General features: G+C 38.5%; 1 protein-coding gene across 1 annotated transcript; it reads right to left on the bottom strand.

Annotated features, from left to right (window-relative positions):
- Positions 1-5854: 5854 nt before the first annotated feature.
- WDR1 (WD repeat domain 1) lies at positions 5855-86813 on the bottom strand. The gene is made up of 15 exons (XM_053704139.1): positions 86545-86813; positions 84382-84503; positions 71039-71129; positions 69997-70144; positions 69406-69586; positions 62751-62828; positions 57175-57255; positions 51219-51452; positions 50003-50090; positions 47033-47189; positions 46065-46149; positions 32256-32366; positions 31725-31898; positions 15625-15769; positions 5855-8322 (listed from the first exon to the last, which is right to left on the bottom strand). Exons 1-15 carry the CDS (start codon positions 86558-86560, stop codon positions 8213-8215), a joined length of 1821 nt encoding a protein of 606 aa, XP_053560114.1. The 5' UTR covers positions 86561-86813; the 3' UTR covers positions 5855-8212.
- Between the last annotated feature and the right edge of the window lie 36142 nt (positions 86814-122955).

Raw genomic sequence — 122955 nt, 5'->3', positions numbered from 1 at the left:
GACGTAAATTGGAAAGTTGTTTAAAATTGTATGCTCTGCCTGAATAATTAATATCTAATTATGACTTTACTGTTCCTTTTAAATGGGAGGCCATCAGATCTATGTCCGTTAGAACCAATTTGATCACTAATTGATCGAAGAAAAGGTCCTGATGAAGAGACCATGCTCCTGGATGGACTGACGGCTAAGGTAATCCGCTTCACAATTGTTCACTACTGGAATGTGAACTGCTAACAGAGAGCTTTGATTCCTCTCTGCCCAAGACAGAATTTGGGCCACTTCCTGCATAGCCAGTGGACTGTAGGTACCCAAATTGATGATTTATGTAGACCACCACCAATATTATCCGACTTGAAATGGATAAACTTTTCCTCTTAAGAGAACTGCATCTGAAGCCGCAAACATAAGGCCCACTTCCTCCATGCATTGAGCTACTGATGGAAATGAAGCACGTTGAAGGGACAGACACACATTAGGACAGAATCTATGATGACTTCTAGAAAGGACACCCTTGTAGCTGGAGATAAAGAGCTCTTTGGAACATTGATTCTCCAACCATGGTCTTGGAGGAAAGATAGTAGCCTTTGGGTATGAGCAATAGCTAGAGGCTGGGAAGGCGCCCGCACTAGGATATCGTCCAAATAAGGGGACATTGGAATACCCTGAGCTCTGATCACCATCAACAACGCTCCTAGCACCCTTGTGAGGATGCAAGGAGCTGTAGCTAGACTAAATGGAAAAGTGACAAAACTGGTAGTGTTTGTCTAGGAAGCCAAACCATAGGAATTGATGGTGATCATTGTGGATAGGGATGTGCAGGAATGCATCCTTGAGGTCTATAGTAGACATGAATTGACCCTGTTGGATTAAGGGTCAAATTGTGCAAATTGTTTCCATTTTGAAAGTGGGGACCCTGACAAACTTGTTTAGGGTTTTCAAATCTAAAATCGGTGTGAAAATCCCTTCCTTCTTTTGGACAATGAAGAGACTAGAGTAAACTTCTTGACCCTGTTGGGACACGGGTATTAGGATAACTACTCCAATATCCTCTAAATCCTGAATACATTGCATATAGGCAGCCACCTTTGTGGAGGCCTTCTAAGGTAAATCATAGGTTTTGTTCCTCAGGAGATTAGATTTCTTAGAAGGAGCTTTGAAAATATTTAACAGATGTACAGGCTTTTTTTCAGCAGATTTTTCCTAAGAAGTGACCAGAGTTCTCAGTACCTCATGCAACAAGGTGCGGATATTTTCCACTTTAAATCTGAAAGCATTGGGAGATTTTGAGGTTGAGGGTAGGAGATTGTATTGGTCACATCAAGAGTGAGGTAAATCCCCAGATTTGAGTTTACGCTTACTTGGCTTGGGGATAGCCCCTTTAGCCATGGCCCTGTGTAAATTATATTTAATCTCAGGAGTAAAGTCTGTAGAGGCTACCTAAGTAATATATTAATATTTATTGTACCAAAATACCATCAGATATATGTAGAAATATGTTTTTATGAATAAATAGAGCATATTCTTTCATGTGAAGAACATTGGAATGTGAAATAGTCATATTTTCAAATCAGGTTAGCACAAACAAGAATATACGATTAAGTTTGCGCGAGAGTGGGGTGTTTTTTGCCACTTTTCTTTCTCCATTAACTTCTATGAAGTGAATGTGCATGCGGTATTAGAACTTTGGCTTTTTGCGCTTGTCGGGTTAGTGCAAGAGTGAAAAATTTACTTTCAACTCGTAATATGAGTGCAACTCGACAAGCGCAAAAAGCTTACTTCTAGCAGTTAATGATCAAGCGGAAGTGTTAATTTACTCTCCACTGGTAATCTGGCCCATATACTGATAAAATAGAATGGTAGAGAGCCCTTTACACTAGCCAATTTACACCCCTGACACCTGCTACGTGTATCAAGGTTAAGGTAATATCAGGCCCTATAATTAACTTACTGACAAAATGCCCCCAAAATGACCTTGTGGCAGCTCCAGCTTGGGTACTCAAACCCCTCCAGTGACAGGATCCAAATTGAGGCTGTTTTCAGGTTTTTTTTTTAAAAAAAAAAAGGCTGACAGATGCTTTGAAAGCTGTTCCCTCCCCAGTTGCAGCTTCGGAGTGAGAAAAAGACTGCAAAGGGGGCGGTGCTACCGCCCAGAACAATGCCATTGGTTCAGAGAGGCTAAAAAAAGGCTTAAGATTTAGTGAAGAAAACATACCCCAAAAACATTCGCTGCATAGGCTAACTGGATGGTCATGCCCCTATTGTTTTTTAAATGTTAAAAAAGGGGTCCTAGGGCTGCCAAAGGGTCCACACAGGGTGTAAATGGTCTACAAATGCCTAATAAGTAACGTAGGACAGTTTGATTACTGTTTTCGGCAAACAGGTGTGTCAGAGAGATGCTATGCTGCACCTTTGTCAGGGTACCTTCTATTAGCCTGTGGGCTGTGTCTGTGTTAAGTGGTTTACCTGAAGTTGCACCTCTCCACCAGCTTACCAGTCACCAAACTGTAGCGGTATCCAGTAGAGAGCCCATCCAATGCCTTATACAGGTACAGCAGTGGATTTTTTAGGAAATACTGTTATCACAGAGGGGGAGGCTAAGGTACACATCCCTGCATGCCTGAGGTTAGTAATGGCTTATAGTGTTCCTATATCCCTGCATCATTCAGCTTGCTGGAAATGTCACCTGTCTTCATTGTGAATATGTCCCAGGGATAAAGGGTCTCACATTGATCTGAGCTCTTAAATATCAATCCATAAGCAAGTAAGCTGGAACACCTCTATTCTTGTCCATCTTCTGGGAGGCCAAGAATGAAAACTAAGGAGAGACAAGAGGTGGGAGGGAATTTAAGCTTCAGTGGGTTCTTGGCCTCCGCCTAGTGTCTATATCCCACATGTTATGGAGCCCTATGGACTATCATCTTTATTTGAAAGAAAAGGCTTGTGCCTTAACAGAGTTGTTTGAGAGATGGGACAGAAGAAACCTTCCTCTGGGAAGCCTTGATATGAAGCCCATTCTTTACCCTTGATAAATTGTGTTTAGCACTTAAAGGGACAGTCTACACCAGAATTTTTATTGTTTAAAAAGATAGATAATCCCTTTGTTACCCATTCCCCAGTTTTGCATAACCAACATTGTTATATAAATATATTTTTTTACCTCGGTGATTACCTTGTATCTAAGCCTCTGCAGACTGCCCCCTTATCTCAGTGCTTGTGACAGACATGCAGTTTAGCCAATCAGTGCAGACTCCTCAATAACTCCATGGGAGTGAGCACAATGTTATCTATATGAAACACATGAACTAGTACTGTCTAACTGTGAAAAACTTTCAAAATGCTCTGCTAAGAGACTGTTTTCAACGGTTTAGAAATCAGTTTGAGCCTACCTCGGTTTAGCTTTTGAAAAATACCACCAAGGGAACAAAGCAAATTTAATGATAAAAATCAATTGGAAAGTTGTTTAAAATGTCATGCCCTATCTGATTTATAAGAGTTTAATTTTGACTAGACTGTCCCTTTAAGGATCCTGTACATATTGTGACCAGGCCTTCTGATCTGGAAAAATCCTGTTTTTGTGAAGAGGAGGATGACCTTTTATTTATTTTTGAAACCAAGTCAACTTACCATGATTTGAGCAACATCTTCTGGTCAAAACCAGATAACACCATATTTTTGTCATTGAGTCTAATAATGGCAACAATAGAATATATATATATATATTTTTTTTTTTAAATTGCTGATCTAAGCAAGACAGATAGCTCATTGTGCTAATGCACTGTTACAGAGATCTGTGGCAACCCAAGGGTTGCAGGTTCGATCCCGGCAAGGCTCCACTCAGCCGAGGTCAGTAAAATGCCTGCTAATAATACCACCAGTTATCAGTGCCGCAAATCGATAAAGTTTTAGCTTGTGCGCTATACAAGTATCCAATTATTATTATCTAAGAAGTTTCAAAACATTGTTGAAATTCTTTATCAATAGAACCATCTGAAATCTGATCCGTTAAATTATCACACCAAAGAGTAGAAGCTGCAGTCACACAAGCAATACCGATTGCTGGCCTAAACAAATAGCCTGCTTGAAGAAAACCCTTATGTGGAAAGGCTAATTTTCTGTCCATATGGTCTTTATAAGTAGTACTAGCTTCCAAAGGGATATTAGTGCATGTTACTAAGGTGGAGATAGAGCCATCTACCTTTGGGATAGTTTCCCAAGGCTCTACTATCTATCCGTTGGTAAAGGAAACAAAATCTTAACACCTGACAAAGAACGGAATGTAGACGAGCACAGCAGTAACAGATCAGGAGCATTATCAAAGAGGCTTTTAGAGCGGTGGGGAAAAAATTAACTACCGTGCTGCCAGAGAAAATGCATCACCTTAGGAAACATTGGCAATGACGTAGGGTACTAACCTGGTATTTACAACTGTGTAGGGGAAACCGGCTCGCTATCAAGTGCATAAACTATACTAAATTGTTAAACTAATAGCGTAGCTGAATGACAGGGAGCATGTACACTTTAACCTGAAGCAAAAAAATAAATAAAAATTTACACACTTGTAAGAAGAAGAAAAAAAAAAAGTTTATTCAATAATGAGGCCCTTACTATCCCCCTCATAGTCTCCAAGGACAATAAAACAAATCCAGTCTAGCGTGAACGTGGTAATGTCTGCAATAAGTTAAGTACACTGGCTATGTAAAATGACAAATGTACCTACTAATAACCTGTGAGCTATGTGAGTGCATATGTAATTAGACTTAACTGACACGCACTTACTTTACTGTGCTTACCAGCTGCAGAAAACCTGCTTCCAGTAGATTGCTGTAATGTGCTCCGCACTGGATGAGCTGAGTATTTAAGTGAAGATTATATTGAAGACTCAACAGGAGGAGGGCTAAAGGGACTGGTTCCTGAGACACCTGTGGCAGGCTTATAACTAACTCCTCACTGGAAGGATCCCTTTCAATTAAGAATTCTTCACCTTTCTCCTGGAAGGCAAAAAATAGACTGGCATACCAGTGCGGTGGGTGGGATGAAATGATCTTGGAGGTTTTGGGAATACTTGCCTCCTCCTATTGGCCAGGAGTTGAATCACAGGAGTATTGGATCATGGACTTGCCTTATGAAAGAAATCAGGCTGTTCACTCATCACATCAAACAGGATGTGTTGTTGCCCTTGTACACAAACATATCTACCGAAATCAGAGATCTAAAAGAATCAACACTCTAGTCCAGTAGAACCTAGACCAGTGTTTCTTTATGTGATGCAAAAAGTGGTGAAAATGTAACACAAAGCAACTCCAGAGAGTAAGCTTCTATTTAAGCTAAGCTGCAATATCCCCTTTTCTGTTGCCAAAGCATTGAGTTCCTTGGGTATTCAAACACCCTTCTTAAGGTGCAGTGTGTGCATGATGCTCTGACATCTTACTCCCAAGAGTACTAATGTAGCCACATGCCTTTGAATCTGTGCTTTTTAATAAGGAAACAAAAAAACACACAATCAGAATGGATGTATTGATGTAACAGAGCAAACATTACATTTCCCCAGAGTAAAATGTACATGAGATGAAACAGGTGCCCAGAAATGTAGGTTAAAATCAAATCTGTTCATAAACCTGTTCTGGAGGGAGGAGAAGAAATACTGCAGGAAAGCAAAGATGACCCTTATAAAACCTCTGTGTTATTTCACTTTTAGTATCTATCAACCTAGAATAAAGCCCTCATCTTATTGGTGAATGGGTTTACTTTAAGCCCACTAAATTCAATGGACTGGATATGAAATGAACAAACACAACAAATAACCTTCAGAGTAGAAGCCACTTACATGCAAAGAAAAAAGAAGCGATCATTAGGCTTTATTAGGATGTAGAAAATGTGATTTTATTGTCATGTTTTAAATAGCAATTGCCACAATGATTGGACAATCAACATGAAATGGCTGCTTACATTTCCCATGACAGACTCTGGTGGTCACTTTAGGAGTGGTAGTAGATAGATATCTTTATAAGCAGTTACTACTGACCTTATGTCTTTCAACTGATTAATCTGGGCTATATTAATGCCATTTTCCTGGTGTTACAAAAATATCCTTATCCTTTAGAAGAAGAAAAAAAAAAAGCACCACTAATGTTCTTGAAGTTAATACAAAAATCTTTCAAATCATACAGTACTTTTAAAAAAGGCATACATCATAATGGGCATTCTTAAAAAGGACATAAAAGTGAACAAATATGAAAAAATATATGTATATTACCTGCGTAAATGCAATAGGTAACAAAAATATAACTGAACCCACTTTACATTTCTTCCTAAGGTACAATAGCTCAGTGCATGAAAAGCATACATACATACTGCAGTAACCCCTATGCACAGTGCCATCACAAGCATGCTTGTTGGCACTCACAAAGCCTAAAACTCTGTGCATGGTGTTCTATGCAGCTTGCCCAATTTATTTGTTTATGGCAGAGGTGTGGGCTCCTTTAGCAAAGAATATGAAGCAGATTTCAGAAATGTGGTTGTTTTTTTAAGACGCAGATTGCATTTACTTATGTAATAGTATATTTGTCATTTTTGTCATTTGCATCTATGTCCCATTAAATTTAGAATAAATTACAAATGCTATATAGAAAATAAACTATTAAAAAAAACATGCATCAGTGATGTTCTAAAACATTTACACTTGCCCGGTTTGCAACGTGCATTATTGTACTTGGAGCCGATGCATGCAATAGTTTTGCTTTTAGATTTATAGAAAGCTATGTTTTAAAAATATATTTTTCACTGCATTTTATGTTTCAAAATATATGATCATGCAGACAAATTTAAAAGGGACTTTATATTAAATAAAAAAAAAAAACTATACAAAGAGAGAACTTTTTTTAAATAACTTTCCTTATAACACTTCACTTATTGCAATTTTTTTAAAAAAAAAAAAAGACTATTTATTTTATGATTCTGATAGAATATGCAATTTTAAACAACATTCCAATATACTTCTATTATCAAATTTGCTTCATTCTTATGATATCATTTATTGAAGGAGCAGCAATGCACTACTGGGCGCTAACTGAACACATCAGGTGAGCCAATGACAAGGGGCATATATGGCAGCCACCAATCACCAGCTAGCTCCCACTAGTGCATTGCGGCTTCTAAGCATATGTACATGTGCTTTTCAACAAAGGATACCAAAAGAACAAAGCAAATGAGCCAACATAAGTAAATTGGTAAGTTGTTTAAAATCAAATGAGCTACCTTTATCATGAAAGTTTAAATTTCGACTTTACTGTCCCTTTAAAGCAAAGATTTATGGGGGGGGGGGGAGAGAATGCCCCCTTGCAAACTGCACATAAGATCAAGACTGTCACCTAGCAGATTTCTACAATGTGTGTTCTTATACGCAGGGGGCGTATCTTTTTATTTTTTTTTTATAAATAACGTCCCTTTAATTTGTATTGGAACTGTCACATACATTTCAAATGCCAAAAGCGCCAGCAAAGCTTTATTTAAAGTACTGGGACTGTAATTCACAATGTAACAACTTTGGGGGGGGGGGGGGGGGGGGAAAGCACTTGTTGAGAAAGGCATACATTTTCCAAAGTCACTAGGTCAACAATATTTAATTGAGATGCACGATTGTGGTTACAAAATGTACATATAAAAAAGCACAGTAAGCCAACAAGTCACTACATTAGAAATCCTAATATCAACACCAGAAATGAATCACAAAACTGGACTGGAAATGCATTAAAAATGTATATTAGATTTGAGGCAACGCTTTTTTAGGTCATTTACGAACAGGAAGAGTGACAGTAGCTGCACACTAAGATTTGTTTAATCATTATGGTTAATTTCACCAAACAATGTGGGTACAAATCTATTCTGTAAAATGAAAACAAGGTGTTTCTGAAGCGGTTATATGACCTAACAGTATTGTAAGATTCCAAGTCAATCTCCCTGTGAACGGTATTTTGCAGTTGCCTCTGGAATGTCGATCACAAAGTGTTACAAGAATGGGCTTTTCAAGTGCAAGCGTTCACTGACTAAAGCTTTTCAGACATTAATTATAGATAGATACCACCTTGTAAAGAATGAGAGAAGAAGTGGCACGAAACCAAGAGGATATGACAAATAAAGATTTCTTTTTTTTTATTATTTCCAATGCAGTAGTTCTTTCCATTCCCTGATAAACATACTCATAAATTATATATGCTCATTTGAAGGTGATTGTCCACTGTTTCACACATGCATCATGGGATACGGTGGCCAATGTGCGCTCATCCAGCCAGGCCAAGCTGCTAACATGGTGTAGCCTGTGTGTATCTATAAAGAAAAAAAAAAGTTATTTAGAAGAGCTAAAGAAGAAAAAAAAAAAAAAAGTGTAATTTATTAACCCATATCTGAGCACAGACGTGTAAAATGTTACATCTATATTGATTATACAGAGAAAAAAAAATACAAAAAAAAAAAAAATATATAGTGACAATGTAAGAAAAGTGGATATAGAGATATATATAGAGATATATATAGAGATATATATAGAGATATATATAGAGATATATATAGAGATATATATAGAGATATATATAGAGATATATATAGAGATATATATAGAGATATATATAGAGATATATATAGAGATATATATAGAGAGATATATAGAGAGATATATAGAGAGATATATAGAGAGATATATATACACACACACATACATACATACACACACCTCTCTATAACATAATTGTGGGAGTCATAAATATATTTAACTTCACCATGCATCCATTCCCAAGTGATTTCACAATACTTATCCTATTTGATTGATTTGCATGATGGGGGCAAAGACACTGAGTGTTTCAAAATAATACAAAAATACTTTACTTTGATTTATTAGCACATAAAATGCTAGATTACAAGTGGAGAGCAAAAAGAAAATTTATGCTTACATGATAAATTTACAGGTGAAACTTGAAAAATTAGAATATCGTGCAAAAGTTCATTTATTTCACTAATGCAACCTAAAAGGTGAAACTAATTTATGAGATAGACTCATTACATGCAAAGCAAGATAGTTCAAGCCGTGATTTGTCATAATTGTGCCGATTATGGCTTACAGCTCATGAAAACCCCAAATCCACAATCTCAGAAAATTAGAATATTACATGCAATCAATAAAACAAGGATTGTACATACAGTAGAACAATATCGGACCTCTGAAAAGTATAAGCATGCATACTGTATGTACTCAGTACTTGGGTTGGGCACCTTTTGCAGCAATTACTGCCTCAATGTGGCGTGGCATGGAAGCAATCAGCCTGTGGCACTGCTGAGGTGTTATGGAAGACCAGGATGCTTCAATAGCGGCCTTCAGCTCTTCTGCATTGTTCGGTCTCATGTCTCATCTTTCTCTTGGCAATGCCCCATAGATTCTCTATGGGGGTTCAGGTCAGGCGAGTTTGCTGGCCAACCAAGCACAGTAATCCCTCGGTCATTGAACCAGGTTTTGGTGCTTTTGGCAGTGTGGGCAGGTGCCAAGTCCTGCTGGAAAATTAAGTCAGCATCCTCATAGAGCTAGTCTGCGGAAGGAAGCATGAAGTGCTCTAAAATCTTCTGGTAGACGACTGCATTAAACCTGGACTTAATGAAGCACAGTGGACCAACACCAGCAGATGACATGGCTCCCCAAATCAACACAGACTGTGGAAACTTCACACTGGACTTCAAGCATCTTGCAGTGTGTGCCTCTCCATTCTTCCTCCATACTCTGGGTCCTTGGTTTCCAAATGAGATGTAAAATTTGCTCTCATCAGAAAAGAGGACTTTGGACCACTGAGCAAAAGACCAGGTCTGTTTTTCTTTTGCCCAGGTAAGACGCTTCTGACGTTGTTTGTTGTTCAGGAGTGGCTTCACAAAAGGAATACGACATTTGAAGCCCATGTCCAGGATCCGTCTGTGTGTGGTGGCTCTTGATGCACTGACTCCAGCCTCAGTCCACTCCTTGTGAAACTCCAACACTTTTGAATGGCCTTTTCCTGACAATCCTCTCCAGGCTGCGGTCATCCCTGCTGCTTGTGCACCTTTTTCTTCCACACTTTTCCCTTCTACATAACTTTCTATTTATGTGCTTTGATACAGCACTTTGGGAACATCCAACTTCTTTTGCAATTACCTTTTGAGGCTTTCCCTCCTTATGGAGGGTGTCAATGATGGTTTTCTGCACAGCTGTCAGGTCAGCAGTTTTTCCCATGATTGTGATTCCTACTGAACCAGAATGAGAGACCATTTAAAGGCTCAGGAACCCTTTGCAGGTGTTATGGCTTAATTAGCTGATGGGACACTTTGAGCCTAGAATATTGCACCAAATCACGGCTTGAACTATCTTGCTTTGCATGTAATGAGTCTCTCATATATATTAGTTTCACCTTTTAGGTTGCATTAACTTTTGCACGATATTCAAATTTTTCGAGTTTCACCTGTATTTCTTTTTTGACACGATGAGTCTACGGATCATCTAATTACTATTGGGAATTCAGAGCACAACAGCAAAGCTGTTAAATATCACCTCCCTTCCCTCCCACCCCAGTCATTCAACCGAAGTAAAGGAGAGAAAAGAAGCAACAAGGTGCAGAGGTGTCTGAAGTTTATAATAAACTATCAACCTGTCTATAGAACAGGGTGGGCAGAGGACTCATTGTGTCAAAAAAGAAATACATTTATCATGTATGCAGAAATTCTCTTTTCTTTTTAATGACATGAGGAGTCCACGGATCATCTAATTACTATTGGGAATCAATACCCAAGCTAGAGTACACAGATAAGGGAGGGACAAGACAGGGAACCTAAACGGAAGGCACCACTGCTTGAAGAACCTTTCTCCCAAAAGCGGCCTCAGCCGAGGCAAAAGTGTCAAATTTGTAGAATTTTTAAAACGTGTGAAGAGAGGACCAAGTTGCAGCCTTGCAAATCTGTTCCACAAAAGCTTCATTATTGAATGCCCATGAGGAAGCAACAGCTCGCGTGGAATGAGCCGTAACTTTCTGGAGGTTGCTGTCCAGCAGTTTCATAGGCAAAACGTATGATACTCTTCAGCCACAAGGAAAGAAGTAGCCATAGCTTTCTGTCCCTTAGGTTCTCCGAGAAAACTACAAACAAGGCAGAAGACTGACGAAAATCCTTAGTCGCCTGTAAATAAAATTTAAGTGCATGTACCACGTCTAGATTGTGCAGAAGTCGTTCCTTCTGAGAAGGATTAGGACATAGAGGAACAACAATCTCCAGATTAATGTTCCAGTCAGAAACTACTTTAGGGAGAAACCTTAACTTGGTACGTAAAACTACCTTATCTGAATAAAAAATAAGGTAAGGAGAGTCATACTGTAATGCAGAGAGCTCTGACACACTACGAGCAGATGAAATAGAAACAAGAAAGCAGTCAGCTTCAGAGAAACTGGATTTGGATGAAGGAAGGGCCCCTGACGGAAGTCTCCAAGGTGGAACAGTTGACATTTCCACCAGGTCTGCATACTAAATCCTGCGAGGCCAAGCCGGTGCAATGAGGATCACCAACGCCCTCTCCTGCTTCATTCGTGCAATGTCCCGAGGAAGAAGAGCAAACTGAGGAAATAGGTATGCAAGATTGAAATTCCAAGGTACCGCCAGTGCGTCTATCAGTACAGCCTGAGGGTCCCTTGATCTTGATCCGTACCTCGGAAGTTTGGCATTCTGTCGAGATGACATGAGATCCAATTCCGGCTGACCCCATTCAAGAATCAGGTTGGAAAACACTTCCAGATGGAGTCCGTCTCCCAGTTGTCCACCCCTGGGATGTTGAACGCCAACAGACAGCAATTGTGGGTCTCCGCCCACCGAATTATCTTGGCTACTTCTGTCATGGCTAAGGAACGCCGCGTTCCTCCCTGATGATGTAAGCCACTGAAGTTATGTTGTCCGACTGGAATCTGAAGAACTGCGCTGAAGCTGAGGCCAGGCCAGAAGAGCATTGAAGATTGCTCTCAGCTGCAGCATATTTATGGGCAGAACAGACTCAGAGTCCAAGTTCCCTGAGCCTTTAGAGAGCCCCAGACTGCTCCCCATCCCATAAGGCTGGCGTCTGTTGTCACAATCACCCAAGAGGGTCTGCGAAAGCAGGTTCCCTGGGAGAGGTGATCCTGAGGCAACCACCAAAGAAGAGAATCCCTTGTCTCCTGCTCCAGCTGTATTCGTGGAGACAAATCCGCATAATCTCCGTTCCATGTCTTACTGCAGAGGTCTGAGGTGGAAACGAGCGAACAGGATGATGTCCATTGAGCCACCATCAGCCCGATTACCACCATGCACTGACCCACTGATGGCCAAGGAGCGAATTGAAGCGCTAGGCAAGAATTGAAAACCTTTGATTTCCTGACTTCTGTCAGAAAAAATCTTCAATGATAGAGAATCTATTATGGTTCCCAAGAAAGTTACTCTTGTATTTGGAACTAAGGAACTCTTTTCCAAATTTACCTTCCATCCGTGAGATCATAGGAAGGATAACAACATTTCCGTGTGGGGCCTTGCTTGTTGAAAGGATGGTGCCTGGACCAAGATGTCGTCCAGATAGGGCACCACTGCAATGCCCCGTAATCGGAGCACCGCCAACAGAGATTCCAGAACATTGAGAAAATTATGGGAGCTGTGGCAAGGCCGAAAGAAAGAGCCACGAATTAGAAGTGTTTGTCTAGAAATGCAAACCTTAGAAACTTGTGGTGATCCTGGTGAATAGGAACATGCAGGTATGCGTCCTTTAAATCCACCCTTGTCATAAATTGACCCTCTTGGACCAAAGGAAGAATGGAACGAATAGTTTCCATCTTGAAGGACGGTACTCTGAGGAATTTGTTTAGACTCAAGATCTAAAATTGGTCTGAAGGTTTCCTCCTTTTTGGGAACCACGAACAGATTGGAATAAAACCCCAGACCCCATTCCTGCATCAGAACAGGAACTATCACTCCCAGGTCGGAGAGGTCCCGTACACAATGCAAGAATGCCTCTCTTTTTGTTTGGTCTACAGATAATCTTGAAAGCAGAAACCTGCCTCTGGGAGGAAAATTTTTTAACTCCAGTTTTTATTCCTAGGACACTATGTCCACTGCCCAGGGATCCTGAACATCTCAAACCCAATCCTGAGCAAAGAAGGAAAGCATCCCTACAAGATACCGTCCTGGATCGGGGCAGGCCTTTCATGCTGTCTTTGATTCAATAGCAGGTTTTTTGGATTGTTTTACCTTGTTCCAAGACTGATTGGGTCTCCAGGAAGGTTTAGACTGATCTTGCATGGAAGAGGAAGAATTTCCACGGAAATTTCGAAAGGAACGAAAATTACTCCGACGTCCCTTTTGCTTGTTTCTCTTATCCTGAGGGAGAAGATGACCCTTTCCTCCCGTAATATCAGAGATTATTTCCGTCAAACCCGGTCCAAACAAGGTATTTCCTTTGTAAGGAATCGCTAAAAGTTTAAACTTAGACACATCCGCAGACCAAGGTTTTAACCATAAGGCTCTGCGGGCTAGTACAGCAAATCCTGAAATCTTTGCTCCCAGTTTGATAACCTGAAGGGAAGCATCAGTAATAAAGGAATTAGCCAACTTAAGGGCTTTTATCCTATCCTGGATCTCATCAAGGGGAGTGTCTGTCCTGATAACATCAGACAACGCATCAAACCAATATGCCGCCACACTAGTGACGGTAGCAATGTACCCAGCAGGTTGCCATTGTAAACCTTGGTGTACATACATCTTCTTGAGTAACCCCTCTAATTTTTTGTCCATAGGATCTTTAAAGGCACAACTATCCAGAGTGGAAACAGCTCCTTCCACCTTGGGTACTGTTTGCCAAGCCTCCATGATAGGGTCCCCTATGGGAAACATCTTTTTAAATATAAGAGATGGAGAAAAAGGGATACCCGGTCTCTCCCATTCCTTAGCAATGATCTCAGAAGCTCGGTCTGGTACTGGAAAAACCTCTACCGAGGAAGGTACATCAAAATATTTGTTTAGTTTACTGGATTTCTTAGGATTAACTACGACCATAGTGTCGCTGTCATCCAATGTAGCTAAAACCTCCGTGAGTAACAGACGGAGGAGGTGTTCTAGCTTAAACCTGAAAGATACAACTTCAGTATCAGCAGGAGGAATTACACTGTCAGAATCTGAGATTTCACCCTTAGATGCTACCGAAGTATTATTTATATATTTATGAGCAAATATGTGTATATATATATATATATATATATATATATATATATATATATATATATATATATATATATATATATATATATATATATATATATATATATATATATATATATATATATATATATATACATACATACACACACACATTAACATATATATGTATGTAAGCATATACATTTACAAGTAACACATAGTTCCCATAGACCGCAATGCAAAGGCGCTATTCAGCAAGTTGTTTTTTTCTAACACCCTACAGCCGCCAACTTTAGCCCCCAAAAACTGCTAAATGCAGTTATTTAAAAAATAAAAAATAAAGATGCTAGAGATCCGATCACTGGTTAATTTTAGAAGCGCTAATTGCTACCGCAAGCTTACGGCAGCAAATAACCAGCCACTTGTAATGGCTGGTTATTTATCACGTGCCCGCAAATGGGCAAGCGCGCAATAAATTAGCACTCCACTTGTAATCTAGGCCAAAGTGTCTAAATTTAATGCCTCTCAACCATAAATCTGTTTAGACATATGTAACAGAAATTAAGTGATACAAACCTTATGAAATAAAGGAGCAAGCCAAAACAAAATATGAGACAATTTGTCCAAAAAAAGAAAAAAAAAAAAAAAAGTACCAAAAACAGTAGGAAATACTGGATACACCTTACAAGAGAAAATAACTTTTACATGTAGGATTCAAATACATCAGTCTAACAATATTAAAATATTGAAAATTACTAAGTAATAACAAAAAAAAGTAAAAACCTAAGCCAGTTTGACTAATCTGAATTTACAAAGCCAAAAACAGATTACTGCAACTCCTCACACCCCTTCAACAAATCCTAACATTCTCAATACCCCTTACCTGCTCTATACAACACTGCTCTTAATGCACCTCTAGATACAACATTCTTAATATTGTACAGCTTATAGTGTATTGCTCCATAATATTCCATAACAAACCTGTACTATTTCCTTTAAATTATTTTATTAGAAGCCAATAGTCTACCCTATGAGCTCCACAGGGACTATTTGGTACATAATGATATAGTGTCACCGTCTATGCTAGATCCAGGCTGATCTTTGGATGGTCATGAACATAGTATCTCTCTCACTCATGCAATCAGTGGGAGTGGAAGCGCTGTGCAAAAAAACAGTTTTAGCTTTACATAATATCAGGTTCAATTTGTTTTGCCCTCTAACAAAATGAATGACAAAATGGATTTGTACAAAGTTTTTTGCTTTTTTTAATCAAGCTTTATTTATAAATCAGAAAAAGCTACAAAAGTGATAGGGGAAAAAAAGCACATTGGTAATACACAGATTAATTAGACTGTCCTGAGACAAAAAACATAAATATCAATACAAATGACTAATGAATCATTAATACAAATAACTTACCTGGCATCTTAAGTCTTTCATCTGGATCACTCAGAGTCCATACAAACACCATCATATCCATTCCGCCACTGGCAAAGTGCTCATTGTCCGGCGACCAGGCTACACAAACCACTTTTGCATGATGTCCATAGTAACTGTTTTGTTCCTATTAAAGAAAAAAAAATAATCTAAAAAGCTCGTCTAGTGTCAATAGAAATCAATAGAAATTATACAAGTTCAGATTATTACAACATTCCATCCTATACCAAAAGGAAAATACTATTTTCTCACATGCTTTGATCTCAGTTGGTAAAGTGGAAAAACCCCCACTAAAGTGCAACATTCAAGAGGTTTTGCATGTTCTAAAATACATTTTTTCCACTAAATAAGGAGAAAAAACAAACAAAAACTTTACTCCCTCGCATGCCTCTTCACAGCAGTCTATTACATGCCTCAATACAACAACACAGGTCTTACTGGAAGTACAGGCATACCCCGCTTTACGGACCTTCACTTTACGGACACTCGCGAGTACGTACATAGCTATTACGGACCCTCTCTTTACGGACACTCGCGAGAACGGACAAACCCGCCCCTGCGCACATGAAACAGTTAGTCTCTATGGTTCAGGAAGAGGTTGCCGCGCGCCAGGAAGATGTTGCTGCGCACCAGGAAGAGGTGGGGTTTCCGCTCACTGTGTAGAAGCTGCGCACTTGGCAAGTGAAGTTAAAAAGTGAATCGTGTATAGAAGATTCCTGCACCCAAATTGCTATTTTATTCCTGCCATAATACTGTACTGCACTGAAACCACTACTGTACATAGAACTTTGGGGAACATATACTGTATACAGTACACGTACAGTACTGATTGTAACACGCTTGGCACACACTGTGTATAGAAGATTCCTGCACCCAAATTGCTATTTTATTCCTGCCATAATACTGCACTGTACCACTACTTGTACATAGAACTTTGGGGAACATATACTGTATACAGTACACGTACAGTACTGATTGTAACACGCTTGGCACCTAGAGCTGATAATGGCAGATAAAAAGAAATGCCGTAAATCTATTACCTTGGATATGAAGCTTAAAATTATTAGATTGTATGATGAAGGTGTAATTCAAGCTGAAATAGGCCGAAAGCTAGGCTTCACTAGGACCACAATTAACACAGTCATGAAGAACAGAGAAAAAATTGTTGCAGAAGTTAAAAGTGCTACACCTGTTAACACCACAACAATTCGAAAAAGGGATAGCATTGTTGCAGACATGGAGAGACTCCTAATACTTTGGATAGAAAATCAGACAACACGCCATGTTCCTGTAAACCAGGCAATTATACAAAGTAAAGCCTTAAGCTTATTCAATGACCTGAAGGCTAAGAAAGGTGAAGCAGCAAAGGATGCTGAATTTGTTGCAAGCCGTGGATGGTTTGATAGGTTTAAGAAGAGGTCTAATCTACATAACATCAAAGTACAAGGAGAGGCAGCTGCTGCAAATACTGAGGCTGCAGAAAGCTATCCAAGTGAATTTGCAAAAATTATTGAAGATGGAGGCTACTCCATGGATCAAATTTTTAATGTGGATGAGACTGGTCTATTCTGGAAGAAGATGCCTGCAAGAACCTTCATTGCAAGACAGGAAAAATCAATGCCAGGCTACAAGCCAGCTAAAGATAGAATAACCCTTCTGTTAGGTGGCAATGCTTCTGGTACCTTAAAGCTAAAGCCTTTGTTTATTTACCGTTTTCAAAATCCAAGAGCTTTGAAGAACTACGTTAAAACTAGACTTCCAGTGCATTGGAGGGCAAATAAAAAAGCATGGGTAACTGCAGCCCTTTTTGAGGATTGGTTTGACACCTGCTTTGTTCCAGAGGTGAAAGCTTATTGCAAAGACAATAATATCCCTTTCAAGATTTTGCTGCTTGTTGATAATGCTCCTGGACACCCTCGAACACTAGAAGAGCTCAACCCTAACATTAGAGTGGAATTCCTACCACCAAATACCACTTCATTACTGCAGCCCATGGATCAATGTGTCATAGCTGCCTTCAAGTTAAACTACTTAAAAAGAACATTCAGTAAGTGTATTGCAGCAATAGACAAAGAAGAAGGTGCAGGGCAAGAAGTCCTATCGAAATTCTGGAAAAGCTACAACATCTTGGATTGCATTAAAACTGTAAGAGATGCTTGGAATGACATAAAGGATACCACAATGAAAAGGGCCTGGAAAAAATTATGCCCACAGTTAGCTGATGATTCTGAAGGCGTTGATGATTCTGTAGCTAATGTTACTGAAAATATTGTAGAGATGGCAAGGCAGTTAGAGCTGGAAGTAGAGCCAGAAGATGTTGCTGAACTGCTTGCATCCCATACTGAGCCCCTCAGCAATGAAGATCTTCTAGAACTTGAAGAGGAGAGAGAAGAAGAAGAAGATGTGCAAAATGGGGTTGAGAACATTGAACAGCCTGAAGGCTTAACTTCAAAAATTCTCTTTCAAGCTTTCCGTCATCTTGATAGCGCCATGGCTCTTTTTGAAAAGCATGATAGGGACTTTGAAAGAAGCTTCACAGTCAATGGTAACATTTCAGGGGCTTATTCCTGTTACAAAGAAATCTACAGAGAAAAGAAGAAAGCTACACTTCAAACCTCCATAGAGACTTACTTTTCTAAAAGTCCATCAGCACGCAGATCATCATCATCGACAGACAGTCATTTGGATACCAGATCATCAACTGGCAGTCCATTTCCAGCTCTGGCATCACCACCCAGTCCTGCTCCTTCTCTTATTGCTACTTGTAGTACACCCAATTCGCCAGCAAGAAAGCGTCTCGCCTTTGAAGAGTTGACTTGTGAAACAGAAGATACCAGTATGACTTCATCCTTACTAGAATAAATGCTCATAGCTGATCCTAAGCTTAGAAAATGTTGTGTTTACAGTATTTTGCAATACAGTACAGTAAATATGTTCTCTTGTCCTAAGCTGATCCTAAGCTTAGAAAATGTTGTGTTTATTTTGCAATACTGTACAGTACAGTAAATATGTTCTCTTACCCTAAGCTGATCCTAAGCTTAGAAAATGTTGTGTTTATTTTGCAAAACTGTACAGTACAGTAATTATGTTCTCTTGTCCTAAGCTGACCCTAAGCTTAGAAAATGTCTTTATTTTTCAATACAGTACAGTAAATACTGTATGTTCTGTTGCCCTAAGCTGATCCTAAGCTTAGAATTTTTTTTGTTTATTTTGCAATAAATATTTTCTTTTGGCCTAACCTTATAGTATTGTGTTTATTTTAGTTATAAATGTATTATTTATATCAGTTATGCCTATAAATGACTATTATAATGAAGTACAAGCATTGAGAAGTGAAAAAAAAGTATTGCTTCACTTTAAGTACATTTTCGTTTTACATACATGCTCTGGTCCCATTGTGTACGTAAATGTGGGGTATGCCTGTATTTCTCTTCCCCTACCACACTACACAAAATTACAACACTTCATTGTCACCAACAGAAGGAGCTGTCACAATTTCCCCAAAAAAGTAATCAAATGTCATTTTTTTAAGTTTTGAACTATATTAAAATATTTTTGGCTAGACTTCCTTGAACTGATCGGCTTGTAAACAAATTAAAGGGATATTAAGCCCAACATTTTTCTCTCTTTCATGATTCAGATAGAGAATACAATTTTAAACAACATTACAATTTACTTCTATTATATAATTTGCTTTATTCTTTAGATATCCTTTATTGAAGAAATAGCAATGCACATGAGTGAGCCAATCACACGAGGCATCTATTTGCCACCACCAATCAGCAGCTACTGAGCCTATCTAGATATGCTTTTTCAGCAAAGGATATCAAAAGAATGAAGCAAATTAGATAATAGAAGTAAATTAGAAAATTGTTTAAAATTGCATGATCTTTCCAAATCATGAAAAAAAAAAAAACAAAAAAAAAAAAAAACATAATTTATGCAAGGACTTACCTGATAAATTCATTTCTTTCATATTAGCAAGAGTCCATGAGCTAGTGACGTATGGGATATACATTCCTACCAGGAGGGGCAAAGTTTCCCAAACCTCAAAATGCCTATAAATACACCCCTCACCACATCCACAATTCAGTTTAACGAATAGCCAAGAAGTGGGGTGATAAGAAAAAAGTGCGAAAGCATATAAAAACAGAATTTATGTTTACCTGATAAATTACTTTCTCCAACGGTGTGTCCGGTCCACGGCGTCATCCTTACTTGTGGGATATTCTCTTCCCCAACAGGAAATGGCAAAGAGCCCAGCAAAGCTGGTCACATGATCCCTCCTAGGCTCCGCCTACCCCAGTCATTCGACCGACGTTAAGGAGGAATATTTGCATAGGAGAAACCATATGATACCGTGGTGACTGTAGTTAAAGAAAATAAATTATCAGACCTGATTAAAAAAACCAGGGCGGGCCGTGGACCGGACACACCGTTGGAGAAAGTAATTTATCAGGTAAACATAAATTCTGTTTTCTCCAACATAGGTGTGTCCGGTCCACGGCGTCATCCTTACTTGTGGGAACCAATACCAAAGCTTTAGGACACGGATGAAGGGAGGGAGCAAATCAGGTCACCTAAATGGAAGGCACCACGGCTTGCAAAACCTTTCTCCCAAAAATAGCCTCAGAAGAAGCAAAAGTATCAAACTTGTAAAATTTGGTAAAAGTGTGCAGTGAAGACCAAGTCTCTGCCCTACATATCTGATCAACAGAAGCCTCGTTCTTGAAGGCCCATGTGGAAGCCACAGCCCTAGTAGAATGAGCTGTGATTCTTTCGGGAGGCTGCCGTCCGGCAGTCTCGTAAGCCAATCTGATGATGCTTTTAATCCAAAAAGAGAGAGAGGTAGAAGTTGCTTTTTGACCTCTCCTTTTACCGGAATAAACAACAAACAAGGAAGATGTTTGTCTAAAATCCTTTGTAGCATCTAAATAGAATTTTAGAGCGCGAACAACATCCAAGTTGTGCAACAAACGTTCCTTCTTCGAAACTGGTTTCGGACACAGAGAAGGTACGATAATCTCCTGGTTAATGTTTTTGTTAGAAACAACTTTTGGAAGAAAACCAGGTTTAGTACGTAAAACCACCTTATCTGCATGGAACACCAGATAAGGAGGAGAACACTGCAGAGCAGATAGTTCCGAAACTCTTCTAGCAGAAGAAATTGCAACCAAAAACAAAACTTTCCAAGATAATAACTTAATATCAACGGAATGTAAGGGTTCAAACGGAACCCCCTGAAGAACTGAAAGAACTAAGTTGAGACTCCAAGGAGGAGTCAAAGGTTTGTAAACAGGCTTGATTCTAACCAGAGCCTGAACAAAGGCTTGAACATCTGGCACAGCTGCCAGCTTTTTGTGAAGTAACACAGACAAGGCAGAAATCTGTCCCTTCAGGGAACTTGCAGATAATCCTTTTTCCAATCCTTCTTGAAGGAAGGATAGAATCTTAGGAATCTTAACCTTGTCCCAAGGGGAATCCTTTAGATTCACACCAACAGATATATTTTTTCCAATTTTGTGGTAAATCTTTCTAGTTACAGGCTTTCTGGCCTGAACAAGAGTATCGATAACAGAATCTGAGAACCCTCGCTTCGATAAGATCAAGCGTTCAATCTCCAAGCAGTCAGCTGGAGTGAAACCAGATTCGGATGTTCGAACGGACCTGAACAAGAAGGTCTCGTCTCAAAGGTAGCTTCCAAGGTGGAGCCGCTGACATATTCACCAGATCTGCATACCAAGTCCTGCGTGGCCACGCAGGAGCTATCAAGATCACCGACGCCCTCTCCTGATTGATCCTGGCTACCAGCCTGGGGATGAGAGGAAACGGCGGGAACACATAAGCTAGTTTGAAGGTCCAAGGTGCTACTAGTGCATCCACTAGAGCCGCCTTGGGATCCCTGGATCTGGACCCGTAGCAAGGAACTTTGAAGTTCTGACGAGAGGCCATCAGATCCATGTCTGGAATGCCCCACAGCTGAGTGACTTGGGCAAAGATTTCCGGATGGAGTTCCCACTCCCCCGGATGCAATGTCTGACGACTCAGAAAATCCGCTTCCCAATTTTCCACTCCTGGGATGTGGATAGCAGACAGGTGGCAGGAGTGAGACTCCGCCCATAGAATGATTTTGGTCACTTCTTCCATCGCTAGGGAACTCCTTGTTCCCCCCCTGATGGTTGATGTACGCAACAGTTGTCATGTTGTCTGATTGAAACCGTATGAACTTGGCCCTCGCTAGCTGAGGCCAAGCCTTGAGAGCATTGAATATCGCTCTCAGTTCCAGAATATTTATCGGTAGAAGAGATTCTTCCCGAGACCAAAGACCCTGAGCTTTCAGGGATCCCCAGACCGCGCCCCAGCCCATCAGGACTGGCGTCGGTCGTGACAATGACCCACTCTGGTCTGCGGAATGTCATCCCTTGTGACAGGTTGTCCAGGGACAGCCACCAACGGAGTGAGTCTCTGGTCCTCTGATTTACTTGTATCTTCGGAGACAAGTCTGTATAGTCCCCATTCCACTGACTGAGCATGCACAGTTGTAATGGTCTTAGATGAATGCGCGCAAAAGGAACTATGTCCATTGCCGCTACCATCAAACCTATCACTTCCATGCACTGCGCTATGGAAGGAAGAGGAACGGAATGAAGTATCCGACAAGAGTCTAGAAGTTTTGTTTTTCTGGCCTCTGTCAGAAAAATCCTCATTTCTAAGGAGTCTATTATTGTTCCCAAGAAGGGAACCCTTGTTGACGGAGATAGAGAACTCTTTTCCACGTTCACTTTCCATCCGTGAGATCTGAGAAAGGCCAGGACAATGTCAGTGTGAGCCTTTGCTTGAGGAAGGGACGACGCTTGAATCAGAATGTCGTCCAAGTAAGGTACTACAGCAATGCCCCTTGGTCTTAGCACAGCTAGAAGGGACCCTAGCACCTTTGTGAAAATCCTTGGAGCAGTGGCTAATCCGAAAGGAAGCGCCACGAACTGGTAATGCTTGTCCAGGGAATGCGAACCTTAGGAACCGATGATGTTCCTTGTGGATAGGAATATGTAGATACGCATCCTTTAAATCCACCGTGGTCATGAATTGACCTTCCTGGATGGAAGGAAGAATAGTTCGAATGGTTTCCATCTTGAACGATGGAACCTTGAGAAACTTGTTTAAGATCTTGAGATCTAAGATTGGTCTGAACGTTCCCTCTTTTTTGGGAACTATGAACAGATTGGAGTAGAACCCCATCCCTTGTTCTCCTAATGGAACAGGATGAATCACTCCCATTTTTAACAGGTCTTCTACACAATGTAAGAATGCCTGTCTTTTTATGTGGTCTGAAGACAACTGAGACCTGTGGAACCTCCCCCTTGGGGGAAGCCCCTTGAATTCCAGAAGATAACCTTGGGAGACTATTTCTAGCGCCCAAGGATCCAGAACATCTCTTGCCCAAGCCTGAGCGAAGAGAGAGAGTCTGCCCCCCACCAGATCCGGTCCCGGATCGGGGGCCAACATTTCATGCTGTCTTGGTAGCAGTGGCAGGTTTCTTGGCCTGCTTTCCCTTGTTCCAGCCTTGCATTGGTCTCCAAGCTGGCTTGGCTTGAGAAGTATTACCCTCTTGCTTAGAGGACGTAGCACTTTGGGCTGGTCCGTTTCTACGAAAGGGACGAAAATTAGGTTTATTTTTTGCCTTGAAAGGCCGATCCTGAGGAAGGGCGTGGCCCTTACCCCCAGTGATAGAGATAATCTCTTTCAAGTCAGGGCCAAACAGCGTTTTCCCCTTGAAAGGAATGTTAAGAAGCTTGTTCTTGGAAGACGCATCAGCTGACCAAGATTTCAACCAAAGCGCTCTGCGCGCCACAATAGCAAACCCAGAATTCTTAGCCGCTAACCTAGCCAATTGCAAAGTGGCGTCTAGGGTGAAAGAATTAGCCAATTTGAGAGCATTGATTCTGTCCATAATCTCCTCATAAGGAGGAGAATCACTATCGACCGCCTTTATCAGCTCATCGAACCAGAAACATGCGGCTGTAGCGACAGGGACAATGCATGAAATTGGTTGTAGAAGGTAACCCTGCTGAACAAACATTTTTAAGTAAACCTTCTAATTTTTTATCCATAGGATCTTTGAAAGCACAACTATCCTCTATGGGTATAGTGGTGCGTTTGTTTAAAGTGGAAACCGCTCCCTCGACCTTGGGGACTGTCTGCCATAAGTCCTTTCTGGGGTCGACCATAGGAAACAATTTTTTTAAATATGGGGGGAGGGACGAAAGGAATACCGGGCCTTTCCCATTCTTTATTAACAATGTCCGCCACCCGCTTGGGTATAGGAAAAGCTTCTGGGAGCCCCGGGGACCTCTAGGAACTTGTCCATTTTACATAGTTTCTCTGGGATGACCAACTTGTCACAATCATCCAGAGTGGATAATACCTCCTTAAGCAGAATGCGGAGATGTTCCAACTTAAATTTAAACGTAATCACATCAGTTCAGCTTGTTGAGAAATGTTCCCTGAATCAGTAATTTCTCCCTCAGACAAAACCTCCCTGGCCCCATCAGACTGGGTTAGGGGCCCTTCAGAACCATTATTATCAGCGTCGTCATGCTCTTCAGTATCTAAAACAGAGCAGTCGCGCTTACGCTGATAAGTGTTCATTTTGGCTAAAATGTTTTTGACAGAATTATCCATTACAGCCGTTAATTGTTGCATAGTAAGGAGTATTGGCGCGCTAGATGTACTAGGGGCCTCCTGAGTGGGCAAGACTCGTGTAGACGAAGGAGGGAATGATGCAGTACCATGCTTACTCCCCTCACTTGAGGAATCATCTTGGGCATCATTGTCATTGTCACATAAATCACATTTATTTAAATGAATAGGAATTCTGGCTTCCCCACATTCAGAACACAGTCTATCTGGTAGTTCAGACATGTTAAACAGACATAAACTTGATAACAAAGTACAAAAAACGTTTTAAAAATAAAAACCGTTACTGTCACTTTAAATTTTAAACTGAACACCACTTTATTACTGCAATTGCGAAAAAATATGAAGGAATTGTTCAAAATTCACCAAATTTTCACCACAGTGTCTTAAAGCCTTAAAAGTATTGCACACCAAATTTGGAAGCTTTAACCCTTAAAATAACGGAACCGGAGCCGTTTTTAACTTTAACCCCTTTACAGTCCCTGGTATCTGCTTTGCTGAGACCCAACCAAGCCCAAAGGGGAATACGATACCAAATGACGCCTTCAGAAAGTCTTTTCTAAGTATCAGAGCTCCTCTCACATGCGACTGCATGTCATGCCTCTCAAAAACAAGTGCGCAACACCGGCGCGAAAATGAGGCTCTGCCTATGATTTGGGAAAGCCCCTAAAGAATAAGGTGTCTAAAACAGTGCCTGCCGATATTATTATATCAAAATACCCAGATTAAATGATTCCTCAAGGCTAAATATGTGTTAATAATGAATCGATTTAGCCCAGAAAAAGTCTACAGTCTTAATAAGCCCTTGTGAAGCCCTTATTTACGATCTTAATAAACATGGCTTACCGGATCCCATAGGGAAAATGACAGCTTCCAGCATTACATCGTCTTGTTAGAATGTGTCATACCTCAAGCAGCAAGAGACTGCTCACTGTTCCCCCAACTGAAGTTAATTGCTCTCAACAGTCCTGTGTGGAACAGCCATGGATTTTAGTGACGGTTGCTAAAATCATTTTCCTCATACAAACAGAAATCTTCATCTCTTTTCTGTTTCTGAGTAAATAGTACATACCAGCACTATTTTAAAATAACAAACTCTTGATTGAATAATAAAAACTACAGTTAAACACTAAAAAACTCTAAGCCATCTCCGTGGAGATGTTGCCTGTACAACGGCAAAGAGAATGACTGGGGTAGGCGGAGCCTAGGAGGGATCATGTGACCAGCTTTGCTGGGCTCTTTGCCATTTCCTGTTGGGGAAGAGAATATCCCACAAGTAAGGATGACGCCGTGGACCGGACACACCTATGTTGGAGAAATAAGGAATTGGAATAATTGTGCTTTATACAAAAAATCATAACCACCACAAAAAAAGGCGGGCCTCATGGACTCTTGCTAATATGAAAGAAATGAATTTATCAGGTAAGTCCTTACATAAATTATGTTTTCTTTCATGTAATTAGCAAGAGTCCATGAGCTAGTGACATATGGGATAATGATTACCCAAGATGTGGATCTTTCCACACAAGAGTCACTAGAGAGGGAGGGATAAAATAAAGACAGCCAATTCCTGCTGAAAATAATCCACACCCAAAATAAGTTTAAAGAAAAACATAACAGAAGATTCAACTGAAACCGCTGCCTGAAGTACTTTTCTACCAAAAACTGCTTCAGAGGAAGAAAATACATCAAAATGGTAGAATTTAGTAAAAGTATGCAAAGAGGACCAAGTTGCTGCTTTGCAAATCTGATCAATCGAAGCTTCATTCCTAAACGCCCAGGAAGTAGAAACTGACCTAGTAGAATGAGCTGTAATCCTTTGAGGCGGAGTTTTACCCGACTCAACATAGGCATGATGAATTAAAGATTTCAACCAAGATGCCAAAGAAATGGCAGAAGCTTTCTGGCCTTTTCTAGAACCGGAAAAGATAACAAATAGACTAGAAGTCTTTCGGAAAGACTTAGTAGCTTCAACATAATATTTCAAAGCTCTAACAACATCCAAAGAATGCAACGATTTCTCCTTAGAATTCTTAGGATTAGGACATAATGAAGGAACCACAATTTCTCTACTAATGTGGTTAGAATTCACAACTTTAGGTAAAAATTCAAAAAGAAGTTCGCAACACCGCATTATCCTGATGAAAAATCAGAAAAGGAGACTCACAAGAAAGAGCAGATAATTCAGAGACTCTTCTGGCAGAAGAGATCGCCAAAAGGAACAAAACTTTCCAAGAAGTAATTTAATGTCCAATGAATGCATAGGTTCAAACGGAGGAGCTTGAAGAGCCCCCAGAACCAAATTCAAACTCCAAGGAGGAGAAATTGACTTAATGACAGGTTTTATACGAACCAAAGCTTGTACAAAACAATGAATATCAGGAAGATTAGCAATCTTTCTGTGAAAAAGAACAGAAAGAGCAGAGATTTGTCCTTTCAAAGAACTTGCGGATAAACCTTTATCTAAACCATCCTGAATAAACTGTAAAATTCTCGGAATTCTAAAAGAATGACAAGAAAAATGATGAGAAAGACACCAAGAAATATAAGTCTTCCAGACTCTATAATATATCTCTCTAGATACAGATTTACGAGCCTGTAACATAGTATTAATCACAGAGTCAGAGAAACCTCTTTGACCAAGAATCAAGCGTTCAATCTCCATACCTTTAAATTTAAGGATTTGAGATCCTGATGGAAAAAAGGACCTTGCGACAGAAGGTCTGGTCGTAGCGGAAGAGTCCACGGATGGCAAGAGGCCATCCGGACAAGATCCGCATACCAAAACCTGTGAGGCCATGCCGGAGCTACCAACAGAACAAACGAGCATTCCTTCAGAATCTTAGAGATTACTCTTGGAAGAAGAACTAGAGGCGGAAAGATATAGGCAGGATGATACTTCCAAGGAAGTGATAATGCATCCACTGCTTCCGCCTGAGGATCCCGGGATCTGGACAGATACCTGGGAAGTTTCTTGTTTAGATGAGACGCCATCAGATCTATTTCTGGAAGCTCCCACATTTGAACAATCTGATGAAATACCTCTGGGTGAAGAGACCATTCGCCCGGATGCAACGTTTGGCGACTGAGATAATCCGCTTCCCAATTGTCTATACCTGGGATATGAACCGCAGAGATTAGACAGGAGCTGGATTCCGCCCAAACCAGAATTCGAGATACTTCTTTCATAGCCAGAGGACTGTGAGTCCCTCCTTGATGATTGATGTATGCCACAGTTGTGACATTGTCTGTCTGAAAACAAATGAACGATTCTCTCTTCAGAAGAGGCCAAGACTGAAGAGCTCTGAAAATTGCACGGAGTTCCAAAATATTGATCGGTAATCTCACCTCCTGAGATTCCCAAACTCCTTCTGCCGTCAGAGATCCCCACACAGCTCCCCAACCTGTGAGACTTGCATCTGTTGAAATTACAGTCCAGGTCGGAAGCACAAAAGAAGCCCCCTGAATTAAACGATGGTGATCTGTCCCACCACGTTAGAGAGTGTCGTACAATCGGTTTTAAAGATATTAATTGAGATATCTTTGTGTAATCCTTGCACCATTGATTCAGCATACAGAGCTGAAGAGGTCGCATGTGAAAACGAGCAAAGGGGATCGCGTCCGATGCAGCAGTCATAAGACCTAGAATTTCCATGCATAAGGCTACCGAAGGGAATGATTGTGACTGAAGGTTTCGACAAGCTGAGATCAATTTTAGACGTCTCTTGTCTGTCAAAGACAGAGTCATGGACACTGAATCTATCTGGAAACCCAGAAAGGTTACCCTTGTCTGAGGAGTCAATGAACTTTTTGGTGAATTGATCCTCCAACCATGATCTTGAAGAAACAACACAAGTTGATTCGTATGAAATTCTGCTAAATGTAAAGACTGAGCAAGTACCAAGATATCGTCCAAATAAGGAAATACCACAATACCCTGTTCTCTGATTAGACAGAAGGGCACCGAGAACCTTTGTAAAAATTCTTGGAGCTGTAGCTAGGCCAAACGGCAGAGCCACAAACTGGTAATGCTTGTCCAGAAAAGAGAATCTCAGGAACTGATAATGATCTGGATGAATCGGAATATGCAGATATGCATCCTGTAAATCTATTGTGGACATATAATGCCCTTGCTGAACAAAAGGAAAGATAGTCCTTACAGTTACCATTTTGAACGTTGGTATCCTTACATAACGATTCAATATTTTTAGATCCAGAACTGGTCTGAAGGAATTCTCCTTCTTTGGTACAATGAAGAGATTTGAATAAAACCCCATCCCCTGTTCCAGAACTGGAACTGGCATAATTACTCCAGCCAACTCTAGATCTGAAACACAATTCAGAAATGCTTGAGCTTTCACTGGATTTACTGGGACACAGGAAAGAAAAAATCTCTTTGCAGGAGGTCTCATCTTGAAACCAATTCTGTACCCTTCTGAAACAATGTTCTGAATCCAAAGATTGTGAACAGAATTGATCCAAATTTCTTTGAAAAAACGTAACCTGCCCCCTACCAGCTGAGCTGGAATGAGGGCCGCACCTTCATGTGGACTTAGAAGCTGGCTTTGTCTTTCTAGAAGGCTTGGATTTATTCCAGACTGGAGATGGTTTCCAAACTGAAACTGCTCCTGAGGATGAAGGATCAGGCTTTTGTTCTTTGTTGAAACGAAAGGAACGAAAACGATTATTAGCCCTGTTCTTACCCTTAGATTTTTTATCCTGTGGTAAAAAAGTTCCTTTCCCACCAGTAACAGTTGAGATAATAGAATCCAACTGAGAACCAAATAATTTGTTACCCTGGAAAGAAATGGAAAGTAGAGTTGATTTAGAAGCCATATCAGCATTCCAAGTTTTAAGCCATAAAGCTCTTCTAGCTAAAATAGCTAGAGACATAAACCTGACATCAACTCTGATAATATCAAAAATGGCATCACAGATAAAATTATTAGCATGTTGAAGAAGAATAATAATATTATGAGAATCATGATCTGTTACTTGTTGCGCTAAAGTTTCCAACCAAAAAGTTGAAGCTGCAGCAACATCAGCCAATGATATAGCAGGTCTAAGAAGATTACCTGAACACATAAGCTTTTCTTAGAAAGGATTCAATTTTCCTATCTAAAGGATCCTTAAACGAAGTACCATCTGACGTAGGAATAGTAGTCCGTTTAGCAAGGGTAGAAATAGCCCCATCAACTCTAGGGATTTTGTCCCAAAATTCTAATCTGTCAGACGGCACAGGATATAATTGCTTAAAAACGTTTAGAAGGAGTAAATGAATTACCCAATTTATCCCATTCTCTGGAAATTACTTCAGAAATAGCATTAGGAACAGGAAAAACTTCTGGAATAACCACAGGAGATTTAAAGACCTTATCTAAACGTTTAGAATTAGTATCAAGAGGACCAGAATCCTCAATTTCTAAAGGCAATTAGTACTTCTTTAAGTAAAGAACGAATAAATTCCATTTAAATAAATATGAAGATTTATCAGCATCAATCTCTGAGACAGAATCCTCTGAACCAGAAGAGTCATCAGAATCAGAATGATGATGTTCATTTAAAAATTCATCTGTATAAAGAGAAGTTTTAAAAGATTTTTTATGTTTACTAGAAGGAGGAATAACAGACATAGCCTTCTTGATGGATTCAGAAACAAAATCTCTTATGTTATCAGGAACATTCTGAACCTTATATGTTGATGGAACTTGCAACAGGTAAAGGTACATTACTAAAGGAAATATTATCTGCATTAACAAGTTTTTCATGACAATTAATACAAACAACAGCTGGAGGAATAGCTACCAAAAGTTTACAGCAGATACACTTAGCTTTGGTAGTTCCAGCACTAGGCAGCGATTTTCCTGAAGTATCTTCTGACTCGGATGCAACGCGAGACATCTTGCAATATGTAAGAGAAAAAACAACATATAAAGCAAAATAGATCAAATTCCTTAAATGACAGTTTCAGGAATGGGAAAAAAATGCCAATGAACAAGCTTCTAGCAACCAGAAGCAAAGAAAAAAATGAACTTAAATAATGTGGAGACAAAAGCGACGCCCATATTTTTTGGCGCCAAATAAGACGCCCACATTATTTGGCGCCTAAATGCTTTTTGGCGCCAAATATGACGCCACATCCGGAACGCCGACATTTTTGGCGCAAAAGAACGTCAAAAATGACGCAACTTCCGGCGACACGTATGACGCCGGAAACAGAAAAGATTTTTTGCGCCAAAAAAGTCTGCGCCAAGAATGACGCAATAAAATGAAGCATTTTCAGCCCCCCGCGAGCCTAACAGCCCACAGGGAAAAATTCAAAAATTTTTAAGGTAAGAAAAAATAATTGATTCAAGTGCATTATCCCAAATATGAAACTGACTGTCTGAAAATAAGGAAAGTTGAACATCCTGAGACAAGGCAAATAAATGTTTGAATACATATATTTAGAACTTTATAAATAAAGTGCCCAACCATAGCTTAGAGTGTCACAGAAAATAAGACTTACTTACCCCAGGACACTCATCTACATGTTTGTAGAAAGCCAAACCAGTACTGAAACGAAAATCAGCAGAGGTAATGGTATATATATATATATATATATATATATATATATATATATATATATATATATATATATATATATATATATATATATATATATATATATATAAGAGTATATCGTCGATCTGAAAAGGGAGGTAAGAGATGAATCTCTACGACTGATAACAGAGAACCTATGAAATAGACCCCGTAGAAGGAGATCACTGCATTCAAAATAAGCAATACTCTCCTCACATCTCTCTGACATTCACTGCACGCTGAGGGGAAAACCAGGCTCCAACTTGCTGCGGAGCGCATATCAACGTAGAATCTAGCACAAACTTACTTCACCACCTCCATAGGAGGCAAAGTTTGTAAAACTGAATTGTGGGTGTGGTGAGGGGTGTATTTATAGGCATTTTGAGGTTTGGGAAACTTTGCCCCTCCTGGTAGGAATGTATATCCCATACGTCACTAGCTCATGGACTCTTGCTAATTACATGAAAGAAAACGCTTTTCATGTCCATTTAAAGAATACAATATACATTTTAATGATAGACAAAGGAAAACATGGTATAACATGCACAATTAAATCAACTGGCCAAAAACATTAACAACAACATTGTTAACGCACACAGTGATATAAAATGCTCCATTAACAATGAAAATATCTTAAGCGACAAGATAAATTAAAGTGTAGAAAACCTTGGAGACTGTATAAGAAAGTCTTAAATGCAGAAGGGTGTAAAAATGTAAACAAATAAGTGACTGTTTTAAAGGGCTTTGAGAAGTTAAGTTAAATATTGTTGTGAACAACAGGTTCAAATACAACATCCACTTACCGCATATCCGTCAGCGACATTAAAGACAGTGACAACCTTGTGAGCATCGCACACCGCCAAATGAGCACCATCGTGAGAATAAGCAAGGCCCGTCACCGCTCCTTTTGCTTCAAGGGTCTTGCCTTGATCCTTCAATGTGTTCCCTTGAACGGAATACAAATACACTTTTCCATCCTAAAAATATGAATAGAATTAAAATTAAATTTTACAAGGAAAAACAATTGCCACAAAAATCCAACCTTGACCAATAATATTAGCCTATAAAGTTTTTTAAAAATAAATAAAAATATAGAAAGGTACAATATAATGCCCAAAAATAGAGGCCATCCAAGTTACCGTTGCCGTCACATGAGACTACTATACAAATAGGGGACTGTCAATCAGTTAGCCAATCATCTTACTAAGGAGTTGTGTTATTTATTTACAATTTTTTAATGTTCATGTTTATTTAACACCAGAAACAAATAAAATAATCTGCAATTCTATATATGATGCTAACTGTTGTGCTACAATTAAGATAATAAAACTTACTGCTCCTCCCACTGCAACAGTTCCGCTGGATTTATGAACTGCAACTACTTCTGGTTCATACTCTAGACCATCAAGGGTGAAAACTTTTTTCTTGTCTTTCAACAGAAGAATCTGCAAGTGAGATGATGCTTTGTAAATGATGTTGTTTTTTGGACCAACCAAAAGAAGTAAAATATTCATACATTAAGAACTATTAAGAATTTATAGGAAGAGGCAATCCATAAAAAGTGTAAAACACATTTTAAACTCGATTAATTTAGCTTAAAACTTAGTAAGGCCTTTTGTAATATTTAGTGCTATTTTTAGGATCTCAATATTTTCATTGCAGCATAAATGTTGTACAAAATCTTCTTTGCAATATTATACATATATGGTCTAAATACAATAATATGCTATGTTGGTGTGTAGCTAACCTTTAATCCCTTATAAATATTTGTAGCATAAATAATGTTACAAGACATTCGTTAGGGACTACAGTAGAATGAGTTAGTTTCACAATGAAGTATTAATAGGATGTAAACGGTTATTAGAAATAAGGGAAAAACAAAGACAAGAAAAGTCCTTTTGCAAAAAAACAATTTATGTAAGAACTTACCTGATAAATTCATTTCTTTCATATTAGCAAGAGTCCATGAGCTAGTGACGTATGGGATATACATTCCTACCAGGAGGGGCAAAGTTTTCAAAATGCCTATAAATACACCCCTCACCACACTCACAAATCAGTTTAACGAATAGCCAAGAAGTGGGGTGATAAGAAAAAGTGCGAAAGCATAAAAAATAAGGAATTGGAATAATTGTGCTTTATACAAAAAAAATAATAACCACCACAAAAAGGGCGGGCCTCGTGGACTCTTGCTAATATGAAAGAAATGAATTTATCAGGTAAGTTCTTACATAAATTATGTTTTCTTTCATGTAATTAGCAAGAGTCCATGAGCTAGTGACGTATGGGATAATGACTACCCAAGATGTGGATCTTCCACGCAAGAGTCACTAGAGAGGGAGGGATAAAATAAAGACAGCCAATTCCGCTGAAAATAATCCACACCCAAAATAAAGTTTAATATTAAAAATATAAGCAGAAGATTCAAACTGAAACAGCTGCCAAAAGTACTTTTCTACCAAAAACAGCTTCAGAAGAAGAAAACACATCAAAATGGTAGAATTTAGTAAAGTATGCAAAGAAGACCAAGTTGCTGCTTTGCAAATCTGATCAACCGAAGCTTCATTCCTAAACGCCCAGGAAGTAGAAACTGACCTAGTAGAATGAGCTGTAATCCTCTGAGGCGGAGTTTTACCCGACTCAACATAGGCATGATGAATTAAAGATTTCAACCAAGATGCCAAAGAAATGGCAGAAGCTTTCTGGCCTTTTCTAGAACCGGAAAAGATGACAAATAGACTAGAAGTCTTTCGGAAAGTCTTAGTAGCTTCAACATAATATTTCAAAGCTCTAACAATATCCAAAGAATGCAATGATTTCTCCTTAGAATTCTTAGGATTAGGGCATAATGAAGGAACCACAATTTCTCTACTAATGTTGTTGGAATTCACAACCTTAGGTAAAATTTTAAAAGAAGTTCGCAACACAGCCTGAAAAATCAGGATAAGGAGACTCACAAGAAAGAGCAGACAATTCAGAGACTCTTCTGGCAGAAGAGATGGCCAAAAGGAACAAAACTTTCCAAGAAAGTAATTTAATGTCCAATGAATGCAAAGGTTCAAATGGAGGAGCTTGAAGAGCCCCCAGAACCAAATTCAAACTCCAAGGAGGAGAAATTGACTTAATGACAGGTTTTATACGAACCAAGGCTTGTACAAAACAATGAATATCAGGAAGATTAGCAATCTTTCTGTGAAAAAGAACAGAAAGAGCAGAGATTTGACCTTTCAAGGAACTTGCGGACAAACCTTTATCTAAACCATCCTGAAGAAACTGTAAAATTCTCGGAATTCTAAAAGAATGCCAGGAAAAATGATGAGAAAGACACCAAGAAATATAAGTCTTCCAGACTCTATAATATATCTCTCTAGATACAGATTTACGAGCCTGTAACATAGTATTAATCACAGAGTCAGAGAAACCTCTTTGACCAAGAATCAAGCGTTCAATCTCCATACCTTTAAATATAAGGATTTGAGATCCTGATGGAAAAAAAGGACCTTGCGACAGAAGGTCTGGTCTTAACGGAAGAGTCCACGGTTGGCAAGAGGCCATCCGGACAAGATCCGCATACCAAAACCTGTGAGGCCATGCTGGAGCTACCAGCAGAACAAACGAGCATTCCTTCAGAATCTTGGAGATTACTCTTGGAAGAAGAACTAGAGGCGGAAAGATATAGGCACGATGATACTTCCAAGGAAGTGATAATGCATCCACTGCCTCCGCCTGAGGATCCCGGGATCTGGACAGATACCTGGGAAGTTTTTTGTTTAGATGAGAAGCCATCAGATCTATTTCTGGAAGTTCCCACATTTGAACAATCTGAAGAAATACCTCTGGGAGAAGAGACCAACGTTTGGCGACTGAGATAATCCGCTTCCCAATTGTCTATACCTGGAATATGAACCACAGAGATTAGACAGGAGCTGGATTCCGCCCAAACCAGAATTCGAGATACTTCTTTCATAGCCAGAGGACTGTGAGTCCCTCCTTGATGATTGATGTATGCCACAGTTGTGACATTGTCTGTCTGAAAACAAATGAACAATTCTCTCTTAAGAAGAGGCCAAGACTGAAGAGCTCTGAAAATTGCACGGAGTTCCAAAATATTGATCGGTAATCTCACCTCCTGAGATTCCCAAACCCCTTGTGCCGTCAGAGACCCCCACACAGCTCCCCAACCTGTAAGACTTGCATCTGTTGAAATTACAGTCCAGGTCGGAAGAACAAAAGAAGCCCCCTGAACTAAACGATGGTGATCTGTCCACCACGTCAGAGAGTGTCGTACAATCGGTTTTAAAGATATTAATTGAGATATCTTTGTGTAATCCCTGCACCATTGGTTCAGCATACAGAGCTGAAGAGGTTGCATGTGAAAACGAGCAAAGGGGATCGCGTCCGATGCAGCAGTCATAAGACCTAGAATTTCCATGCATAAGGCTACCGAAGGGAATGATTGTGACTGAGGTTTCGACAAGCTGAAATCAATTTTAGACGTCTCTTGTCTGTCAAAGACAGAGTCATGGACACTGAATCTATCTGGAAACCCAAAAAAGGTAACCCTTGTCTGAGGAATCAATGAACTTTTTAGTGAATTGATCCTCCAACCATGATCTTGAAGAAACAACAAAAGTCGATTTGTATGAAATTCTGCTAAATGTGAAGACTGAGCAAGTACCAAGATATCGTCCAAATAAGGAAATACCACAATACCCTGTTCTCTGATTACAGACAGAAGGGCACCGAGAACCTTTGTAAAAATTCTTGGAGCTGTTGCTAGGCCAAACGGCAGAGCCACAAACTGGTAATGCTTGTCCAGGAAAGAGAATCTCAGAAACTGATAGTGAGCTGGATGAATCGGAATATGCAGATATGCATCCTGTAAATCTATTGTAGACATAATGCCCTTGCTGAACAAAAGGCAGGATAGTCCTTACAGTTACCATTTTGAATGTTGGTATCCTTACATAACGATTCAATATTTTTAGATCCAGAACTGGTCTGAAGGAATTCTCCTTCTTTGGTACAATGAAGAGATTCGAATAAAACCCCAGCCCCTGTTCCAGAATTGGAACTGGCATAATTACTCCAGCCAACTCTAGATCTGAAACACATTTCAGAAATGCTTGAGCTTTCACTGGGTTTACTGGGACACGGGAAAGAAAAAATCTCTTTGCAGGAGGTCTTATCTTGAAACCAATTCTGTATCCTTCTGAAACAATGTTCTGAATCCAAAGACTGTGAACAGAATTGATCCAAATTTCTTTGAAAAAACGTAATCTGCCCCCTACCAGCTGATCTGGAATGAGGGCTGCACCTTCATGTGGACTTAGAAGCTGGCTTTGCTTTTCTAGAAGGCTTGGATTTATTCCAGACTGGAGATGGTTTCCAAACTGAAACTGCCCCTGAGGATGAAGGATCAGGCTTTTGTTATTTGTTGAAACGAAAGGAACGAAAACGATTATTAGCCCTGTTTTTACCCTTAGATTTTGTATCCTGTGGTAAAAAAGTTCCTTTCCCACCAGTAACAGTTGAGATAATAGAATCCAACTGAGAACCAAATAATTTATTACCCTGGAAAGAAAGGGAAAGTAGAGTCGATTTAGAAGACATATCAGCATTCCAAGTTTTAAGCCATAAAGCTCTTCTAGCTAAAATAGCTAGAGACATAAACCTGACATCAACTCTGATAATATCAAAAATGGCATCACAGATAAAATTATTAGCATGTTGAAGAAGAATAATAATATTATGAGAATCATGAGAATCATGATCTGTTACTTGTTGCGCTAAAGTTTCCAACATCCGCCAAAGATATAGCAGGTCTAAGAAGATTACCTGAACACAAATAAGCTTTTCTTAGAAAGGATTCAATTTTCCTATCTAAAGGATCCTTAAAGGAAGTACCATCTGCCGTAGGAATAGTAGTACGTTTAGCAAGGGTAGAGATAGCCCCATCAACTTTAGGGATTTTGTCCCAAAAATTCTAATCTGTCAGACGGCACAGGATATTAATTGCTTTAAAACGTTTAGAAGGAGTAAATGAATTACCCAAATTATTCCATTCCCTGGAAATTACTTCAGAAATAGCACCAGGAACAGGAAAAACTTCTGGAATAACTACAGGAGATTTAAAGACCTTGTCTAAACGTTTAGATTTAGTATCAAGAGGACCAGAATCCTCAATTTCTAATGCAATTAGGACTTCTTTAAGTAAAGAACGAATAAATTCCATTTTAAATAAATATGAAGATTTATCAGCATCAACCTCTGAAACAGAATCCTCTGAACCAGAAGAATCATTTGAATCAGAATGATGATGTTCATTTAAAAATTCATCTGGATAAAGAGAAGTTTTAAAAGACTTTTTATGTTTACTAGGAGGAGGAATAACAGACATAGCCTTCTTAATGGATTCAGAAACAAAATCTCTTATGTTATCAGGAACACTCTGAACATTAGATGTTGATGGAACTGCAACAGGTAATGGTATTTTACTAAAGGAAACATTTTCTGCATTAACAAGTTTGTCATGACAATTAATACAAACAACAGCTGGAGGAACAGCTACCAAAAGTTTACAGCAGATACACTTAGCTTTGGTAGTTCCAGCACCAGGCAGCGATTTTCCTGAAGTATCTTCTGACTCAGATGCAACATGAGACATCTTGCAATATGTAAGAGAAAAAACAACATATAAAGCAAAAATGATCAAATTCCTTAAATGACAGTTTCAGGAATGGGAAAAAATGCCAAAGAACAAGCTTCTAGCAAACAGAAGCAATGAAAAATGAGACTTAAATAATGTGGAGACAAAAGCGACGCCCATATTTTTTTAGCGCCAAATAAGACGCCCACATTATTTGGCGCCTAAATGCTTTTGGCGCCAAAAATGACACCACATCCGGAACGCCGACATTTTTGGCGCAAAAGAACGTCAAAAAATGACGCAACTTCCGGCGACACGTATGACGCCGGAAACAGAAAAGATTTTTTGCGCCAAAAAAGTCTGCGCCAAGAATGACGCAATAAAAACAAAATTTATGCTTACCTGATAAATTCCTTTCTCCTGTAGTGTGGTCAGTCCACGGGTCATCATTACTTCTGGGATATTAACTCCTCCCCAACAGGAAGTGCAAGAGGATCACCCAGCAGAGCTGCTATATAGCTCCTCCCCTCTACGTCACACCCAGTCATTCGACCGAGAACCAACGAGAAAGGAGAAGCCAAAGGGTGCAGTGGTGACTGGAGTATAATTTAAAAATTTAGACCTGCCATAAAAACAGGGCGGGCCGTGGACTGACCACACTACAGGAGAAAGGAATTTATCAGGTAAGCATAAATTTTGTTTTCTCCTGTTAAGTGTGGTCAGTCCACGGGTCATCATTACTTCTGGGATACCAATACCAAAGCTAAAGTACACAGATGACGGGAGGGACAGGCAGGCTCTTTATACGGAAGGAACCACTGCCTGAAGTACCTTTCTCCCAAAAACAGCCTCCGAAGAAGCAAAAGTGTCAAATTTGTAAAATTTGGAAAAAGTATGAAGAGAAGACCAAGTTGCAGCCTTGCAAATCTGTTCAACAGAAGCCTCATTCTTAAAGGCCCAAGTGGAAGCCACAGCTCTAGTAGAATGAGCTGTAATTCTTTCAGGAGGCTGCTGTCCAGCAGTCTCATAAGCTAAACGTATTATGCTACGAAGCCAAAAAGAGAGAGGTAGCAGAAGCTTTTTGACCTCTCCTCTGACCAGAATAAACGACAAACAGGGAAGACGTTTGTCGAAAATCCTTAGTTGCCTGTAGATAAAATTTCAGGGCACGGACTACATCTAGATTGTGTAGAAGACGTTCCTTCTTCGAAGAAGGATTAGGACACAAAGATGGAACAACAATCTCTTGATTGATATTCCTGTTAGTGACCACCTTAGGTAAGAAACCCAGGTTTAGTACGCAGAACTACCTTGTCCTGAATGAAAAATCAGATAAGGAGAATCACAATGTAAGGCAGATAACTCAGAGACTCTTCGAGCCGAGGAAATAGCCATTAAAAACAGAACTTTCCAAGATAACAATTTGATATCAATGGAATGAAGGGGTTCAAACGGAACACCCTGTAAAACATTAAGAACTAAGTTCAAACTCCATGGTGGAGCAACAGTTTTAAACACAGGCTTAATCCTGGCCAAAGCCTGACAAAAAGCCTGAACGTCTGGAACCTCTGACAGACGTTTGTGTAAAAGAATGGACAGAGCTGAAATCTGTCCCTTTAAGGAACTAGCGGATAAACCCTTTTCTAATCCTTCTTGTAGAAAAGACAATATCCTAGGAATCCTAACCTTACTCCATGAGTAACTTTTGGATTCGCACCAATATAAGTATTTACGCCATATTTTATGGTAAATCTTTCTGGTAACAGGCTTCCTAGCCTGTATTAAGGTATCAATTACTGACTCAGAAAAACCACGTTTTGATAAAATCAAGCGTTCAATTTCCAAGCAGTCAGCTTCAGAGAAATTAGATTCTGATGTTTGAAAGGACCCTGGATTAGAAGGTCCTGTCTCAGAGGCAGAGACCAAGGTGGACAGGATGACATGTCCACTAGATCTGCATACCAAGTCCTGCGTGGTCACGCAGGCGCTATTAGAATCACCGATGCTCTCTCCTGTTTGATTCTGGCAATCAATCGAGGAAGCATCGGGAAGGGTGGAAACACATAAGCCATCCCGAAGGTCCAAGGTGCTGTCAAGGCATCTATCAGGACCGCTCCCGGATCCCTGGATCTGGACCCGTAACAAGGAAGCTTGGCGTTCTGTCGAGACGCCATGAGATCTATCTCTGGTTTGCCCCAAAGTCGAAGTATTTGGGCAAAGACCTCCGGATGAAGTTCCCACTCCCCTGGATGAAAAGTCTGACGACTTAGGAAATCCGCCTCCCAGTTCTCCACTCCCGGGATGTGGATTGCTGACAGGTGGCAAGAGTGAGACTCTGCCCAGCGAATTATCTTTGATACTTCCATCATCGCTAGGGAGCTTCTTGTTCCTCCTTGATGGTTGATGTAAGCTACAGTCGTGATGTTGTCCGACTGAAACCTGATGAACCCCCGAGTTGTTAACTGGGGCCAAGCCAGAAGGGCATTGAGAACTGCTCTCAATTCCAGAATGTTTATTGGCAGGAGACTCTCCTCCTGAGTCCATGATCCCTGAGCCTTCAGAGAATTCCAGACAGCGCCCCAACCTAGTAGGCTGGCGTCTGTTGTTACAATTGTCCAATCTGGCCTGCTGAATGGCATCCCCCTGGACAGATGTGGCCGAGAAAGCCACCATAGAAGAGAATTTCTGGTCTCTTGATCCAGATTCAGAGTAGGGGACAAATCTGAGTAATCCCCATTCCACTGACTTAGCATGCACAATTGCAGCGGTCTGAGATGTAGGCGTGCAAAGGGTACTATGTCCATTGCCGCTACCATTAAGCCGATCACCTCCATGCATTGAGCTACTGACGGGTGTTGAATGGAATGAAGGACACGGCATGCATTTTGAAGCTTTGTTAACCTGTCTTCTGTCAGGTAGATCTTCATTTCTACAGAATCTATAAGAGTCCCTAAGAAGGGAACTCTTGTGAGTGGAAAGAGAGAACTCTTCTTTTCGTTCACCTTCCATCCATGCGACCTTAGAAATGCCAGTACTAACTCTGTATGAGACTTGGCAGTTTGAAAACTTAAAGCTTGTATCAGAATGTCGTCTAGGTACGGAGCTACCGAAATTCCTCGCGGTCTTAGTACCGCCAGAAGAGCACCCAGAACCTTTGTGAAGATTCTTGGAGCCGTAGCCAATCCGAATGGAAGAGCTACAAACTGGTAATGCCTGTCTAGGAAGGCAAACCTTAGATACCGGTAATGATCTTTGTGAATCGGTATGTGAAGGTAAGCATCCTTTAAATCCACTGTGGTCATGTACTGACCCTTTTGGATCATGGGTAGGATTGTCCGAATAGTTTCCATTTTGAACGATGGAACTCTTAGGAATTTGTTTAGGATCTTTAAATCCAAGATTGGCCTGAAGGTTCCCTCTTTTTTGGGAACCACAAACAGATTTGAGTAAAACCCCTGTCCATGTTCCGACCGCGGAACCGGATGGATCACTCCCATTAGTAAAAGATCTTGTACACAGCGTAGAAACGCCTCTTTCTTTATTTGGTTTGTTGACAACCTTGACAGATGAAATCTCCCTTTTGGGGGAGAGGATTTGAAGTCCAGAAGATATCCCTGAGATATGATCTCTAACGCCCAGGGATCCTGGACATCTCTTGCCCAAGCCTGGGCGAAGAGAGAAAGTCTGCCCCCAACTAGATCCATTCCCGGATCGGGGGCCCTCGATTCATGCTGTCTTAGGGGCAGCAGCAGGTTTTCTGGCCTGCTTGCCCTTGTTCCAGGACTGGTTAGGTCTCCAGCCTTGTCTGTAGCGAGCAACAGCTCCTTCCTGTTTTGGAGCAGAGGAAGTTGATGCTGCTCCTGCCTTGAAATTACTAAAGGAACGAAAATTAGACTGTCTAGCCTTAGGTTTGGCTCTGTCTTGAGGCAGGGCATGGCCTTTACCTCCTGTAATGTCAGCGATAATTTCTTTCAAACCGGGCCCAAATAAGGTCTGCCCTTTGAAAGGTATGTTAAGTAATTTAGATTTAGAAGTAACGTCAGCTGACCAGGATTTTAGCCACAGTGCTCTGCGTGCCTGAATGGCGAATCCGGAATTCTTAGCCGTAAGTTTTGTTAAATGTACTACGGCATCTGAAACAAATGAATTAGCTAGCTTAAGTGTTTTAAGCTTGCTTGAAATCTCATCTATAGTTATTGAGTCAAGAGTCTCTTCCAGGGACTCGGACCAAAAAGCGTCCGCGGCCGAGACAGACGCAATACATGCAAGGGGTTGCAATATAAAACCTTGTTGAACAAACATTTTCTTAAGGTAACCCTCTAATTTTTTATCCATTGGATCTGAAAAGGCACAGCTATCCTCCACCGGGATAGTGGTACGCTTAGCCAGAGTAGAAACCGCTCCCTCCACCTTAGGGACCGTCTGCCATAAGTCCCGTGTGGTGGCGTCTATTGGAAACATTTTTCTAAACACAGGAGGGGGGGAAAAGGGTACACCGGGCCTATCCCACTCCTTAGTAATTATCTCTGTAAGCCTCTTAGGTATAGGAAATACGTCAGTACTCGCCGGTACCGCATAGTATCTATCCAGCCTACATAATTTCTCTGGGATTGCAACGGTGTTACAATCATTCAGAGCTGCTAATACCTCCCATAACAGTACACGGAGGTTTTCGAGTTTAAACTTAAAATTAGAAATGTCTGAATCCATTCTATTGGGATCAGAACCGTCACCTGCAGATTGAAGCTCTCCGTCCTCCTGTTCTGCATACTGTGACGCAGTATCAGACATGGCCCTATTATTAACAGCGCACTCTGTTCTCACCCCAGAGTGATCACGCTTACCTCTAAGTTCTGGTAATTTAGACAAAACTTCAGTCATAACATTAGCCATATCCTGTAATGTGATTTGTAATGGCCGCCCTGATGTACTCGGCGCTACAATATCACGCACCTCCCGAGCGGGAGATGCAGGTACTGACACGTGAGGCGAGGTAGTCGGCATAACTCTCCCCTCGTTGTTTGGTGAATGATGTTCAATTTGTACAGATTGACTTTTATTTAAAGTAGCATCAATGCAATTAGTACACAAATTTCTATTGGGCTCCACTTTGGCTTTAGCACATATAGCACAGAGATATTCCTCTGAGTCAGACATGTTTAACACACTAGCAATTAAACTAGCAACTTGGAAATGCTTTTCAAAGCAATTTACAAATAATATGAAAAACGTACTGTGCCTTTAAGAAGCACAGAAAAAAAGTTATGACAGTTGAGTAATAATAAACCGGAGAAACTATAACATCAAATTCTTTCCGGTAAAACACAATTTTAGCAAAGGATTGCCCCCATTAGCAATGGATAACTAACCCTTGAATAACAGAAAAAATGTACAGAATATAAACGTTTTTTTATCACAGTCAAAGCACAATCTCACAGGTCTGCTGTGAGTGATTACCTCCCTCAAACTAACTTTTGAAGACCCCTGAGCTCTGTAGAGACGAACCGGATCATGCAGGGAAGAAAACAGACTTGTGACTGAATTTTCTGATGCGTAGCAAAAGCGCCAAAATAGGCCCCTCCCCCTCACACACACAACAGTGAGGGAGATCAGTAAACTGTCTTAAATTAAATAAAACAACCGCCAAGTGGAAAAAAAAACAGTGCCCAAACAATTTTTCACCCAGTACCTCAGATAATTAAACGATTTAACATGCCAGCAAAAACGTTTAACATCAATAAATGAATGTCATTAGAAAGCCTGTTGCTAGTCGTTCCCACTGCAAGTTAGGCTAAAGTCTTATGCATACAGTATTATCCCAGTGAAGTGCCATTCCCCAGAATACTGAAGTGTAAATATACATACATGACAGCCTGATACCAGTTGCTACTACTGCATTTAAGGCTGAGCTTACATTATATCGGTATGGCAGTATTTTCTCTAGTCAATTCCATTCTCAGAAAATAATATGCTGCTACATACCTCTTTGCAGGTTAACCTGCCCGCTGTCCCCTGATCTGAAGTTTACCTCACTCCTCAGATGGCTAAGAACAGCAAGATGATCTTAACTACGCCGGTTAAAATCATACAAAAAACTCAGGTAGATTCTTCTTCAAATTCTACCTGAGAAGGAACAACACACTCCGGTGCTGTTTTAAAATAACAAACTTTTGATTGAAGGTATAAAAGTATAATCACCACAGTCCTCTCACACATCCTATCTATTAGTTGGGTGCAAGAGAATGACTGGGTGTGACGTAGAGGGGAGGAGCTATATAGCAGCTCTGCTGGGTGATCCTCTTGCACTTCCTGTTGGGGAGGAGTTAATATCCCAGAAGTAATGATGACCCGTGGACTGACCACACTTAACAGGAGAAATGAAGCATTTTCAGCCCCCGCGAGCCTAACAGCCCACAGGGAAAAAGTCAAATTTTTTAAGGTAAGAAAAAATGATTGATTCAAATGCATTATCCCAAATATGAAACTGACTGTCTGAAAATAAGAAATGTTGAACATCCTGAGTCAAGGCAAATAAATGTTTGAATACATATATTTAGAACTTTATAAATAAAGTGCCCAACCATAGCTTAGAGTGTCACAGAAAATAAGATTTACTTACCCCAGGACACTTGTCTACATGTTGTAGAAAGCCAAACCAGTACTGAAACGAAAATCAGCAGAGGTAATGGTATATATATATATATATATATATATATATATATATATATATATATATATATATATATATATATATATATATATATATATATATATATATATGTATATCGTCGATCTGAAAAGGGCGGTAAGAGATGAATCTCTACGACCGATAACAGAGAACCTATGAAATAGACCCCGTAGAAGGAGATCATTGCATTCAAATAGGCAATACTCTCCTCACATCCCTCTGACATTCACTGCACGCTGAGAGGAAAACCGGGCTCCAACCTGCTGCGGAGCGCATATCAACGTAGAATCTAGCACAAACTTACTTCACCACCTCCATAGGAGGCAAAGTTTGTAAAACTGATTTGTGGGTGTGGTGAAGGGTGTATTTATAGGCATTTTGAGGTTTGGGAAACTTTGCCCCTCCTGGTAGGAATGTATATCCCATACGTCACTAGCTCATGGACTCTTGCTAATTACATGAAAGAAATATAAGAAAAGTGATGCACATGCGATACATTTTATGGCAACTAATGGGAATACAACTGCAAGCTTTCAGGGCACTGAGGTCCCTTCATCCGGTATTCATTCTGTAGTACAAATGAAGCTCAGCTATATTTATATACAGTATAGAGGGTAAGGTAAAAATATGCAAAACATGAACATTTGTTGTGTTGTAGCTCTATGGTCAAAGTTTAAAGATAAAAAAAATAAAATAAAAAGTTACATGTTCTAATCCGGGTTCTTCAAGCTTTCCCTCCCCTCCCCCCCTTCCCCAAGACCCAGTGCCATGATACCTAAATACCTTTGCAACCCTATTTTTATACTTTTTTCCTTAAAATTTCTGAAGTAATATAAAACAAGACTTTTGGCAAAGTGACTAAAATGTGTGCACACTTTATTCCTGATTGTAGTCAAACTTGAAAGTGTTGTAAAAAATGATAGCACACACCCACATACTCTCTAATAAAACACCCACACAACACACACAGATAGCACACACACGCATAGCACACACACAATTACAACATACAGATAGCACATACACACAATTACACACGCTCTCATATAAAACACACCACACACACGCTCTCATATAAAACACACCACACACACGCTCTCATATAAAACACACCACACACACGCTCTCATATAAAACACACCACACACACGCTCTCATATAAAACACACCACACACACGCTCTCATATAAAACACACCACACACACGCTCTCATATAAAACACACCACACACACGCTCTCATATAAAAACACACCACACACATGCTCTCATATAAAAACACACCACACACATGCTCTCATATAAAAACACACCACACACATGCTCTCATATAAAAACACACCACACACATGCTCTCATAAAACACACCACACACAAGTCTCGACCCAGTAATGGGTCTCGATCCATGGTTTGAAGAACCCTGCGTTAGAGCATGTAATTTTATGACCATCGAGCCTGCTCTACTTTGTGTTTAACCCCTGTAAATGGGTTTTTACAGACAGTGGAAGTACAGCTTGGTACCAGAAGGACACTGCTGGTCCAGAGCAAAACCCGCAGCTGATCCAATTGTGTGACTATCGCTTCTGATAGGATCAGTGGCGGGTTACGCTCAGGACCAGAAGTGTCCTGCGGGTCCACAGCCGCACTTGTGTGTGTTAAACCTCTTTGCGGGGGGTAAACACACAGTAGAGCAGAGTCGATAGTCATAAAATGACATGCTCTAACCGATTTGAGAATGTAATTTTTCGACTATTATGACAATTAAATAAATAACTTTAAAATGTTCATACATTTGAGACATTATTACCTGTCCAAAGCATACTGTTACAGTATATCCAGAGCCAACCGCAACACTCTTAGGTTGAACGTCCAACTTTACAGCATCCTGAGGACTAAATGAAATGCATGGTTACAAATATAAAAGCAAATGCATTTTTGGCAATCAAATGAATTCTTAGAACACACTTTCCCATAAATATATATTTTTTTAAATTACAGTGTAAATTGCTAAATTTATAATAAGACTTCAAACCTCTAATAAGATCACTGTAAGTTGAAACAGATCAGTGGGTGTGGAGAAAAGAGATTCAGAGCAAAAATCTTTTAAGGGAACCCCGTTAATCCAAATTCAAACCAGCATCACAACTAAAAATTAATACATTTAAAATATTAAACTTCCATGTTTCAGATAGAGCATGCATTTTTAAGAGACTTTCTAATTTACATCCATTATCAAATTGTGCAGCCTTTTTATTTGCACACTTTCTGTGGCACCAGCTACTATTCAGCTTGTGCAGGTCAGTGTATAAGTATACGAGTCTATGATTGGCTGAGGCTGTCACATGATACAATGAAGTAAAATTTTGAAATTGGTCAGGAAAAAAAAAAAAAATCTGCTCATTTAAAATTCAGAGCTATTACACTGTCTTTTTATTGTGCACTTGCTGATTATGCAATTATAGTGTATGATTATAACATTAAAATGGTCCTTTGACATTAAACAAAAAAAGTTAAAGGAACTAAACAGGCAACTCCTAAACAAGATGGGACACAAATGGTGCCTACAAGATGACGTGCGGTTCTTTTTTATGAGGGGAGGGGCTGTATTAAAAAGCAGCTCCACTTACGTACATGAACTCAAATTAGTAATAATACAAATAAATGTTAAAAAAAAAGAAAAAAAAAAAAAAAAAAAAAAAAAGTGTGCATAATACGAAAGTTACATTTCTTGCAAAATAAACTGATCAACAAACCAGATTAAAGATCAGAACTTACTTGTAATCTTTGCTGATACAACTGGTGTAGCGCACAGTGTCATCCATGCTGCACGTGACTAGTAGGTTGGAGTCATCTATGGCCATGCTAGACACCTGGTTTGAATGTCCCTTCCCATTGAAAGTGTCATTTTCTCCAGTCTCAGCATCCCAATAATGTATATTCAACAATTAAGGAAACTATTTGTTTAAATAAAAACTTGGAAAATGGATTACCAAACGGAACTGAAGAAGAATGGGGCATTCATAGCCAACACAACAGGTTCTAAACTTTCACAAATACTTAAATGCATCAATAATATTCAAGTAGACAGAGAAAGGTTAATATAGGGTGATCACTGATGGTGACATTCCTGGACATAAGATGAAAAGGCATGTGGGTATCTGAGTGTCCTGTGCTAAACTTAATATGTAAAAAACACACCTAGGATAAAGATTGGGCGTTTCTATAACCTAAAACACTAGTTTGTCATTAAAGCAATAAAATGTTTTCCCATCTTTTTAGAAGGTCTGTTACACTCAAACATAAACTACAAAAAAAACACTCAGTTTGAAACTTTGTAATTTGTTGACCATGTGAAACAGTTATTTCAGAATGCCCAGTTATATACAAGCGTACTAACCATAACTTCACACTCCGTAACACTTTACTGATAACTTAAGACAGTGAAAATGTTATTTTATGAAATGTCTTACGTTAAATGTAACATATTAGACCTAAATGCATAAACTTTATGTTGGCAAAAGGGGTAAAATATTTTTTTTTTTCCTGCTAAAATAATGTTTTCTTATAACTACATGACAAAGACTTTTTTTTAAAAAAAACAGGGGGTTGACAAATCTGTTAAAAATGTAGGAACCAGTAACAATATGAAGGTGCCAGACTGTTATTTGCATACAGATATATGGAGAACCCAAAACTTTAGGAACCCGGGGTAAAATTCTAGGAGTCAGTGGCAACCTGGGTCCTCGGTTTGTTGGGCATTTTGTAAACCTTTTAACCAACCTTTAATTACTCTGCATTCTTTTAGCAATGTCCTGTATCACCCCAGTAAAAATATTTTTTTTTTTATTAAAAAAGAAAAAATAACCCCCACATTACATAGAAACGAAATAAGTACATCATGCACGCCATACTTAAGGTTTCAATAATTTACATTTTAGCAGCAAATTTATTACTGTCAAATCATATGCTGGCCCCACTTTATTTCTACAAATGTATTTGTTGTTTCTCTAATGTAAAAATACTCAAATGATGAATAATGTTAATATTATTTAGCACTGCATAATGGTAACATTTAAAGTTAAGCCAGTCAGAGAGATAAGCAAGATCTTGCACAATGTTTCTAAGGGACTGCCGGAGTTGAACATTCCTAAATTGGAAAAAATAATATGGAAAGCTAGAAAATATTTCTGCTCTGTTATGAGACATCAACAAACAGCTTAGTGTATGACTGAGTGAGTCAAACAGATTATATAACGAAAGACAAATGAGGCTTAATCACTTTCTATTAATATGCATATTCTGAATATCAGAGGAAAAAACAAAGTGAAATTTAAAGGTACATTATACTTAAATGTTGAAGCACTTGAAAATGATGCAGCATATCTGTAAAAGCTGACTAGAAAAAATATCACATTAACATCTCTATGTATAAAAAGAAGATATTTTACCTCAAAATTTCCTCAGTAGACACATATTGTAAAGCAGCCAATCAGGATGCTAGTCCCGGGGCTTTGTGTGCACCTGGCATGCGAGGTACAGTTATGTTATTTCTCTTCTCAGTTTAAGAAAGTTTACTATAAAGTCGTGCAAGATTTCAGTGAAATCTCATGAGATGACAAAGCAAAGCATGATCTCAGCACTGCTGATTGGTTATGTTTTTTTTTTTCTCAACCTGCAGCTGAAGGAATAAACTGCACTGAGCACTTAGTATTGTGAGCTGAAATTTTTTTTGGTAACATATCTTCCTTTTTTTACATAGAAATGTTCAGGTGATATTTTCTTGTCAGTTTTTTTACAGTTATTCTGCAAGTATTATATCCCTTTAAATTAAAAAGCAAAACAAAAAAGGGAGAGATTTATCAAGCAGCGTACGCTACTTGCTCCGCCCGATGTTTCCGGCTCACTGGAAACCTAAGTTAAAGGGACAGTCAAGTCCAAAAAAAAAAAAAAAAAACTTTCATGATTTAAACAGGGCATGTAATTTTAAACAACTTTCCAATTTACTTTTATTTGCTTTGTTCTTTTGGTATTCTTAGTTGGAAGCTAAACCTAGGAGGTTCATACACTAATTTCTTAGACCTTGAAGGCCGCCTCTAATCAAATTGCATTTTGACAGTTTTTCACCACTAAAGGCTGTTAGTTCATGTGTTTCATATAGATAACATTGAGCTCATGCATGTGAATTTACCGAGGACGGAGTGAGCACTGATTGGCTAAAATGCAAGTCTGTCAAAAAAACTGAAATAAGGGGGCAGTCTGTAGATGCTTAGATACAAGGTAATGACAGCGGTAAAAAGTATATTACTATAACTGTGATGGTTATGCAAAACTGGAGAATGGTTAATTAAGGGATTATCTATCTTTTAAAACAACAAAGTTTTGGTGTTGACTGTCCCTTTAAGAAGCAGCGGTCGTAACACTGCTGCCCCTTATCTCATCCACCACCTCAGAGGTGGCGGACTGCAATTATCCTGATCAGATACAATATGGATGATTGACACCCCCTCCCTGCTGGCGAATGTGCAGGGGGCGGCATTGCACAAGCATTTCCCCAGAAATGCTTGTGCAATGTTAAATGCCGACAGCGTATGCTGTCGGCATTTAGTGATGCAGGGCGGGCATGATTCGCTACAGCGAATCATGTCTGCCCGGGGTTTCATAAATCTACCCAATTGTATAAACAAAGAAACTTAGGATAACACGTGAGGTAACAGAATACATTTTTTTTTTTTTAAAAAAGGATATTGATGTGTCCATCATGGCTACCAGTAAAAATGGTAGGTCGACCATCTTTTTTATGAACAGTCATACACTGAATAGACTTGTTGTGTCCCTGCAATGCATAAAATAAAGGGTTAATATGCTACAACACTCAAACTTTACTTACTAAATAGACAAAACTAAGCAGTTTGTATTTTTTTAGACTATAAAAGACTTCAACTAAGCGAGTTAAAAAGGGACAATAAATGATTTTTTTTTTTTTTTTACAGAAAATGTTTAGTTATGCATAATGAAGCAAATTTGAAATATATGTTCATGGTTTATTTTGCACCTTTTTCATGAAAATTAGCTCTGAAAATTAAGGATTTTCTAATTCTCAGAAATTGCTGATCTCTCTAGGCTAATCCTGCTACATAAATATTTTTCCTCAATTGCCTTTAACTGAAAAGCAATGTACTTTATATTATTATGTCAGTGACTAGCCTTTTTTGTCTGTGGGCTAGAGCCCAGATTGGCTTCTCCAAATAATGCAAATGGCGGGTGGAGTTTAGCTATTGAAACTACAGTAAAAAGGATGTTAATTTGTTTTCAAAATGTTAACACTTGGCTGATATGTTATTCTTTAGCAATACAACAGAAATTTCTTCTAATTGCAAGGTGGTTGCTGTCACTTTAAATATTTTCCTGCACTCTTACAATAAATTAACTTACTAGGTGAGTAAAAATATTGGAAATGCATTAACACCTTGTTTGTTTCAACAGTTTTACTACAGCCAAACTACACCCACCAATTTGGACAAAGCTACCATTGCGTTAGTAAATGTCCCATTGCTTTTGCAGCTTCTCATCTATTCTCATCAGTGCAGAGACCAATTAGGGACAGGTATGCAGCAGGGTTAGGCTTGTGAAATCTGCAGCCTGCACTTCCAATTCTCAGAATTGGGAAAACGCATCATTTTTAAATTAACAATAGAAGCATTTTAAGAATATGATCACTACAAAAAAAAAAAATTGACAATTACCAGACAAAGTTCAGAAATTATTAGCTATTTAAAACAATCGTAACTCTTAAATTGGCATTTTCTAAACAAATGTATTTGTATTTAATCTATTTCATGGGACCATATTTCATTATGGCAGAGAAACAAGCACTTTTAACAGGAAAGCTTTAAAAATGAAAATTTGATTTTTTTTCCCCCCAAACAAATATCCTGTCCCAACAAAATATCCCCGGCTCTACCTTGATGACACGCAGTGGTTTGTTTGGGTTGTTCTTGTCCAAATAGTTGATGTAACCGGAGAGAGAAATACTCAACAAGTAATTGTTCTGCCATAAACAGCCCAGCTGCTGATCAAGCACATCTGACCCGAGCTTAAACGTGGTCACTGCTGAGTTAGCGGCAACGTCCCAGATCTTTGTAGTTTTGTCGCCAGATGCAGACAGCAGCTGAGTACTGTCAGGACTCCAGCTAATCTGTAAGAAAACAAAACCTATTCATTGCCAACACGTACTAAAGTGAACAGTAGTCAACACATTGTAAAGCTCATTTTACTCTCCGCCTGGGGAAAAAAGATACAGACTTTTAATTATAACACCCAAATAAACTAAATACAACTGAGTTCTATCTGGTTATGGGTACTTTGTACTTTAAATGGACATGAAACACATTTTTTTTTATTTCATGATTCCGATAGAGCAAACAGTTTTAAACTTTTTAATTGACTTCCATTATGAATTTTGTTTTCTTCTCTTGGTATCCAAGTGCACATGTCTGGGGCACTATATGGCAGCAGTTTTCCTGCAGTGCTACAGACATCTACCTAGGTATCTCTTCAACAAAGAATTCCATGGGAAGAAAAACTTAAATTATGCTTACCTGATAATTTTCTTTTCTTCAGATGGAAAGAGTCCACAGCTGCATTCATTACTTTTGGGAATTTAGAACCTGGCCACCAGGAGGAGGCAAATACACCCCAGCCAAAGGCTTAAATACCTCCCCCACTTCCCTCATCCCCCAGTCATTCTGCAGAAGGAACAAGGAACAGTAGAAGAAATATCAGGGCAAAAAGGTGCCAGAAGAACAAAAATAACTGACGCCCCAAAGAAAAAATATGGGTGGGGAGCTGTGGACTCTTTCCATCTGAAGAAAAGAAAATGATCAGGTAAGCATAATTTAACCTTTTCTTCATAAATGGAAAGAGTCCACAGCTGCATTTATTACTTTTGGGAAAACAATACCCAAGCTATAGAGGACACTGAATGCAAAAACAGGAGGGTATAAGAGGCCACCAGGCCTGAAAACCCCTACCTAACAAAATCCCGCTTCGTCCGAAGCCGAGAACAACTTCGAAAAAAGGAAAAGGCCCAAGGACACTGACCCGCAGAGAGTCCACAGCTTTGCTAGAGACCGCAGGAACTAGACTTGACTGAATCAACAGCATCCAAGAGACACCGTCGCCCAGCAGTCGGTCTCCAAACAACACACCCCTTACTAAAGAAAGGGAACAAACTACCGTATTCTTCCACAAAGAAGAAAAGGCACGGAGAAAACATGATTGTAGATGTAAAGCATGGCTAATCCCCCTTAAAGGGATTTAAAAGCGCTGGTCATTTCATCAACCTCAAAAGGAGGAAAGGCTGAGTAGAGCTCGCCAGGGATCGAACTTGCAACCCTCGGTTTGCTACAGTGCAGAGTATCCACAGTGCATTAGTATGCTTAACTAGTTTCCAGCTAGCAAATCATATTGTGATCACTAGGCGCCCTCACCGGACATAAAAAGGTGCCACGTGTCTGAACTAGGCCTCAAAGACAGAAGGATTTGTACCCAGTCAGGACCAGCCTGAAACCATAGGCCCCAGCACTGTCAAGGCCACAGAGTCTCCCCCGATGATGAAGGGATCAAGAACAGTCAGACTTTTGTAAACAGAGCGACCACAAAATCATGAGTATCAATTCCAGAGAGGAAAGTTCCCGAAGGAAACATCACACCACAACATGAGCTTTAAATCAAATAAAAATCATCCTCACCGGATGAAAATAAAAAAGGTAAGGCAACCCGTAGGTTATCGCCCAGGAAGAACGGACAGACCCGCAAGACCATCCCAACAAGGGTCCGAGACTTCCAAGCTCAGAATTGGAAAAGGATACACAAATAACAAAGACTATAAGAAGATTACTTGATCCACTTATGTCTATGTATGCAAGCCAGTCGAAGAGTAAGACTGAGAATCCCCAGACCCATTAAGAGTAGGATCCTCCAGCAACGCCAAAAACGTGCCTTAGTAGGAACACCAGTCTATAATGAAAGGCGCAACATACCTCCGCCGGGACAAAAGGAAACACCGGCCCGAAGGTTGACCCACTCAGGCCTCAGGGGCAGTCGCTCCCCCGGAAGGCTGAACTGGACAAGGCGATCCCACGCCTGACGAGCCCCGGTTAACGAAACACGGACAATATCGTAAGCACACTCCCGGGAGGTGCAGATGCGCCAGCGCCAAGGATATGGCCATGCGGAACCGTGTCGTAACTTCAGGTGGGAACAGGCCACACTCCCTAGAAAGGATAAGCAGCGACTGGGTTACCCGCTTGCGTAGTAAGAGTTGAAGGTAGGGAACTCGTCTTGTGAGAAATAGAACCCCCTGGGGTGATGGCTCAGTGGGCACCCGATTCCCCGATCCCGAGGAACAGAGCACTCTAAATCGGCATTCGGAACATAAACGGATGGGCATGTATCACCCGGGCCATTTCATATTCTTCACAAGAAGTAGAGTCTGAATCAGAGACGTCGGTCTCCAAGAATCCTCCATAACTGGGACACTGCTGCCTCCAGAGAACCAGACAGCAGCGGACCAGGATTTCTTCGTCGCTACGCGGTCAGGAAAACGGAAATGGGGTCACAAGTTAAACCGTGCAGTCCATGCAAAAGAGCACCCGACCGAAAAGACTGCATCACTAGACATAGGCCATTATGTTCCAAAATAGCCATGAGCCGAAGCAACACTACACAGTAGCAGACAGAATCACTTAAACACGATTATAAACCCCCCTGTTCAATAATCCCCCTCAGGAAATATTAACCCTTGATTCCTAGATACAAAAAGGAGCCTCACTGTCACTGAGACCCTATGTTAAAGTTATCCCCGAAAGGTTGTAGCTCCTCTCAGATAAACAGTTGAAATTAAAATACATCCATGAAACTAAAATGAAACAATCTTACCGGAATCTACGCCGTGGAATAGGAACATGGCCCTTTAAGTGTGACAGATAGTGTCGCCTCTGCCATGGACTTGAGAGAAAAAAAAGCAGGCAGCAAAACTCGTCAACGCCAATTGCTTGTGAAGCTGTTAATATGAGTTGGGATGGTTTTGCAGAAAGACTATCCCTGCATCTTAGGACTCCAATTTTCACCCATGCTCTCACTGAGAGGCTGACAGGGCTACTTAAAAACTCCAGTCCCATGCCGAAGAGTACTACCCTCCATAAGAGACTATTGAAAACTTCTGACAATTCTGTGCCAATCTCCTGGGACAAAAGGCAAATAATGACTGGGGGACGAGGAAAGTGGGAGGAGTATTTAAGCCTTTGGCTGGGGTGTCTTTGCCTCCTCCTGGTGGCCAGGTTCTAAATTCCCAAAAGTAATGAATGCAGCTGTGGACTCTTTCCATTTATGAAGAAAATCAGAAACTTTAAAAATGCAATGCTCTGTCTGAATCCCTTTTAAGAGACACTGTACTCAAAAGGTTTGTGGTCCAGCTAGAAGAATATTTAAAAACATATTACAGTACATTGTTTTTATGAAACAGAACCTCCCTGTGTAGAATAAACCAATGAGCAATAGCTACCAAAGTATCAACTGTACACAAGCATGAACTTCCTGTTTCTTTCTCTAAAAATTTAACTTAACCTCTTAAGTGCTAACGACGGCTCAGAGCCGTCGCTAGCACTCTCCCACCTTGAGGGAGATCTGGGGGCTCCCACCCGCTCCTACCCTGGCGATTGGGCCTGTATAGTGACAGGCATCGCCGGGGCTTTACGTTTTGCACGATGACATCTTGCGTAATGACGTCACCGTGCAACTTTATTTAAACATCACAATGGCAAGTACAGGGAAAGGGGGCATGCTGCTTAGAAGCCTGTATCTCAGGCATCTAAGCAGCTACAGACCCCCAAGACCCACCGTTAGAAAGGTAACCGCCTAACCTTTCCACAAGAAGGAAAAAAAAAAAAAAAAAAAAAGTTAAAAAAAATATATATATATATTTAAAAAAAATTAAAAAAAAAACAAACAAAAAAAAAAAAAAACTCTCAAATCAGCTTAGCACCCAGCTATAGCTTAAAGGGACACTATACTATAAAATTTGTTTCCGTTTATTGTATTCCTAATGACTTATACCCATTGCAGATTATTAAATGTAAGGGAAATTGTTCCTTAATGATTATTTTTATATTACAAATAACTGCTTTTGCTCATTTAAACCCAACAACAGGACATGCTGAGCCCATTATGTTATTTATGTTCAGTATTGACATGCTTATTATGGCTGGGGGTGGCTGAATAAGCATATTCCATCTATTTCAAATACAAAATCTATCCCTCGTACTGGGAGACTAAACAATGCTATTTTCTTTACACAGTTTCTCCTACAATACAACTAATGGATGAAAATATTCTCCAGCCCATTGCTACAGGACTGCCAAGGTTGCAAGGACTGTGAGGCGCTGACAGCAAAAGCGTCTGGTATAAGTACTTGTATACACCTTATTTAAAACGCCAATACCGCCTGTAACGAGACCATTCTGTCTCCCTGGTCTTTTTAGAAATTCATCACCGCTAAAGAATCTTTTCAATAATTTCATCAACTTCATCAAATGAACCTTTAGAGGAATTTTACCAAAAACAAACTTTTTAAAGGATGAACTCTTTATTATATGTACTAGGAAAATTTGTGTGTATTTTCATGTTTAACCTATAGTTTGATTAATTTTAACCAATTATATTTGTTTTTAATTAAACTGAGTTTGTATGCATATAGTAATATGTTGGATTATTAAATTGTGGAATTTTAAAACTGTACAGTGTATCCTCACCTATAATTAATTATAATTAAATTATTTTAATTAAAGGCACTACATTTAGAGACAGACAGATACTGGCTAGCAGGTTTTAAAAGTAGATATTCCCTATTTTTTAACCAGCGCTTTGTTGTTTTAATAGATCATTTTAGAGTACAATGTCCCTTTAAAGAGACATAAAAGTGCAAAAAAGAAAACATTTCCAATGTGCAAAGGGATTAAAACACATAGTTAAAGCTAGCTATTGCAGCAATGCACTTCTAGGACCTAGCTGAACACACTGGGAGAGCCAATAACAAGAGGCATATATGTGTGTAGCCCCCAATCACCTGCTAGCTCCCAGTAGTGCATTCCTGCTCCAAAGCCTGTCTAAGAATGTTTTTCAGCAAAGGACACCAAGAAAATAAAGTGATAACAGAAGTATATGTAAAAGCCTCTTAAAACTACCTGCTCTATCTGAACCATAACAGTTTTCCTTCATGTCCTCTTTAAATTTTCTCACGTAAAATATTTTAACATGTGCAAAAAACACTCATTCACATATACAGGACTCAATTAATGAGCATGGTTTGTAGAGCAGGCTTTAAGAAGCAAGATGGCAACTGCAAATTTAAGAAGCACCTTCTTTTGCCTATCCGGCACCACAGAAGTGGTGAGACCAATCACCTGGGCACTTGCTTGGTCAATGTGACCGACATGCCCTGCACAAGAGGTTTCATGTGCAATTCCGCACCCAGCTTCTGCGCAGCCATTTGCGCTATAGTAGGGCATGTCAATCACCCCGAAACAAGCGGGTATCTGGGGAATTGATCTCACCTCTGAAGTGGCAGAGAGGAAGTGGATGCAGTTTCTGTTTCTTAAACATGTGGCAGCAGCCTTACTTATGTAAACCTGCTCTGCATAGCCCAAAAAGTTACAAATGCAGCATCATAAATTTAACCCTCCAAAAAAAGTTGCTTCCAAATACATGTGACAATTTGTCCTGGTGTACGGTGACCCACACAGTGCAGCACCAAAGACCAAAACACGCCATATAACTAAGTGCTATTGCATAATTTAAATCCCTTACACCTTTTATCAGATTCAAAGTTTAAAAGAAAATAAAAATAAAAATGTACTTACTGCATAAATTCCTCCATCATGGGCTTTGCCTCCTCCGAGAGAACCAATTTTTTCTCCAGTCTTCCCATCATATAGTAAAATCTGTATAGTCACACATTAAAGGATTATTACATCAAAGAGTAAATAAATAAAAAAAATAGGCATCAATAAGTTTGCTGAAACTTGAAACACAAAAAAAAAAAAAGGATTCATTAAAAGGATCAATAGAGGGGAAAAAAAAGTAAATTTATGCTTACCTGATAAATTAATTTCTTCTATGGTACGACGAGTCCACGGATTCATCCTTTACTTGTGGGATATTATCCTCCAGCTAACAGGAAGTGGCAAAGAGCACCACAGCAGAGCTGTCTATATAGCTCCTCCCTTAGCTCCACCCCCCAGTCATTCGACCGAAGGTTCAGGAAGAAAAAGGAGAAACTAAAAAAGGTGCAGAGGTGACTGAAGTTTAAAATCAAAAAATATAATCTGTCTTAAAATGACAGGGCGGGCCGTGGACTCGTCGTACCATAGAAGAAATTAATTTATCAGGTAAGCATAAATTTACTTTTCTTCTATAAGGTACGACGAGTCCACGGATTCATCCTTTACTTGTGGGATACAATACCAAAGCTTCAGGACATGGATGAACAAGACAGATGGCTAAACAGAAGGCACCACTGCTTGAAGAACTTTTCTCCCAAAAATAGCCTCCGAAGAAGCAAAAGTATCAAATTTGGAAAAGGTATGAAGCGAAGACCAAGTCGCAGCCTTACAAACCTGTTCAACAGAAGCATCATTTTTAAAAGCCCATGTGGAAGCCTCCGCTCTAGTAGAGTGAGCTGTAATTCTTTCAGGAGGCTGCTGTCCAGCAGTCTCGTATGCCAAACGGATGATGCTTTCCAGCCAAAAAGAAAGAGAGGTAGCCGTAGCTTTTTGACCTCTACGTTTTCCAGAATAGACAACAAACAAAGAAGATGTTTGACAGAAATCTTTGGTCGCTTGCAAGTAAAACTTCAAAGCACGAACCACGTCCAAGTTGTGCAACAGATGCTCCTTCTTAGAGGAAGGATTAGGACACAGAGAAGGAACAACAATTTCCTGATTAATATTCTTATTAGTAACAACCTTAGGAAGGAATCCAGGTTTGGTACGCAAAACCACCTTATCAGCATGGAAAACAAGATAAGGCGAGTCGCATTGCAATGCAGATAGTTCAGAAACTCTTCGAGCCGAAGAGATAGCAACTAAAAACAGAACTTTCCAAGATAGAAGCTTAATATCTATGGAATGCATAGGTTCAAACGGAACCCCTTGAAGAACTTTAAGAACTAAATTCAAACTCCATGGCGGAGCAACAGGTTTAAACACAGGCTTGATTCTACACATTCCCTGGGACAGATGATCCTGTGACAACCACCAAAGAAGAGAGTCTCTGGATCCAGATTTATCTGAGGAGATAAATCCGCATAATCCCCATTTCACTGTTTAAGCATGCATAGTTGCAGTGGTCTGAGATGCAAGCGAGCAAACGGAACTATGTCCATTGCCGCTACCATTAGTCCGATTACCTCCATACACTGAGCCACTGACGGTCGAGGAATGGAATGAAGAGCTCTGCAGGTGGTTAAAATCTTTGATTTCCTGACCTCCGTCAGAAAATTTTTCATGTCCACCGAATCTATCAGAGTTCCCAGGAATGGAACTCATGTGAGAGGGAGAAGTGAACTCTTTTTTACGTTCACTTTCCACCCGTGAGATCTTTAAAAAAGCCAACACAATGTCTGTGTGAAATTTGGCTAGTTGGTAAGTTGACGCCTGAATTAAGATATCGTCCAGATAAGGCGCCACTGCTATGCCCCGCGGCCTGAGAACCGCCAAAAGGGACCCTAGCACTTTTGTGAAAATTCTGGGAGCTGTGGCCAACCCGAAGGGAAGAGCCACAAACTGGTAATGCTTGTCCAGGAAAGCGAACCTGAGGAACTGGTGATGATCTTTGAGGATAGGGATGTGTAAATATGCATTCTTTAAGTCCACGGTGGTCATATATTGACCCTCCTGGATCATTGGTAAAATAGTCAGAATGGTCTCCATCTTGAAGGATGGGACTCTGAAGAATTTGTTTAGGATCTTGAGATCTAAAATTGGTCTGAAGGTTCCCTCTTTCTTGGGAACCACAAACAGATTGGAGTAAAACCCCTGCCCCTGTTCTGTTTTCGGAACTGGGCAGATCACTCCCATGGTATATAGGTCTTCTACACAGCGTAAGAACGCCTCTCTTTTTGTCTGGTTTACAGACAATTGAGAAAGATGGAATCTTCCCCCTTGGAGGAGAATCCTTGAAACCTAGAAGATACCCCTGGGTTACGATTTCTAACGCCCAGGAGTCCTGAACGTCTCTTGCCCAAGCCTGAGCAAAGAGAGAAAGTCTGCCCCCTAATAGATCCGGTCCCGGATCGGGGGCTACCCCTTAATGCTGTCTTGGTGGCAGCAGCGGGCTTCTTGGACTGTTTACCTTTGTTCCAAGTCTGGTTAGGTCTCCAGACCGACTTGGATTGAGCAAAATTCCCCTCTTGCTTTGCAGCAGGGGAAGAGGTAGAGGGACCACCTTTGAAGTTTCGAAAGGAACAAAAATTATTTTGTTTGGTCCTCATCTTATTTGTCTTATCCTGAGGAAGGGCATGGCCTTTTCCTCCAGTGATGTCTGAAATGATCTTTCAGTTCAGGCCCAAATAGGGTCTTACCTTTGAAAGGGATGGCTAAAAGCTTAGATTTTGATGACACATCAGCAGACCAGGACTTAAGCCATAACGCTCTACCCGCTAAAATGGCAAAACCTGAATTCTTTGCCGCTAATTTAGCCAGTTGAAAAGCAGCATCTGTAATGAAAGAATTAGCTATCTTGAGAGCGCTAATTCTATCCAGGATATCATCCAATGGGGTCTCAACCTGAAGAGCCTCCTCCAGAGCCTCGAACCAAAAAGCAGCTGCAGTAGTTACAGGAACAATGCACGCTATAGGTTGCAGAAATAATTTTTTATCCATAGGATCTTTGAAAGCACAACTGTCCTCAATAGGTATAGTTGACCGCTTAGCCAGGGTACAAATAGCTCCCTCCACCTTATGGACCGTCTGCCACGAGTCCCACATGGCTTCTGATATGGGAAACATTTTCTTAAAAGTAGGAGGGGGAGAAAACGGAATACCTGGTCTATCCCACTCCTTAGTAACAATGTCCGAAATCCTCTTAGGGACCGGAAAAACATCAGTGTAGGCAGGAACTTCTAGATATCTGTCCATTTTACACAATTTCTCTGGAACTAAAATAGGGTCACAATCATCCAGAGTCGCTAAAACCTCCCTGAGCAATAATCGGAGGTGTTCCAGTTTAAATTTAAAAGCCGTCATATCTGAGTCTGTCTGAGGGAACATCTTTTCTGAATCAGAAATCTCTCCCTCAGACAGCAAAGCCCTCACCCCCAACTGAGAACATTGTGAGGGTACATCGGATATGGCTAATAAAGCGTCAGAGGGCTCAGCATTTACTCTCACACCAGACCTACTGCGCTTCCCCTGCAACCCAGGCAGCTTAGATAAAACCTCTGTGAGGGTAGTATACATAACTGCGGCCATATCTTGCAGGGTGAAAGAATTAGACGCACTAGAAGTACTTGGCGTCGCTTGTGCGGGCGTTAATGGTTGTGACACTTGGGGAGAATTAGATGGCAAAACCTGATTCTCTTCTGACTGAGAATCATCCTGCGACATACTTTTAGTAGCTAAAATATGTTCTTTGTAATTTATTGCCCTTTCAGTGCATGAGGGACACATTTTAAGTGGGGGTTCCACAATGGCTTCTAAACACATTGAACATTGGCTTTCCTCAATGTCAGACATGTTGAACAGGCTAGTAATGACCGCAAACAAGCTTGAAAACACTTTTTAGTGAAAAAAATATAACAATCTTAAAAAAAACGGTACTGAGCCTTTAAGAGGAAAAAAAGCATACACGTTCTGCAAAACTGTCTTAAAATACACCAATCCTTTCAATTTTTTGATACGATATACAAATAATGCAGCTGAGATTGCCCCACAAAGAAAGGAACGTTAACCCTTTACTGTGCAAAACCGGATCGTTAATAGGCCTAAAGCCAGACAAAAACACCCCCTGCACCTCGCCACAGCCCTGCTGTGGCGCCTACCTGCCCTCAGGGGTTGGAAAAATGGAGTTAAAGCTTCGATTTGGCCCAACACTTTCACAAGGGCCCACCAGAGTTGGAGCTTGCTGCTTGATCTGCAATTACAACTGCGCAACTGAGGTGCGAAAATAGGCCCCGCCCATCTCACTCGATGTTTTTACAGCCTAAAGGAACCGCACAAGAGCGGTTCCAAACTAGCCATGTGGGTTCTAAAACCCAAACCAGAAGCCAAGTGTACCCTCAATAAAGTCACAAAAAAAACGTTATTGAAATAAACTCTTTCAGTTCCCAAAAATGTTATCAGCACTCCCAGTTCACAAACCGTTTGCTCACAAACATTCAAACTCAGTGTCAACCATTTTTTTTATTAGCCCCTTATGCAAGCTTAGTAATACCCCTCTATATCTTTTAGGATTACTGCTTACCCTCTCCCTCATGGGGATACTGTCAGCCAATTCTGAAATACCACAGTCTCTCCAGAAAAAAAAAAAGACTGAACATACCTCACTGCTTATAGCATGAAAGGGTTCCTCACACTGAAGTTTCTTGTACTCCTCAGCCATTCTGTGGGAACTGCTCTGGATCTTAGTGACAAATGCTAAGATCATCAGCCTCCAGGCAGAAGTCTTCATCCATCTGCTGCCTGAGGGAAAATAGTACACACCGGTACCATTTAAAATAAAAAAACTCTTGCTTGAAGAAAATAAAAACTAACATTTTATCACCTCTTTCACTTTACCCTTCCTAGTACTTAGAGTAGGCAAAGAGAATGACTGGGGGGTGGAGCTAAGGGAGGAGCTATATAGACAGCTCTGCTGCGGTGCTCTTTGTCACTTCCTGTTAGAAGGAGGATAATATCCCACAAGTAAAGGATGAATCAGTGGACTCGTCGTACCTTATAGAAGAAACTACCTTTAGTTACATGTATAAGCTGCGTTATGAAATTTAAAAATATTGCCTAAATAACATGACGTTAACGCGCCCTCTCACAAGTGTCCCATTTAAAAATGCAAGTACTGTATTTAAAAATGCTGGTGCCAAACAGTTTGGATAAGGGGTTTTCTAACTCTGTGTGTGCGCGCGTGTGTTTTTTTTTCCCAGAACTTGTATTACTACTGGGTTTTTTTAGGCAGTAGTCTGAATACTGTAGTATGCATATAATATTTCATTAAAAATAGAAACAAAATGCACAACACATTCTGAACTGCAGCTCTTCTATGTATGAATGAAAATAATCAACAATGTATGTTTAATAGTAACTTGAGCCAGCATAAAAGAGCAATGCTAATAAGTTTACTTTCTGAAGTTGATAAAAAAATAAAAAAATCTGCAATACTGAATTCCAAGATCTGAACACATTTTAAGTAAACAATTTTTTTTATTTTATTTTAGATCTCTTACCTCGCCATCTGCGCTGGCTGTTGCAAATCTGTTACCATCAGGAGAAAATCTAACACAGTTAACAAATCGGCTGTGGTCCTGTTTAAAGATAAAATACATAAAGAAGATGAAGTAACAACAGAACATATTATTCTGGATCAAGTAATATTTGTGTACACAGTACTGACAGCTTGACGCATTTCAGGATCGTCTTCTAGAACAGACTCGCTAAACTAGTCATGAAATTATATTAAGGAAAACAAATCTGTGTGCGCATTTGCTGTCTTTATTTTTCCATCTTTACGGATAGAAAACACATTTATTGCAATTCCAATAACAACGTGTAAATCTCATTTAGCATAAATAATGGTTTATATTACAGTGATTAAATATACCATGCAACATCAAGTGGAAAAGCAATTATTAATTTACAAGTGTCCCTGTTCTACTTTCTCTTGCAATACATATCAGTTACACCGTTTGTAGAACTGGGTCACCTTACAACAGAGAAAGCAGAATCCATATACTACTATATAAGCTGAGACAGACATAGATTTTCTATTAATGTAATCATAATTAATGTATTTAATAATTAATGTATCAATTACTTTTATGTAAAATGTTGCAATCAATTTGTGCTTTGAATAGCAGAAAATTATATAATAGAAAACATTACACTGCCTCTATTGTCATGTGTGTATATTAGAATTCTAACTATAAGGATGGGAAAAAAATTAACATATATAGTAAGTTACATTTAAAGAAATTAATTTATTAGGATTAGCTGGAATTATTGAGTGATATCCTCAATTAATAGCTGCAACAACTAAGCAATATAAAAACTTAGATTATGAATATAATCTATTAAGAAAATAATTGTCAACTAATCTCATTCGATTAGTTGTTCTGCGCATGGCACCAGCTACTTCCCTCTGATGAACTCCTGCACGTGGTATTGTGTTTTATGGTTATGCCCTTAGCCTAAAGGACATCTACAGACATTTACTTTTCACTTTTTCAGGACAGTATATGTTTCTTTTTCACTTATGTGGGTTAGATCACCTGTGCAACCAAGAAATAATAGGAGTCATCATTTGGATTGTTTATATTAAATCACAGAGCTGCCAACTCACACGGTCTAGATGTGGGACACATGATTTGCGGCGTTTCCTCATAGACACCCAGTGATCTACATAAATCACATGGTGTGCTGGGGACCAGTGGTGAGGGAGACCATAAAGAGGGGCAACCCGAGGACATCAACAGCAAACTTAGAAACGAAGTCCAGGCTTATTTTAGCAAACACTGATAGGAAGCTACTACCAGAAGTTTGTGTTTAGTATTATGCACGGTTTTTTTTTTTTAAATATAATAAGTAAAATAATTACTAGAAAGACAGCTATAAATATGCCGTACACAACAGTGATACAAAAGCTGAAAAACAAAAGGAAAAAAAAATTATAATAATTGGACAATTGCCAAAAGGGTGACAACCACTACCATGAGTATTTCTGAAAGGAAATGGTCTGATTCAGCCTGACAGAGCACATTTCAGCCTCTCTAATGAGTCCTGGTTTTGTCACTTTAATGTGTTACAAACACTGACAGCTGCCTTTTCATTATTAATATTAAAAAAATAAAAATGTTAAACACAATTTGCAGTGGCTTCTTAGGGCTGTAACTGCTAATAATTTGGAACATCAATAGCCTGCTTAGAAGAGAAGATAAAAGGGGCCGTGTAAAACTAAAAAGCTCTATTACTGCACATTCTTAAACAATTGCCTCATTTCAAATTATTTTACCTCATGCAAAGATGCTAAATTAGTAAAGCTAAGCACCCAAGATCATTGTCACTGCCGACTGATGAGCCAGTCAGGAGAAACATTCATTTATATCCACTAATCACTGACTGTACCCAGGCTCAAATATATGGCATGAGGCGTTCCTGGTCTGCGACTGTGCACAGATTAAACATACTTAACTCAAAGTGTGAAAATCATTTTATTGTTACAATTTTACATTAATTTAAAAAAAAGAATATAAAACTCAAATCTATAATGTACATGAATACATTTAAATTTTGAAACTTTTCAAAATGTATTAAATAAATGGTTTTTAGTCAAAGTTTCTGGGAGAGCTTTTAATGTGCCAGAGAGCATATATACATATGACCTGTGCGCATGAAGTTAAAAACAACTTCTCATAAAGCCAGCGTTGCTACGTATTTGTCTGCAAACTAACTCATTGCTTACTCAATGTACACTGTTTGAGCAGTGTTCGAATGCAGGTGCATGGGTATATGTACATAGACTCAATGCACAGCAAAAGCTGTCACTTTAAAGAGGTACGATATATCTTGCAAGGTTTCAGACACATTTGGACCCTATGTATTATATGAAATAAATGCCTTTTTAAAATAAATAAAAATAGTGCACCTGGAAGCCTTTGTTCTTTTGTGCTATATTCAAATGCACTGTGCACATACAGCAAATGTACATACATCCCCAAAACAGTGTTATCTCTAACTAGAAGCTACTAATACAAGTATATTATTATAATCCCCAGGACATACTTGAAAACGAGAGAAATATCAATGTATCCTTCCTGGTAAAATATTTTATAAATAAATAATAAAGCTTACAATGTCCTAGCTCTAACTAGAAGCTGCTAATAAAAATATATTATAAAATCAGGCTTATATAATGTTGTGCACAAGGATATCTCAGATTTAAGTCTCTAATATAAAACTTGCAAATATAACATTAAAATTGCATGTCCTAATTTTTTTTATGCATCTCAAAAGGACCTGGAAAAGATGCACTAAAGGGACATTATACTAAAAACAAAATCTTCAGTCATACATATAAAAAAAAAAAAAGCTACAATTATGCATATTAAATGCAAAAAGTGTTAAGAAGACAGTGTACTCAGGCAAGCAGCAGATAAGAGTTAAATTACAAGCAACTGTAGGGAAGCCCTTTTAAATGGGTTGGTATTACTCTTACCCCTCTCCATGAGATACTGATTTCTGCTGCTGCTGGTTTAATAAAGCTCTCCTACAGAGAATGTTGCAGTATTTATATTTTTAGTATTAGTAGTGGTTTCAACGGGCAACAACAGCTATTTTCAAATGCCAAGATAAATGAGCTTTGTAAATAATTTACTTTACTCCAGCATGTACAATGCACCATTGGGAGAAAAAGAGAGAGAAAAAAAGAGAGAGAGAAAAAAAGAGAGAGAGAAAAAAAGAGAGAGAGAAAAAAAGAGAGAGAGAAAAAAAGAGAGAGAGAAAAAAAGAGAGAGAAAAAAAGAGAGAGAAAAAAAGAGAGAGAGAAAAAAAGAGAGAGAGAAAAAAAGAGAGAGAGAAAAAGAGAGAGAAAAAGAGAGAGAAAAAGAGAGAGAGAAAAAGAGAGAGAGAAAAAGAGAGAGAGAAAAAGAGAGAGAGAAAAAGAGAGAGAGAAAAAGAGAGAGAGAAAAAGAGAGAGAGAAAAAGAGAGAGAGAAAAAGAGAGAGAGAAAAAAAGAGAGAGAAAAAGAGAGAGAGAAAAAAAGAGAGAGAAAAAAAGAGAGAGAAAAAAAGAGAGAGAAAAAGAGAGAGAAAAAGAAAGGACATACACACATACATATATATATATATATATATACGGAGTGCAGAATTATTAGGCAAGTTGTATTTTTGAGGATTAATTTTATTATTGAACAACCATGTTCTCAATGAACCCAAAAAACTCATTAATATCAAAGCTGAATAGTTTTGGAAGTAGTTTTTAGTTTGTTTTTAGTTATAGCTATTTTAGGGGGATATCTGTGTGTGCAGGTGACTATTACTGTGCATAATTATTAGGCAACTTAACAAAAAACAAATATATACCCATTTCAATTATTTATTTTTACCAGTGAAACCAATATAACATCTCAACATTCACAAATATACATTTCTGACATTCAAAAACAAAACAAAAACAAATCAGTGACCAATATAGACACCTTTCTTTGCAAGGACACTCAAAAGCCTGCCATCCATGGATTCTGTCAGTGTTTTGATCTGTTCACCATCAACATTGCGTGCAGCAGCAACCACAGCCTCCCAGACACTGTTCAGAGAGGTGTATTGTTTTCCCTCCTTGTAAATCTCACATTTGATGATGGACCACAGGTTCTCAATGGGGTTCAGATCAGGTGAACAAGGAGGCCATGTCATTAGATTTTCTTCTTTTATACCCTTTCTTGCCAGCCACGCTGTGGAGTACTTGGACGCGTGTGATGGAGCATTGTCCTGCATGAAAATCATGTTTTTCTTGAAGGATGCAGACTTCTTCCTGTACCACTGCTTGAAGAAGGTGTCTTCCAGAAACTGGCAGTAGGACTGGGAGTTGAGCTTGACTCCATCCTCAACCCGAAAAGGCCCCACAAGCTCATCTTTGATGATACAAGCCCAAACCAGTACTCCACCTCCACCTTGCTGGCGTCTGAGTCGGACTGGAGCTCTCTGCCCTTTACCAATCCAGCCACGGGCCCATCCATCTGGCCCATCAAGACTCACTCTCATTTCATCAGTCCATAAAACCTTAGAAAAATCAGTCTTGAGATATTTCTTGGCCCAGTCTTGACGTTTCAGCTTGTGTATCTTGTTCAGTGGTGGTCGTCTTTCAGCCTTTCTTACCTTGGCCATGTCTCTGAGTATTTCACACCTTGTGCTTTTGGGCACTCCAGTGATGTTGCAGCTCTGAAATATGGCCAAACTGGTGGCAAGTGGCATCTCGGCAGCTGCACGCTTGACTTTTCTCAGTTCATGGGCAGTTATTTTGCGCCTTGGTTTTTCCACACGCTTCTTTCGACCCTGTTGACTATTTTGAATGAAACGCTTGATTGTTCGATGATCACGCTTCAGAAGCTTTGCAATTTTAAGAGTGCTGCATCCCTCTGCAAGATATCTCACTATTTTTGACTTTTCTGAGCCTGTCAAGTCCTTCTTTTGACCCATTTTGCCAAAGGAAAGGAAGTTGCCTAATAATTATGCACACATGATATAGGGTGTTGATGTCAGACCACACCCCTTCTCATTACAGAGATGCACATCACCTAATATGCTTAATTGGTAGTAGGCTTTCGAGCCTATACAGCTTGGAGTAAGACAACATGCATAAAGAGGATGATGTGGTCAAAATACTCATTTGCCTAATAATTCTGCACTGCGTATGTATGTATGTATGTATGTATGTATGTATGTATGTATGTATGTATGGGTAGCACTAAAACAGGTGTGCTAGATCTGAAGCGTTTTGCGCATGCTCACATGTGCTTCATCAGAGAATTTGTATATAAAACCCACAATTTAAATAATGGTTTAAACATTCCTATGAATTGAGGAGATACATAAAGTGGAAGGGTCATTGAAGTCCTTTTTCCATTGCAGCTTGGAGCAGACAGTTATTTGCCAGCAATAGTGCAAAACACACACAAACACCACATTTATAATTAAAAAAAAAAAAACCATTAACAAAATCCATATATCTTATAATATTTTTAAAATTACAAGACATTTATGTTCTTTTCCTATAGAATAACAATCAGCCAAGTGTTGGCATTTTTATAACAAGCATCCTTTTTACTACAATTATTTTTTCAATAGCCAAAATCAACCAACCATTTGTCTGCTTTGGAGGAGCCAATCTGAGCTTTAGTCCACAGACAACAATGCTAGTTACGATCATAAAGTACATTGTTTTGCAGTCATCTGATAAAGCCAGTTAGGGACATACATGCAGCAGAGTTAGCCTTGAGAAGTCAGCAGGGTGCATTTCAAGTTATAAGAATTAGAAACTACTAAATTTTCAGAGATAAATTACATTACAATGAGGTAAAATAGATAATGACAATATATTGCAAAGTTGTTTCATTATACATAACTAAACATTTGATTAAAATGTGTCTACTGTCCCTTTAGAGGAATATCCTGTTTTACATTTGACAGGATCTAGAGTTCTATAGAACAAACATTCTAAGCAGGACTCATATGTCTGTCCACAAACTCATTTCATCAGCACATTCAGCTTCAATACAAATAAAGAGATAACGAGCACCTAAAATAAAACTATTTTGCATTATGCAAATTATTCAGCAAATCCATTCTCTAAATAAATAGCCTTTATAATCTCTTCCTGTCATTTGCTTAAGTCCAGCATTTTCCACATTCTTTTCAAGCCATAGCTAGCTTCCTTCTCAAAAAGACAGCAGGTTGTTTTAGCCTAATGCTTTACCATGATATGTGAAAACAACCTTCAAATAAACAAAATATATAAGTTTATAAAAAAAAAAAAAAAAAAAACACAGAGTAGGACTTAACCTTTAAAGGCTGTTATGACATTCTATTCCGTCCTAATCGTGCTGGGCTTTAGCGCCGTTAGGATGGAATAGAACGTCATAGCAGTTTGGCTGTCCAGAAGCGAATGGCCCTAGCATCATAGGGACGTCCCCCTGACGCCATCATTGAAATCTCGCAATGGCGGGATTTGAATTTGTCTACATCGGAACGTTGTTCCGATGTAGACAAATTGACCTTGTCATCAAAGGGTTAATAACCAATAAACAGAAACGTTTTAAACCTTAGTTTAGGGTGTAGTAGGTTACCAAGCTACAGAAGGAACTTTAGAACAAAACAACAACAAGATACTCACGCTTATGGTAAACTTGAATTTAAAAGGAGGTCCTTCAAAAAATGCAGAGCAGTTGTCATCGCTACCAGTGACCAGGCGATAGGGTCTTGTTTGCTTGATGTCCACAGTATTTATAACTTTGTTGTGGCCTGTGATTTCACCCACTGACGAGCCAGAATCCCACAGAAAGACTGATCCAAACCTAAAAATAAATGACTACATTATTTTTATATATATACCCCAGCTACACCTAAAACCTAGCTTGGAGAAGCTGGATCCTTTCAAGGCCTCACAGCTGTGAAATACAAATCCAACTTCTTCTATTGTGTCATTTTTATATAAATATACATACAAAATGTTCTAGCTCCTAAACCTATGGACTGACTCCTAGAATTGAAAAAGTATGTGTTTATGTTTTTACATGGGGTTAAATTTACGCTCAGGAGCAGGTCACAGCAGGTCAGCCAATCAAGAGCGGCAAATGCTTGACCGTGCCAATTAACTGATGTGTAGAGCATGGCAATTTTTGTATTAAATGATCCTTATAAAAAAGTAATAAGTTTTAAGAACAGCAGAAGAAAACAAAGGAGTTTATCTATCAAGTTTACTTACACCTCTCTTCCTTCTCCAACTACAGCAATTCTCTTGCTATCTTCTGTCCACGCTATATCTTTAATTCTTCCTGCGAACGGCTGATACTCGTATTTAAGAAGATGTTCTTTCTGTGTTGTGTCCCAAATTCTCAGTTTTCCAGAGACATCTGGAAAAAAAAAAAAAAAAGTCACCAATGTGTTTCAGTATTTTGTGCTCTCTGAAAAACAGGAAGTAATCAATAACTGAAGGAGATTATATATATATATATATATATATATATATATATATATATATATATATATATATATATATATATATATATATATATATATATATATATATATATATACACACACATATACACACACACACAAGTCCAGCACTTGCAAAATCTGATAACTGGGTTGCTAATAGCAACTTTTGGCTACATCCACAATTTTATAAACAAAACTTTCAATGTTAATTAAAAAAAAGGGACAGTAAACACTTTGAGATAGAAATAAAAATGAATTAAGCATAGTAAAATAACAGCAATATATTCTTTATTTTTACCCCCTTTTAATTTAAGGCTTAAAATATTGGTGGATTTTTAAAAAAAAAACTGAAAGACATGGCAGGTTTCACAAGCCTAACTCTACCACATCACTCCCTAATTTACAGTTTAGTATCTTATCTTTTCTGATGCAAAACAATAAAGAATTTGTTAACACAAAAGGCAGTGGCAAGCTCAGTCATCTCCAAGTCCAGACAGTCTCATCCAAATAAGGTAGTGGGTGGGTTTTGACAACTGAAAAACAGTTGCAGCAAAGAAGGTGTTTTTTCTGTTCTAATAACGTTCAGACTCTGCTGACTTGTTAGTCTACTGGAAGACTGCAGACAAATGTAATAAGATGTTTAGTGCCCCTTTAAAAAGAGAGAAATATAAGCTTGAAGAATATAAAAAAATAAAAAAAAATTGAAGGGTGGAGGATATGTTAGACAAGCAAAGACATGTTCAGGTAAATACATATGTTCATTTTAGCCCAAGGACATGACTAATTGCAAAATGCTGTCAGTTTACCTCCAGATGCAATGTAGAATCCACTGGGAGCGTACTTGGCAACAATGACTTGCTGAGCATGTTCTGTGTAGATATCAGCAATGGCCGGATTCTACAATTTAAACCAAAATGATTAATATTACATCACAACCTCTAACATTCCAATAATTTAAACAATTACTGAGGTGTGAGATTAAAGACTGCATTTCCTTTTTGTATTTTCTTTATAGGATTTCACTTTTTGAAGATTTGTTGTTGTTTTTTTTTCCCCCCTTTCCTTTTTTTTTTTTTTTTACTATTAAAGCGGACATAAGTCAATAGGAGAATATTAATGTAACAATATTGTCAATATAAAATGGGTTAAAAAAAAAAAAAATCAGCTCCTAACACTGATCTCAGAGATTACTTAGCTGCTTATTAGCAAGTACATTCTTGTGCAGGATACTGACAAGCACATGCATGCTAACCATTCAATGCCTGTCTAGGTGAGTTCTGCAGACCAGCGTAACACTGGCCTTTATCTGGTCTGACAGCACACACAAAGATCAGATAAATAAATACATAAATACAAACAGTGTTACATCTACAACTTGAATTGCCAGGGACACACCAACAGCACTCCTCTTTACACTTCATATGAGAAGTATTCTGCTGCATTCAATGTCACAAAAAAGCCAACACAACTAGATTATGCAGAAGTATTGGTTCACAAGTAAGTATCAAGTATATGCAAAGGTTTCATTTAATTCCCTTTCTGCAAAATGCTACTTCCCTTTCCTTCAAACTAGATAAACTGCTACGTCATACAAACGTCTGAGAATAAAAAGCAACAAGATACACTGTATTGTACTTAACCTCTTAAGGACATATGACGGAATTTTTCCGTCATAAAACAATTGAGCAAACTGAAAGCTGTGTCCTTAAAGGGTTAAAGTGAATGTAAAGATAAATGAATGAGTGCCCGGTTTTTAAAATTATTAATAAACAGGGGCACCTTCATTCATTAAACTTTAATGCTGTACTTAGCACCTCAATGACAAAACCGGCTTCCTCCAATCATGGTGTGGCCTCATGAGATGAACATTCTGGGGTGCACGCCATGATTGGAGGAAGCCGGTTTCGTCATTGCTGAAGTACAGAAAAGCTGCAGGCGGAGGATCGCCGGTCTGGTTTTGCTGAAGAAAAAAAAAAGGTATTTAAAAAAAAAAACAAAAAAAAAACGCTGCAATGTAATATTTAAATGAATGAAAGTGCCCCTGTTTTTAATAGTATTTTTAAAAACTGGGCACTAATTCATTAAACTTTACATTCACTTTAAAGGATAGAACACATTATGTATGTGTATTACATAAAATCAAACACTGCAAGAAAATCTGCATACCTAATATTTGTTTTAAAAGAATGTAAAATCTGCAGGATTATGCAATCAGTCCTAGAATACACTCATCATAGCTTTGTCCAACAGATGGACATTCTCAGGCAAACTGCACTAGGCACCCCAGGTCTCTGGCCCTTCTAAGGGAAGATGGAAATGCCCAATTAATCAGTTAAAGGGACGTTAATATAAGTGTTAAAAAGTAAGAATTTAACTGTGTCTTATGCATACAACAGTTATATTTTCTTTTTAGACTTTTATTTCCCAATAAACAGGGAAATATCATTTTAAAAGCCTATACATAGGAATATTGAGATCACTACAATAATAATAATCACTTTAACGCTTTAGCTTACTTATTCTGTACTGAGAGGATTTTGCAAGTTAAAAAAAGAACTGTACTAAAGAAAATCATGTTACTTCTTTACACTACTAATCGTAGGATAAAGCCATGCTAAGCTTAATTTATTAGACAATCCGGATTATGATAATGATGCCCCTTGGATTTGTGAAAAAAATCCAAGGGGCAGAAGCAGAAAATGATCACAATTAGAAAAATGGACGAAGGTGCAAGTGACTACATGTGGCATTCTATATACCCTTATATGTGACGCTTTACCAATTCTAATAAATATTTCAATTCATGAATTCTTTATCTGTACATTTTCTCCTGAAAATTCCACAAATCATGTGGTAAAACACTGGAACTTAACACCAGGTAAATCATATTTGTAGACTAATCTTATCCATTTTTCTATTTCCTTATGTGACCCTGGATTAAAGGGACAGTCTACTGTAACTTAGTTTCCCCTTAATGTGTTTTTTTTTTTTATGAGAAATTGTTTGTTTTAAGTTTTATACAAAATAGCTGATTTTGTTCTTTGATATCACAACCCATTAAAATGGGCTGATCTTGCAGATAAATCATATTCCCTTATTTTAAATTGCTTTGTATACACACACACAACATACTTCTTTATCATATCTCATTATGTATAGGAAAGCCCAATACTTTTGAGATATTACTTATCTCTCCTACCTTACACTAAATTAATTTCTTCTGCTGGCTACGATTACATAGTTTCTCTATGGCCAATACTTAACGACCAGCACTGTACCCTGTACAGCACTGCTTTACTGGGCCTTTTTCTGCCAACAGTGGCGAGATTGTGCCATTTCTGCATGCCCAACGAGTGGGGCAGGAGAGAGAGCGCGAGAGAGACAGACACACACTCCCTCTCTGCATCAGGTAGCGGTGGTGCCGATCGTCGGTAGCGTGGGAGGGTTAGGAGGGAGAGGCGGGAACATATGGGACCACTACACTGCAGGAAAAAAAAAAAAATCAATACTGAGAGCGGGAAGGGGGGGTCCTAGAGTGTTGAGTGGGAATAGAGGGTACGGGAAAAGATTGCATGGAGGGGGGCAGCTACACCACAGAAAAATGCGTTGATTTAAAAAAAAAAAAAAAAGGAACAAAGATACATGGATAGAAAACTGGGTACTGACAGACAGCTGCCAGTGCATAAGATGGCAGAAACTAGTTAGAGGGGGGAGTGTTAGAGAGCTTTTTGGGAGGTGGGAAGGTAAGGAAGTAATCCTACACTGTAGAAAAAAGAAAAATAATAATAATAAAAAATAAAAGGACTAAATCTTCACATTGGCAAATTGTCTGCCAGTACCTAAGATGGTGGTGACCAGTGGGGGTGAGGGAGGCAATAGAGCCGTTTAGGAAAGATCAGGTAGGGATCAGGGGGTGCGAGGGTGATCTCTACACTACAGCTAAACTTAACCTTACAAGCTACCTGATTAACTCCTTAACTACCAGGAATTTAAGATGTGTGGTACAAAGCTGTAATTGGCAGCCTTCTAATTACCAAAAAGCAATGACAAAGCCATGCATGTCTGCTGTTTCTTAACAAATGGGATTCCAGAGAAGCTTTTACATCCATTTGTGTTATGACCGCATAAACGGTATGTGAATAATTTCAGTGAGAAACCCAAAGTTTGTGAAAAAGCCAACATTTTTTTTTTTTTTTTTTTTTTTTTAAATATGATCTAGAGCTGCAACAACTAATCGGCATAATTGATAATAATTGATTATGAAAATAGGTGTCAACGAATCTCATAATCGATTAATTGGTTTGCAATTAGTTGGACTGTGCACAGCACCAGCTGCTTTACTCCAATGAGCTCCTGCACATGGTATTGTGTTTTATGGTTATGTCCTTAGCCTAAAGGACGTCTACAGATGTTTACTTTTCACTTTTTCAGGACACTGTTTCTTTTTAAGTTTACAACTACCCCTGTCTTATGTGCAACCCAGAAATAAAATAGGAGTCACCATTTGTATTGTTTATATTAAATCAGGTGATTTGGGACTGTGCTTTGCATGACATAGTGCTGAGCTTGTTATTTACACCTAGCCCTAGATTGATGGCATTTGTTATATGAATTGATGTCACTATTACCTGTTTGCACAATTATTAGCGGATTGCTTGCTATTGCTGATTATACGTACTCTATAGATAAATGTGTAAGGCTGTGTCCTGTTACTGATATATAGTCTATAGTTTTTTTTTTATATATTTTTAATTAATTAGAATATGTACCAAATTCAACCTCTGTAAATATATATCTGTTATTGTAAGAGTGGACTAGATATTTGTTACCCTAACCTTATAGCTGGTTGTATACCATTGCATATAGACATTCAAGATATTTTTTTATGTCAGAAGACCAGGCTTACTATGTTAAGAGGCCCCTTGCATTGGTGGAGAGCTAACAAAGATAAATAGCCCACCTTGGTAAAATTTACAAACCCTCAGGCACCTCAACACCACTGAGCACCTCTTCTCTGTTGCAGGCAAAATAGCTTGCAAAAAAGAACCAGCCTTAGCCAGAAGCATGTGAACATGTTGACATTTTTGCATTTCAATGCAAAGTTTCTGAAAGAGTGAATAACAGAATGTTATAAACAGTGATAGTCTACCCATTACTAGTTCTACCTCTTTTCAAACAGTTTGTGGTTTTGTTTTGCTTAATTATAAAAATTTGTTCGGCTGCTTAAAAAATTTGTGCTAACAGAGAAGTTAGATAAGTTTTTAACAAACCGCCATTTACCAAAATCATTAGGTTTAAAGTTTTAAAAAATTTTAAGCTACCCACAGCGAGCTCCAAGTGCCGATGTATTGTACCTAGGTGGGAGGGGCTTAAGGGTAGCATACGTGCCAATACATCGGCACTTGGAGCTCGCTGTAGGTAGCATAAAAAAAAAAAAAAAAAACTTTAAACCTAATATGATTTTGGTAAATGGCGGTTTGTTAAAAGCTTACCTAACTCTGTGGATCGCAAACAGTGATAACATTCAGCTAAAAATAAGATACTCTTTATCGTTAGATCATTAACTCCTATCCGTAATTACATAGTGGATGCATGAAGGAATCAGCACCCACTTTAATGGTCCTAAATTGTAAAGGATAAAAGGATTTGGTGAAATGGATTAAAATTGTGCTACTGTTTAATATATATTAGCTTGAGGTGCATGCTCAACCCCTATGTGGGAAACTGTTGACTACAGTGTTGCAAGAATCAGTGTGTGTATGTGATTAAACACAGAGTGACAACTGAATGAATCTTTTTGCGTAATAACACAATCTAACTTGGTGTTTAAATACACAAAAAAAAAGGGGGGGGGGGGGGATTACAAGCACCATATACAGCCTACTAATATATAAGGAAACAGTGCGTCTGTGTGATAATTATATACAGACTTGGATTATAAGATCCTACAATATATTAGAGATTTGTCAGATGGAATGAGAGACATACGACATGTATCAGAATAGATTCTATGTTTGAATCAGAGCTGCCCACTATGAATAATAAGCTCACATAATTGATATTGGGAGTTGTATGCACCATAATAGTAAAAGGTGTCTAGGGATATAGGCTTCTAGTTATAAACTAGTGAGTGTCTTAAAGAGATAGACACCCGCTATCTGAGGGATAGATATATAACACTGAGGCATTGACATTATCCATACTAGATGATAATTGTATGCTACTACCCTAAGCCCTATGGTCTCATTTTTTAACTTGTGTTAATCCTTTATGTTGGTCTGATTAGCGATGTTGCGGAAGGGGTGGACTGATAATTAACCCTTTCATTCAGATGACATAAAGGAATTGTATGTGCGTGATATTTCCTGTGTGTCCAGGAAATTTTAACATGGTTACAATAAAGTTTCACTTTTTAATGCGTGTATTTCTTTAATAACTCCACAATCTTTATATATTGTTTAATCAACATCGTGCTCAATTCAGCATAGTGGAAGTATCCACTCCCAAAAATTTGTTTGGTTCTACTTGAATCATAACAGAAAGACCAAGCAGGACTACAAGGCACTTGTATTAAATCAAGTTTTGAGCTTTATTTGTTCAGATGTTAAAATCCACAAAGACGAGCCTGACAGCTCCTAAGACAAAGTGTCTTACGCGTTTCGGCTTAGGGAATAGCCTTACTCATAGACATCTACTTGAATCATGCAAGTTTAATTTTGACTTCACTGTGCCTTTAATTAATTCTTCTTCAGATGAATAGGCCTCAAATATAGCACTATAAAGGACTTTCTATCTATACCTTCTTTACAGTTGCTAATAAAAACCATTCCATGATGCATCTGTATAAAACAGCATCTTTCAGGTTAAATGAAACAACTTGAGATCACTATTTGCATACGAATAGAAATCACAATTCTGCGGCTGGATTAGTCACGTGTGATGCAGTTATGTAGCAAAGATAAACTCATCAATAACATGAAATGCAGGAGACTGCATAAAACCAACACTGAACAGAAGAATAGTATTTATACACATAGGGAAACACATTTTTTTTTGTAAATCTCTGCAGCCACTGAAGTTATTTGTGAATGACAGAACAGAAGGATTCAGAAATGAAAAAAAATGCATCAATAAAAAGGATTTAGCAATCCCTTCCCAGATGCATTACCACAAATATGAACAGTAATTCAATATGTTACTTTAAAGGGATATTGAAGGAAAAAATAAACTTGCATGATTCAGACAGTGCATGAAACTTTCCAGTTTACTTAACTTTATCTCTTTTTATTATTTGTTGAAACGTAACTCCTTTCTATGAGACCAGGCAGGTTAAAGGGATACTAAAACCACATTTTTTCTTTCATGATTTTCAAGCAACTTTCTAGTTTACTCCTATTGTTAAATTTTATTCGTTCTCTTGATATCTTTATTTGAAAAGCCAGCCCATTTTTGGTTCAAAACCTGGGTAACGCTTGCTGATTGGTGGCTAAATGTAGCCACCAAACAGCAAGCGCTACCCAGGGTACTGAACCAAAAATGGGCCAGCTTCTAAGCTTATGTTCCTACTTTTTCAAATAAAGATAGCAAGAGAACAAAGAAAATTAGAAAGTTGCTTAAAATTGAATGCTCTATCTGAATCATGAAAGAAAACATTTAGATTTAGTATCCCTTGAACAGCATGCAAAAGGGAAGATGTAAATTTAATACAGTTCCCCATTTGCTTTTATTATTAAAATGTATTTGATTCTTTTGGTAGTCCTTGTGAAAACATACTCAGGTAGGCTCAGGGCACCAGTGCCCTATTGGGAGCTAGCTGGCAATTGGTGGCTACACGCTGTGTCATTGGCTCACCAGACATACTCAGCTATGTCTCTGGAGTGCATTGTGTTTGCAGAGGAAAGAGCATTTTATTTTTGAACTTTTAAGCAATATAACTGCAGCAACCAATCACCAGCTAGCTCTAACTAGTGCATTGCTGCTCTTGAGTCTACTTAGGTATGCTTTTCAACAAAGGATTCCAAAAGAATAAATGGGAGACAACCTGCAAACAAAAACCTAGGAAGAACATCAACTAATCACGAGACACATCTCAGTTCCTACGAAGAGAACTTTTCTATTGCTATAATTATTAAAGGGGCAGTATAGACCAATTTTCATATAACTGCATGTAATAGACACTACTATAAAGAAGAACATGCACAGATACTGATCTACAAATCCAGTATAAAACCTTTTAAAAAATTACTTGGAAGCTCCCAGATTAGCACTGTTGATGAGTTAGTCTGGGGAAACAAGAACAGTAGACATTCCCAGCACAATTTTCTTAAGCATAAGCAAAACTATACATTTTTACAAACACACTCTCAGATAGACTATATAAATGGATCATCTACAACAGTGGTTCTCAACCAAAGTGACCTCAAGGCAGACATACATACATACATACATATATACATATACACATACGCAGCAGGGATTTGCCCTATCAGTAACTAAGCAGTTCAATGTGGGTTAGTGGGGGCCCTGGAGTGTGGGTGTCCTGCCGAGGGTCTGTCGCTGTGAGGGACATGGAGTGTGAGGTCTGGCCCTGGAGGTTGGGGGCCCTTTCTTTGGCCCTTAATGTTGGGGGTCCTGGCTCTGGAGGTTGATGGGCCTGTTGGGGTTAGGGCAGGGAGGCTACCATGTTCATTTGCATAAATTTGAATACATTTGGGTCAGTGTGAGACAGTTTTCCTGGGGCCTTGATTGGTCTCAGTCTGCCCTTTGTGTGCAGTGGGGTAAGAGTGTGCAGTGGGGGCATGACAGGTCAGGGCCCACCAGCAGGGCTATCACGGCCCGGTACTGGGCCACGGCCCGGCTGTTGAGAAACCAGGATCTACAAAACATTTATGCAAATAAAAATCTAGTGTACAATGTCTCTTTCAGGTTGAAAGTCTAATAATTCAAACACAGTTTTCAAGATTATTTAGAAGCCCTGTTTATTTAGGCAATTAAAAAAATTTTGTTTTCCTGGAAGATTTGGCAACCTGCTAGTAAATCAGCCATTCTAAACAGAGTGCGGCAGACAGTACCCCAGGTCTCACAAATAAACAAAACACTTATCACTAAAGAGAAAATAAAGTAATTTTATAAATGTATAATATAGAATGTACTAAGAAAGAGAATATATCTCTGAATGGTTTGCAGGATCCACTCTAGCCCCTCTGGGGTTAATGGTAAAAAAAAAAAAAAAAAAAAAAAAAAAAAAAAAATCAGAGTATAAGTTTTTTTACCCCCCCCCCAATTTAAAAAAAATAAAATAAAAAATGTAAGATAAAAATACATATTTTATGGAAGGAGACTGCATCCAGAGTCTGGCGTATGCATTGCTACACTGGAACAGACCAAACATTGTTAATAAAACTCAGTCAGGCGGTTTGGTTTCACAGCAGGGAACATTAGTATTTAAATATTCTGCTACAAGGAGATTCACAGAAGTGTCCTAATTACTGGATTCTAATTGGTGGGGGGGGGGGGGCAGCCATCATTAATACATTTAATAAATCATATTAGAGAGTTCCCATACACAAAAAGCACCAACTGGATGTTTATTCTCTTCTTTTAGAAGAGACCTTCGTTAATAATTAGAAACATTAATTTACCACTTTGATAAATTAAAAATGTAACCACAGTCAGAAATTATATTGACTTTCATTAAACAATCTCAGAAGTATTCTACATTAGCAGGGTCAATCAGTGATAAAAAAAAAAAAAAAAAAGTTTTTTTGAAGAAACTTTCTATCTAATATACATTATAATCTAAAGATTATTAATTCTGAAATATAGATTAGTTATCTAATTATACATTCACAATGTCATGTTCTCCAAGAGGTTTCTAGCATATTATTTTGTTTAATTTTTCCATCTTGAAGATATCAAATATTATTGGTTTTGTAGTTCCCAAAACAGTGAATTTGTGTCTCCATAAATAACATGTCCCTTCTTCACAGCAAAAATGTTATAAAATAAAAACAGGAGTTGAGAAATAGACCTTAAAAGAGGACATGATCATGAAGAAAAAAAAAAAAAAAAATACACCAAGACACACACCTTTTGGATTTCAGATAGAGCACACAATTTTCAAATTTGCTTCTATTATCAAATGTGCTTCATCCTCTTTAGTATCCTTTGCTGAAGGAGAGCAATGCTCTACCGGGGCCTAGCTGAACACATGGGCTGAGACAGTGACAAACCGCTAGCTCACAGTAGTGCATTACTTCTGAGCCTACCTAACTATGCTTTTCAACAATGGATTCCAAGAGAACAAAGCAAATTAGATAAGAGAAGTAAATTGGAAAATTGCATGTTGTTCTAAATCAATGAATTTTGACTTTACGGTTTCTCGAATGCTATTGCTCCCCAGCAAATTTATGTACACAGAATCAACTCATATTAAGGAATGAAGTAGAATAGATCTACACAAGAACTTAAGTGTGAGGAGGGAAAAGAAGGCATTAAAAATTAATTAAAGTCAAGGTCAATTTTGATGAATTAGTGCCCGGTTTTTAATAATCCTATTAACAAGGGCACTTTAATTCATCAAAATTGACATTTCACTCATTTTCTTCAAAAACTTACCTTTTAATCCTGACATCCGCTGCAGCGCTTCGTCCGCAAGCCCTCTTCGCGGGTCCAAAATGACGAATCCAGCTTCCTCCAATCACGGCGTTGCATCAGGCCATGATCCCCAGGAAAGCCGTGATTGGAGGAAGCCGGATTCGTCATTTCTGACGTAAGAGGCTTCTGACGGCCGTGGGAATCGCTGGAGCGGCTTTCAGGATTAAAAAGGTAAGTTTTTTAAGAAAATGAATGAAATGTCAATTTTGATGAATTAAAGTGCCCTTGTTTTTAATAGGTTTATTAAAAACCGGGCACTAATTAATTGAAATTAACCTTCACTTTAAATATAATGTTATTGCTATAGTTAATTAAACGTACATAAATTATTATTTTTCTCCTTCCAATAAAGCACAGCTGAAAAGTTCATCAAATATGAATGATTACTATGCATATCTAATGATATAAACCAAGTTAGGTCTGATACAACCGGAAAAAATTATCTGAAAACTTATTCTAAAAAAATTAAAAACATGATTGAAATCAATTTAAATCAGTATTACCGACTATAGATTTAAATCAAATCCACCCTGTACATTAGCCATTATTATTACTATTTTTTCAGAAAGCACCTAATAAGGAGTTTTACAGTTTAAGCACGATTATAGCAACAACAGACGTTCCTTTATTTTATGACTCACATACAGAAGTACACTGCACATAGGGAGTGGTAGTGACTCACGTCTATCAAACAAGTCCTAAAGGCAGTAATGGACACTGTAGAATAGTCCAATGTATAAAAACGGACAGTAAGACTTACAAGTGTACAATATGTACACACTTTGCAAAATGTAGACTGTTAGGCTAAGCTTAGTTATTGCTATTTTGTTAAAAAAAAAAAAATTTACAGCTCTATTCTTTAATCCATCTCTACCGATCAAATGCTAGAGGGAAAAAATAAGTAGTACTATCAATATTAATTACATTAAAGTTACACTATCTATAATATATATATATATATATATATATATATATATATATATATATATATATATATATATATATATACATACATACATACACACATACATACACATACAGATTTTTCTTAACATACAAATATTGTTCTAGACAGATACTTAGTCAGCATAGAGACACAGGAAGGGACTTCATGTAAAGATTACATAACTTAAAAAGAAATTGAAACAAGAAAATGACAGATGAGTTTACAATTTCCCTGTTTGGTATTTCAGTGACTCAATCATTTAAATCTCGTCTGCCCGCCAAACACAATTACTGCATGTCCTACTATAACATAAAGTGCATGTGCATTTGTGCACTTCGGGTGCTAATAAATGTGGAAGAAAGCGACCGCAAGTTGGATTTGGCTCTTTTCAGAGAGAGTGATTTATTCTTGTGAAAGTGCAGCACGATAAGATCTTTGCAAATCCAGATCTCAGTGTGTTGCACTTTCACAATATTAAATCCAGCTCTGAAAAGACACGAATGCGGCTGCCCTGTTCCGCATTTATTAGCGCCTGAAGTGCATGAATGCACATATCTAATAGGCAATATGTTAGACCTTTTTGAACACTATACAAACTATGTCACATGCCTTTAAAATAACACTGTATTAAATCACTATAGAGAAATATGTTCCCTATAGAAGTAGCTTCTCAGGTAACAGTCAACAGCAGCTAGCATATCACCATCCGCCTAAAACTATTAGACATTTTATTCTGCTTTCAAGGAAGTCATGTCTCATGCACATTCAAGATTCTCCCTTCCAGAATGTATAATCTTTAGTTATACCTAGTGCATTCAGCATGACAGTAGCAACATCCAAGTATAATTATGTTACGTAATAAATATCCCAAAAATGTTTATGCTCAAAACTATAAATCTAGTCCTAACCTTTCAGAATATGCAAGGCTGGGAAAAAAAAAAGTGCACAATGTTTTTATTTTCTGGGGGTGGGGCCACTTGCTATGAATAAGGAACTACAATTTTACGTAAGACTGGAAATGGCAAATTCAGTTGAATAACAAAAGGGTTAATATTTATGAATTTCAATTAAAATGACAATGGGTACTATATGTCAGTGACATGTTTTTTTTTTTTTTTTTTATATAAAGCAGGTAGTAATGATTCTCACTAAGATAAACCATAAACATGCACCTACATGTAGTTGACTATGATCATTAGGGTCTCAAAAATATTAACTCTTTAAATGTTTAAACTGCTCCAGTAACAACTTTTTTCTTATTGAGGAAGTGCAGTAAAAATAAAATTGGAACTTTAGTGGGTGATTTCAAAAGAATTCCCAGAGTACAATAAAATAAAATCTGTTTTGTAGCATTTAATTTAACAATTAATTTCCTTCTTTTACTGTGCAACCTGGCAACTCTGGAACAACCTCATGCCACTCCATATGATGTGACCAAAGCCTTGAGCACACCTTTGTATGCCAGCCCCTAAATGGCTCAAAGGCCATATCCTTATTTAAAGGGGCAACTTTGCATTTAATCATGTGCAGGCATTACACACAAGAGGATTCATTATAGTGTTTTAGAAAAGTGTCTAAATTCCCCTTTACAAGTCTATAGGCATTTTGAAGTTTAAATAATTTGATAAGCTTTTCTAAAGCATTGTGATAGACCTCAAAGCAGGAAAAGTAACATTACTAAAACAGTTTGAATTAAAAGGGACATGAAACCCAACAATCTTTTGTGGTTCGGATAGAGCATACAATTTTAAACAACTTTCCAGTTTACTTCAATTATCTAATTTGCTTTAATCTCTTGGCATCCTCAGATGAAAAGCATACCTAGGTAGACCCAGGAGCAGAAATGAACTACTGGACGCTAGTTGCTTATTGGTGGTTTCACAGAGGTGTATTTTGGCATAGGCAAACAAGGCACTTGCCTAGGGTAGCAGATTGGGGGGCAGCACTTTTTGAGTCTCACTACACGCACTCACCATATAGACACACACACTTGAACATAATCATTAACTTTGAAAATGCCATGGAAAAAAGGGGTAGGGGGTGGTCAGCAGAATTTTGAGTTCCTAGGGCAGCACAAAACCTCAATACGCCACTGTGGTTTCACATATATGCCTCTTATCATTGGCTAACCCAATGTGTTCAGCTAGCTCCCACTAGTCCACTGCTGATCATTCAACAAAGGATGCCAAGAGAATGAAGGACATTTGATAGATGTAAATGGGAGGTTTTTTTCTAAAAACAAAACAAACTATACTCTGAATCATAAAAGATAAAAATTGGATATTGTGTCCTTTTAAAGAATGAGGTCTGTAAACCAGGTGAAATGTTATTGTTACAAAACTGATAGACACATTTCATACAATATTCTCAAAAGCAAATGAATGAAACAAAATGTCTTACAACAAAAGTAATAGTCATAGACACTCGACTGCCCTATTGGATTGTGTCCCTATGTTTGACAGTTGTACACAGAGCCTGCTTAGAGACCTTATAAATATGTCTATGTTTAGAGAATGACAACAGTGTGAAATGCCTACAAAACATTACCTCGATATTTCTGATGATGACACATTTTCCATTTGTATATAGAAAGTTGTTGCCCTTGGGGTCTCCTCCAATAATTTTGGCTGCACCTCTTTCTACCTGAGGAAGACTTGCAAAAACTTTCTCTAAAATAAAAATATATATAAAAAAAAATAAGAAGAAAAACTCAAAATTATATCAAATACTCTGTCTAGCACAGTTTTACATAATAAAAAAAAAATTGAATTTAAATCAAACCCAATTTATAAATGTGTGATATCCGAGACATAATACAATAACATGTCCCAGTGCATTACAAAAATATATTACTGCCCCAAAAGTTAAAGTATGTTCAAGAACAGCAATGCACTGTGGCTCCTATAAGGCAATCAGGATCAACATATGCATAAAGTCACCAATCACTGGCCACCTCCTGTTCAGGACTTGTGCAGCAGTGCAAGAGCAACCATGTGTTTTTATGTGTTATTTTATTATTTCATAAATACTTGTAAGTAACATGTTCACACATCACAATTGTTTTTGTTTTCAGAAATACCAGCATCTGCATAGAAACATTATACATTGTAATATCTGTACCTCCTTACTCCTCCATCAGTACACATATGCTGTTATAAGAGTAGCATAGCTATAATAAAATCAAAAGCCATTTCCAACAGGTTTATTTTAAACATACAATACAGGTGGCCCTCGTTTTACAACGGTTCAATTTACACCGTTTCAGAATAACAACCTTTTTTTCCAGTCATGTGACTGCTATTGAAAAGCATTGAGAAGCAGTGCATTTATTAAAATAACCAGTAGGTGGAGCTGTCTGCTTGTGTTGCAGCAAAGCCAAGCAAGCTGAACTTAATCAGTTTAACCAGACCTGAGCTATCAAGCAGATTTCAAAGGAACAAGATCTTCCTGTCTATAAATCAGTCCAGATTGGAATGCATAGAAAGAACTGTTTGCAGAAAAATGCAAGTGAAGTCTGTGTTGTGTGATTATTTTATTAGGTTTATAATGCTGTTTAGCAAATGTTTTTTGTTCATTTAACTTAGTTGAATTATATATTGTGTGGTTATTTTAGTAGGTTTATAATGCTTTTTAGCATTTAAAATAGTCATTTCAAAGCTTTAAAAATAATGTATTAGGTGTTACTTAGGACAATTTTGAGAGGGGCCTGGAACCTATCTCCCTGACTTCCCATTGACTTACATTATAAACTGGGTTTCAATTTACAACGGTTTCGATTTACAACCATTCCTTCTGGAACCTAACCCCGGCGTAAACTGAGGGCTACCTGTACTCTGTTGTGAAGAAGATGAGCTGCAGATAAAATGTACTATGGCCCCTGGGCCACAGGTTAGAGAAGCATGTGCTAAGTAAAAGGTTAGAACAGAATAAAGCAAGCTACAATGAATCCAGCTATTTATAAAGACACTGAAAGACCACAACATAAAACAGACACCTAGGCCAGTGTGTAACTGTAAATGCAACAGGTAAAAAGGGAAAGGAACAAAGTAACTGACAACCAAGCAAAAAACACTGCAGTGATGGGGTGTGGAGAAGGCAAGGCTGCTTACGTGGGTGGATCACAAGTGATATTCATACCACAGACTTCTAGTGTATCCACCTTTTCCTAAAAGGAGCTACATTATAAGTGTAATTATCCATTTAAATGCATGTATTTAGCATCCAATACACAAATAAAAAAAAAACATAAACTGCACCGACAAGATACCAAAGTTGAGGCATTATGTTAGTAATTAATGCTAAAGAATAAAAATAAATATTAGCAGTGTATTCAAAGCTTCCGTGACAGCCAAGGGGTTAAGGAAATGTTAGGGTTGTAAAAAAAAATAGTATTGCAGCTCACACTGGCAAATGAGAGGTTAAGGAATTCTTAGAATGATAAAAAAAATGTTAGCAGTATCACAACATTCGTTGGACAGTAAAGGGTTAACATGTGATACGGTTAATAGAAACACAATTGCAGTATTTAATAGTAAAAAATATAGGAGCTGAGTAATTTGCATCCATAGAAGTGATAGTCCGCAGAAGTGCAAAAGGGTGTGGATGGAATGTCTACAGCTGATTGGAAATGGACAGGCCACGAATGTAAAAAAAAAAATCAGCCCAGCCTATGTGCATATGCAGCAGGCTAAACACACAGCGCGTACTCACTGATCTCGTATGGCATCTTCCTGCGCTGGCGCTAGTCACAGCAGCAATGTGAGTACAAGCACCAGTCTTGTATGTATTTAAGCGGCTGTGCAGCCCAGGGCTCCCTCCTCAGTCACTGCGCCGCGCTTACTTCAAACCCGGAAGACAGGCATCCAAGCTTGCGGCAGCAATGTCTCCCTGTGGCTTTGACCATATATGGTCAACAATCTAACCTCCTCTGCTCAGGCTCCAGCCTTACTCCCACCCTAGCCGCCTCCAGAGAAGCCGAGCTCAGACTGTCACAACAGTACCACGGCCGTGACGTATACGGGAGGGCTTATTTTATGTAATCGCCATCTTTAGGAAGGGCAATACGGTTTAAATGTTTATGTTGAAGACTAAAGCGTTGATTACGTTTTTCAGTTGTGATTGTGACATTGAAATAATGACAACTTTGTACATGATATGATTATGTTATTAAACTGTGTTTTTCTGCGTTTTAAACAAGCTCAAGTTTCATTCATTCATTCCCTTTAGGAAAAAAGTAAGATCATGACTTCCTCAAAGATGAACGCCTGTTATAGTGACGTCTCATTAATAGATACTGTTGTCATCGCTTCGGATTGGGACGTCTGATTGGGATGGGGAGTGTTGGTGTCTGAATGGTGACAACTAGAGTGTTACAGTGAAGTCACTTACATGAGTATTTGCCTTATAAGGAAAGCCAAAGAAATGTCAAACCAAACCACTGATATCTAGTGTGACATTTGGAGTTAGGAGTTTTATGAAAAGGAGTTCAAAGATTACATGTGTTTTAATCAATAAATTCCTAGCTCAGACTATGCAATTCTAAGCAGGAAGTGCACCAAGAACAGTAGATGGTCCTGTCATAAGTTCTGGCATTTATTTTCCTTTGATTCACAGTTGTGACAACTTGAAATATATTTGTAAGTGTTCTTTTAAAGGGACAGTCAAGCCAAAATGCAACTGTCATAATTCAGATTTAGATCACACCATTGTAAACAACTTTCCAATTCACTTCCATTATCTAAATTAGCACAATATTTTTATATGCACACTTTCTGAGGCGCCAGCTCCTACTGAGCATGTGCAAGATTTACAGTATAAGTATATGCATTTTGTGATTGGCTGATGGCAGTCACATGATGCACTAGGGCATATTCAGAAAAATTGAAACATTAATTGGCACAGTGTCAGTAAGACTAGGAGTTAAAGAGGTATGAACCTCGGTGCTACCCCACAATATACTAGTTGAATGAGAGGGGAGGAAAAGGAATGGGCAAAAGGAGGGGTTGTTAGAACTCAAAACTCCTAAGAGAGTAAACTACTGTATTGAGACAGTTAGTATAATATGTCTAATTTGGGTATTAAAATAATTAACTTTTATTAAGATTCATTAAAAGTGATAAATATCACCCATTTATCCCAATGATGAGATATATGACAATTGAAACATAAGATAAAACCAATAATTAACAAAACACTCCTTACAGTGTACAGAAGTCCTGGGGTAAAAGCCTCCCTGTATTCCTGGCCGATAGCTGAAAACTCGGCTTCAGGTGACAGAGGCAAACCCCCCAGGGCTTCTATTGGTACACCAAGCTAGTAAGGGTGATAAAAATAGAACAGAGTAGGTTCGTATGAACCCCACAAACGCGTTTCGGCCGTAGAGCTGGCCTTTTTCAATGTGTATCAGTTCGTAATGTCAAGCCGAGTGTTAGAGACGGCGTCTTTAAAAACCTTTCCCTATCCGTATCTTGGCCAATCAATAGTGTGTCTCAATCACACCCCTTTCATTGACCTATCACACTTTGCGGTACAATGTAGCATCCCCCTTATTACGTGGCTTTATGTTATTCGATGGGTTATTGATTGCCATTGAATAACATAAAGCCACGTAATAAGGGGGATGCTACATTGTACCGCAAAGTGTGATAGGTCAATGAAAGGGGTGTGATTGAGACACGCTATTGATTGGCCAAGATACGGATAGGGAAAGGTTTTTAAAGAAGCCGTCTCTAACACTCGGCTTGACATTACGAACTGATACACATTGAAAAAGGCCAGCTCTACGGCCGAAACACGTTTGTGGGGTTCATACGAACCTACTCTGTTCTATTTTTATCACCCTTACTAGCTTGGTGTACCAATAGAAGCCCTGGGGGGTTTGCCTTTGTCACCTGAAGCCGTGTCTCCAGCTATCGGCCAGGAATACAGGGAGGCTTTTACCCAAGGACTTCTGTACACTGTAAGGAGTGTTTTGTTAATTATTGGTTTTATCTTATGTTTCAGTTGTCATATATCTCATCATTGGGATAAATGGGTGATATTTATCACTTTTAATGAATCTTAATAAAAGTTAATTATTTTAATACCCAAATTAGACATATTATACTAACTGTCTCAATACAGTAGTTTACTCTCTTAGGAGTTTTGAGTGCTAACAACCCCTCCTTTTGCCCATTCCTTTTCCTCCCCTCTCATTGCACTAGGGCATATGTCAGAAAAAAATCTACTACTCATTTGAAATTCGAGCTAAGTGCTTTTGCATTGTTTGTTTATTATGCATGTACTGATTATTCTATTCTACTGTGTTTAGTGTTCCTTTAATTTGCTTGCTTGGTGGTGTCAGAAAGAAACAAACCATAATATAGAAATTAATTCATATTTTCATTTACATTTTAATTTTAAAGGGACAGTCAACTCAAATTTGTTATTGTTTAAAATGATAGATAATCCATTTATTACCCATTCCTCAGTTTTGCACAACCAACATGGTTATATTAATACACTTTTTACCTCTGTGATTACCTTCTATCTAAGCCTTTTCTGACAGCCTCTTGATCATATGACTTTTTATTTATTATCTATTGACTTGCATTTAAGCCAATTGGTGTTGTGTCTGCCACAAGCCAAAGATCAAAAGCCAAAAGCCATTTCCAACAGGTTTCTTTTAAACATACAACACTCTGTTTTGGAGAAGAGGAGCTGCAGATAAAATGTACTATGGCCCCTGGGCCACAGGTTGGAGAAGCATGTGTTAATCAAATGTTAGTACAGAATAAAGCAAGCTACAATGGATACAGCTATTTATAAAGACATTGAGAGACCACAACATAAAACAGACACCTAGGCCAGTGTGTAACTGTCAATGCAATAGGCAAAAAGGGAAAGGAACAAAGTAACTGACAACCAAGCAAAAAACACTGCAGTGATGGGGTGTGGAGAAGGCAAGGCTGCTTACGTGGGTGGATCACAAGTGATTTTCATACCACAGACTTCTAGTGTATTCACCTTTTCCTAAAAGGAGCTACATTATAAATATAGAGTGTAATTATCCATTTAAATGCATGTATTTAGCATCCAATACAGAAATAAAAACCCCATAAACTTTGCACAGACAAGATACCAAAGTTGTGGCACAATGTTATCTATATGGCTCACATGAATTAGCACTCCCCTGTTGTGAAAAGCTAATAAAAAAGCATGTTATAAGAGGCTGTCTTTAGCGGCTTAGAAACAGGCAGACATTTAGAGGTTGTAGATACTATTATATCTGTTAGAGTTTTACCATAAATATTATCTCAATGGTGTAATCCAACGTGTTAGATATAATTAGGTTACAATATTAATTATACTCTATTTCAGTGGTAACCTCTAAACGTATTATATATTTACGTAACAATATTTCCAAAGTTCTGATCAGTTAATCCTTATTAAAATACAATGATTATATTTACATAGTAAATAGCTTATTAATTATGGCCAAATATATATATATGTCTATGCTGTTACAATATTCCTATACAAGGCAAGCTATAAAGATATTTCTATTAATCAATCTTAATTCCAAATGAATCGCTTTCTAAAATCACACCTTACCATTAAACTTACAAGGCAAGTTGTAATTAGCCAACAACACAAGACCAATGCCAAAATATGGATCACTAACTTACAATACTTAGACAACAACAACTAGAGAAGTTTGTATATTATCAACACAATAACCAATTTATGTGCAGTTCTTAAGAGATTTCACAATAAATAAGACTGCCTTATAAATATAAAAATACAAAACCTTTTCCTAGCAATAAAATTATTAAAGGGCCACTGTAAGTAAATATTTTCTATGCCTGTTACTAACTAACTACCCCAAATACGCTTTTTATCAATAGCATTTCATTAACATATCTCTACCGTATATCAGAAATCTTGTCTGCAAATTTAATTGTTTTCCAAACCCACTCCGTGGGTATCCTTTGCTCTGTACCAATCCGTTTACAATACCTAGGTTTCAAAATGGCGCTTTAAACACAAAGTTATTGGTTTAAGTATTTTGAACATGCAGTGCTGAAAATAGTGGGCAGGATAACGTGACATCATCGGCGAATAAAAGATATAACTTTTAGAACGTTATGAAACTTCGTTTTGGAGAAAATATAGGTCAGTAGGTTTTAATTAATGTTTATTAACTTTAATATGTTAGTTGTTTAGCTTAAAAATTATAACAGAAAGTAATCCTTTAAGCACCAATATAATTATTTCTAAGCTAAACCGGCCAATGGGACATACATTTAAAGTACAAAATACCCTTTTAAATCATAGCTACAGTTTAACTATAGCTATAGAAAATCTTTGATTTAAATATTAAATATATTTAACAATCGCGTATACTTTACCAGCTCCAGGTGAGGGTTCAATATCCAAATATGTCTATTGTCATAATTTTTTAGGGGAATTATGCACAATTGGAAAATAATTAATCCTGATAATTTTTTTTTCCACAAAGAGAGTCCCAACAGATTTGTCTTACAGAAAACTATCAGCTAGATTACGAGTTGTGCGTTATGCGTGAAAAAGCCTCCTAACGCTGCTTTTTCCCTACCGCTGGTATTACGAGTTTCCGTAACGCCATAAAAGTATCCATCTCCACTCAAATCATTAACGTAAACCCAGACCCAGTAGTTAACCATATACCGCTAACAAAAACATCCACAAATCACTTCAAAAACATTACACAAAGTACACTTACACTCATACAAACACTACACAATATTTATTTTTAAGATTTTATATTTTCATGTCAAAATAGAATGGATCAAAGTTAAGAGATCTCGGGTGTTTGAAAAACCCCCCACACAAATCCATTTTCCATTGACTTACATAGACAGACGGGAACATACACTCATATAGCTACATCTAACTACAAATATTATCACATACATACACTAATCGATACATACAAACAATATACAGCACATTACATACACAAAACAGATTTTTATTAGCAAATTAATACGATTTAGCTACTTTTTCACACAAGAACATGATGTCACTCACTTTACGCTCAAAACAAGTATTGGATTTTCTTTCTCAACAAATTTTTCTTCTCCATTGACTTCTATGGGGAAGACGTGCTCGTGCATGCGACCGGCAGATTTACCTAACGCATGTAAAATGTGTAGACAAGAAAACTCGTAATACCAGCGTTACAATTGTGAAACTAACTCATTATTTCTTGCGTTATTCCTGCTATGACAAATAGATCAAGAAATGACTATTTTACTATGGAGTTATGGCTTTTACTTCTGTGAAATTCAATACAACATCAAATTGTTTTATAAATTTACATTACATCAACTACAAATCACCATCACCAATACGAAATCGGTTTGAAAAATTACATCAGATTTAAACGGACAGAAAAATAATTTTAACATTTCATTATTCACAAACAGTAGACAATTAGAAACACGTCTCATTTACCTCTATTATAGCATTTAATTTATTCAACTCATATGCTTGCATGAACAGCATATCTACATAGGCTTAAAGGGACAGTCTAGGCCAAAATAAACTTTCATGATTCAGATAGAGCATGTAATTTGAAACAATTTTCCAATTTACTTTTATCACCAATTTTGCTTTGTTCTCTTGGTATACTTAGCTGAAAGCTTAACCTAGGAGGTTCATATGCTAATTTCTTAGACCTTGAAGGCCACCTCTTTTCAGAATGCATTTTAACAGTTTTTCACCACTAGAGGGTGTTAGTTCACGTATTTCATATAGATAACACTGTGCTCGTGCACGTGAAGTTATCTGGGAGCTAGCACTGATTGGCTAAACTGCAAGTCTGTCAAAAGAACTGAAATAAAGGGGCAGTTTGCAGAGGCTTAGATACAAGATAATCACATAGGTAAAAAGTATATAAATATAACTGTGTTGGTTATGCAAAACTGGGGAATGGATAATAAAGGGATTATCTATCTTTTAAAACAATAAAAATTCTGGTGTAGACTGTCCCTTTAACACATAATCATTAGTGGATGCACATACATGACTTTTGTCATTCACTCATACATGTGCATTGATATTATGGGGGGAAAACACATATAAACAATGAACACATTTACATCATACAACTATATTGGAAGGTTGCTTAACATTACATTCTCTCTATAAATCATGAAACATAAAATATGGATTTACTGTCCCTTTAACATCACAATTCACTCAGAATATACCATTAGGAATTACGTACAAAAAGAACAGATCATTAGAACATATTACAGCTGTCACTTTTTGGGAAGGAACAACAATGCTATACTGCTTTATATTTCAGCATATGTGGGAGAGAATCACCATACATACGTATATGTACATAACACGCATCACACAACAGCAAAGCACACATTTATATTTTAATCATCACACAATAACAATGTAGTAAGAAGATTTGCTAACTTGACAGGCAGGTTGCTAATATGATGACGTCATCATTAGAAGCTTCAACCCTACAGATTACAGCTTTAGGACTGTACCGCCCCTTTCAGAAGTTTCTCAATCAATACTTCATATACATAAACGACAGTTTGGAAGATCTTCCTTATTATAGCGATTTTAATGGGACGTGTACAATATTGACATCTCGCAAATTACTTATATATACAATATTATAGATGTCAGCCGGAAGATCTTCATTATTATAGCGATTACAATGGGACGCGTACAATATTGACATCTCGCAAATCACTTATATATACAATATTATAGATGTCAGACGGAAGATCTTCATTATTATTGCGATTTTAATGGGACGCATACAATATTGACATCTCGCAAATCACTTATATATACAATATTATAGATGTCAGCCGGAATATCGTCATTATTATTGCGATTTCAATGGGACGCGTACAATATTGACATCTCGCAAATCACTTATATATACAATATTATAGATGTCAGACGTAAGATCTTCATTATTATTGCGATTTTTTTTTATTTTTTTTTAAATAAATTTTTTATTGAAGTCACAAACAAATATAACATTCGGGGTTCATCCAAAAACAATGATAAATAAAGAGTATACAGAGCTAATACAGCGATATTGCCAAAACAACCATACAAATTATTTCAACCCAGAAATACAGTAGTAAGTTTAAAGAGTGATAAATGAGGGGGCTATAATTGACTAGGAATATGGAGGGGCAAGAGGGCTGACTAGGCAACAAAGGTAACCAGGGGGGGTTACATAAAGCCCATTTATTTAAAGTATTAGCAAAGAATTTGGACTAACAGAATTGAGACTTCGGTTTTATGTTTTTACATAGTATGAAAATGAAAAGTGATCCCGCCTTGCTGTAGAAATACATATACTAAAATATTCCTTTAAGGGATATAAAGAGGCAAGGGGGGATTGATTGCGTAGGATTATGGGAAGGGGGATGCAGCGGGCAAGAGCCGCTCAAAATAAGATATGGGAAGGGGGGGAGGGGGGGGGGACGTGTCCGATTGCTTTAGAGGTACCGTGAATGGGATGAGCTAAAGGGTGGTGGGTGTATTGAACTAGCACTCCACTAATGTTAAACACAAAGCGTACATCTGCTGCTAAAGAAACACCAAAATATATCAAAATATTACCCAGGTGAGAAGCATTACAGTAGAGAAGGGTATATCAGCTTGTAATCATTAAGGTTCTCAGGTATAAATTTCCAGAATGGGATATGCTTGTTGTGGTTTTCAAAAAATGTGGCCATTACAATCAATAAAAATCTAAATATGCGACTGAGGCAATATAAAAGTAAAAAATAATAAGGCTTAGTTGTAATGAGTGGGAAATGACGCTGTGGGTGTGCATTCAGGGCTCCAAAGGTATCTCCCAAGATGTGTTTTAACAATACATGCTAATCTTGATTACCACAGTACTACTAAAATAACAGTTTACATATTATCATTATCTGATATACGACAATTATAACCCACAAAAAACTAAGGCCTAGATTTAGAGTTCGGCGGTAAAAGGGCTGTTAACGCTCCGCGGGTTTTTTTCTGGCCGCACCATAAATTTAACTCTGGTATCGAGAGTTCAAACAAATGCTGCGTTAGGCTCCAAAAAAGGAGCGTAGAGCATTTTTACCGCAAATGCAACTCTCGATACCAGAGTTGCTTACGGACGCGGCCGGCCTCAAAAACGTGCTCGTGCACGATTCTCCCATAGGAAACAATGGGGCTGTTTGAGCTGAAAAAAAACCTAACACCTGCAAAAAAGCAGCGTTCAGCTCCTAACGCAGCCCCATTGTTTCCTATGGGGAAACACTTCCTACGTCTGCACCTAACACTCTAACATGTACCCCGAGTCTAAACACCCCTAAACTTACACTTATTAACCCCTAATCTGCCGCCCCCGCTATCGCTGACCCCTGCATTACACTTTTAACCCCTAATCTGCCGCTCCGTAAACCGCCGCCACCTACGTTATCCCTATGTACCCCTAATCTGCTGCCCTAACATCGCCGACCCCTATGTTATATTTATTAACCCCTAATCTGCCCCCCACAACGTCGCCGACACCTACCTACACTTATTAACCCCTAATCTGCCGAGCGGACCTGAGCGCTACTATAATAAATGTATTAACCCCTAATCCGCCTCACTAACCCTATCATAAATAGTATTAACCCCTAATCTGCCCTCCCTAACATCGCCGACACCTACCTTCAATTATTAACCCCTAATCTGACGACCGGAGCTCATCGCTAATATAATAAATGGATTAACCCCTAAAGCTAAGTCTAACCCTAACACTAACACCCCCCTAAGTTAAATATAATTTACATCTAACGAAATAAATTAACTCTTATTAAATAACTTATTCCTATTTAAAGCTAAATACTTACCTGTAAAATAAATCATAATATAGCTACAATATAAATTACATTTATATTATAGCTATTTTAGGATTAATATTTATTTTACAGGCAACTTTGTAATTATTTTAACCAGGTACAATAGCTATTAAATAGTTAAGAACTATTTAATAGTTACCTAGTTAAAATAATTACAAATTGACCTGTAAAATAAATCCTAACCTAAGTTATAATTAAACCTAACACTACCCTATCAATAAAATAATTAAATAAACTACCTACAATTACCTACAATTAACCTAACACTACACTATCAATAAATTAAATAAACACAATTGCTACAAATAAATACAATTAAATAAACTATCTAAAGTACAAAAAATAAAAAAGAACTAAGTTACAGAAAATAAAAAAATATTTACAAACATAAGAAAAATATTACAACAATTTTAAACTAATTACACCTACTCTAAGCCCCCTAATAAAATAACAAAGACCCCCAAAATAAAAAATTCCCTACCCTATTCTAAAATACAAAAATTACAAGCTCTTTTACCTTACCAGCCCTGAACAGGGCCCTTTGCGGGGCATGCCCCAAGAAGTTCAGCTCTTTTGCCTGTAAAAGAAAACATACAATACCCCCCCCCAACATTACAACCCACCACCCACATACCCCTAATCTAACCCAAACCCCCCTTAAATAAACCTAACACTAATCCCCTGAAGATCTTCCTACCTTGTCTTCACCATACCAGGTTCACCGATCCGTCCTGGCTCCAAGATCTTCATCCAACCCAAGAGGGGGTTGGCGATCCATAATCCGGTGCTGAAGAGGTCCAGAAGAGGCTCCAAAGTCTTCATCCTATCCGGCAAGAAGAGGACATCCGGACCGGCAAACATCTTCTCCAAGCCGCATCTTCTATCTTCTTCCATCCGGTGCGGAGCGGGTCCATCTTGAAGCAGGCGATGCGGATCCATCCTCTTCTTCCGATGTCTCCCGACGAATGACGGTTCCTTTAAAGGACGTCATCCAAGATGGCGTCCCTCGAATTCCGATTGGCTGATAGGATTCTATCAGCCAATCGGAATTAAGGTAGGAATTTTCTGATTGGCTGATGGAATCAGCCAATCAGAATCTAGTTCAATCCGATTGGCCGATCCAATCAGCCAATCAGATTGAGCTCGCATTCTATTGGCTGATCGGAACAGCCAATAGAATGCGAGCTCAATCTGATTGGCTGATTGGATCAGCCAATCGGATTGAACTTGATTCTGATTGGCTGATTCCATCAGCCAATCAGAAAATTCCTACCTTAATTCCGATTGGCTGATAGAATCCTATCAGCCAATCGGAATTCGAGGGACGCCATCTTGGATGACGTCCCTTAAAGGAACCGTCATTCGTCGGGAGACATCGGAAGAAGAGGATGGATCCGCGTCGCCTGCTTCAAGATGGACCCGCTCCGCACCGGATGGAAGAAGATAGAAGATGCGGCTTGGAGAAGATGTTTGCCGGTCCGGATGTCCTCTTCTTGCCGGATAGGATGAAGACTTTGGAGCCTCTTCTGGACCTCTTCAGCACCGGATTATGGATCGCCAACCCCCGCTTGGGTTGGATGAAGATCTTGGAGCCAGGACGGATCGGTGAACCTGGTATGGTGAAGACAAGGTAGGAAGATCTTCAGGGGATTAGTGTTAGGTTTATTTAAGGGGGGTTTGGGTTAGATTAGGGGTATGTGGGTGGTGGGTTGTAATGTTGGGGGGGGGGTATTGTATGTTTTCTTTTACAGGCAAAAGAGCTGAACTTCTTGGGGCATGCCCCGCAAAGGGCCCTGTTCAGGGCTGGTAAGGTAAAAGAGCTTGTAATTTTTGTATTTTAGAATAGGGTAGGGAATTTTTTTATTTTGGGGGTCTTTGTTATTTTATTAGGGGGCTTAGAGTAGGTGTAATTAGTTTAAAATTGTTGTAATATTTTTCTTATGTTTGTAAATATTTTTTTATTTTCTGTAACTTAGTTCTTTTTTATTTTTTGTACTTTAGATAGTTTATTTAATTGTATTTGTAGCAATTGTGTTTTATTAAATTATTGATAGTGTAGTGTTAGGTTAATTGTAGGTAATTGTAGGTAGTTTATTTAATTATTTTATTGATAGGGTAGTGTTAGGTTTAATTATATCTTAGGTTAGGATTTATTTTACAGGTAAATTTGTAATTATTGTAACTAGGTAACTATTAAATAGTTCTTAACTATTTAATAGCTATTGTACCTGGTTAAAATAAATACAAAGTTACCTGTAAAATAAATATTAATCCTAAAATAGCTATAATATAAATGTAATTTATATTGTAGCTATATTATGATTTATTTTACAGGTAAGTATTTAGCTTTAAATAGGAATAAGTTATTTAATAAGAGTTAATTTATTTCGTTAGATGTAAATTATATTTAAGTTAGGGGGGTGTTAGTGTTAGGGTTAGACTTAGCTTTAGGGGTTAATACATTTATTAGAATAGCGGTGAGCTCCGGTCGGCAGATTAGGGGTTAATAATTGAAGTTAGGTGTCGGCGATGTTAGGGAGGGCAGATTAGGGGTTAATACTATTTATGATAGGGTTAGTGAGGCGGATTAGGGGTTAATACATTTATTATAGTAGCGCTCAGGTCGCTCGGCAGATTAGGGGTTAATAAGTGTAGGCAGGTGGAGGCGACGTTGTGGGGGGCAGATTAGGGGTTAATAAATATAACATAGGGGTCGGCGATGTTAGGGGCAGCAGATTAGGGGTACATAGGGATAACGTAGGTGGCGGCGATTTGCGGTCGGAAGATTAGGGGTTAATTATATTAAGTAGCTTGCGGCGACATTGTGGGGGGCAAGTTAGGGGTTAATAAATATAATATAGGGGTCGGCGGGGTTAGGGGCAGCAGATTAGGGGTACATAAGTATAACGTAGGTGGCGGTCGGCAGATTAGGGGTTAAAAATTTTAATCGAGTGGCGGCGATGTGGGGGGACCTCGGTTTAGGGGTACATAGGTAGTTTATGGGTGTTAGTGTACTTTAGGGTACAGTAGTTAAGAGCTTTATGAACCGGCGTTAGCCAGAAAGCTCTTAACTCCTGCTATTTTCAGGCGGCTGGAATCTTGTCGTTAGAGCTCTAACGCTCACTGCAGAAACGACTCTAAATACCAGCGTTAGAAAGATCCCATTGAAAAGATAGGCTACGCAAATGGCGTAGGGGGATCTGCGGTATGGAAAAGTCGCGGCTGAAAAGTGAGCGTTAGACCCTTTAATCACTGACTCCAAATACCAGCGGGCGGCCAAAACCAGCGTTAGGAGCCTCTAACGCTGGTTTTGACGGCTACCGCCGAACTCTAAATCTAGGCCTCTGATAGTAGGAGGTTAATTGCGTCCAACATATTAGATGGCTTTTGGGTCGAAAATACTAAAACTTAAATCCAATAGGTATTAACGTCATTATGAATAGGGCACAGAATATCTATCGTATGGACATCACTCAAATCAATGAGTGTATCAAAGTATTTGCTCACATCATAATCATCTTAAGACCTGCGAACCTTGGAAAAGGAAAAGTAAATACACTCCCATTGCTTAGCATAACATATAATGGGCATACCTAGTAAGACTGTAGAAAAGGAAGTAGCACATACATCTTATTAATCTAGGCCAGGGTCTTAGGTCTCTGGGGGGCTATTGAGGGCAGAAAGTACTATGTTACAAGGGGGGTTAGGTAGTGATCACTAGATTTAGAATTCTTGGTAATACTCATAATTTAACGTAGTGGGGAGCGTAACTTAAAGCTTTTTAAAGCCTTTTAATCATTAAGCAGACACCTAAAGTATTAGAGCTATTATAGAGATATCATGAATGATATCTAATGCACACCAAATTCATCTCGTGTTGCAACCATTCCTTATAATATAAATAGCAGCCTTCTCTACATAAAAGTCTCAGAACTTTATAGATAGCTGATCTCACTAAGATGTCATAATTTCGTGAAGTAATACTTATGAACTGGAGTGACAAAGTCAGAGGTTATGTATTCCCACCAACACAGAAAAGTTTCACTTGTCAGAGGTTGGGTGGCTATCGCTAGCTTTAGAATTCTTGGTAATGCTCATAATTTGACACAGTGGGGAGTGTATGATAAGGCTTTTTAGTCCTTAGACTAACAACTAAAGTAGTGGAGCTAATATAGAAATATTTTAGGTGATATTTAAGACACTCCATTTTCCTCTAATGTTGCAACCATATCTCATGATATATAAATAGCTGCCCTCTCTGCACTATGGCCGCAGGACTGGATAGTAATCTGATCTCACTAAGATAGCACAGTTTTATAGAACAATACTTATGAACCGGGTAGATAATCTATGTCAAAAGTTATGCTGCCCCATTGACACAGAAAAGCAGAAGTGGCGAACACGGCCTCTGTCAGACAGATCACTAGAGTAGAGAATAAACACAAACGAATGTGACATCATAAACAAGAGGCTAGGTCTGTAGGGGAAACTAGACATTAAGCTAATAAAAAAAATAAAAAAATAACTGTAATCATCAACCTAATAATGTGGGTTTAAATCCTAATTCAAAATGTGAAACATTAAGGTTTCAAGGAAGGCATTTGCACGCAAATTCTAAAAAACAGTTAACTTATAACACATATTGTCAAATATCGGAAAAGATCTGAGATACACCCAGTCGAGTTCAGGCATATGAGGAGAGGTCCTTCACACGAAGTGGTAGAATTTCTTTAACCCACACCAGATTTAAACAGGATCTGTAGGCAGCAGTGAGTGTCTGTTTCAGTGGATGTAAAACACAGGTCAAGCGCAGGTAAAAGTCCAGCTACGGAATCAATGCTTGTATAAATGACACTCAATTTACTCAAAAAGAGAAGACCGGTCATCAAAGCTAAGGACCCCCAATCTTTATGGGTCTTAACTGCATATGCTGCAGAGTCCGGAGCTCGCCCGCGGGAGTCAGCCGTGCCTTCTCCACTCGGGCCCAGAAGTAGATGGACTGAATGTTGTGCTATACGGGGGTATGAGCTGGGAAAGATCCAGTACTGTGATCTGTACTCCTCCGTTATGGTGTTTACCCAGATCCTCCTCCTAGCTTCGGTGCGAGTAATTAGATTTTGGTCATATTATTCCTCTCCGCTGCAGGCTGAGCTAGCATTCGTAAGGCATTCCATGCTGCTGTCAGAGTTCTCTCCCTTCGCCGCTGGCAATTGTTTTACAAGCAACTGCTCTCCTGTGTAAATGCCGCGGCTTGTCTGATGTTGGGCGCCATCTTGAGCACAAGCTGATCTAATGGTGGACCGCAAGTCGATAAAATCCTCCTCTAACTTGCTCCCTATTGCTTCTAGCAGATTAAGTATGTGTGAGTAGGGCACCTCCATCATGTATCTGTGAGGAAATGGTTTCACCCTGTCAGCTGTAAAACCGGAGGCGGGATGATAGCGAGAGGAATCAGGCCTTTAGTTGCGTTCTTGGCTGGTTCGGATTTTATGTAGTTAAATCATAAAGAAAGTGTTATCATTCGACTCCAAATCATCCCCTCAGTTGAGTTGTTAGAATATCTTTAAAAGAGGGCTGAATAGTTGTGTGAAAGTCCTTATATTATTTAGCATTCTGTAGGAGCTATTGATATTAACGTCTGAATCCGGCCATGGCTTGGACACGCCCCCTATTATTGCGATTTTAATGGGACGCATACAATATTGACATCTCGCCAATCACTTATATATACAATATTATAGATGTCAGCTGTTACTTTATCGTTTACACACAATATTGCAGCAACATTGATCATTCAGATTCTATGCCATTATACACAAGTATGCACTTTCATTCATGTTAGCGTGGACGTGTGCTTTTTACAATAAGATTGCGTTTAATAAGTATTTATTCTGCATATGAACAAACATTACGAAGATGCACTGTATATGTTATATTTTACACTTTCACATTGCGATTCATTGGGGAGAAACAAAATTTCAGCAAACACCTAAAAAAACGTCCACTTTGAAAGCATTTGCGCCGCTCACATACAAACAAGTGTATACAATCAGCAATCATTACAAACTCACTACCATTGAACATATTGCACTATAAAAACCCCAAACTTCATGGCCAAAGCATCCCTTGTGATCGACATTGTATCAAATCGCTTTTGTGTTTTTGCATACCTTGTTACTCCTTGTGTGTTTGCTCTGCTGTTTGGCTTTGTGCTGCTTAGCTTGGCAAATATGGATGATCAACAGTTAGCTGCTGCTGGTGCTGTTGCACGAGTAGTGTTCAATAGAATCAGGCGGGCTCAGCGTCTCCAAGAGAGACAAAGGGCTCATCTGGTTAGAGGTCCTCCTGTTCACAGGGTGAGGCCCACCTTGGATAACATGAGCGACTTTGAGGTTTAGGAAAAGTATAGGCTCAATCGCAAACAGATCATTAGCCTTTACAATGTTCTTAAACCTCATATGGAGCCACATAGACGTATGCAGACTGCAATCCCTGGTATGACCAAGATGCTAAGTTGCATACACGTCCTGGCCTCTGGGAGTTTTCAATCTGGAGAGGGGTACATGCATGGGCTGTCTCAGGGTACCTTCTCTGTGGTTTTTGACAACTTTCTGGACGCTATGGTACGAGTCAGTAAGCGTTACATAGAATTCCCTCAAAATGATGGTGATTGGAGGCGCCTGAAGAGGGAATTCTTTGCAATAGCTCGAATGCCCAATGTCTTGGGAGCAATATATTGCACCCACATTGTGCTGCATGCTCCAGAACATGACTTGCCCTTCCGAAATCGAAAAACACTTCCATAGTCTCAACGTGCAGTTTGTTTGTGACGCACGGATGCTGATTATGCACGTGTGTGCGAATTTCGGCGGGGCTTGTCATGATGCCTGCATCCTCAGACAGTCGTCCCTGTGGCGGCAGTTTGAGGCCAGACAGTTTCCCCCTGGGTGGCTCGTAGGTGAGTACTTGTGCACAACATGGTTAATTAGTTAGACAATTGCCACTGCAGTCTTAAAAAACTGTTGTTTGTGTAATGTGCAAAATGTGTAGCTATAGGATGCACTTTAACCATTTAATTGTCTTTCAGCAAATGTCTAGTTTTAGCTCAAAACAGATATGTAGCATGTCTTACCTAAAATGGGCAGCTCTAAGATGCAATTTAACCATTTAATTGTCTTTCAGCAAATGTCTAGTTTTAGCTCCAAACAGATATGTAGCATGTCCTAGCTTAAATGGGCAGCTCTAGCATGCAATTTATCCATTTAATTGTCTTTCAGCAAATGTCTAGTTTTAGCTCCAAACAGATATGTAGCATGTCTTAGCTTAAATGGGCAGCTCTAGGATGCAATTTAACCATTTCTTTCTCTTTTAGCAAATGTCTGCTTTATGCGAAATACGCATAGGTAGCATATCTTAGCTTAAATGGGCATTTATAGAATGCGCTTTAACCATGTCATTGTCTCTTTCCGCAAATGTCTAGTTTTAGCTCCAAACAGATATGTAGCATGTCTTAGCTTAAATGGGCAGCTCTAGGATGCAATTTAACCATTTCTTTCTCTTTTAGCAAATGTCTGCTTTATGCGAAATACGCATAGGTAGCATGTCTTAGCTTGAATGGGCATTTATAGAATGCGCTTTAACCATGTCATTGTTTCTTTCCGCAAATGTCTAGTTTTAGCTCCAAACAGATATGTAGCATGTCTTAACTTAAATGGGCAGCTCTAGGATGCAATTTAACCATTTCTTTCTCTTTTAGCAAATGTCTGCTTTATGCGAAATACGCATAGGTAGCATGTCTTAGCTTAAATGGGCATTTATAGAATGCGCTTTAACCATGTCATTGTCTCTTTCCGCAAATGTCTAGTTTTAGCTCCAAACAGATATGTAGCATGTCTTAGCTTAAATGGGCAGCTCTAGGATGCAATTTAACCATTGCTTTCTCTTTTAGCAAATGTCTGCTTTATGCGAAATACGCATAGGTAGCATGTCTTAGCTTAAATGGCCATTTATAGAATGCGCTTTAACCATATCATTGTCTCTTTCCGCAAATGTCTAGTTTTAGCTCCAAACAGATATGTAGCATGTCTTAGCTTAAATGGGCAGCTCTAGGATGCAATTTAACCATTTCTTTATCTTTTAGCAAATGTCTGCTTTATGCGAAATATGCATAGGTAGCATGTCTTAGCTTAAATGGGCATTTATAGAATGCGCTTTAACCATGTCATTGTCTCTTTCCGCAAATGTCTAGTTTTAGCTACAAACAGATATGTAGCATGTCTTAGCTTAAATGGGCAGCTCTAGGATGCAATTTAACAATTTCTTTCTCTTTTAGCAAATGTCTGCTTTAGCGAAATATGCATAGGTAGCATGTCTTAGCTTAAATGGGCATTTATAGAATGCGCTTTAACCATGTCATTGTCTCTTTCAGCAAATGTCTAATTTTAGCTCCAAATAGATATGTAGCATGTCTTAGCTTAAAGGGACAGTTAAGTATAAATTAAACTTTCATTATTCATATAGGAATTTTAATTTTAATCGACTTTCCAATTTACTTTTATCATCAAATTTGCTTTTTTCTCTTGGTATTCTTAGTTTAAACTAAACATAGGTAGGCTCATATGCTAATTTCTAAGCCTTTGAGGGCTGCCTCTTATCACATGCTTTTTAAATCTCTTTTTAACACAAAGAGGCAGAAAGTACACGTGGGCCATATAGATAACACTGTGTTCAGGCACAGAAAGTTATTTAAGATCTAGCACAATACAATGCTAAATTTAAGACAATAGATAATAAACAGTCACAGTCATATGATCAGGGGGCTGGAAGAAGGTTCCTAGATACAAGGTAATCACAGAGGTAAAAAGTGTATTAATATAACTGTGTTGGTTATGCAAAACTGGGGAATGGGTAATAAAAGGATTATCTATCTTTTAAAACAATAACAATTCTATTGTTGACTGTCCCTTTAAATGGGCAGATAGAGAATGCGATTTAAAACATGAATGAATTGTATTTTAATATAATAATTTGAACGATATTTTTAATATTTGTCATTTTGGTATGTTCATTATTTATAGGTGATTCTGGTTACATGAGCTGGCCTTGTCTCATTACGCCGTTACGTAATCCCACGGACGAGGCCCAGGAGCGCTACAATTGGGCACACAAGCGGACTAGGGCTGTAGTGGAGAGGATGTTTGGGCTCCTCAAAATGAGACTAAGATGCCTGGACAGGTCTGGAGGAGCCCTCCAAAACAGCCCTAGTAAGGTGGCGAAGATCATTATAGCCTGCAGCGTGCTGCATAACATTGCACAGCGGGCTGGGATGCTGCAGGCTGTCCAGGCGCCCCAAAGCCTCCTAGAAGATGAGGAGGACGAGCCTGTTCTAGAGGGGCCATTCCGAGATGAGGGGCTCAATGCCTGTAATAGTCTGTATTTGTAGCAATTTGAACAAGCATTTAATTTTGATTTATAAATAAGAACCAACAATTTCCTCAAAAATAGGTTTGTAACATAAAAGAAGCTTGATGAATTCGTTGTCAGTGCTTCATATAATGTATTACTATTTGCCCAATAAGTGACAGTTTATTATCTTCATAAACTGTATTACTTTCAGGGCATTTGATAAAGCAAACAGTTCAAATTAAGCAGTAACGTAAAATATAGTATTCCTTAATTAGGCAGGTAAAGTTCATCAAAATAAGTAAAGATAACGATTAATAATAAAATAATTAGGTCTGACCTGAGAACACAGGAATTGTTACTTGTCCGTTTGTTATGAACAGCAGCGTGGTACTCAGAGGGAGAGCGGTTGCGGATGCAGCTGATGACGTCACCGCTACTTGCTGTGCTGTGTATGAAGCTGCTTGAATCCTGTTACCTTGTAAATGCTTCAGGGTTTGATGTCGAGTTAGTTTGATTTCCTTATAGTATGAAATATCTTCCAGTGTTGAATTGAGTAGAAGAGCTGCTAGATGTAGGAATGAAAAATAAGAGATGTTATCAATAACTCTTCAAATAAGAATTTATGAGGCTGTTGGAGAGTGAGGAAAACTCTCAGTGTAACGCTTGTGCTGTGAATCCTTTCTCAATTAACCAGCAATGAATGCTGGGGGAAAGTGCTTGATATAGGAGGCTCTTAAAGGGACAGATCATTAGCAAGCAGTAACCCTGACAGAGCCCCCCACAAAAAGAACCACAGCGAGGTTCAAGGCCTAGGACGATCAGGGTTACGTCTATGGAAGAGGGAAATCAGACGTGGAGCAGATATGTTCGAGGCAGGCTCCCAGGAATCATCCTCATGGCCAAAACCTTTCCAATGAACCAAATAGAAAAGATTCCCACGACGTAGTCTAGAATCCAGAATGCTATGAACCTCATACTGGCAATCAAGATTAGCAGAAGGTATTGGGTTTTCTGATGTAATATTTGTTATGGGTAGGTTGCAAGGTTTGATAAGAGACACATGGAAAGTTGGATGTATCTTAAAAGTTGATGGTAGTTGGAGTGTAACTGTTGTTGGACCATTTACCCTGACGATAGGGTAAGGACCCAAAAAGAGTTTACCTAGTTTCCTACAAGGATAAGGTATCTTGAGGTTCTTAGTGGAGAGCCATACTTGTTGTCCTACGGAATATTGAGGACTAGGTCTGTGGCGAAGATCGTAGTACCTGCGTTGTGATGCCTGTGCCTGAAGAATATGTTCACGAATTGAAGAAAAGTTAGCAGAAATGTCATTAACCAGATCATTCACCTGAGGACATGGGGTGTCAATCTTCGGAAGTAGTGTGAAATTTGGATGTAAACCATAATTTATAAAAAATGGTGATGTGCCAGTTGTAGAACTCTTATTATTATTATAGGCAAATTCTGCTAGGGGCAAGTAGGTGGCCCAAGAATCTTGTTGGTGAGAGCAGAAACAACGTAGGTATTGCTCTAGCCACTGGTTCACCCTCTCCGTCTGCCCATTCGTCTGAGGATGGTAAGCAGTGGTGAGTTTTTGTTCTATATGCAGAGCAGCACACACATTTCTCCAGAACTTAGATGTGAATTGGGTTCCACGGTCACTAAGGATGGTTTTAGGTATTCCATGCAGTCTTACAATGTTTTGAATGAACAATTCACTGGTGAACTTGGAAGTGGGTAGGGAGGTAACCGGTATGAAATGTGCCATCTTTGAGAATAGATCGGTGACAACCATTATAGTGGTATATTTGTTAGAGAGAGGTAAGTCCACGATAAAGTCTAGGGATACCGCCTCCCAGGGTACTTGAGGTACAGGTAAAGGCTGTAAAAGACCCACAGGGAGTTGTTTAGAAGGTTTGGAGGTTGCGCATATAACACATTTAGAAATATATTCTTTGAGATCGAGGTTAAGAGTAGGCCACCAAAAAGATCTCTTAAGTAAATCCAAAGTTTTATCCCTTCCCATGTGTCCAGCAAGGGGAGACTCATGAACTGTTTTCAAGATTGAAGATCTAAGATTTGGAGGTATGTATAGCTTCCCGTCCTTATAGAGTAAGCCATCAGAATTGTAAGTAAGATCTGTATGAGGTACTGATGGATCAATAGCAGTAGCATCTTTTATCACTGTAGTTAGACTTGTTATAACTCCAATGATAGAGTCTTTAGGAACAATAGTAGTAGGAATGCATGGTATTATAGGTTTAGGACCTTGTCTAGAGAGGGCGTCAGCCTTGCCATTTTTTGTACCAGGCCTGTAGGTAATGATGTAATGGAAACGAGAGAAGTAAAGACTCCAGCGTAATTGTCTGGAGGATAGAGTTCGATTAGACTGAAGATATTGGAGATTTTTATGGTCAGTATATATGACAGTTGGTTGTGTTGCACCCTCAAGCAAGTGCCTCCAGTGATCGAAGGAACACTTTATTGCAAGTAATTCTTTCTCGCCAACTGGATAATTTAACTCTGCTGGTTGCATCAATCTAGAGAAGAAAGCGACCGGATGTAAGGGTTCTTTGAATGATTTCCTTTGAGAGAGGATTGCCCCTATTGCGAACTCAGAAGCGTCAACTTCCAGGATAAATTGCTTTTCTAAATCCGGGTATTGGAGAATGGGTGCTGTAGTGAATTTATTTTTTAAAAGGTCAAATACCTGTTGAGTATGGATTGTCCACCTGAAAGGATGATTCAATTTGGTGAGTTCAGTAAGAGGTTTGGTAATAGCAGCAAATCCAGGAATGAATTTCCTATAATAATTTGAGAAGCCAAGGAAACGTTGAACATCTTTCTTACATTGAGGAGTCGGCCAATTATGAATGGCCTGAACCTTGTCATCTTGCATCTTGATTCCTTCAGGAGAGATGTTATACCCCAGAAAAGAGATATTATTTGATTCAAATATACATTTTTCTAGTTTAGCGTATAGGTTATTTTTTCGTAACCTAGTGAGAACCTCTCTAACATGCATTCTATGTTGATCTAAATTTTGTGAGTAAACTAGAATATCGTCCAAATAGACAACAACATATACATCCAAAATATCTCTGAAAAGATCATTGATTAAGCATTGGAATGTTGCTGGGGCATTGCACAGACCGAATGGCATCACTGTATATTTGAATAGCCCATATCTAGTCCGAAAAGCAGTGAGCCATTCGTCGCCAGCTCTCATACTATATATTTTTCTATTTATTTTTTTAAAATACATATTCTTTGAGACATATCTCTATCACAGTAAGATAAGAAGAAATATATCCATCTAATATTCTGACATGTAAATCAAATATTAGTCCCATGACTGTTAAAGTCATCTATTTGACAAGCACATGCCTGATATCAAATATACTAATTTTGTTTAATGTATAAACACAGCTTATTCTTATAATGTTAAAGTCAAGTATCTTACAAAATTTAATTTGGAGTTAAATACATCTATCTATGCTTCTATTGTGTGATTCATAGATGTTAAAATCATAAAATGTGGGGGTGTGTCCAAGCTAAGATGGCGCTCAGTCGCATTTTTAGAAGCTCCAGCTTATACTACCCAAATTAACCTTTATCTACTGGAGATTGAACGTCAATCATTGAAATTGGGCTTTCAGGACTCCTAATATTGATGACAGACCAGTTGATTATATTGCCTCTTAAGTCTATTCAAGATTTTTGAACTCTCAACCGGTTGAGGCCTATTCCGGAGTACTATTGAGGAGCCGTGACTTTTTCTACTAAGAACCAAGGGGCTACAGTCTCTCCGGGGCGGCTACACTCACCCACTCTACATCCATGCAGGTGCTTCAAGTAATCCTAAGGTCCCATCTTGCGGCCTTTGAGCTACAAATGGATCGACAATTTAAGGACCTAAGGGGCCTATGTACATCTCTACGCAAGCTGTTTGACCCAATACTCACCACCGACACGAACGAGCTGGACGAGACAAGTGCTGACCGATCAATCCAGCTTGTGGAACTAAGCGTTGAGATGCTGTTGCCTAATGCACAAGATAACCCCTGCAAAATACTGCATTGTGAGTCGACTGGCAACATGGGGCGGACTGCTTTAAATTTACCGGAGGTGCATGAGATGATGTTCCCTTCAGTTTCTTTGTGGGGAGATGCAGCCGTCTTGCTTAGAGATACCGGAGACCCCTTTACTCTCCGAGAAGACAAAGAAACAGCTCACTGGCGGCCTGTTAAAAGTCATGGATCTACAGGCATCCTGGTAGTTCCGACTCGCAACACAGAGATGTGGAAACGGCATCAGCAGCAAAGAATGCATGATAGATTTAGAAGCTACAAACTCGCTGCTCCGGTTGAGACCTGGGGGTTCAGGAAGATAGGAGTGGGCTAAATTTATATGCACTATTGGACTGATACTCCGGTATGATAGCCTGCCTTCTTGAGGGGATCATCGTGACTATATGCCCATTCCAACCCTGATGTTAATTCTATTCTAGTTTGGGACTTTTTATTTAGTTTGTTTCTTTATTTTATAACTTGTTTGAATTGCAGGACCTTAGATACGGCCTTTACCTTTTCTCAACTGAGAGCAACGGGGCAGATAACTATTTCCAGTTTAATTGCTCTTGACAGACTTCATTGATGTTATACACTATTTCATGTATGCTGGTGTTGGCTACCTTTACGCTTCTCTACCATGGGATTATTTTTGATGTAACGCTCCCAACCTGGTGCTCACAGCTTGCCACTATTAAGAAAGCCCCAAGTAACCCCTGTTTAATGTGTATACAATAGACAAATTTGGGAGGCTAATTTTTCATTACATTACACAAAGTATACCCATGAGACACTTGAATTATTATCATCTTATTCCCAAGTTATTACTAACTCATAGTATATGGCTCCTAATATTTTTCTCTCACGCTCATACCAGACTCATGTATAATAAGAATTCATAGCAGCTCTCATCTATGTAACAGTTTTTTATATATAGTTACATATCTAGCAGGTATACGGTAATACCCTTTTATTTTTCATGGTGTGAGGGGACACTTACATCACATATATATTAGCTTCTTGGGTTCTAAAGAGCAAATCAAAGGGGCAGAGTCTATAGCATATCTCTTTACATAGCCTGTCCCATATGTTACAATGCAATATGGGGTGGCATTTCCATTCCTCCAATTACACATATTACTATATTTCATGTAGTGCATGGACATGAGCTAATTATATTATTACCGTTTTAAACACAAACACGCTTGATTCAATGGGCATTTTGTACTTTGTTTATGCATACAGTGGTTTCTTGGCTCATATATGCCTAGACTTGATTCTTTTACAGGTATTGTGATATCCTCTAAGCTTCTCCCTATACATATAGCATTGGTACTAGACCAGTGAACCTATACACTATATACCATATTTATTAAGTATAGATACTGCCTTCATCATATATATATGGTAATAGACGGTCGCTTGTTAATAACAACTGTTTTTGGTAGCAGGAATTGTTACATCAGAATGCTGGGATTTAGTACCAGGACTATATAATATGACCTAACTACATTACTTTACCTCAGGGGTCCTCCATTTGTTCTTTAGCTTTCAATATATTGAAGGATTTTGTGTTACACCATTTTACATGAAACTCATCTGAGTCATTCTCTCCCTTGATTTATTTAACATAGAGCTCCTGTAGCACCCAAATGTTTTTTTTTTACCTCTGGAGCCAATAATACAGGCTGATATTTAGCTTGTCAATACATAGTATAACCCTCAATTATGTAATATCACGCTCTCTTGCCCCCTGTTACTATACAACATATAATTACCCATTCCTTTTTATAAATCTTGCTTATAGTTTTCCCTTAATTTGGCAGTCTCATGGAGCGATCTCTGTTCAAGCGCCTTTCAAAATATTCCCCTCCCTATCCTTTATTTGAGGTCTTTTAAGTTTTCCGCTAAAGATAGAAGTTTGTCTTTAGACGTGTTTAATCTACCTTCTGATCTTGACTGTAAGCCATACTTACCAATTCACCAGTCTATAGTATATTAACAAACCCCTGGACACGCCCCCCCTTCCCCCCTTAATATTAAAGCAGCTTTTGTCTGCTGCCTACCCCTTAAGATTTTCTTTTCATACTACTTCACATTAAACTTTTTCCCTATTAAAAAATGAGATTTCGTACTAATATAAGTTCATTCACATATTCATCGGTGGAGTTACAAGATGACCAACAGATATGTGTCCAGAAAATTTATAATTCAGCCTTGTCAAAGGATATGATTATAGCCCACTTCATCACAAACTATATCCTATTTTCTTATAGCCACCTTCCTAATTATATTACACGTCTGGAGGCATAATTATGTCTTATGCTGTTTCCATGATAAGCTTACAAATGGGTTTTCTTATCTACTGACTATGTTATCCACCCTCATATTTTATGTACTCTGTAAATTATTTGTTGCTGTTAATGAACATTATTTAATATGTTGTATTTGCAAATAATCTCAATAAAAATTGTTTAAAAATAAATAAATTATAAAATGTTTATGATGAGGATATGTAGTCTAAATTATACCGAACAACTTTGTTCATTTCACTTTTAAGAAAGGAAAGTGTTTAACTTACATTAAAGTGACAGTGTAGTTGAATGTTAGATTTACATTCTAATCTCTGTAATCTTACCTAGGTATCCAAAAACATTATTACACTAAATATAGGTTATCCGGCTTAAATAATTTTTTACTTAATATGTTCGAAATTATCTGTAAATAAAAAGTAAGTTAATTTCACATTTATAACAAGCCAGCTATTGTATGCCATATTAATTACTTTTCAGCTCTAGTGGAGTCATTTGAAGGGTCAGTTAACTATAGATATATCCCAAGATAATTTCTAGCAATTGTACTCCTTACCTGTTGGATAGATATCACATATCTATAGGTATTTTAATTCCTCTTTAGTTTATTTCTACAATGTTAACTCCACATATTCCTAATGGTTTTGTCCTTAAAGGGACAAATTCATTTATTGATTCAGAGATTATATCTTTTAAAACCACATTTAAATTTAATTCTATTATCTAATTATTTTCAGTCTTTTGATATCCTTTGTTAAAGAAATAGCAATGCAAATGGGTTAGACAATGACATAAGGCATCTATGTGCAACCACCAATCAGCAGCAACAGAGCAAGAATATCTTCCTAAAAAAAGCTAATGAGATAATCAAAATAAATATGACGTTGTTTTAACATTAAACAGTTCTTTGGTTCACAGCACCACAGTATGTAAGTGCACGGTGTATAGGGTAGCTGCAAATATCCCAACGTAGCAATCTTGAAAATGTAACACCAGCACTGTGTAAACTTTCAAAATACTTTATTAGGAGTTTACATAAAAAGCAGCAACGTTTCAGGGTTTAACCCCTTAATCATGCTAAATGTACTGGGTTTAAAAGTATAATGAAATGTTGTGTACATTTAGCATGACTAAGGGGTTAAACCCCAAAACGTTGCTGCTTTTTATGTAAACTCCTAATAAAGTATTTTGTAAGTTTACACAGTGCTGGTGTTACATTTTCAAGGTTGTTTTAACATTGTATTATCCATCTAAATCAGTAAAGAACATATAGCTTAATGTCCCTTTAAGGTAAAGCTGTATAAATACAGCCATTTGAAGATATTTCATTCACAGTGGGGCAAACAATACAGAAGCTAATACAAATATGCATAATTTCCATGTTATAAGTTTGAGAAAGGGAGGTGCATAGGTTTATGATTAGCAACGCATTACTGGGAAATATCTATTTTTTTTTCCGTGGCCAACAATGCACATTTACAATGTTTAGACAGATGTATTTAGATCAAGTTCAAGATTGCATATTAGCTCATGAAAGGGACGGTAATTCCAAAGCGTTTCTGGATTCCTAAATAAAATATAATTTTAAACATTAAAATTTAATTTTATCATGGATTTCAATTCAATCTTTTGATATTATTTCCTTTACAACCATATCTAGATATGCTCAGTAGCTGAAGATTGGTGGATGCACAGAGATGCCTTGTGTGATTGGCTCAACCATGTGCATTTCAATTTCTTCTGTTAAGGATATCTAAAGAATAATCAAAATTGATAGTTACATTTTAAATTATAAAAATGTATTCTCTCTCCGGATCATTTTAAGAAAATATTTGGGTGTAATGTCCCTTTAAAAATAAAGACGCCATTGCACAATAACATATGTGAGCAGTTCAGACAAATACAAGCTCTAGGTTTATTTACTAATAATGAACAAACATGTATTTTAACATTTATAAACAGATTATCCAATTTCCGGCCATTATAACCAGAAATTACGCATTTCAGAAATATTGCATGGGAAACGTATCTTGCAACCCGAGATTCACATCTTTAAAAATTAGATTCTAATGTCACGCAATAGCACACAATCGATGTGCATTATAAATACATTTAATAGAGCAATGTCAATACTTCACAATAAGTCACAAAATTTATTTAATAAACAATAAATACATACAATGTTTAATTTTTATTAATAAAAATTATTTGTATTATAGAACCTGATCGATATTAAACATTGAAATATGTAAAACATTTACTAATGTGACTGTATTATATCTCCAAAAAAACAAATGTCGACTTAATATATTAATATCTAATGGATAACATATATTACATCTGTGTCACACATATCCGCATAACAGTCCCATGAATTACAAATAAGTCTACATGAAAAATGTAGTAACAGCACCCCCAGGAAGTATGTGTATGGAAGTTACTAAGATATGAAACATTAAGGAACGGCCAATCAGAGTTCATCACACAAACATAATTTGAGTCATTATGGTCTCACAGACATGATAACAAAATTTCAATATTTTATCCAATCAGATATACAGATACCATGATCCATGGTGCATCTCATGTTTACTTCACCATATAAAAGTCCATTACACGTTGCCATTTTTGTCAGTTCTCTAATGCCTGCTGGTATACTTATATGATATATATATATATATATATATATATATATATATATATATATATACTGTATACAGTGAGGAAAAAAAGTATTTAGTCAGCCACCAATTGTGCAAGTTCTCCCACTTAAGAAGATGAGAGAGGCCTGTAATTTTCATCATAGGTATACCTCAACTATGAGAGACAAAATGTGGAAACAAATCCAGACAATCACATTGTCTGATTTGGAAAGAATTTATTTGCAAATTATGGTGGAAAATAAGTATTTGGTCACCTACAAACAAGCAAGATTTCTGGCTCTCACATACCTGTATCTTCTTCTTTAAGAGGCTCCTCTGTCCTCCACTCATTACCTGTATTAATGGCACCTGTTTGAACTTGTTATCAGTATAAAAGACACCTGTCCACAACCTCAAACCGTCACACTCCAAACTCCACTATGGTGAAGACCAAAGAGCTGTCGAAGGACACCAGAAACAAAATTGTAGACCTGCACCAGGCTGGGAAGACTGAATCTGCAATAGGCAAGCAGCTTGGTGTGAAGAAATCAACTGTGGGAGCAATAATTAGAAAATGGAAGACATACAAGACCACTGATAATCTCCCTAGATCTGGGGCTCCACGCAAGATCTCACGATGTGGGGTCAAAATGATCACATGAACGGTGAGCAAACATCCCAGAACCACACGGGGGGGCCTAGTGAATGACCTGCAGAGAGCTGGACCAACGTAACAGAGGCTACCATCAGTAACACACTACGCTGACAGGGACTCAGATCCTGCAGTGCCAGACGTGTCCCCCTGCTTAAGCCAGTACATGTCCGGGCCCGTCTGAAGTATGCTAGAGAGCATTTGGATGATCCAGAAGCAGATTGGGAGAATGTCATATGGTCAGATGAAACCAAAGTAGAACTGTTTGGTAGAAACACAACTTGTCGTGTTTGGAGGAGAGAGAACACCATACCTACTGTGAAGCATGGGGGTGGCAACATCATGCTTTGGGGCTGTTTCTCTGCAAAGGGAACAGGACAACTGATCCGTGTACATGAAAGAATGAATGGGGCCATGTATCGTGAGATTTTGAGTGGAAACCTCCTTCCATCAGCAAGGGCATTGAAGATGAAATGTGGCTGGGTCTTTCAGCATGACAATGATCCCAAACACACTGCCCGGGCAACGAAGGAGTGGCTTTGTAAGAAGCATTTCAAGGTCCTGGAGTGGCCTAGCCAGTCTCCAGATCTCAACCCCATAGAAAACCTTTGGAGGGAGTTGAAAGTCCGTGTTGCCCAGCGACAGCCCCAACACATCACTGCTCTAGAGGAGATCTGTATGCAGGAATGGGCCAACATACCAGCAGCAGTGTGTGACAACCTTGTGAAGACTTACAGAAAACGTTTGACCTCTGTCATTGCCAACAAAGGATATATAACAAAGTATTGAGATGAACTTTTGATATTGACCAAATACTTATTTTCCACCATAATTTGCAAATAAATTCTTTCCAATTCAGACAATGTGATTGTCTGGATTGGTTTCCACATTTTGTCTCTCATAGTTGAGGTATACCTATGATGAAAATTACAGGCCTCTCTCATCTTCTTAAGTGGGAGAACTTGCACAATTGGTGGCTGACTAAATACTTTTTTCCCCCACTGTATATTTAAGATACAACTCGGCAGGCATGACGTCTCCCAGGTTTACCAAGCCGGAGAGTGCAGCACTGGTCAACGCCGTTGAGTACTTCTATCAGCAGCTGTTTGGGAACAAGAAGAGGTCAACAAAGCAGAGCATTAAGAAGGCCCTCTGGTCGTCTATCACCAATGATGTTAATTTGGTGTGTGGCATCCAGAGGACCACGGATCAAATCATGCGGAGGTTCGAGGATATGAGGTTGCGTCTCAGCAAAAAAGTCGACCACATAAGGGATTGGGTACAAGCCCGTCGGAGGGATGGTAAGAAAATTCCACCCCCATGGAAACTATACCTACTCACTTATGAGGTGACTTTATGTGACCTCCTCAATCTCCAGGTCCCCCACAGATTTAGATCATCTCGCTCCTCTGCTTCTTCTTCCCTCCCAGCTGCTGGATCTGAAAGTTCTGACCCGGGGGCCAGTGCAGCTGCTTCTCCGTCCCGTGGCCTGGGAGAAGAAAATAGAGAATCTGAACCAGGTAAATATCCGACTTCATATAATATATTAATATTTGAGTAGATTTTTAAGAAATGTGTATATAGTCATATATTCAACCTATATAGATCTCACAACATACGCTACATATGATGTTTAGATATCTGAATTTAGATTCGTCACACATGAAATAGGAATGATGTTTCTTGCGCTCTCTAGAATATGCGTCACAGAGCGAAAATGGTATTGCGCATCCGTGAAATCCCTATCATCCGCCATTTCATACATTGACTATCGAATCATATCCCAGTTCTAAATATTAATTATTATTGTTTAATATTAACAAATATCCGTTTGGAATCTTGTAATACACCCAATTGCAAATATATTTGAAGTCTTTATAAATGATACTCATCACACTACTATATCCAAATCAATTCTGAATAACGTATGCACAATTCCGCTTTGAATCATTGCGCAATGATCACGAAAGATAGAATTGTGCACACATGTGAACATGTGTTTGCTGTAACTGCCATCGCTTTAGACATGTTGGTCAAATAACGGATGCACAATTCCGCTTGAATCATTGCGCAATGATCACGAAAGATAGAATTGCGCACAAACGTGAACATGTGTTTGCTGTAACTGGCATTGCTTTACACATGTTGGTCAAATTTATACGTTAATTAGTATATATGGGAAGAATACAGTATCCTTATTTACAATCTTCTACATTATAAAAGCTATACTAGCAAGATCAAAATAAAAAATGAACTATCTCTATCAATTGATGACAATGCAAGAAGACACAAAATGAATTAAAGCTACAGTCAACAACATAAAATATTGAAAATAAGAATACAGGATCTCTTTATTTAGACATTAATTGAGGAAACAATGAACTCATGTGAATACAAATAGATTTGTACTTTCTCAATTAGAATTTAAAAATCAGATTGTTTGTGTCCATGGCCTGATTTGTATTAATGATATCCAATCCTCATTGAATATTTTACAGATATGGATGTTGGTGCTGGAACCTCAAGCCAGGATTCGTCACAGCATGGTATGTCTCATTTTAATTTACCTTTGTCTTACAAACCTGGACATAACATTACATAATACATTCACATTGATCCATATTTATATGGATACTCTAATTCTCTTTTCTTGTTATTTTAAAATAAGATTCACAAATCAAAGTTGGGATTACATTGTAATACAAATCTCAAATTATGAGTATTTGAAGATATCCCTTCTATTCTTGATATCTTCATTTTAATGTAATCTTAGGTTCCTGGCCATTTTATATTCTGCCCCTGTGTAGTGCTTGACATTTTTTGGATAAATTTAGACAACACTAGCACATTTTTGCATATGTGCAGATAAGAAAAATATACATCTCATATGTTTTGATTTTTTATTCTTATCATTAAAGGGACAGGGAAACAAACATTTCACTATTAGGATTTAGACACGTGATTTACCACAAATTTCAAATTTTATTCGATTATATAAATTGCTTCAGTCTATTGTTATCCTTATTAGAAAATCATATCTAGGTAGGCTCAGGATCAGCAATGCATTCCTGGGAGTAACCGGCTGATTGATGCAGAAAATTTACTATTTTCATTGGTTCAACTCATGTGTTCAGATAACAGTAGTACATAGTTGCTCCTTTAAAAAAGATTATAAGACAATGAAGCAAAATAGACAAAAATAAGTCTATTTGAAAGGTTTTTTAAATCACAGGCTGGATTTGAAAAATGAAAATTAATACAATTACAGATTTTGAGCTTCATGTCCCTTTAAGAGAGAAGGATAATTAAAGAATCTTGATGATATCATTAAATTACATATTTGATTGTAATTGCATGCTCCATCCCATTCATTACATAAACATATGGAATAGACAATTCATTAACAGCTACATTGTCAAATAAATATTTTAATATTAAAGGGACATTGAACACAAATTATTTATTTTGTCATTCAGATAGAGCATGCAATATTAATAAACTTTCTCATTTACTCCTATAATAATATTTTTTCGTTATTCTCTTGGTATCTTTATTTGAAAAGCAAGAATGTAAGTTTAGATGCAGGTCCATTTTTTGGGAACAACCTGGGTTGTTCTTGCTGATTGGTGGATACATTCACCGACCAATATTTTCTGAAACAAAATATTGCTTAGCTGCCTTATTTTTTAAATAAATAAAGCAAGAGAACGCAAACAAAATTACATAATAGGAGTAAATGTTAAATTTGACTTAAAATTGCATGTTCTAATTGAATCAACGAATTAAAAAATTGTGGTCAGTGTCCCTTTAATAATAAATATCTACATTCATCCTTACATTGTTTTGATGAAGCAATATTGATATCTAAATCACATATTCACTCTTGGACTTACTTTATAGATATAAGCATACTCTAACAGCACCATGATTACATATTTTTACTAATAACTTCTGTTTTGCATTGTGATCAATATGTGTTGTGTCCTAAAAAAGATTACTGTACATTGCACAAATGGATCTATGTGCCACATGGCTTTGCTTCGATTTGTCACCAGTTGTTATTCAAAGTGTTGTTTGTGTGTATTATTTTTAAAAAAATGATCAATACGTATATTTAGATATGCCATAGAATCATATGAGATGAATTGTCTGTCGAATATAGTAAGAAATCAAACATATGTGACATCATTTTCTTTATAATCACCTTGATTAACTCATGCATTTATTGTTCATATTAGTGCTCTATTCTTCACATTTCTAAGTATATTATTTTAAATATTGTATACTGATGGGATTTAGTGCTGTCCAAACTGTGTTCACTAATACAGTGGGGAAAAAAAGTATTTAGTCAGCCACCAATTGTGCAAGTTCTCCCACTTAAGAAGATGAGAGAGGCCTGTAATTTTCATCATAGGTATACCTCAACTATGAGAGACAAAATGTGGAAACAAATCCAGACAATCACATTGTCTGAATTGGAAAGAATTTATTTGCAAATTATGGTGGAAAATAAGTATTTAGTCAATATCAAAAGTTCATCTCAATACTTTGTTATATATCCTTTGTTGGCAATGACAGAGGTAAACGTTTTCTGTAAGTCTTCACAAGGTTGTCACACACTGCTGCTGGTATGTTGGCCCATTCCTGCATACAGATCTCCTCTAGAACAGTGATGTGTTGGGGCTGTCGCTGGGCAACACAGACTTTCAACTCCCTCCAAAGGTTTTCTATGGGGTTGAGATCTGGAGACTGGCTAGGCCACTCCAGGACCTTGAAATGCTTCTTACAAAGCCACTCCTTCGTTGCCCGGGCAGTGTGTTTGGGATCATTGTCATGCTGAAAGACCCAGCCACATTTCATCTTCAATGCCCTTGCTGATGGAAGGAGGTTTGCACTCAAAATCTCACGATACATGGCCCCATTCATTCTTTCATGTACACGGATCAGTTGTCCTGTTCCCTTTGCAGAGAAACAGCCCCAAAGCATGATGTTGCCACCCCCATGCTTCACAGTAGGTATGGTGTTCTCTCTCCTCCAAACACGACAAGTTGTGTTTCTACCAAACAGTTCTACTTTGGTTTCATCTGACCATATGACATTCTCCCAATCTGCTTCTGGATCATCCAAATGCTCTCTAGCATACTTCAGACGGGCCCGGACATGTACTGGCTTAAGCAGGGGGACACGTCTGGCACTGCAGGATCTGAGTCCCTGTCAGCGTAGTGTGTTACTGATGGTAGCCTCTGTTACGTTGGTCCAGCTCTCTGCAGGTCATTCACTAGGCCCCCCCGTGTGGTTCTGGGATGTTTGCTCACCGTTCATGTGATCATTTTGACCCCACATCGTGAGATCTTGCGTGGAGCCCCAGATCGAGGGAGATTATCAGTGGTCTTGTATGTCTTCCATTTTCTAATTATTGCTCCCACAGTTGATTTCTTCACACCAAGCTGCTTGCCTATTGCAGATTCAGTCTTCCCAGCCTGGTGCAGGTCTACAATTTTGTTTCTGGTGTCCTTCGACAGCTCTTTGGTCTTCACCATAGTGGAGTTTGGAGTGTGACGGTTTGAGGTTGTGGACAGGTGTCTTTTATACTGATAACAAGTTCAAACAGGTGCCATTAATACAGGTAATGAGTGGAGGACAGAGGAGCCTCTTAAAGAAGAAGATACAGGTATGTGAGAGCCAGAAATCTTGCTTGTTTGTAGGTGACCAAATACTTATTTTCCACCATAATTTGCAAATAAATTCTTTCCAAATCAGACAATGTGATTGTCTGGATTTGTTTCCACATTTTGTCTCTCATAGTTGAGGTATACCTATGATGAAAATTACAGGCCTCTCTCATCTTCTTAAGTGGGAGAACTTGCACAATTGGTGGCTGACTAAATACTTTTTTTCCCCACTGTATATATCTATATCATTAATAGATGTAGTTGTTGTGGGGAGCCCAGAGGGATCAAGCGTCAATGATGACCTTCCTTTGCAGGCTTCGGGTAAGTCCATTGACTCATTCATATATCATTGAAGGTGTATTTTTAATAAATATTATGATCATGATTCTGATGAAGCATTCCATTTGAATAAAACATATAATTTACTCCTCTGATTATATATCTATTTTTTGTTTTATTTTTTTAAGATTAAGATCTCAAAGCTTCTTAGTCTACACCTTTGTTCTTCAGAACATGTATAGCATATGTTTCTTTTCAGTATAAATTTAGACAACAATCATCAAGTGATACACACATGCGAACTCTTAAATGTTCCATGTACTCAGCTTTTGAGAACTTTTTGAAAATACAGACACTAAAATGAAATTATTACTCATCGAGAATTACATATCGAATTTCATTTGTATGCTCCATCAAAATGATGTAATTCCTAACTTTGGTTCAGTATATCTTTAATGTAACATTGATGTGTGTCCTTGAGCAACAGTAGCAGCATATGTTACAATATTTGTTTTTAATGTGTACACAACATATTGGCCTAGATTTAGAGTTGGGCGGTAGCCGTCAAAACCAGCGTTAGAGGCTCCTAACGCTGGTTTTAGGCTACCGCCGGTATTTGGAGTCAGTCAGGAAAGGGTCTAACGCTCACTTTCCAGCCGCGACTTTTCCATACCGCAGATCCCCCTACGCCATTTGCGTATCCTATCTTTTCAATGGGATCTTTCTAACTCCGGTATTTAGAGTCGTGTCTGAAGTGAGCGTTAGAAATCTAACGACAAAACTCCAGCCGCAGAAAAAAGTCAGTAGTTAAGAGCTTTCTGGGCTAACGCCGGTTTATAAAACTCTTAACTACTGTGCTCTAAAGTACACTAACACCCATAAACTATCTATGTACCCCTAAACCGAGGTCCCCCCACATCGCCGCCACTCGATTAAATTTTTTTAACCCCTAATCTGCCGACCGCCACCTACGTTATACTTATGTACCCCTAATCTGCTGCCCCTAACACCGCCGACCCCTATATTATATTTATTAACCCCTAATCTGCCCCCCACAACGTCGCCTCCACCTACCTACACTTATTAACCCCTAATCTGCCGTCCGCACGCCGCCGCCAGCTACATTATAGCTATGTACCCTTAATCTGCTGCCCCTAACACCGCCGACCCCTTTATTATATTTATTAACCCCTAATCTGCCCCCCACAACGTCGCCTCCACCTGCCTACACTTATTAACCCCTAATCTGCCTAGCGGACCGCACCGCTATTATAATAAAGTTATTAACCCCTAATCTGCCTCACTCCCGCCTCAATAACCCTATAATAAATAGTATTAACCCCTAATCTGCCCTCCCTAACAGGGAGGGCAGATTAATCTGATTGGATCAGCCAATCGGATCAGCCAATCGGATTGAACTTGATTCTGATTGGCTGATTCCATCAGCCAATCAGAATATTCCTACCTTAATTCCGATTGGCTGATAGAATCCTATCAGCCAATCGGAATTCGAGGGACGCCATCTTGGATGACGTCATTTAAAGGAACCGTCATTCGGCGAGTAGGCGTCGGTTGAAGAGGATGTTCCGCGTCGGCTTGGAAGAAGATGGATCCGCTCCACTCCAGAAGAAAGAAGATTGAAGATGCGGCTTGATAGAAGACTTCATCCCGATGATGGACTTCCGACTTCAGCCCGATGATGGATTTCTTCAGCCGCCGCTTGGATCCAGACTTCAGCCCGAGGATGGACGTCACTCTTCAGCCCCCCACTTGGGCTTGGATCAAGACTTCCGAGGACCGATCGGTGAACCTGGTATGGTGAAGATAAGGTAGGAAGATCTTCAGGGGCTTAGTGTTAGGTTTATTTAAGGGGGGTTTGGGTTAGATTAGGGGTATGTGGGTGGTGGGTTGTAATGTTGGGGGGGGGTATTGTATGTGTTTTTTTTACAGGCAAAAGAGCTGAATTCTTTGGGGCATGCCCCGCAAAGGGCCCTGTTCAGGGCTGGTAAGGTAAAAGAGCTTTGAACTTTTTTAATTTAGAATAGGGTAGGGCATTTTTTATTTTAGGGGGCTTTGTTATTTTATTAGGGGGCTTAGAGTAGGTGTAATTAGTTTAAAATTGTTGTAATATTTTTCTAATGTTTGTAAATATTTTTTTATTTTTTGTAACTTAGTTCTTTTTTATTTTTTG

The sequence above is a fragment of the Bombina bombina genome, chromosome 2, assembly GCF_027579735.1.
Source record: "Bombina bombina isolate aBomBom1 chromosome 2, aBomBom1.pri, whole genome shotgun sequence".
NCBI classification, from domain to species: Eukaryota; Metazoa; Chordata; class Amphibia; order Anura; family Bombinatoridae; genus Bombina; species Bombina bombina.
This window is presented reverse-complemented; position numbering and strand designations above follow the sequence as displayed.

Bases quoted from the DNA above. Each gene is read 5' to 3' on its own strand.
- WDR1 (XM_053704139.1), bottom strand. The intron at 51,453-57,174 runs GTAAGTACATTT...GTTTTCTTACAG, and splicing joins ATGATGGAGGAATTTATGCA to ATTAGCTGGAGTCCTGACAG. The intron at 8,323-15,624 runs GTAAGTTATTTG...TTTTCTTTATAG, and splicing joins TGAAAGACTTAAGATGCCAG to ATACACACAGGCTACACCAT.